This window comes from Lathamus discolor, chromosome Z (genome assembly GCF_037157495.1).
Source record: "Lathamus discolor isolate bLatDis1 chromosome Z, bLatDis1.hap1, whole genome shotgun sequence".
In the NCBI taxonomy this organism is placed as follows: domain Eukaryota; kingdom Metazoa; phylum Chordata; class Aves; order Psittaciformes; family Psittacidae; genus Lathamus; species Lathamus discolor.
In genome coordinates, this window is record NC_088909.1 from 96450541 (window position 1) to 96594719 (window position 144179).

Consider the following 144179-nt stretch of genomic DNA (forward strand, 5'->3'; position numbering starts at 1 on the left):
CTCAGATTAAAGTAAAAAACAGCACTGCACCGGCTACTAAGAAAGAGAAAAATGACTACTACAGCTGAACCCAGGACAACACCAAATTTGACAACCACTGCACTTTGAACTGTTACAAAATTCTTGGTGGGCAGTTAACTTGAGTTTGTGTTAGACCTCATTAGAAGAGCTCAGGTAGCTCATGTATCGGTCATAGCTGGCCTGAAAGCTTTACTGGATACAGATTCTGAAGCACTTCAGTTTTCATAGTGTTTTTTTAAATATTGAAAGCTGGACTGCCTTGATGGTTTTTCTGTACATGAACTATCTTTTGATGAGATCTTGTTACAATCAACTTATGGGTTACCCGTTACCCACTTAAACTTTGTGATACCTCAAACCTAGATGGACCATCATCCTCATAATTGTTTGGTTCCACTTGCAGAGCCTTTTACCTCATGTACCAGGACACCTGGGAAAATGAGGCAGTCACAGAGGAGATGCACCTACTGTGCTGGGTAGGAACTTAACACCATTGCCCCTTACCACTTAAGTAACTGAGTTCTGCTGGAACAGATGGAGAGAGGATGTCTGTATCATGTCCTTTTCTGCCTGACAGGCCTGTCCCAGTGATGATGGGGTGTGGTTCCAGTAGTCAATCTTCTCAGACTCTCCGCTACTCCTCACCCTCCTCCCCTCCTCCGGGAGCTCTATCACAAAGCAGGAGTTGCTCTACAGCACCGGCTGGTGTAGGAGCAGGGCACAGCCTGCAGCCTGGAACCTGGGTGACAGCGTGTTTCCGCTGAGCGCTGCATGGGAGAATGCATCATTTGCAGTGGGTGCAGAGTTTAGAGGTGATACAGGCTACTTCAGATAGATGCCATTGCTCCCTGGCCAAGCCAAAAGAGCTACAGCAAGCATCCTGTGCAAATAGCCAAGCTCTGCTTGATTCACTTGCACAGCTTGCAGTGTTCCTGCTCGCTAGTGCTGCCCTGGGGGTTGTTTTATAGGTGAGGGGCTTAGCCGCCATTGCTCCTGGCCCTGCCCAGGTCTTGTCATCTGCTGTTACGAGTGATGAGGGCTCCTGGTAGGTTTCTCAGCTCCTCGGAGTTCCCCTGGTTCAGGAGAATTCCCATGTGTCAGTGGCAATAGATAATGGTCCATGGTGAAACACACAAAAACAGAACAGTACTCTTTGGCAGGTTGTGGGAACATAACCTTGAAAATAGGGGAGTTAACACTGCTGCTAGCAAAAGGGAGTCTTATACCAGTTGCAAGACACATGAGATAATGGTCCATGGTGGCTCCTCCCTGAATATCCCTTAAAAGTCCCTCAGTCCACTTTGAAAATGCCCAAACAGAGATCCTTTTGTACTAACTGCGCAGTGGTAGCAAATAGCCACAACTGGCCACTCCTTCCGACGTAGGCTGGCCCCCTATGTCAGAATGAATTTGCTCTTTCGCTATCATAAAAGCCCGAGCCTCATGCAGTGCGGGGAGGCAGGATCTCATACCTCCCAGGTCAACAGCTGAGCCTGCCGCCTCATACTGCAATGACTCTCTCAGAGCTGGTTTCCTAAGCATCACCATGTGGTCTCTGGGGTTGGTAAGGTAAACACTTGATAATAAGATCCATCACTGTTTCTTTAACCCTTTCCTGGCTTTTCCTCCCTAGCTCTTCCCCTGCCCTCTTTCCTTCTGATAATAAACTAGATTTTTATCCATTGTGTCTCACCTGTCTCTCAACCTGGAATCCTCAAACTCTGGAACACCCCACTACATTGCACTAGAGCACTCCAGTGCAGGTCGTGCCAATACCGGAGCAGATTGTCTCAACAACAGAATGCTAGTTTTGGTTATATCATATTTAAATCTCCCGCCACTGCTACTGGCCCTGCCCAGTGTGTTGACTTTTTTGATATACAGGATATCAAGAACTGAGGAGGTTTTTTGAAGAAATCAAACATTAGGGAAATGTTAATGTATTGATACTAGACAAGAGTTTTTTTGGCAAGAAACTCCCTTTTGCTCTGATGCTCAGACAACACAATACCACTGGATGGAAGTGTCTCAGTGGGGACAGAAAGAATGGGAAAGAGGTGGAAGAAAGAGGGGACAGAGCAGAAAGAGGAGCCTGTATGCTGGTTTTGGGAGGCTTGCAGAGGGCCCAGCTTGCTCCCCATGGACAAGAGGTGCTCACCTCTCCTGGGGTATGGGTGGCCTGTGGTGGCTGCTGCTTCCAAACATGGTCTGTAGCTCAATCTGGAAATGGCATCTGTAATTCACACATGAACCCACTCTCTCTAATACATACATCTCTAACTAGAAATTCAATGGAAATTTTGCCTCACATGAAATTAGAAGAAACATTTGTCTAAGGCTGGGTGGAGGTTGGAAGAACTGTTAGGCTGTTACAGAAAAGAAAAGGGAATATGAACATTACAACTTTACAATATTAACAACCAGGAGGTGCTGTGACCCGTGAAATACTCTGCCTCGTATAAAACTGGCCTTTAATCCTACCGATATAAACCCAGAATAACTGCAGCTCTGTCACTGCTTGCCTTAACTGAGGTAAGATGGTCAGCTGTTCATTGATTCTGCATGTCCTTTTCACTTACAGTCAGAGATACATAAGACATTAAAGGACTGACTTAGTCCAGACCACTTTTGCTTTTCTGTAGAACATAACCCCCAAATCTGAACATTCACAAAGCAGAAAATAAGGGTTATTTCCTCACTTTTGCAAATCCCTGGGCCAAGCCCTTGGTGGGTTTCACCTCAAGTGGAATTATACAGCAAAGAGAACTTCCACCCTCTTGCAAATTCCACCTTAAAAAGAAATCTGCTGCATTTCAAAATACAGTCCTCATATTTGAAAAGAACTGGAAAATAATGTTTTCAGTAAAAGCATGTGTGTGTCAGTCAATACTGCAATTTAATGTCTGTTATAAACTGTTACTACTTTACAATACACTGTAACAGAATACATGACAAAATGTCTGACACAGTATACTGAAATGAAGTTTTATTTTGCTAGAATTTCCTTTGTTAAAACATATTCTACAGAATACTATACTTACACGTAAGAATAATCAAAACAGCATCAAAACAACTCCCCTTAGTTGCACTGTAAAACCCCAAGAGCTGAAAGTGAGTCTATGCAGCCAGAAGTCCTATATCCACTGCAGTCAACAGAAAATTAAAACACTCATTTCCTGGAAGTCCATAGCAGACTGTAGGGTTGGGCCTGGGACACCTATTTCTTTTCTGTAACATTTTCTCATGACCTTATGAGCATACAGGACAGCTATGAAATAGGATTGCTTCTGAGCACTTGGCTGTAAGCATTGATGTTACTGATAAACTTGTTTGGACAAGAGTGTGAAAGAAGAAGTGTTGACTGCAGAGACCTGAAGAAATAAGGAACCGCAGCAAGAACCATTATTTCTTCGTGTAATTTCCATTTACTGAAAAAATAAAAACACTGAATTGTAATAGTGAAGAGATTCTTCCTCAGTGAATAGAAACTATTACTTGATACTTTCATACACTTGGGAAGTTTATATAGAGAATGCCCAGAAAAGTTTTGCCATACTAAAATAGCCATAATGATAAAACCTTTCATCCTTGGGACACCTACGGTGCATACAGCTATGGCTCAAATTCCCAATAAACTTAGACTAAAATTACACCTAAAGTAACAATGAAAACCCCAGAAGTGTGGAGCTAGCGTGCTACTTGGGCCATGTGGAAGTGCCTCCCTTTTGGGTCTTGATCCTTCAAGGGGATCTATGCTTTTTCATGGCACACAGAGGGATCCACTTCCACAGAACTCCTAGAAACATCAAAAGACAAAACCAAGGATTATCTGGATCACTAAATCTCATCTCCTGCAAATGAAACAATTGTGAAATGAGCAATTATTTCAGAAGGAGTCAGATAACATCTTCTGGCCCCTACAACTGGTCCCTGTAGAACTCAACAGCAAATGAATGGCCTGTCATGAAATACAAGCTCCCAAGCCTAAATTATCTTCTCAGATAGTGGCCAACAAGAAAACACTAGAGACCTGAAACAAAGGTCAGTGATAAAAGATAAAAGTGGAAACAAGGGAATTCTGAAAGACTTGGAACCATCACGCCTCCAAAACTCACCCACTCATACAACTGTTTGCCATTGTGCTGAAAATACCAGACCCTACACAGCTCTTCACACTTGTTTCTCCATTCTTTCTTTGAAGGGAATTTTGGAGCTGTCCTTACAATTGTTTTATAAGGAAACCAAGGAAACTCTGTAGCAGGAGCTATTTCTTGTCTCAAACTCCCCCAGTAGTAGAGGCAATGCAGAGACAAGCCCTCGTCCTCAAGGTGCACCAGAAAGATCTTGTAGGCTTACAATCGATTTATGGCAATGTGAAGGTTTGTTTACATTTGATATAGCAAGTATGCAGGTTGATGCAATCATATTTAACACCCAGACTTGGACCCCTAGATGGTCACATCAAATGGAAAAGGAAAAACAGGTGGATTTGAACAGGTATTTCATTTACACATGGCAAACATTAGCTCCTTTTACACGGTTTTGAAGCAAGACGGGAAGGAAAATCCTTCTGCTTCAAGTCCCTCAGTGAGCTTGTAGAAGTGACTCCAAAGCAATACCTGAGTCAGGTTATGAAGCAAGGCTGTCTTAACTCTACCTTAACTTCCAGATGCCAGGGCAGCATTCAGCTCATGAAACCTAGTAACCCTCAAACTTGTTTATGTTTTCAGCCCATGCAGGCCTGCATGGCCTGGTAATATGGATTAAACCACTTCGAAGTGTGAGTGAAAGTGCAAAGTGACATGGGGAGATGCAGCAGATCACTTCCCAGCACTTCCCTCGTTGCCTGCGTAGACGCAGAGCACTTGGCAACTCAGAGGAGGTGGTGACTGACGATGCTTCAAGACTGTTTCATAGCGCCTAGCGCAAGCCTTAGGCCGCAGTCGTAGAAGGTACCACACCATCTAAAGGACAGCAGGTGGCAGTGAAAAACCGGTCTGACGACAATGCTGCCCTTCAAGGATGCCCTAAGGAAGAGCAGTCTGCGGATGATTAATTCCAGTTCTGCAAAAAACGTGAGAGCGGGACGGAGGGGAATATATTACAGAATCACAGAATCCCAAGGGTTGGAAGGGACCTAAAAAGATCATCTAGTCCAACCCCCCTGCAAGAGCAGGGTAACCTACAGGACATCACACAGGAACTTGTCCAGGCGGGCCTTGAATATCTCCAGTGTAGGAGACTCCACAACCCCCCTGGGCAGCCTGTTCCAGTGCTCTGTCACTCTTACAGTAAAGAAGTTCTTCCTGATGTTAACGTGGAACTTCCTATGCTCCAGTTTACACCCATTGCCCCTTGTCCTATCACTGGATATCACTGAAAAAAGCCTAGCTCCATCATCCTGACACCTACCCTTCACATATTTGTAAACATTGATGAGGTCACCCCTCAGTCTCCTCTTTTGCAAGCTAAAGAGACCCAGCTCCCTCAGCCTCTCCTCATAAGGGAGATGTTCCACTCCCTTAATCATCTTTGTGGCTCTGCGCTGGACTCCTTCAAGCAATTCCCTGTCCTTCTTGAACAGAGGGGCCCAGAACTGGACGCAATATTCCAGATGCGGCCTCACCAAGGCTGAGTAGAGGGGGAGGAGAACCTCTCTTGACCTACTAACCACTCCCTTTCTAATGCACCCTAAGATGCCATTTGCCTTCTTGGCCACAAGAGCACATTGCTGGCTCATGGTCATCCTCCTATCCACCAGGACCCCCAGGTCCCTTTCCCCTTCACTACTTTCCAGCAGGTCACCCCCCAACCTGTACTGGTACATGGGGTTGTTCTTCCCCAGATGCAAGACTCTACACTTGCCCTTGTTAAATTTCATCCAGTTTCTCCCCGCCCAACTCTCCAGCCTGTCCAGGTCTCGCTGAATGGCAGCACAGTCCTCTGGTGTGTCAGCCACTCCTCCCAGTTTTGTGTCATCAGCAAACTTGCTGAGGGTGCACTCAGTTCCCTCATCCAGGTCATTGATGAAAATATTAAACAGCACCGGTCCCAGCACCGACCCCTGAGGAACTCCACTAGTCACAGACCTCCAGCTAGATTCTGCGCCATTGACCACAACTCTCTGCCTTCTTCCTTTCAACCAGTTCTCGATCCACCTCACTACTTGATCGTCAAGCCCACACTTCCTTAGCTTATCTATGAGGATGCTGTGGGAGACAGTATCAAATGCCTTACTGAAATCAAGAAAAACTACATCTACCGCTCTACCATCATCCCTCCACCTAGTCACTTCCTCATAGAAGGCTATAAGGTTGGTCATACATGACTTCCCCCTCATAAAACCATGTTGGCTGTTCTTAATGACCCCCTCATCCTTGATATGCCTAGTGATGGAGTCAAGAATAAGTTGTTCCATCATCTTTCCAGGGATGGAGGTAAGGCTGACCGGTCTATAATTACCCGGGTCCTCCTTCTTGCCCTTCTTATTGGAAACATTTTTTCGGTATCATTTTTGTTTCCTAATTTGGCTGGTAAGCAGCTGCTAGTAATTTCCTTAATTTTTGAGGAATTTTCTTCTCAGGTATGAAAGAAGCCCCAAATCTTTGGCCTCTAACAGTATTAACAGAGTGCAGCAAGTGGACACAAAAAAGTGATTTACTGATTTTACCAACATGGACAGTTTTGCAAGGACAAAACTTATTGACTTAGGCACCTAAGATTTTTAGATACATAGTGTAAAAGCAAACTCCTAAGTATCAACAATAACAAGAAGGGCTTCTGTAGGCATGTGAGCCAGAAAAGGATGGTGAAGGAAAGCGTACCACCCGCCCAGTAAACACAACTGGCAAAATGCAAACAACAGATGAGGAGAAGGCTGAGAAAATCTACAATGCTTTTTCCCTTGGTCTTCACTGACAACCTCTCCTCCCACACATCTTGGGTGGATGAATCTCAAGAGAGGGACAAATTGAGCAAAGTCCCTCACACTGTAACAGAAAATAAAGGTTGTGACTCCCTGAGGAGTCACATGAACATACGTAAGTCATAACATCACAGAATTATACTATAGTTAGGGTTGGAAAGGACCTTAAAATCATCCAGTTCCAACCCCCTGCCATGGGCAGGGACACCTCTCACTAAACCATCCCACACAAGGCTTCATCCAACCTGGCCTTGAACACTGCCAGGGATGGCGCATTCACAGCTTCATTGGGCAACCCATTCCAGTGCCTCACCACCCTCACAGTAAAGAACTTCTTCCTTATATCACACACAGCTTGGTGTCATCAGCAGTTGCTGAGGGCGCACTCAATCCCACTGTCCACGTCAAGATGTTGAACAAGAGTGGTCCCAACACTACTGGTCTCCAACTGGACATTGAGCCGTTGGCTGATGAATTGTTGAGGTAAGTAGCTCCAGAGAGGACGCCTTCAAGACTGGAGAGGGGAGAAGCACAGCGTCCAGGAGCCTCAATTCAGAGCGGCAAGATGCTCAAGTCCTCAACGGGACTTGCCCAGAAGCCGGCAGCTCCGCTGAGGCGAGCAGAGACTCAAAGGGGGCGGTGCCAGGAGGGCCGGCCCCGCCTTGAGAGGGTAACACCCCCCCCCAGGGAGCGCGGTGAGCCGCCAGCGGCGCGGCAGTTCGCGCAGGCAGGGCGGGAGGCACGGTGAATGGTCGCCTCCTGGTGGAGGATGCCCAGGCAGTGCCGGCAGCGCAGAGCCTCGTCATCTCCAGCCTGCGCTTCTCTGGGCTGGATGAGGAGGCTCTGATCCAGCTGCTGCAGGCCTCGCTGGGCCGGCGCACGAGGAGCTTCGTCCACCAGCTCATCGACACCGTCGTGCGCCAGTGCGGCGAGGAGGCCCGACACCGCATGGGCCTTGGGAACGCCCCTGCTGCCGGGGACCGGGCCGGGAGCCCCGAGGCTGCTCCCGGCCCCGCTGCCTCCCGAGCGGGGTCTCCTGCCCCCGGACCAGAACTTCCTGGGAGTCCCGGCGGCTCCCCCAGTGCCAGCGTTGGCACCCGCGGGGAACAAGCAGAGCCCCAGGAGGTCCTGCAGGAGCCTGTGCCCGGGTCCTCCGCTCGCAACCGCAGCAGCCAGAGCTGCCCTGGCAGGCCCCGGCGAGCCCTGAAGAGGGGGTCTGGGAGCCCCGAGGACCCCTCCCAGCCGCCAAAGAAGCCACACCGCCGTCGGTGACACTGGGAGGTGGCTGCAGAGGCTGGACAGCACACAGCCAGGCCGGCAGCTGGGGCTCAGGCCAACCCCCAAGAGATCCGGGATACGGCCCAATTACTATTATTGTCACTATTATTATTGCTGGTGTTGTTGATTTGTTGGTTTTAATAGTTTTCAGTAAATTAAAGCAAAGCGTGAAAACTGGAGCAGAAGTGCCAGTGTCACTGGCAATGCCGGTGGTGTTCTATCCCCACCCGTGCTGCTTTCTCCTGCTTTTCCCGGTGCTACGTGCACCGTTTCTTCACGTGTCCGCTGGGCCGTACCGCCTCATCCACCCAGAACCCTCTCAAACTCGGCACAGAGCCTGCAGTGCAGGATGAGCCTCGGCGGTGCCATGCTCCTGGGCTATGGGATTCAAGGGACAGGGTGCACCCACTGTGGGTCTTGTACCTCCGTGGGGCTGAGGAACATGCGCACGAGATGCGGTGTGGCTCAGGCCCGTGGAGGAGCCAAGGCACAAGGCTATCTGCCTCGGTTCCCTGGCAAACGGTGGGGATGCCTTGCACCAGCCATTTCCTCAGGGGGGCTGCAGTTGAAGCAGCGGTGCTGTTCTCTGGAAACACCCCGTCCCGCTGTGAGCTGGGGGGGTTACAGCTGCCTTGGGGAGCTCTGTGTGGCGCTCCGGCGTGGGTGCCCTTTTCAGGGCACGGGGAGCCAGCACTGTAGGTAAGGACACAGCAAGAAGTCCGGAGTCTGTTCTTCTCCTTGGTTTCAAAAACCATTCTGTGTGTCCGTAAACGACATGGCGGGGGGCTTGTTTTGTCTGGACTTGGATAACCTGCACAGTTCAGAGCCAGCAAGGAGACCCTTGGACTCTCAGTACTCGTGTAGATCTACTGATAAGACAGTAGGAGAAAATAAGGATGGAACACAGCAGGAAAAAAGCCCTCAGTTTTACTAACAATATTAAAGGGGCTGGTGGATGGTGATGCTCCCATTAGGATCTCCATCCCGTCACTGTTACGATTTGCCGCCATGCACGTGGCTCTTGCCCTTTTCACTTTATTACTCCTCGTTACCACAGATTATACCTCCTGCTGCTTCTACAGACGCCAAGTATTATTTCTATGTCCCCTTTGCTCCCCTCAAAAGTCTCTTTTGCCCAGCTCCAGGCCTGTATCTCTGCTGCTGTTTGCAGCTTTGGCCAGAATCGTAGAACTATAGAATGGATTGAGCGTGAAGGGAGCCGTAAAGGCCATCAAGTGGACCTTGAACAAAACCCCTTCTGGGAAAGGGCCCGTGTCCTGTGGTGTCTGCTTGGGGTGTGTGTGGTGCAGCCATCTTTGACAGGCAGACGGACACCCAGTGCTTGGGGCTGGAGGCAGCCGTACGCTGGGGTTCTCCTCTGGGTAGAACAAGAACTCCGAGAGCAGACTGCTGCCCGTGACCTGCTGTGGCAGGAAGCCGGGGAGCCCAGAGGGCTGCCAGCAGTGCTGGGGTTTGGAGAGAGCTTGTGGGACTTTGTCCTGACGCCTCCCAGGGAGGCACAACGGGTTATCGAAAGGACCCTCTTGCCGCATGTGCCTGGGGACGTCAGCCACGGCCAGAGCAGCCTCACGTCGACCCAGAATGGCGTAGCTGCGGTGTGGGTGATGGGCGTGAAGCACTGATGCCGGGCACAAAGAAGAGATGGGAGGTTAGCGCACAGGGGCGTTGCAGTGATGCCAGGCACATGTGTGAACGCCCAACCAAGCGATGGACGGTGGTGTTACCGAGCAACGGGATCTGATGTCACCGAGGGATGGAGCGTGACATTCCGAGCGATGGAACACCACTTCCCCAAGCGATGGATTGTGACGTCCTGTCCCTCGTGGCTTATAGGCGGGCGCCGCGTCTCAGCCATCGGCTGTGCCCGCACTCCAGCTGAACGAGTCCGTGAGGTTGGAGTGTTGAGCGAGGCTGTTGCTGGAGCTGAGGTCGTGCTAAGGGAGTTCTTCACTGCAACTCTCAGTGCCCGACCCCAGAGCCACTGGAGGATTTTACCCGCCCTGTCTGGTTCAGGCAGCCGGGACACCGCGCAGGAGCGCTCGCAGCAGCAGAGGTGAGCTGTGCCCAGAAACCTCACCCTGGGCAGCCAAGAGGGTTTCCCTCTTGAGGAGCCTGGACATTTGTTCCAGCCCTCCCTGGAGCAGCGAATGACTGACTGTGGCCTCTCCTCCAGGGTGACACCCGCTGCTGCAGCGCCAGGGAGAGGGAGCGCCTCGACACCGCCTGCTCCCCCCAGCCCACCGCAGCCCGTGAAGAGCATGGCCGAGGAGCTGGAGGACCGCTGTCCCATATGCCTGGACAGCTGGGAGGAGGCCAGCTACGTGCTGCCATGCCTCCACCAGTTCTGCTACCCCTGCATCGCGCGGTGGGCTGACAGCAAGCCCGAGTGCCCCCTCTGCAAGAGGAGGGTGACGTCCATCGTGCACTCGGTGCAGGCGGACGACGACTTTGAGGAGCGTGTCCTGCCACCACCCGCAGCGGCATCGCCCGTCGTCCGCCTGACAGCAGGGGCGCCGGCACACGCAGCCGCCCAAGGCCTCCATGGCCCTGCAGCGCCCCAGCCACCAGCTGCGGGACGCCTGCGCATGGATGCATTGGGCGGCTTCCACGTGTACGTTTGGGCTTTCATCTTCCGCGTCCACCCCGCTGTCCTCGATCCCTTGCTGCCCTGGCTGCAGCGGGAGCTGGGGCAGCTGGTGGAGGATGCCCAGGCAGTGCCGGCAGCGCAGAGCCTCGTCATCTCCAGCCTGCGCTTCTCTGGGCTGGATGAGGAGGCTCTGATCCAGCTGCTGCAGGCCTCGCTGGGCCGGCGCACGAGGAGCTTCGTCCACCAGCTCATCGACACCGTCGTGCGCCAGTGCGGCGAGGAGGCCCGACACCGCATGGGCCTTGGGAACGCCCCTGCTGCCGGGGACCGGGCCGGGAGCCCCGAGGCTGCTCCCGGCCCCGCTGCCTCCCGAGCGGGGTCTCCTGCCCCCGGACCAGAACTTCCTGGGAGTCCCGGCGGCTCCCCCAGTGCCAGCGTTGGCACCCGCGGGGAACAAGCAGAGCCCCAGGAGGTCCTGCAGGAGCCTGTGCCCGGGTCCTCCGCTCGCAACCGCAGCAGCCAGAGCTGCCCTGGCAGGCCCCGGCGAGCCCTGAAGAGGGGGTCTGGGAGCCCCGAGGACCCCTCCCAGCCGCCAAAGAAGCCACACCGCCGTCGGTGACACTGGGAGGTGGCTGCAGAGGCTGGACAGCACACAGCCAGGCCGGCAGCTGGGGCTCAGGCCAACCCCCAAGAGATCCGGGATACGGCCCAATTACTATTATTGTCACTATTATTATTGCTGGTGTTGTTGATTTGTTGGTTTTAATAGTTTTCAGTAAATTAAAGCAAAGCGTGAAAACTGGAGCAGAAGTGCCAGTGTCACTGGCAATGCCGGTGGTGTTCTATCCCCACCCGTGCTGCTTTCTCCTGCTTTTCCCGGTGCTACGCGCACCGTTTCTTCACGTGTCCGCTGGGCCGTACCGCCTCATCCACCCAGAACCCTCTCAAACTCGGCACAGAGCCTGCAGTGCAGGATGAGCCTCGGCGGTGCCATGCTCCTGGGCTATGGGATTCAAGGGACAGGGTGCACCCACTGTGGGTCTTGTACCTCCGTGGGGCTGAGGAACATGCGCACGAGATGCGGTGTGGCTCAGGCCCGTGGAGGAGCCAAGGCACAAGGCTATCTGCCTCGGTTCCCTGGCAAACGGTGGGGATGCCTTGCACCAGCCATTTCCTCAGGGGGGCTGCAGTTGAAGCAGCGGTGCTGTTCTCTGGAAACACCCCGTCCCGCTGTGAGCTGGGGGGGTTACAGCTGCCTTGGGGAGCTCTGTGTGGCGCTCCGGCGTGGGTGCCCTTTTCAGGGCACGGGGAGCCAGCACTGTAGGTAAGGACACAGCAAGAAGTCCGGAGTCTGTTCTTCTCCTTGGTTTCAAAAACCATTCTGTGTGTCCGTAAACGACATGGCGGGGGGCTTGTTTTGTCTGGACTTGGATAACCTGCACAGTTCAGAGCCAGCAAGGAGACCCTTGGACTCTCAGTACTCGTGTAGATCTACTGATAAGACAGTAGGAGAAAATAAGGATGGAACACAGCAGGAAAAAAGCCCTCAGTTTTACTAACAATATTAAAGGGGCTGGTGGATGGTGATGCTCCCATTAGGATCTCCATCCCGTCACTGTTACGATTTGCCGCCATGCACGTGGCTCTTGCCCTTTTCACTTTATTACTCCTCGTTACCACAGATTATACCTCCTGCTGCTTCTACAGACGCCAAGTATTATTTCTATGTCCCCTTTGCTCCCCTCAAAAGTCTCTTTTGCCCAGCTCCAGGCCTGTATCTCTGCTGCTGTTTGCAGCTTTGGCCAGAATCGTAGAACTATAGAATGGATTGAGCGTGAAGGGAGCCGTAAAGGCCATCAAGTGGACCTTGAACAAAACCCCTTCTGGGAAAGGGCCCGTGTCCTGTGGTGTCTGCTTGGGGTGTGTGTGGTGCAGCCATCTTTGACAGGCAGACGGACACCCAGTGCTTGGGGCTGGAGGCAGCCGTACGCTGGGGTTCTCCTCTGGGTAGAACAAGAACTCCGAGAGCAGACTGCTGCCCGTGACCTGCTGTGGCAGGAAGCCGGGGAGCCCAGAGGGCTGCCAGCAGTGCTGGGGTTTGGAGAGAGCTTGTGGGACTTTGTCCTGACGCCTCCCAGGGAGGCACAACGGGTTATCGAAAGGACCCTCTTGCCGCATGTGCCTGGGGACGTCAGCCACGGCCAGAGCAGCCTCACGTCGACCCAGAATGGCGTAGCTGCGGTGTGGGTGATGGGCGTGAAGCACTGATGCCGGGCACAAAGAAGAGATGGGAGGTTAGCGCACAGGGGCGTTGCAGTGATGCCAGGCACATGTGTGAACGCCCAACCAAGCGATGGACGGTGGTGTTACCGAGCAACGGGATCTGATGTCACCGAGGGATGGAGCGTGACATTCCGAGCGATGGAACACCACTTCCCCAAGCGATGGATTGTGACGTCCTGTCCCTCGTGGCTTATAGGCGGGCGCCGCGTCTCAGCCATCGGCTGTGCCCGCACTCCAGCTGAACGAGTCCGTGAGGTTGGAGTGTTGAGCGAGGCTGTTGCTGGAGCTGAGGTCGTGCTAAGGGAGTTCTTCACTGCAACTCTCAGTGCCCGACCCCAGAGCCACTGGAGGATTTTACCCGCCCTGTCTGGTTCAGGCAGCCGGGACACCGCGCAGGAGCGCTCGCAGCAGCAGAGGTGAGCTGTGCCCAGAAACCTCACCCTGGGCAGCCAAGAGGGTTTCCCTCTTGAGGAGCCTGGACATTTGTTCCAGCCCTCCCTGGAGCAGCGAATGACTGACTGTGGCCTCTCCTCCAGGGTGACACCCGCTGCTGCAGCGCCAGGGAGAGGGAGCGCCTCGACACCGCCTGCTCCCCCCAGCCCACCGCAGCCCGTGAAGAGCATGGCCGAGGAGCTGGAGGACCGCTGTCCCATATGCCTGGACAGCTGGGAGGAGGCCAGCTACGTGCTGCCATGCCTCCACCAGTTCTGCTACCCCTGCATCGCGCGGTGGGCTGACAGCAAGCCCGAGTGCCCCCTCTGCAAGAGGAGGGTGACGTCCATCGTGCACTCGGTGCAGGCGGACGACGACTTTGAGGAGCGTGTCCTGCCACCACCCGCAGCGGCATCGCCCGTCGTCCGCCTGACAGCAGGGGCGCCGGCACACGCAGCCGCCCAAGGCCTCCATGGCCCTGCAGCGCCCCAGCCACCAGCTGCGGGACGCCTGCGCATGGATGCATTGGGCGGCTTCCACGTGTACGTTTGGGCTTTCATCTTCCGCGTCCACCCCGCTGTCCTCGATCCCTTGCTGCCCTGGCTGCAGCGGGAGCTGGGGCAGCTGGTGGAGGATGCCCAGGCAGTGCCGGCAGCGCAGAGCCTCGTCATCTCCAGCCTGCGCTTCTCTGGGCTGGATGAGGAGGCTCTGATCCAGCTGCTGCAGGCCTCGCTGGGCCGGCGCACGAGGAGCTTCGTCCACCAGCTCATCGACACCGTCGTGCGCCAGTGCGGCGAGGAGGCCCGACACCGCATGGGCCTTGGGAACGCCCCTGCTGCCGGGGACCGGGCCGGGAGCCCCGAGGCTGCTCCCGGCCCCGCTGCCTCCCGAGCGGGGTCTCCTGCCCCCGGACCAGAACTTCCTGGGAGTCCCGGCGGCTCCCCCAGTGCCAGCGTTGGCACCCGCGGGGAACAAGCAGAGCCCCAGGAGGTCCTGCAGGAGCCTGTGCCCGGGTCCTCCGCTCGCAACCGCAGCAGCCAGAGCTGCCCTGGCAGGCCCCGGCGAGCCCTGAAGAGGGGGTCTGGGAGCCCCGAGGACCCCTCCCAGCCGCCAAAGAAGCCACACCGCCGTCGGTGACACTGGGAGGTGGCTGCAGAGGCTGGACAGCACACAGCCAGGCCGGCAGCTGGGGCTCAGGCCAACCCCCAAGAGATCCGGGATACGGCCCAATTACTATTATTGTCACTATTATTATTGCTGGTGTTGTTGATTTGTTGGTTTTAATAGTTTTCAGTAAATTAAAGCAAAGCGTGAAAACTGGAGCAGAAGTGCCAGTGTCACTGGCAATGCCGGTGGTGTTCTATCCCCACCCGTGCTGCTTTCTCCTGCTTTTCCCGGTGCTACGCGCACCGTTTCTTCACGTGTCCGCTGGGCCGTACCGCCTCATCCACCCAGAACCCTCTCAAACTCGGCACAGAGCCTGCAGTGCAGGATGAGCCTCGGCGGTGCCATGCTCCTGGGCTATGGGATTCAAGGGACAGGGTGCACCCACTGTGGGTCTTGTACCTCCGTGGGGCTGAGGAACATGCGCACGAGATGCGGTGTGGCTCAGGCCCGTGGAGGAGCCAAGGCACAAGGCTATCTGCCTCGGTTCCCTGGCAAACGGTGGGGATGCCTTGCACCAGCCATTTCCTCAGGGGGGCTGCAGTTGAAGCAGCGGTGCTGTTCTCTGGAAACACCCCGTCCCGCTGTGAGCTGGGGGGGTTACAGCTGCCTTGGGGAGCTCTGTGTGGCGCTCCGGCGTGGGTGCCCTTTTCAGGGCACGGGGAGCCAGCACTGTAGGTAAGGACACAGCAAGAAGTCCGGAGTCTGTTCTTCTCCTTGGTTTCAAAAACCATTCTGTGTGTCCGTAAACGACATGGCGGGGGGCTTGTTTTGTCTGGACTTGGATAACCTGCACAGTTCAGAGCCAGCAAGGAGACCCTTGGACTCTCAGTACTCGTGTAGATCTACTGATAAGACAGTAGGAGAAAATAAGGATGGAACACAGCAGGAAAAAAGCCCTCAGTTTTACTAACAATATTAAAGGGGCTGGTGGATGGTGATGCTCCCATTAGGATCTCCATCCCGTCACTGTTACGATTTGCCGCCATGCACGTGGCTCTTGCCCTTTTCACTTTATTACTCCTCGTTACCACAGATTATACCTCCTGCTGCTTCTACAGACGCCAAGTATTATTTCTATGTCCCCTTTGCTCCCCTCAAAAGTCTCTTTTGCCCAGCTCCAGGCCTGTATCTCTGCTGCTGTTTGCAGCTTTGGCCAGAATCGTAGAACTATAGAATGGATTGAGCGTGAAGGGAGCCGTAAAGGCCATCAAGTGGACCTTGAACAAAACCCCTTCTGGGAAAGGGCCCGTGTCCTGTGGTGTCTGCTTGGGGTGTGTGTGGTGCAGCCATCTTTGACAGGCAGACGGACACCCAGTGCTTGGGGCTGGAGGCAGCCGTACGCTGGGGTTCTCCTCTGGGTAGAACAAGAACTCCGAGAGCAGACTGCTGCCCGTGACCTGCTGTGGCAGGAAGCCGGGGAGCCCAGAGGGCTGCCAGCAGTGCTGGGGTTTGGAGAGAGCTTGTGGGACTTTGTCCTGACGCCTCCCAGGGAGGCACAACGGGTTATCGAAAGGACCCTCTTGCCGCATGTGCCTGGGGACGTCAGCCACGGCCAGAGCAGCCTCACGTCGACCCAGAATGGCGTAGCTGCGGTGTGGGTGATGGGCGTGAAGCACTGATGCCGGGCACAAAGAAGAGATGGGAGGTTAGCGCACAGGGGCGTTGCAGTGATGCCAGGCACATGTGTGAACGCCCAACCAAGCGATGGACGGTGGTGTTACCGAGCAACGGGATCTGATGTCACCGAGGGATGGAGCGTGACATTCCGAGCGATGGAACACCACTTCCCCAAGCGATGGATTGTGACGTCCTGTCCCTCGTGGCTTATAGGCGGGCGCCGCGTCTCAGCCATCGGCTGTGCCCGCACTCCAGCTGAACGAGTCCGTGAGGTTGGAGTGTTGAGCGAGGCTGTTGCTGGAGCTGAGGTCGTGCTAAGGGAGTTCTTCACTGCAACTCTCAGTGCCCGACCCCAGAGCCACTGGAGGATTTTACCCGCCCTGTCTGGTTCAGGCAGCCGGGACACCGCGCAGGAGCGCTCGCAGCAGCAGAGGTGAGCTGTGCCCAGAAACCTCACCCTGGGCAGCCAAGAGGGTTTCCCTCTTGAGGAGCCTGGACATTTGTTCCAGCCCTCCCTGGAGCAGCGAATGACTGACTGTGGCCTCTCCTCCAGGGTGACACCCGCTGCTGCAGCGCCAGGGAGAGGGAGCGCCTCGACACCGCCTGCTCCCCCCAGCCCACCGCAGCCCGTGAAGAGCATGGCCGAGGAGCTGGAGGACCGCTGTCCCATATGCCTGGACAGCTGGGAGGAGGCCAGCTACGTGCTGCCATGCCTCCACCAGTTCTGCTACCCCTGCATCGCGCGGTGGGCTGACAGCAAGCCCGAGTGCCCCCTCTGCAAGAGGAGGGTGACGTCCATCGTGCACTCGGTGCAGGCGGACGACGACTTTGAGGAGCGTGTCCTGCCACCACCCGCAGCGGCATCGCCCGTCGTCCGCCTGACAGCAGGGGCGCCGGCACACGCAGCCGCCCAAGGCCTCCATGGCCCTGCAGCGCCCCAGCCACCAGCTGCGGGACGCCTGCGCATGGATGCATTGGGCGGCTTCCACGTGTACGTTTGGGCTTTCATCTTCCGCGTCCACCCCGCTGTCCTCGATCCCTTGCTGCCCTGGCTGCAGCGGGAGCTGGGGCAGCTGGTGGAGGATGCCCAGGCAGTGCCGGCAGCGCAGAGCCTCGTCATCTCCAGCCTGCGCTTCTCTGGGCTGGATGAGGAGGCTCTGATCCAGCTGCTGCAGGCCTCGCTGGGCCGGCGCACGAGGAGCTTCGTCCACCAGCTCATCGACACCGTCGTGCGCCAGTGCGGCGAGGAGGCCCGACACCGCATGGGCCTTGGGAACGCCCCTGCTGCCGGGGACCGGGCCGGGAGCCCCGAGGCTGCTCCCGGCCCCGCTGCCTCCCGAGCGGGGTCTCCTGCCCCCGGACCAGAACTTCCTGGGAGTCCCGGCGGCTCCCCCAGTGCCAGCGTTGGCACCCGCGGGGAACAAGCAGAGCCCCAGGAGGTCCTGCAGGAGCCTGTGCCCGGGTCCTCCGCTCGCAACCGCAGCAGCCAGAGCTGCCCTGGCAGGCCCCGGCGAGCCCTGAAGAGGGGGTCTGGGAGCCCCGAGGACCCCTCCCAGCCGCCAAAGAAGCCACACCGCCGTCGGTGACACTGGGAGGTGGCTGCAGAGGCTGGACAGCACACAGCCAGGCCGGCAGCTGGGGCTCAGGCCAACCCCCAAGAGATCCGGGATACGGCCCAATTACTATTATTGTCACTATTATTATTGCTGGTGTTGTTGATTTGTTGGTTTTAATAGTTTTCAGTAAATTAAAGCAAAGCGTGAAAACTGGAGCAGAAGTGCCAGTGTCACTGGCAATGCCGGTGGTGTTCTATCCCCACCCGTGCTGCTTTCTCCTGCTTTTCCCGGTGCTACGCGCACCGTTTCTTCACGTGTCCGCTGGGCCGTACCGCCTCATCCACCCAGAACCCTCTCAAACTCGGCACAGAGCCTGCAGTGCAGGATGAGCCTCGGCGGTGCCATGCTCCTGGGCTATGGGATTCAAGGGACAGGGTGCACCCGCTGTGGGTCTTGTACCTCCGTGGGGCTGAGGAACATGCGCACGAGATGCGGTGTGGCTCAGGCCCGTGGAGGAGCCAAGGCACAAGGCTATCTGCCTCGGTTCCCTGGCAAACGGTGGGGATGCCTTGCACCAGCCATTTCCTCAGGGGGGCTGCAGTTGAAGCAGCGGTGCTGTTCTCTGGAAACACCCCGTCCCGCTGTGAGCTGGGGGGGTTACAGCTGCCTTGGGGAGCTCTGTGTGGCGCTCCGGCGTGGGTGCCCTTTTCAGGGCACGGGGAGCCAGCACTGTAGGTAAGGACACAGCAAGAAGTCCGGAGTCTGTTCTTCTCCTTGGTTTCAAAAACCATTCTGTGTGTCCGTAAACGACATGGCGGGGGGCTTGTTTTGTCTGGACTTGGATAACCTGCACAGTTCAGAGCCAGCAAGGAGACCCTTGGACTCTCAGTACTCGTGTAGATCTACTGATAAGACAGTAGGAGAAAATAAGGATGGAACACAGCAGGAAAAAAGCCCTCAGTTTTACTAACAATATTAAAGGGGCTGGTGGATGGTGATGCTCCCATTAGGATCTCCATCCCGTCACTGTTACGATTTGCCGCCATGCACGTGGCTCTTGCCCTTTTCACTTTATTACTCCTCGTTACCACAGATTATACCTCCTGCTGCTTCTACAGACGCCAAGTATTATTTCTATGTCCCCTTTGCTCCCCTCAAAAGTCTCTTTTGCCCAGCTCCAGGCCTGTATCTCTGCTGCTGTTTGCAGCTTTGGCCAGAATCGTAGAACTATAGAATGGATTGAGCGTGAAGGGAGCCGTAAAGGCCATCAAGTGGACCTTGAACAAAACCCCTTCTGGGAAAGGGCCCGTGTCCTGTGGTGTCTGCTTGGGGTGTGTGTGGTGCAGCCATCTTTGACAGGCAGACGGACACCCAGTGCTTGGGGCTGGAGGCAGCCGTACGCTGGGGTTCTCCTCTGGGTAGAACAAGAACTCCGAGAGCAGACTGCTGCCCGTGACCTGCTGTGGCAGGAAGCCGGGGAGCCCAGAGGGCTGCCAGCAGTGCTGGGGTTTGGAGAGAGCTTGTGGGACTTTGTCCTGACGCCTCCCAGGGAGGCACAACGGGTTATCGAAAGGACCCTCTTGCCGCATGTGCCTGGGGACGTCAGCCACGGCCAGAGCAGCCTCACGTCGACCCAGAATGGCGTAGCTGCGGTGTGGGTGATGGGCGTGAAGCACTGATGCCGGGCACAAAGAAGAGATGGGAGGTTAGCGCACAGGGGCGTTGCAGTGATGCCAGGCACATGTGTGAACGCCCAACCAAGCGATGGACGGTGGTGTTACCGAGCAACGGGATCTGATGTCACCGAGGGATGGAGCGTGACATTCCGAGCGATGGAACACCACTTCCCCAAGCGATGGATTGTGACGTCCTGTCCCTCGTGGCTTATAGGCGGGCGCCGCGTCTCAGCCATCGGCTGTGCCCGCACTCCAGCTGAACGAGTCCGTGAGGTTGGAGTGTTGAGCGAGGCTGTTGCTGGAGCTGAGGTCGTGCTAAGGGAGTTCTTCACTGCAACTCTCAGTGCCCGACCCCAGAGCCACTGGAGGATTTTACCCGCCCTGTCTGGTTCAGGCAGCCGGGACACCGCGCAGGAGCGCTCGCAGCAGCAGAGGTGAGCTGTGCCCAGAAACCTCACCCTGGGCAGCCAAGAGGGTTTCCCTCTTGAGGAGCCTGGACATTTGTTCCAGCCCTCCCTGGAGCAGCGAATGACTGACTGTGGCCTCTCCTCCAGGGTGACACCCGCTGCTGCAGCGCCAGGGAGAGGGAGCGCCTCGACACCGCCTGCTCCCCCCAGCCCACCGCAGCCCGTGAAGAGCATGGCCGAGGAGCTGGAGGACCGCTGTCCCATATGCCTGGACAGCTGGGAGGAGGCCAGCTACGTGCTGCCATGCCTCCACCAGTTCTGCTACCCCTGCATCGCGCGGTGGGCTGACAGCAAGCCCGAGTGCCCCCTCTGCAAGAGGAGGGTGACGTCCATCGTGCACTCGGTGCAGGCGGACGACGACTTTGAGGAGCGTGTCCTGCCACCACCCGCAGCGGCATCGCCCGTCGTCCGCCTGACAGCAGGGGCGCCGGCACACGCAGCCGCCCAAGGCCTCCATGGCCCTGCAGCGCCCCAGCCACCAGCTGCGGGACGCCTGCGCATGGATGCATTGGGCGGCTTCCACGTGTACGTTTGGGCTTTCATCTTCCGCGTCCACCCCGCTGTCCTCGATCCCTTGCTGCCCTGGCTGCAGCGGGAGCTGGGGCAGCTGGTGGAGGATGCCCAGGCAGTGCCGGCAGCGCAGAGCCTCGTCATCTCCAGCCTGCGCTTCTCTGGGCTGGATGAGGAGGCTCTGATCCAGCTGCTGCAGGCCTCGCTGGGCCGGCGCACGAGGAGCTTCGTCCACCAGCTCATCGACACCGTCGTGCGCCAGTGCGGCGAGGAGGCCCGACACCGCATGGGCCTTGGGAACGCCCCTGCTGCCGGGGACCGGGCCGGGAGCCCCGAGGCTGCTCCCGGCCCCGCTGCCTCCCGAGCGGGGTCTCCTGCCCCCGGACCAGAACTTCCTGGGAGTCCCGGCGGCTCCCCCAGTGCCAGCGTTGGCACCCGCGGGGAACAAGCAGAGCCCCAGGAGGTCCTGCAGGAGCCTGTGCCCGGGTCCTCCGCTCGCAACCGCAGCAGCCAGAGCTGCCCTGGCAGGCCCCGGCGAGCCCTGAAGAGGGGGTCTGGGAGCCCCGAGGACCCCTCCCAGCCGCCAAAGAAGCCACACCGCCGTCGGTGACACTGGGAGGGGGCCTCAGTGCTCGGCCAACACACAGCCAGGCTGCCAGCAGGGGCTCGAGACAATCTTCAAAAGATGTGGCATCCGGCCCCTTTATCATCACTTTTATTATCATTATTTTTATTATTTTTGATTATGACTTATTATTCAGTAAATAAACAACATCATAAAAAATGCAGCAAAAGTGTCAGTGGTACTGGCAGTGCTGGTGGCGTTGCTTTTCCCACCTGGGCTGCTTTCTCCCTCACTTCCCTGTGCTACGCACTCCATTTCCTGACGTGCCCGCTGAGTCTTCCATCTCCTCCACCCAGAACCCTCTCAAACTCGGCACAGAGCCTGCAGTGCAGGATGAGCCTCGGCGGTGCCATGTTCCTGAGCTATGGGACTCAACGGTTGGGGTTGCACCCACTGTGGGTCTTGTTACTCTGCGGGGCTCAGGAACATGGGCATGAGATGTGGCGAGGCTCAGTCCCATGGAGGAGCCGAACCACAAGCCTCTTGGCTTCGCTTCCCTGGCAAACGGTGGGGATGCCTGGCACCAGCATTTAACTCAGGGGTGCTGTGCTTGAAGGAGAGCTGCTGTTCCCTGGAAACACCACACCCTGGCGTGATCCAGGGGCTTACAGCTTCTCCGGGGAGCTCTTGTGTAGCACTAAGGTGTGGATGCCGTTTGCAACGCACAGGGAGCCAGCACTGTGGGTCAGGGACACAGCAGGGTGAGAAATGTGGAGTCTGTTCTTGTCCTTGGTTTCCAAAACCAGTGTCTGGGGATAAACAAAATGCGGGGGTGCTTCTTGTGTCTGGCTATGGAAAAGCTGCACAGTTTAGAGCTAGCAAGGAGACCCACTGGCTCTCAGAAGGCGTCCAGGTTTAATGATGAGACAGTATGAGAAGGATGGAAGACAGTAGGAAAAAACGGTCTTCAGCTTTATTAACAATATTAAGGGGGCTGATGGATGTTGATGCTCCCATTAGGATCTCCTTCCCATCACTGCTACGATTTGCTCTGATCCAGCTGCTGCAGCCCTCACTGGGCCAGCGCACGAGAAGTTTCAACAATCCTCCATTTTTCATTACTTCTTTTATATATTCAGGACAAAGGTAGTAACTTACCAGTATTTCTTTGTCTTATTCATGTTTGATGTTGTTTGCATTTTTTTACTGCATTTTAATACATAGTAATTTAATACTGTGGTGTTGTAACTTATTGTTGTCAGATTCCAGTAACGTAAGTGTTTTGATTTGTCTGTTTTATTCAGAAGAGTTAATTAGGTAATACATGCATGAACGGAGACATCGTACCAAAATGCTCATTTAGGTATTCAAATAGTGGAACGTCAATCAAACATTTAAATTATATTAAAGACAATGGGCCACAGTATTTCTTGTGATTCTCCTGTAACTCTTGACAACTCTGTCCCCAGCTGAGTCAAGCAGTACAGCTGTGAACTACTCTGTTTTGGTACTTTGCAAGGGAATAGATGTCAGATGTTTTGTTACTTCTTAATAGATGTGTTGCTGTTAACAGGTTTTTACTGGTTATCCACACACGTGCAACATTATTTGGGTTTTCTGAAATCTGGGGAGCAACATTTAGCATCCAGTTCGAGTAGTGGAAATAGTTTAAATATGCATACCAGAATACAGGAAAACAAGCAGAAATACAAAACAGCTGATGAAAATTGAGAAAGGGGAAATTATTCGAAGTCGTCGACACAAAATATTTTAAATCAGAACTATCAGGTGATATTCTGTTGTTTCCAACTTTGTTATTTTTGGTAGAATTTTGCTTACATATTCTTTAGGTATTTTTGCACTTGATTTGGTAGATGAATGAGAAAAATATGGTAGCTTTCAACAGTAATAAAGACAGATTTAATTTCAAACTTTTGTTTTGTTTTACTATATGATAGTGTTGTGGTTTAAAAAAAGTCGGCCATAAATCATGCAATCGCTCTCTCACACCTTCCCCCTCCCCGCCCTTGCCCTCCCCCTACTCCTGGGGGGATGGAGAGGAGAATCGAAAAGAATGCTACTCCCACGTGTTGAGATAAGAACAATTTAGTAACTAAGGTATAACACAAATCACTACTGCTACCACCAATAATAATAATGATAAGAGAAATAACAAGGGAAGAGAATGCAACACCTCAACACCAGCTGACCGGTAACTCGCCCAACCTCACCTGACCGAGCACCGACTAATACCTTGTCCAGCCCTGCAGTGCCCTAGCCCTTCTGGGTAACTCTCAGTTACATCCTGGGCATGACGTGCTGTGGTATGGAATACCTCTTTGGCTAGTTTGGGTCAGGTGTCCTGTCTCTGCTTCCCCCCAGCTTTCCCTCCTCCCTGGCAGAGCATGAGGCTCAGAAAGTCCTTGGTCAGACTAAAATATTGGTGTTATCAGCTCTGTTCCCAGGCCGAAAGTCAAAACACAGTGCTGCACCAGCAACTAAGGAGAAACATGACTGCTACTCCTGAACCCAGGACAGATAGTCCGTATGTATTTTTATTTATGCTTCTCTATTTTTCATAGTGATCAAAGCAATAAAGCCAATCTAAAACTGCGTATGTGCAACCTCAACATATTGGAAACTTTATCATCTGAATCCATGCAGTTAGAGATCAGCAAGCTATGCATTGTACAGCATGCACAGCAAGTGGCCGTCTGTGTGTTGCTTCATTTTCACACTGCTTTAATTAGTGCATCATATTCTAGGTGTGAAATAGTATGTCTGTGCAGACTGTATACCATTCAGAAAACAGTTCACTGTTCACTGTTTTTGATACACATTTGTATTACTATTTACACAGTAAATACAGTACTAAATACACAGTAAATACGGTACTAAATACACAGTAATACAACCTGCATATACCACTTTTCCTGTAATGTTACAGATTAGTGCCTTCCGCAAAGCCATAATGATCTTACACAAAACACAGCTCCAGGTTAGAGCTGAAATTCTTGAGCCATTACACACAGCCTCTAACTTGGAGCCAGTGTCCCCTTCTGAGTACTCTTACAGACCTCCTTCAACTTTACCCTTCTGTACAGGACTTAACCCACCCAGTCTACAGTAGCCTGGAGGAAAGAAAGTAATCACCAAATCACTGTCCAGTTGGCAGGATGGGATTTTGGGTCACTATTAGACCACCTTGCTTTGTAAATACAAGCATGTTAGAGGAAGATGAAGGGAGAAAAATAAAAGAGGAGAGGGGAGAAGGAGAGAGAAACAAAGCAAAACTCAAACCAGGGTTCCCACCTGGCTGCAATAATGTACATTTCCAAAAGATCAATAAATGAAGAAAAAAACTGACAGTGCTCTCAGCTTGTATGTTGTTTTTGGCAACAATAAACAGCAACATGAGATAAACCCCATGCAGCTTGCATACCGTCACATTTGTCACCTCTAAAGGTCTGACCTCTCTTCAGAATTCAAAGTGTAATTGATCACTGGAGTCCTGTCATCTGCTTAGGTACATCTGTAATTGAATTTTTGGTTTTATTTACATGTCTGGTTTTGTATTTCTGCGATGTCTGTCGACTGTTCTTGGTTCTCTCTTCTGTGGATTCTTCTATAGCATCACTGAAGGCTTCTCAGATGTGAAACTATTACCTTCTACAGAGAACTTTTTCAATGAAACAATGTCTAACTTTGATGCTGATTATTCTTCTGCTGTGAGATAATGGAGGCAGATTGCTGATGTATAAAATATGCCACAAACTAAAAGATGCTGAGTTTATGTTAGTCAATGTTAAATAACTTAACGCTAGCATTTTTAAAGCCAAGGCCTTTTATTTTAGAACTGAATTTCAAGTCATTTAAAAGTTATTCCACAAGTCATTGTGGAAACTAACAGCTGTGAACTTGTTCTATTTTTCCTTAAAAGTATGGGATGCCACTTGCATTCAAGCAGAACTGCAGGAAATCACATAGATACAGATGAGTACAAAGCCTGATGCTTCCTTGTCTCCCTTCCGTGTACTTTCTGTACATACATCAAGGCACTGTCAAGAACTGATGGGTCTGACAACAGAAGACAGGAAGTTCTGTGACAGAGAAATTAGCAGGTTTCTGTACTCTCTATTCTTCTAATTCGAAGGAAAAAAAAAAACCAAACAGGAAAAAAGCACAACAACATGATTCCAAGCCTACTGTTACTGAGCGTGAATTGTGGTTCAAATTAGAACTGCTGTGGGAATACTTCTCTAGGTGATGTCCAGGAAGTGCATAATTAACTTATCTGAATTCAGAAGTCAGGAATTGAAAAATCTGGCACCTTTACACATTAATGCAGGCTTACTGGACCTTTTCCTGTGATACATAGTCTCTTTTAACATTAATTTATGACATTGATATTAAAACTTCATACCGATCAATTAAAGCAGGCTGAAAGCTTCCACATTTTCTGCTCAGTTATGATCCTTAGGAAAATGTTTGAAATTAAACTTCTAAATTACTCAAATAAAAATTACATATGTTTTACTTTCCTAGTTTTAACTATTTTACCATTTCAAATGTTAATTTATGTCGTGCAATTTTTAGCAGTGTAGATCTTATAAGGGGTCCGTACGTTCCTTACTGGTCTATCTTTTGGCACGAGCTCAACAAATTACTCGGTTACGGATAAGTATCCTTTATATTTTCATATTTTTTATTCCATAGTAATGAACAGATAGAGGGGTGTTTTTTGTTTTTTTTTTTTTTGCTTGGTTTTGGGTTTTTTTTTTTTACTTCTTTAGGGTAGAGGGATGTTTTAAAATAGCAAGATTTTCCATGGAACGGAATTTCTGCTTCAACTTTCCATTACATTAATGACTGTAATGTAAGTAACACTGAATGGTCAGATTTAGGACAGTTACTAGAAAAACTTGTTCAACTTCCTCATGTCTGCACATTTTTAAATTTTTAAATTTTTATTTATCTTTTTATATTTATCCTTATATATTTTTATATTTTCTATTTATATATTTTTATATCTTTATATTTATTTATCTTCATATTTATTTATCTATTTGCAAGCACATTCCGGGGCTGTGCTTAGAGCAGGCAAGAGAAAGCATTTCAGTTAGCCTGGAATACTGAGGAGAGAGGATGTGAAGGGAGTCCCTGTTAACTTTCCTCTTAAGTGGACCTCTCCATACATAAATACCTCATCCAATTGTTACTCCTCCAGACTCATCTGTTTCTTTAGAGGTAGGGTTGGAAAGTGATTTAGAAGTAACCCAGTTACAGTCAACAATAAAATAATAGAGTCTTGGGTATGTAAAAAATACCATACAATAAATCAACAGAAGGAAGGCTACTGGCCTAAATGCAATGTGAATGAATGTGTTGGCGAGACAAACTGAAGGACAGGTCATCTGGTCAAGGTAGCAGGACTTAAGAAGGTTCTACTTCCCTTTGTATTCCTGTAATAGGGTCTGGATTTGGACCAGGAAAGAGGAAGAGAGAATGCACATTTAATTTATGTGGCTGATGAGCAATTTAGAAACTTAAGACATCTGTTTTTTTGAAGGTGGCTATGTTTTTACCATAGGATCCCAACACTCGTGTCTTAGTAGAACTGGTCTTGAGGCAGCTTATGCTCCTGAATCACCGTAACTACGGGCTGCGCGGGCGCTTGCTCATGGCGCCAGGGAGCGAGGCGGGAATATGGCTACAGCAGCTTGCTTTATCTTGTAATGTCACGGACCTTCCTTTGCTGGCGAGCACGGGTGGTTGGAAAACCGAGCAAGGTTTATTAATTACAGCTACGGATGTGTTCCCTCTGCCGGCTCACCTCGAGACCAGAAGAGACACTCCGCATCAAGGACTGCGTCGAGCTCCCGTTTCCAGCTACCTGCGGGCAAGATCCGCACACTCGAGGCGCCGCTCGGCCGACCCGGCACTCCCCTCCTGCAACCGCAATGGTTTGTCCCAGGGAGAGCGGGAAGCCGCTAGAAGCGCAGCTCGCTTCCAGGTTTCGGCGCGGACGGGCACTGTGGGGTTGCTCCTCCTCCGTTAAGGCTTCGGCGCGGGCGGCTACGATGCGCAGACTCGGCCCTTGGCTAAAGATGGCGGCGGCGGGTGATAAACAGAAGCACGAGCACGGGCGGGTGAAGATCGGGCATTACATTCTGGGCGACACGCTCGGCGTCGGCACCTTCGGCAAAGTCAAGGGTGAGCAGCGGAGAGGGGGGCTGCCGCCTGCCCCGCGCACCGGGCTGCGGGCATGGGGGTAGCGGGCAGGGCTCAGCGGCGGGGTCTCTGGGTCTCTCTTGCTGCTGCCGCCGGCAGCCGGCCCGTTATGGCCGGACGGCCTCGGAAACCTGGCAGGGCAGGGGGATGCGGATGCCGCTGTCGCAGCCCGGGCTTGGCCCCGCTCCGTCTCCCGCCCGTAGGGCTGCGGCGGGCCAAGCCTTCCCGGCGGCGAAACTTGAGCTGCTAGGCGCCGCCCGGCCGGTGCCGCCGGGCGGGTGAGTCATGGGCTGCGGCGGCGCTGGCAGCGTGGTCCGGCGGCGCGGAGGAGAGGGGCAGGGAAGCGGCTGCTGGTCGGGCTGCCAGTGCCGCCGTCGGAGGAAGGCGGTCATGGGCCGTTAGCGGGAGCCTTGTCCGCAGCCGCAGCGTGGACCGGGCGAGGGGGCTCTGGCCGAACGTGCGAACATCGCCCGATACGCTGCGCGTGACCCCCGGGAGAGGAGTTGTGTGGCTGGCCTGACGGCGGGGAGTGAGTGTTGGGGGAGGGAGCGGCTCTCTTCTGTGTTCGCGGAACTGACTACGGCAAGCTAACGATGCTGCATTTATTGCAGACAGCGCCGGATGTGTAAGGGAAGTAGGGAGGCTTAGTTCTTGGGCTGTCTGTACCTTGCATTTTGCTGCACAAGTACCAACTCTTGATGTCCTTGTAAAGGCCTCAAGACTTCTTCCTCGGCAAAGAGAGGAATAAGCATACAAAGATGATTCTGGAATTGCTGGATTAACTGGCAGCGCAGCTGACATACAGATACAGAAAGACTTTATGCTAAATCCACATGAGTAGGGGTTACCAAAGAAGTTTTTTTCCATCTTGGGCTTTGAAAACTTTTCCCAGTAGGGGTGCAGATACCATATTGCAGATTTGAAGCCTAGCAGAAATAGAAATAAAACTTGATGCCAGCTGCCATGGGTAATAAAACTACGTTAGCTTATACTGTACCTGCTGTGGTGTTTGTCAGAGTTGTTCAGATACTGGGGTATGCAAATGCAAAATAACCTTTCACAACTGACTTAGGCTATACTCTCATTGCATTCTTCATAAGGTCTTTTATGGTTATCCTAATGGATTGCTCATGATTACAACCAGTAGAGAACTCCAGCTTATCCTGTTATATCTAATCTGCTAGCTGACTTTTAACATGTTTTTACAGTGTTTCTGCTGTATGTTCTCTGCACAAGCTCTTTCAACTATTAGCAAGTTCTGAAGAAATTGCTCACGTATAGAAAACAGAAGTATGTTTGCCTTTAAGAGTAGATAAAATATTTTGAGACCAGAGCCCTCCATGTCTCCTTTCTTCAGGACAGTTTATGAAGTGATACCCCCAGCCACCTGGGAGCAGCTGGAGTACTACCATTGCTTTCTGTGGGATCTTAACGCCTCCTTAACAGGAGAGAAAATGAGATAAGGCAGAAGGCAGGGATCGGATCCCTCCTCCTCATGGAGGGACTACATGGCTGAGGGGAGGAGGCATGTCCAAGATGCATGGTTCTCCCACTTCCCAATGCACTGCACAAAACTAACAAATGCTTACATAAATGTTCTTGTCTCTCTTGGCAAAAATGTGTCTGAAGTTCACATCTTAAAAGAGAATTTTGTGGGGCTACTGTTAAAATTTTCATATATTATTGAACATCACTACTATTAATATTTTGAAATGGAGTTAGGTTAAAACAATTAAAAAAAAATAGAGGTGGAAGTATTATTTCTCTATTTCTGTAATACCCCTCTGCCTGCCTTATTTCATTTGCATTTGCAGATAATTTAGTGATGTGGTATTTTCCTTGTTTTCCTCTGGTTGTGTTAGTCGGAATTAACTACTGATTGACTCTTGATTGTGCCTCAGATGGACAGTCATGGAGGAGACAGCTGTTTCTGGCCATGATCTAGGCAAACCTAAAATGTCACACAAGTAAAAAGCTGCGGGGTAGGAGAGTACTGAGCTAAATCATGTGAGACACATTCTTATTTAAACTTGGATTTGATGTAAAACCTCTATCCCTATTTTTGATTTTTTTTTTTTTGCCTTTCGTTTTGAGGGGGGAGGGGTGTTTTTTTTTTTTTTCCTCACCCACTGCTGCTGTTTCCTGCTGAAACTGAATGCAGACTTTGTTTCCAGATAGTTTTAGGAATAAAGTTAACTTTCATAGAAGGAAAAATAGTCAGGCATCCAATGGTTTGTACTGAGAAAATGAGGGATTCTATTTAAGTTTGTAAATATACAATAATTATTCCAAGCCCTAGTTTGTACAGACTGCAGATCTGATGTAAACAGGTTGTCTTGGTAAAGGCAATGATGAGAGACTTGGAAATAGATAGTGAAGATCAGTTTGCTGTTAATGTTGTGCAGCGAAATGCCTTTGCATAGCATTAACTCATGGTTGCTTTGTTTCCATGTTAATGGAAACACTCGTTTAGCTCATGCTTTTTAAGACCACTTTCAACTGAGCCTCAGGCTGGCTTTTTAGCCTATTGCAGAAATGTTTCATTAAATACAGCATATGCATATTTAGCGCTTTTCCCCCTACAGTTTTATAACTGATATTTCAAAAGAATGTTTTATTTTGTTTGTATAGCCTTGTAATTGGCTTTCTTTTATATTTGAAGACCTGCTGGACTGAGTTTAGAGACCACTGCTACTGCACTTCAACAGTTAGAAGTCACTGCTGCATTGAGACTCTGCCAGTATCTTGGAAACCGGTGTTATGCGTAGCCATAGTGAAGCTTGAAGGCAGTGGGTGTTACCAGAGAATAAAGAAGTATAGGGAAATATCAGGTCTGTAAAGTGAACTTACTGCAGTGATATTCTGTTGAAGGACTGATAGCTGGTTGACCATTAAGGTGACTCAAATTTTGATTACTTGCAGTTTGTGAGACTTCCGTTTCATAGGTAAAACTTCTGTGAAGAGGTAATACAAAGTAGCTTTCTGAAAGATAACACTCTCTGCTTACCTTTTTTCATGATGTTATCATCTGAGGTCTTGCATTCAGTTCTTCATGCTGAATTCAGAAGTAGTCAGTGGTCTGTTACCAGTTAGTGACTGCTGTATTACTGTTAACAGATACCTTGAACCAAATACCAGAAAACAGTTTCATTTGCCAAAGTAGTTACTTGAAACTTAAAAAGCTTTATTAAAATCTTAAGTTTAAAAAGGGAGGCAAAAATTACTGAAGAAAAAAGTAATTCAGTTTGAAATGTCTTAAGCAAATGAATGGGCTTTTTGGGATCTTTTTGCACCCGCACAAAGCCACCCTATGTTTTCATTACAATAATTAATTTGAAGTCGGCAAACAGTTGAGGCAAAAAATGTGTTTTCTCCTAGTCAATGAATAAAGTTAAGGCTGGAAGTGCACAATTTTGATGGCCATGACAGCTGGAATTAGTTTCAGTCAACTGCAAATGTCACTGTTTAATTACTTTAAAGGAAAAATGGGTATTGAAGACTTTATGTGACATAAGATTGTAGTAGCTAATAAGTTACTTTCTGTTGTTTTTCTGAGTTCTACTGAAATTCCAGATTTTTTGTCTAATTCAGACTGGCAAATCAGAAATGAAACAAATTGGCCCATAAATGAGAATTTATAATGCAGTGCATGTCAGAACTGAATGTGTATATGCTAAGCTGTAGAATTGTTCAGATATGTGTTACTTTCTAAACACCTTACTACATGTACTTTGTAAAGCAAAGGAAGATGCAAATTCATGTCTTTTTGTTTAGTTTCCAAGAAGCTGTTTCTTACTAACCAAAATTAATGTTAAATTTTAACTTTTTTTTTTTATCCCCCCACAGAATAGCCTTATTTCAGCTTAGCTTACTGATAAACAGAAACTGTGTAATTCAAACATAATAGTTGCTTTTCTAATGTTTTATGCTGATAAATTGTTATTTGTTGGGGTTTGAGCATGTGTGGTGTAATTTGTTAGGTTCCTTTAAAACTTCAGTCACATTTGAACTGAAAAAAACCCATAGGGGATGCAATTATGTTAATTGTAAATGTTGAAAGCCACTAATTCTCATACATGACATGATTTTGCAGTTCTAGGTACTGGCCTGTCCGTGCTTTGTTGGCTGTCTAGAGCTTGTGGTGGATGTGGGCTTTGTTCTCCATTCCTCAGCAGTGCAAATGTGCCTGTCCAGTATTTTGATTATTGTGGCCATTTTTAGGTAATGGCTCCTCAGAGTGAGAGAGGGGGTTTTCTCACCTTGCTGTGAGAGCTCTTCTGTATTGTCAGGTTGTGATGGTTCGGGGTCTTGGGTAATCCACTATGTAGTTATCTCCAGGAATTTAGACAAGATGCTTTATTTTACATAGTGGATGTCTTTGTTGTCAGAATAATTACTCAGGTGCTTACTGTTATCTCTGTGTCTTTGCTAAGAATTTCTTCTCACTTGCATTTTTTCTTTTTTAGCTAAAGGCATCTAGAAAGTCTTGTGTTGGGAAAAGAGATTCACAGATTGATAAGTGTTTGCTAACTCCATCCAAATAACTTGTTGAATGCAGGAACGTTTTAGTGGATCGTTGCTGTTTATCAGAGCTTCCCATGGATATACTTAAATAAAGCTTGAAGCCTGGGGCTTAGTTAAATCCTCAGATGAGGAGAGGCACCCAGATGAGTGAGTCAGCATATGCCTGTTAGCAGTGTCCAGGTGGGCAAGGCTGAACCATGTAGGTGTCCCTGGAATCTGACTAATTGTCAAAAGGCAGGAATTGGGGTGGCAAATTAATATGATATAACTGAATCAGAACATAACTGTGTGCAGAAATCCATGTAGCTAGTGAAAACTTACAGTAGAACAGATACTTGCCTTCTGTGCTTTATCTGTGATCCAGTGTTGGGTTTAAGAAAAATATTCTTGGCAGCTTTGTTGTGGTTGCTTCATATAGCACTTCCAAATTAAGGAGGGACAGGTGTCGAGGAAGTGTTTTACACTTCCTCTCTTGAAAGAAAATTAAACCCTTCCAGAAGTAGGAAAGAAACTGAGGAATATGAGGTTGCATGTTTGCATTGCTTCTCATAGTTAGAGCTGATTTTTATTTTGTGAGTTTCCTGTAGTTTTTACCACTTACGTAATAAACCCCTGGTGTTTACTGCACAGACTGGGGACTGTCGGGTCAGACTGTTCCAAGGGCAGGTAAGTATTTTTGAAGTAAACTGATACTCTCTGGTAATTCAGAGTAATTGCTGAATCCGGCTTCTTGAGGGAACAATAATGATTTCTTTAATAAGAGGGATTCTTGCAGATAAAGTAGGAGAGCTGCAGGAAAACATGTCTGAGTTGGTTACCAGGTGAGCTAAAAGTTTGGAATGACTTACACAGGGAGAGAAAATGGTGTCCCTAATCAGCAAGGATGTATTTAGCAAGGATAGCGTTTTAGTGTATGCTTTGTTAGCAGTAGCACAAAAAATGTAGTCATGCTGCAAGACATCTGAGGGCTAGGTTTAAGATTTTTCTTACATGTCCGATTCATCTTCTAGTGATAGAATTATGGGGAGTAATTGGAATAGGGGGAAAAAATTACATGCCATCTGGTTTTCAACCACATTTCAAGATAATGGGGATACGTGGAACGCAAGCATCTTAGTATTTCTTGGCTATGGTTGAAATGAACAAATTTTCTTTATGGAGCAGTTGAAAACTCTTACTAAATACTTCCTTATTCTTGCAGTTGGCAAACATGAGTTAACTGGGCATAAAGTTGCAGTGAAGATCCTGAATCGACAGAAGATTCGCAGCCTTGATGTTGTAGGAAAAATCCGCAGGGAGATTCAGAACCTCAAGCTCTTCAGGCATCCTCATATAATTAAGCTGTAAGTTTTGCTTGCTGTATTCAAGCATATTTAAGGAGTAATCTCTTTTTTGCTCTCAGTGATCTGAAATATGTTTAAAGGGCAATTCTAGGAGTATATTGTCAGGAAAGTAACCACATCCCAAGTACAGAACCATTTTCAGTGTCCTCTAATGTGTTTTCGTAAAACCGATCTCTGCAGGCTGGAGAGCTTCCTTTAGGTCTTTACTTACAAATTCTTTGAATGGATATGTAAAAGGTAATGCCCTGATAGATACTTCTAGTAGCATCCATCTCTGTTTTTAGCTTATGCTGCAGTTTTCTTTTTCTGGTTTTATTTGACACTTCTTCTGCTTCAAAAATCAGTTGTAAAAAAGATTGTAAAGGGCCATTTCCGTAGTAAGTTTATTGTGTTTTCTTACTCAAAGTATGTTCTTAGTGATGTGCAGGTCAATGATCTATGGTTTTCCAGCATAGATGGCACTCTGTGAGATAAATTCTGAATTAGGAATGTGCAGTTTGTTAAATTATTTTGAAATTCTTCAATAAAGCTGCTACCCCTTTGTCTAACTGTGGTGTTTACAGTGTGTCTGTTTACATCAGTTAGTTGATCAGTATTTCAAAAGTGGAGTTCAGGGGACAGTTAAATATACCCCACAGTAGACTCCTCATCTGTGGTCTGATAAGTTATAAATGTTGTTGATTTTTTTGACTTTCATTTCCTGTAGTGTATATCTGCACCTCCAGACTGTGGGTGATTTTCACTGTCTCAATTGTGGTGTTGGTCCTATCTTTTTTTTTTAATTTATTTTTTATTGGCAGTGTCTTCTCTTAAGATGGTGCCACCATGGACATATGCCAGCACTATACACTCCACTTAATTTGGCAACAGCTCTTAACACTGAAGCTAAATTTGATGTTTTAAGATCAACTTACTTCTTCAGTGGGTTAGTTTTGAGAAGTCTGTTGAGCTGATTTGACAGCAGAATTGCTGGTGCTGCCAGTTAAGAGTTCATGAATGAGTCCAAAGGACATACCTGTAGCCAAAACAAGATAGGAAGTGTTGGTGTACCAACTGAGATGTGGGGGTGGAACAGGAATGTGTACTTGTGGAGCTGCTAAACTGTTAAGTTAGCTTAACAGATTTCAGATGACAGTTTCTTTCTCAGGGAATTATGAGATCATTTTTTTCCTCTTGCATGTGAAGGGAGGAGATGGTATTCCATCAATTTTTTCACCAACTTTTCAGTTGGTCAACCTGCGTTTCTAAAGAAGGATTATTAGCTTGTATGTATGTAGCATATAAGACAAAATCGATGTTGTTATGCAGATAGCTGGAAATTTGGGATCATGCTGCTCATACTATTAGGAACTGGACTGCGGAACTGTTAGATAGCAGCTTAAGATATCTGGGGTAAAGGTAAACATCTCTTCAGCTTAATATTATGAGGTAGACAATGTCTAATTTGAAACATTTCTGTGCTTTATGAAAAAATTCATGCATGGCTTTAGCAGTGTATATAATTGCCAGCCTGTTACAATAAGATTTTCTTTCTATACCATGCTTTAAATAAAGCCTTTGGAGCATCTCCTCCTGCAGTTCTTGACCTTTAGCAATAGAATGCATCTTGTTTTCCTACCTAAAATTCTCTTTTTTTTCTGGTCATCTACACTGTATGGTTTGATAATCTTATTTATATTATAGGTATGTAACTATTCCACAACCTCTTTTTCCGTACCCAGAAACATGAGCTGACTATAGAGAAGCTTGGCTGTAACTTTTGGATTTAAATTTATTAAGATACTATCTCTGTAATTGTCTCTTAGCCATGGCTTTAGAATGTTGTTAATGTTTATGTACCTAAGGTACTTTCAACCATGGTGTTAGAGAAAATTGGTAAAGGTAATGCATGTCTGAACTCATTGCTCTGTGTAGTTCAAGAATAACTTCTCAGTAAGCTGAAGCACGTCTGTTTTCCCATTTAAAGTGTATTTTTTTTTATGGCAAGTCAAGTTTTTTTTGCACGTTGGGAAGTATACATTTGAGATGCTAGCAAACTCCTTTTGAATTCCTTCCTCTCTGAACCAAGCTGTGTGCAAGGCAGCACTGTATAGGAATCATTTGCCCTAAGCTTACCCTCTGAAAGTGTAAAGGCTCATATTCCTGTTCGGAAATATAAATATGCTACTATTAGTGACAATGATGACATCTCACAGTGGAAAGAGAAGATTGCTTCTGAAAAATAATGTAATCTCAATAGCTGTAAACTGGCTGATAAATATTTTAAACTATACTTTTATCTGACTCTTTGCACAATGTTGTTTTTAACTAAATGTAATTTAGCATCATTTACTAAGTGTGTAGACTAACAAATACCTTCTCTTATCAGGTACCAGGTCATCAGTACGCCAACTGATATTTTCATGGTGATGGAATATGTTTCAGGAGGAGAACTGTTTGATTATATCTGTAAAAATGGAAGGGTAAGAAGTAGTCTGACTCTACAAATCAATGATGTGTATTCTGTTACTGCTTTTGCAACACTTCTGTGTCACCTGCCTTTGAAAGTACAGGCAGGTTCTTTCTGGGGATCCTTTTGGGGCATATAATTAAAGCTTTATTTTCTTAGCAAGATAATATAGTTAGTGTGGCACAGCATTTGTGACTAGAGTGGTACACGATTTCAACAAGCAGAATCAATGTAGTATAACTTATAAGTAATGTAATGCAGCATTTATAATATAATTTAACTTTTAGAATTCTTATCACCTGGACCCTCTGCAGATCTGGTCAAATCTTCATACGTGGTTTACTGTATCAGTACAACATTCATAGTCTAGACTTGAAAATCGTATGGAAGAACAAGAGTCACTCAGGCTTTGGAGGAGGCAGAAGATAGTGGAGGTGTATCTTGCCACCAGTGAGTTGTGGCTCTTGTCCAGCAGTGGTTCTGTTCCAGGTTCCACACTTAGAACTTGTAACTGAGTTCACAGACAGTCCTCTGGGTGTTGTTACACTTCCCTGTTCTGTTACGGTGTTATCACTACCACCAGGCTGTTTGGGTGCTTTGGACCTTCAGGAACATTAAGTAAAGGCATTATCAGCCTGCTGCCCCAGAACCTTGAGGCCAGTAGAGATGGGAAGAAGAAATGTTTGGTTTGCTTGCTGGGTTTACAGGACCATTCAGGGCCAGAGAGTGAGGGAAAGGGCACAAATACGTGACTCACTTAGGCACAGAATGGCTGTGTGCCTCATAAAATGGTGTTAGTTATGCTAATCAAATTACCAGGGCCAGGAGCAGAGCGTACCAGTTACACCCTGCTAAGTGAAGGTTTGCTTTTCTGTATTTGGCATTAATTTTGCTGTTAGCAGTTAAAGCATACTGTATGACTACTTCTTTTTCTGAAAATGAAAATGGTAGAATGTTAATATGTTTAATTTTTTTATGCATGACTGTCATAGCACTTCTCTATGCTGATCTGTTAATTTTCAATTACTGGGAGCAGACTGGGTGGATATGTATCCAGCTGAAGTATTAAAAAAATATGTCTTGATTATAACCCATTATTGGAAAGCTACTGTTGTGGCCTTAATATCCTCTTCTACTAGTAGAGCAGTTTCTGTGAAAGCTTTGAAGTCACTTCTGACAAATTGGGATACTTCAGTTGTTAGAGCAAACTTGGATTAGGGCATGTTTGTAGGAAATGTCCAGCAAAGTCTGCTTTTTGGGCTAGCTGCTCATACTATCTAAAACTTGTCACTTCTGTGATGCATGTCAGCAGCTTTTGTCAACTTAAATATTATGCTGTACTTTGGGTGCTAATGTTTCTAGTTACAGAGTATGTAAGATCTGCCTAACCAGTTTCAAAAGTGCCATTAGAAATTTCAGAGACTTTCTGAGTCAGTGGGTATATTTTGTAGTCATTTTTGAGCTGTGGTACAATCAAAATGATGCAAGCTATGGAGCTTTCTGCTACAAGTTCTAATAATCTGCTGTATAAAGTATCAATGATAAATGATAACTTTAGGTGGTGGGAAAATTTCCTTTAATTCATCTATAAAAACCAAATTATCTTGCACTGTCTCTGTTGTTTTAAAACCTTTGTCTGCCTTAGCTGGATGAGAAGGAAAGTAGACGTTTGTTCCAGCAAATCCTTTCTGGTGTGGACTACTGTCACAGGCATATGGTAGTACATAGAGACCTGAAGCCTGAAAATGTGCTGCTTGATGCACACATGAATGCCAAGATAGCTGACTTTGGTAAGCATTGCTGTTTTATATCTGATCATGTTTCTGGTGGTGTTTAGCTCCTGTTAATTACTATGGGAAATATTCAAGTATACACATTTGTTTAAACATCCTGGTGGTGGGACACAATACAAGAACCTGAAGAGTATGAATATAAAGCAAAATTATATTTCATGCACATGTGTAGAACTTTTTTTTCTGTGAAGCTTTCTCTTAGGAATTTTCTGTGACTAGATGAAATTACAAACTGATTTGTTTGGTTTTGCGTAACAGTATTGTCTCTGAAATGCTAAATAGTCTTGGTTCCTGACCTTTCCACTTCAAAATTCACTCCTATTGCCTGTTTCACCATCTGTAAATTGTAGATGCTTAGCTTTCTTGGAAGTACAGTGCAGAAGCAATTCATAATATTTAAGAACTACATTGGTATGGTAAAATACACTAATCCTCCAATCAAGCTACTCTAAATTTGCTTTAAAGACTCTATGAAGTTGTGATTGAAAAAATGTAATTAAAGTATGAGAGGTAAAATAAGAACAGTTAATCTTCTGAACTCATGTTCTTTTTGCTATATACCTGCCTAACTGATCAGAAAGCTTAACTGTTTATATGACCTATTTGTGACACAGCTGTTGAAGACTAGCAGCTAGTTCTTGGAGATATCTAAATCAGGAAACCTCATCATATAAGCATAGTAAGGTATCCATACTGCTATAGCATCACGGCATATCTCTTGTAGACATAGTGGATAATGCCTGCCTGTGTAAAGCACTTTGAGGTCTCTGGACAGTAGTAGGTAATCCTGAGTGTTCTAAGTATATTTATAAGTACATTGTTCAAATATGTGGGCACTGGGGAGCATATTGGGGTTTTTTTGTGTGTAGAAAATGCTTACCTGGTGCAGAAATGAATTGCAGAAACTTAACTGTATTCTTGTAGCTTACGAATCAGCAAAGCTATAGGACTTAGTCGTTACTAGTGCATCAAATAAGATGTTAATAGAAGGTTTTGCATATTAGAGTATGGAAACTAGCCATACTGTATTCTTTCATCTTTCCCCTGCCCCCTGTAAAAGGACATAATGTCTTCTTGGAGACAGAGTAGTCTCGATAATGCAGCCTCCGCTGAAGAAACTAAAGGCATTTTCTACAGTTATTCTAGAAGTGGTAGTTCTTTATTGATCTTTGACTATACTGAGGGCTGGTGAATGAAGATGGCCTAGTTCTAAAGTACATTTTAATTACTCAATGGAATATCTAAAATCAAACTAATGAACTACAGTGATTCAGGAAATTGTGAAGTCAGGTGTAGTCCTCAGTTCCCAGATTTTCTATGTCTCTACAAAACTTTAGGCAGTTCTGTGTAGCATCTTACACGTTAGCATTCAGAAACATGTAATTTTTAAGATTTTCTTGTTAACGAACAAAATCTTATCTTGCTATGCTGTTCTGTCTTCCTTAGAACAACTTTGTTCTCCGTCATGTCTGTGTCATCCAAATCAGACTGTTTTTTGTTTTAAAATTAATATGTTCTCAAATACTTCTGGGTTGTGTGCAATAATGAATTGATGTTACTCACATTTTTGATAAACTAAATGGAGGGTTATGTGGCATGCTCATGTAAAAATTTTAGTAATTCCAAACAATATTACTTCTTTACTGATACAAATTTATTGATTTTTCTCATTTGAATTACTAGTGATTTGTTCTAGATGGTTTATGCAGTACGAATTCATTTTGCTCTCCCAATTTTTCATAGTTACTCTTATACACTTTCAGGTCTATCAAATATGATGTCAGATGGAGAATTTTTAAGAACAAGCTGTGGTTCCCCTAACTATGCTGCACCAGAAGTAATTTCAGGAAGGTAGTTTCTTTTATATTGGATACATGTGTGCATGTACTTCATTTTGCTGCTTGATTCTAAAGGCCACAGAACTAGTTCATTTGACAAGCTTGATGCTGAAAAACCATGGGCTGAGCTTTTAATTGGCTTGATAATTTTTCATGAGGATTTAAGGGTTCTGTGAACTAGCTTTGAATAGCTCCTTCAAGGTGGAGGTGATGTCTGTTGTGCCACATGCAGTGTGCACAATGTGCCTGAATCGATCTTAAAAATCTCACAGCTCAGACCTTGGAAGTAGAGGTGTGAATAGAATTAAAGGCAAAGTCTGCTATGAAGCTGAGTAGGTACCTTCAGAATGAGTAACTTCCTCTTTTTTTCCTTTTTTTTTCTTTTTTCTTTATTCTTTTTTCTTTATTCCTTTTTCCTTTTTTCCTTTTTCTTCTTTTCTTTCCTTTTTCTTTTTTCTTTTTTTCTTTTTTTCTTTTTTTTTTCCTTTTTTTCTTTTTTCTTTTTTTTTCTTTTTTCTTTTCTTTCTTTTCTTTTTTCTTTTTTTTTTTGTGGACTCTTTGCTGCCCTCAGCTACCCACTCAATATTGCCTCTTGTTGATGGATTCCAAATGTTTATTTTATTGAAGCAGCACCACAGGATATGTGCAAAGTTCTGCTGTATAACTTTTCAGCCTCACAGATCTGGGGGGGATAGTTGACTTTGCACAGATTCCTCTGAAACCATTATAACAATATGTAACATGGGCTTTCTTAGGAGGAGGTGCAAGTTTCTTTGGGTTTGCCATTGACTTAAACTGCATTTGTGGACTGTTATAAACTACAGAGGAAACCTGTGTACTTGTGCCACGTTATATATTTGAAGTGGAAGGACACTGACATTTAACGGAAGCATGTCATAGAACTGAAATGGCATAGTACTTGCAGATTAGTTGTCCCAAGTTAATACACTTTTAATTACTGTGGTACAGTGTAAAAAAGTAGAGAAGAAAATATTTAAATGTATTAAATGCAAATCACTAATAGTTAACTTTCTTCCCAGATTATATGCAGGTCCAGAAGTAGATATTTGGAGCAGTGGGGTTATTCTCTATGCTTTGTTATGTGGAACACTTCCATTTGATGATGATCATGTGCCAACTCTTTTTAAGAAGATATGTGATGGTATCTTTTATACCCCTCAGTATCTGAATCCGTCTGTAATCAGTCTTTTGAAGCACATGCTACAAGTGGATCCAATGAAGAGAGCAACAGTCAGAGACATTAGGTAAAACACTAATTGATGTCTGATCACAGGATGCTGGAATGATAATCTCGGTGCAAATACACAGAACAAAGAAGTCATTCATACAGCTAGTCTGTGTTTTGTAGGGTGAGAAAAAATTCAGCTGCTGGTGGTTTGGCTTTACCTCTGATTCTCATCTTCAGTGGCCTTCTGTCAGTGGTCATAGTAAAACAAGTTATATAGTGTTGTGCAAGGTGTTGAAAAACTTTTGTTACAGAGCATGGATAGCTTTTGAATCATAAATAGTCCTGTCCTGTTAACCGTAAGACATGTCACCTCACACTTTGAGGAACAAACTGAGTTCAATTGAATACCTTAATTTTTTTTTGGGGGGTGAGGTGGGGTGGGTATGCATTTAAAGAAGATCTTGCAGATTCCCTAAGCAAATGTATCACCATTGAGGAGAGGTATTCTCATTATTTGAGAGAATTAGTCTTAGTGGAGGTGATTTGTAGCATCCTGAATGATGGCCAGGTATCCAAAGACCTGGTTGAGATTTTAGTGCACATGGTCCACACAGTGCAAGTTTGTACTGAATGCATTGATATCATGTGTCAACACCCTGGTGATAATGGGCTGGACAGACATGGAGGCACCAGCTGTAGACGGATTGGACAGCCAACTCTTGAGAATCTGAAGAGGATCTTGCTTCCTCCGTCTTTCTCCTGCATCTCAGCTGTGGAGAAAACGCATAGGTTTCTTTCTCCCTGCCATCCCAATGGTGGGGAGTTAGCAGGCAACTGTGCGGTGCCTAGCTGCTGGGTAGGGTTAAGCTGTATAACTGCTCATAAATCTGTAGCAAGTGTTTGTGCTCTAGGCTGGAATATTGTCCTAATTGGTGTCAAGATGTACTCTTCAGCTAGTTAGGCAGCTTACTCTGGGCACAGAAACTGATCATTTCTTTTCTTTATGATTGGGTAATGCAATTATTTGGTTACTTCTGTATCTTTCCATTTCCCTTTTATAAATACCAGTGCATGGGTACTGATTCGAAGAAATCTCAAGGAACTCGCCAACAACGTTTGAGTTGATGAGCAGGTATTCTTTATTGCAGCACTGGGAGACACGGGGGATAGCTCCTCGTAGCATGTCTCTGCTGAAGTGCTAAGCAGTCCATCCTTATATAGTCACTAAGCATACATATTTATTACGTACATGCATATTAATGAGGTTACTTATGTATTACATCATTCTTCTAGGAAGTTTCTCCCGCATGCACACAAAAATGTGTTAGTGGTCTTTGGGGGTCGTTTACTTCTTCCATTAGTCTTCATCACTTGCTCATTCCTTGAACTTTCTTCCTGGCAGCCTTTGAAGCATGCACAGTAGATAAATGCTTACGCCAGCTTAATTAGTTTAGGAACAGCACTGACATAATTGAATGTTTTCTCCCTGTCCTACTTATCAGTTAACTCAGCTACAACTCATCCTAAACATCTGCTAGTTTCAGGTAATCTTTATCTACGTGTTCTGTTTTGCTTACCATAAATTTTGCACAAGGTTACAGGGTCCTAGAACTACGGCAGCTACGGTCATTTATTGTATACAAGGATGATCACTAAGCAGAACTAATTTACTTACTTACAATAGATATATATTCCTATATTTCTCTATTTCAGTCCCCCTTTTTTCTGTTCCTTTGTGAATTCTTTTTGCGAAAGTTTCTTTAATCATTCTGTTATGTTCTAATGTTTTTCTAAAATATTTTCCAGTTTCTATCTGATGTTTAACTCTGTTCTCTTAGTTCATTACTGATAGTTTGCAACACGAAAAGGAACACCGGACTGTTACACATGTAATCAAAACCATTCCTATTATTACTAATACAGTTAAAACCAACTGTTTCAACCAGGAGAAATTGGGTACCCATGATGTTAATTTTTCCCAGATTTCCTCAAATCCCCACGAGGTGTTGTCCTGCGCCACCTTATGAAGTATTTTCATTGCTTACAGAACAAACTCCTCCTTGGGATGCTAACAGTGTACCTAATGTCATTCAGTTTTGGAGTGCTACTTTAGACAGGCTTGGTTATTTCTTCTTATAATGCTAGAACAGCATCAGCAGTTTGATTTTTCCGTTTCCTCAGTTGCAGCTGAGATATTTACAATCACTTTCTCTAATTCACTAACACCTAGAGATGGAATAAGCCATCTAACAAAGCTATGGAAAGCAGTGTTTCTTTCTGCTATGGGATTATATCCTTGTTTGATTCTTTTATTAAAACTATGAACCCAGGTTCCAGAGGGATGAGTGTCAGTTACTGTAAAGTTGGGAACCACTTGTGTGCATGTTTCTTTCCAGTTAGGAGGCAAAGCCTTTTAGGCATTTTCTCCACGTAGCCAATACCACCCTTTTCCTTTGGGAACATTCCAGTAACCAGTTAAAGGTTTTCGAAGGTGAAGTTGCATTGCGTAGCTGCAATATGGGTAATTTCCTACTGACATGTTGCCTTGATTAAGAGTTTTGTTTGTGGTCACATTTAGCTTATGACATATTCGAGGCTTGAATCCTTAAAACCTATACATTTGTACAGCTCTTGCTGGTATAAATAGAATCTTTCTAAAATCTATTCCAATTTGTCTTAAAGGGGATGGGAAGGCCAATTAAAGGAATACCCGGTCTCTCTCCTGATTTAGGTAGCTGAGTACAGATCCAGCAATCACTCTTGTTTAAGACACTAGTAACATTTTGTATCAGTCTCAGATACAGATTTTGATTCCATGCTTCTACATCTACTATTATACAAGTCCAAATTGTGATCAGTTTAGTCTCACACATGTAGGTCCTGAAGACTTGATGTGCCATACTTTTTCTCAGTTCTGGTGTCTTTCTGGTTCTGGCTCCTTCTTAATTCTTGAGTAATGTATCCAAGCAGGTTTCTCTATTACCTTGATTGCAGTGAAGGTGATCAGCAGCACCTGATATGGTCTATTCCACTTTTCCTTAAGAGGATTACCTGTAAAGTTCTTAATATAAACCCAAATTCCTGTCTTAAAAGGATGAATAGGATAATCTAAACCTCTGGCCCTGGTCCCTAACATTCTGCCATTTATTTCTTCTAACTGTTCTCCTAGGTTTGCTAAGAATGGTTGAAGGTATCCTTCTGCTTCTTGAAGGCTCTCCCCTTTAAAGTGAGATTGGTATGGCCTTCCATATAGAATCTCAAATGGGCTAATTCCTTCCTTTGACTGAGGTTTTGTTCTGATTCTTAATAAGGCCAATGGTAATGCCTGATACCAATATAACTTAGTCTCTTGACAAATCTTTCCTAGTTGTTGTTTAATTAAGTGATTAACTTTTTCCACTTGCCCTCTGGCCTGAGGCCTATATGGAACATGTAATTGCCAATCTCTTTTCAATTTCTTGGTGATTTCTTGTAAGAATTTTGCACTGAAATGTGTACCATGATCAGAGGAGATAAATGGCTGGTACCGCAAAATGAGGCATAATTTCATTTAATTGCACCTTAGTCACTTGTTTCACATTATTTGCCCTGCAAGGGAACGCTTCTGGCCAACCTGAAAAAGTATCTGTCAATACCAACAAATATCAATAACCTCCTTTTCTAGGTAATTCAGAAAAAGCTATTTGCCACTGTTGTCTCAGATAATTCCCCTTTCCAATTGTCCCAACCTGATTCCTGTTTTCAGTTTTAGGATTATATTTCAGACATAGTTGACATTGTCACTAATTGAACTATGGTATAGAAATTTCTTCCTATGATCTGTTTATTTATACAAGGCATTAATTCCTCAATGACTTTTGGTATGTTCTTCTTGTACCAATTTCTATAATTGATTATAGGGGATCACTACTCGCCCATAATTTCCTATCCTTCTAAGTCTTCAATTAGTTTCATATCTTCTTTGGAGTACCTAGGTTTATTTTGCTCAATTACCAGATTACTGTCAGGAATTAAGGACATAACCTCAACTTTCTCTGTTTCTGCTGCCCATTTAGCCTCACGATCAGCCAAATTACTTCCAATCTCTTGATCAGTTACATTTTTGATGTCCTTTACAATGTATGATAGCAACTTCATTAAGTAATTGCACAGCTTCTAACAAGTGCAGAATTTCCTTTGCATGTTTAATTTGTCTTCCGTGGGTATTTAAAAGTCCGTGTTCTTTCCACATTGCTCCATGTGCCTGAACTACACCAAAGGCATGTTTGAATTAGTCCATATGTTTATCCCTTTGTCCTTTGCCAACTCCAAGGCTCTAGTCAGGGCTGTTATTTTTGCCTTTGTGCTGAGGTGTTAGAGGGTAATGGTTTAGCTTCTATTACCTTTGAAGGTGTAGTTATGGTGTATCCTGCTTGTTGTTTACCATCATTAACAAAGCTGTGAACCAGGAATCTGCACCCTCCAGAGGCTCCTCCTTCAGGTCTGGTTGGCTCAAGTATACTGTCTCTATAGTGGCCAAGCAATCCTGAACTAACAGTTCGGTGGGGGTTTCCTGAAGGAAAGGTGCTGGATTCACAACATTAGTTACCACAATTTCCACATCATCCAGTTCTACTAGGATAGCCTGATATTTCAAGAAATGTGATGGCAATACCCAATGAGTACCTTTTTGTTCTAGGACTGCTGATACCGTGTATAACACCAACACGGTGATCTTTTGTCCCAGTGTAAATTTTTGGGCCTCTTGGGTGTTTAACTGGTGCCACTGCTCTCAGGCATCCAGGCCAGCCTTAGCTTGGTTCATCCAGCTGCTTTGAAAAATAGGCCACTGCTCTTTTATAAGGTCCCAATTTTTGAGCCAAACCCCCCAAGGCTATCTGCTGTTTCTCGTAGGAATATAACCAAAAGTGTTTGGTTATGTCCAGGAGAGCCAGAGCTGGAGCTCTTGTGAGTTCTGTCTTTCAGCTTTTAAACACCTCTTCAGTTTGATCTGTCCATTTTTAGAAAGGTTGGATTCTCTTTTAGCAGCTCATACAAGGGTCTTACCAGAGCCCCCATAATCATGGATCCAGAGTCGACACCACCCTGTCATTCCCGGAAATGTCCAGATATCTTTAACCGTGGATGGTTGTGGTGTTTGACAGATTGCTTCCTTCCGAGCTGCTCCAAGTTCTGGTTGTTCTCCTGTTATTTCGTATCCTAAATAAGATACTCAAGTTGGAATTAGTTGAGCTGTCAATTTAGATAACCGGTATCCATTTAGCCCTAGAAAGTTTAACAGTTTTACAGTCCATTGAACACATTCTGTCTTAAGTTTCAGTAGCAATTAACAGGTTGTCAACATATTGTAGTAAAGTGCCTGTCTGTGTGGGTGCTTCCCAGGATTCTAATTCTCGTGCCAATTGATTTCCAAAAATGGTCGGACTGTTTTTAAATCCCTGAGATAACTCTCCAAGTGAGCTGTGTCCTTCCTTTTTCAGGTTTTTCCAATTCAAAAGCAAATAAATTTTGACTTTTTTTTGGCTAGGGCAGACAGAAAAATGCATCCTCTAAGTCCAGAACTGTAAACCACTTCTGACTATTCTTCAGTTTAGTCAATAAGGTATACAGATTAGCTAGCTGCTACTGGGTGAATATCCTCCACAATTTTGTTGATTGCTCTGAGATCTTGAACTAATCTGTAACTTTCCCCATTGGATTTCTTTACTGTCCAGATAGGAGTATTATATTCCAATTCACATTCAATTAATAATCTATATTTTAAAAAATTATCAATGATTTCTTTGATTCCTTTTTGATCCTCCAATTTTAAGGGATATTGTTTTATTCTAATTGGGCAGGCCCCCCTTTTTATTTCTACTTTAACAGGCAAAGCATTTTTCACCTTACCTGAAACTTCAGATGTGCATACTCCCAGATATACCTGATTAAGGATTTTTTTTCTATTTCAGGGAGGTCCTTCTGTTTGCTTTTCTGTTGAATTAAAGATAAACTCAAAACTGCAATTAATTGATCGCTTTTAACTCTTAATTCCATTTTGCCTTCTTTAAATGTTGCTTCTCGCCCTAATACAGATTTTGGAGAATTTGGAATATATAAAAATTTATGCATTCCTATTTGTTTTCCCAGTTTGTACTCTAAAGGTTTCAGAAAGAATGCCGCTTTTATTTTTTTTTTTATTTTTCCTTCCTTTGTGGTCAGTAGCTCCCACAACTGTAACAAATTCTTTTCCCTCAGATTTAACAGTGAATATGTTGCTCCTGTATCCACTAAAAATTCCACTCCATTTCCTCTAGTCTCTAGCTCTAATTTAACCGGTGGATCTGCTAGGGTAGGTTCCCCAGGTCCCCCACCAGTCTAGTTCTAATTCAGTTACTGGAGCCACCTTGTGGGTATTCCTTTTAGGGCAGTCTCATTTCCAACATCCAGATTCCTTGCAGTATGCACACTGATCTGGTCCCAGAGGCGAATTCACTCTTTCACCTGTGCCTCATCCTCTCACATTAGTCCCTCCACCAGTTTCCAGTTGTCCCAAAGCAGCCACTGTAGCTGTGGCTATAGCACAAGTCAGCTTTTTCTTCTCTACCTGTTCCCAATTCCTATATTCTCTCCATACTTCTTCCTTTATTTCTGTTTGTATATATCCAATAAGTTCTTAATCTCCTCAGGCCTGTAGTCTGTCATTGTGTCTGTTCTTCCTTGTCCGTTTGCCCTAGTAATCATCTTGCATTTAAACACAGGAGGTGTGTGAGCTCCTCCCCGCTCCCCCCCCCCCCCCCCCCCCCCCAGTAGCTCACCCTGCTCTGCAGTGGCTGCAGATGCCTGCCTGTGCAACAGCACTTCTGGTTTAACCCTTTCTTAACTCTGAATGTGAATCTGCTGCTTGTTGCCAGTGGCAGCAGTCTCTTTCTCCTTATTGATACCAGATTGATGCCTGATACCGGGACAGATGCAGAGGGTGCTCCTCTTGGAGGTACCTGTGATACATTAATTCTCCAACCTATCTTCCTGATTATTCTGGGTTTTTTTAACTTTAAATATCTTTCCCCAGTATCACAGGCTGAACATGTCTCTAGCTTAGCTTCCTATTTTCTTAGCTTTCTATTCTCCTGTCCTTTTCCAAAGTCAAAATTAAAGGAACTGGTGGAACTATATTAGTTTTGCATTCTGTCTGTCACTCTGAGTGGTTTCTTAAAGTGAAAAACATCTGCATACATCACTTCATCCCATTTTCCTTGTTGCTGTAAGAACAGCATCAATTGTAACTGTATTATAGCTCAGAGTTCCTTTTTTAGGCCATTTTTCCTGATCTTCCGAAGTATATAAAGGCCGCTATTGATTACAGTATTTTATCAATGTTTTCTTGTTTACTGAGCCCCCAGGAGACCCTCCCAGTTCTTTCCAATGTGCCAAAATACGCCCTAAAGGACTCTTTGCAAAAATTTCTCCACTCTGTTGATTTCCGATTATTAATTTCACATTGACACACACTAGGGATCCCACAGATGCACTCCACACAGTTATAGTACTTGAGATAGAGACTAAATTCAAACAAACAACAGTTAGTAACACAGTTACAACATCCTGTTGCCAATACCAAAATTGTTACCGTAACGAGCCAGAAAATAAGTCAAATACCAGTAAAATCAGAAACCATTTCCACAGGATGCCCCCTGTGTCTTGCAGGACCTAAACCACAAGGTGCCACCTGCATCTTGCAGGTGTATACCAAATGGATGCTAGCAGCTGGGTATTCGCCTTCACCTATGATATTTCCTATCTCGATTTATGGAAGGCTTCCAAACCTTGCATATGCTTACCAACCCAATTTAGTCTTAGTTTAGATGCCCCCTGCATCTTACAGACTATGTAAAAGAAAAGAATATCTTTCGTAAAGACGGTCCTTGTCCGCTCCTGCAGTGATCTGAATGAGTTGAGGGGTCCCTCTGGGAAAAGCTCCCAAAGGCCCTAGGGAGCCCTGTCCTCAGTGGGTCCCATGTTGGGTGCCAGATTGATTCAGAGGAACTTGCCAACAAAGTTGACAAGGAGGTATTCTTTATTGCAGGGCTGGGAGACATGGGGGATAGCTCCTCCTAGCATGTCTCTGCTGAAGTGCTAAGCAGTCCGTCCTTATATAGTCACTAAGCATACATATTCATGTAGTAGTGGCCTTTTGGGGTCCAGCGGCCTTCATCGCTTGGCCATTCCTTGAACTTTCATCCTGGCAGCCTTTGAAGCATGCACAGTAGATAAATGCTTACGCCAGCTTAATTAGTTTAGGAACACCACTGACATAATTGAATGATTTCTCCCTGTCCTTCTACTTATCAGTTAACTCAGTTACTACTCATTCTGAACATCTGCTAGTTTCAGGTAATCTTTATCTGCATGTTCTGTTTTGTTTGCCATAAATTTTGCACAAGGTTACAAGGTCTTAGAACAATGGCAACTACGGTCATTTATCTTATACAAGGATGATCACTAAGCAGAACTAATTTACTTACTTATAATAGATTATATTTCAGCCTATATTTCTCTGTTTCAGTACAGTAGTGAAGAAGTACAGATTGACCCTTCCAGAGCTTCCTTCAACCCATTTTAAGTCTCGAAGAAGCAGCTGCAGGTGTTATGAATGGAAAAATTACAAGCAGCTTGTTTGGGATGGGAAATCTGGCTTCTGTGTTCAAAAATCTGTGTCCAAACATCTACCAAAAAGTTATTAATCTTTGGCATTTCATAATTTTGTTAGGTATTGTTATTTGTGTATTTGGGGAGGGACAACTCAAGTGGATAGTGTAAGAATTTCAGTTGAAAATATAAAAAAAGTAGCATAGTGGCAGTAGTAAGTATACCATTTGTATAAAAAGCTGGTTGAGCTATACAGAGGTATTTTTGGAATTCAGTTGAAAAACTTTGGATCTTAGTCTTCTACAGAATATCTAGGAAGCTTGAAGCTAGGAAGCACAGAAGAGGACATGGAGTGACAACTGTTATTCTTTCTGTACACTTTAAAAATAATTTTGAAAGAATTTAATATTAAAAAGGTCTGCTTTTCATACTTAGACTTTTATATGTGTTTTTAAATCTAGAGAACATGAATGGTTTAAGCTGGACCTTCCAAAATACTTGTTTCCTGAAGACCCATCATATAGCTCTACGATGATTGATGATGAAGCCTTAAAAGAAGTGTGTGAAAAGTTTGAATGCACTGAAGAGGAAGTGCTGAGTTGTCTGTACAGCAGAAATCATCAGGATCCTTTAGCAGTTGCTTATCACCTCATTATAGATAATAGAAGAATAATGAATGAGGCCAAAGACTTCTATTTGGCTACAAGCCCCCCAGATTCTTTTCTTGATGATCACCATCTGTCTCGCCCTCATCCTGAAAGAGTGCCATTTTTAGTAGCTGAAGCACCTCGTCCTCGCCATACTCTTGATGAGCTGAATCCACAGAAGTCAAAGCACCAAGGTGTAAGGAGAGCTAAGTGGCATTTGGGAATACGAAGTCAGAGTCGACCAAATGATATCATGGCTGAAGTTTGTCGAGCAATTAAACAACTGGATTATGAATGGAAGGTAAAAGAATAAAATATCTTCACAGCAGAAACCAGCAAATTTTAGTTTGAGCTGTGTAGCTTCATACTTCTAGGCTATGTAACTGTGTTCTTATGAGCTGAAAGTGGTTTGGGAGAGGCTATTCATACTGACAGGAAAAAATCTTGCTGTCATGTCTACCTCTTCTACCGCGGTTGTAGGAATGGTTTTGTTTCCTAAAAAAAAATCAAACCAAACCCCCCCCCAAAACACAACACCAACAAAAAAATCACGTACTACTGAATGAAAGAAAAAAAGGACAAACACCAAAACACAAAACCCAAAAAACCCTCACACTTTAAAAAACCCAGAAGCAAACAACAACACATCCAAGGCAAAATAAAACAACCAACCTGCAAAACACCACCTCTCTCTCTTTCCCCCTAGGCCACCCCCACATGTTCCCCCTTAACCTCACCGAATCAGAACTCCTACAGGAAAGCCTACAATCATAGAATCATAGAATAGTTAGGGTTGGAAAGGACCTCAAGATCATCTAGTTCCAACCCCCCTGCCATGGGCAGGGACACCTCACACTAAACCATGTCACCCAAGGCTCTGTCCATCCTGGCCTTGAACACTGCCAGGGACAGACCATTCACATCTTCCCTGGGCAACCCATTCCCAGTGCCTCACCACCCGTACACTAAAGAACTTTCTCCAATCTAAACTTGCCCTGTTTAAGTTTTAACCGTTACTCCTTGTCCTATCACTAGAGTCCCTAATGAAGAGTCCCTCCCCAGCATCCCTGTAAGGCCTCCTTCAGATACTGGAAGGCTGCATGGAAACCTCTGAGCAGCCTTCTGGGCTGTGGGCACACACTGAAGCTGACTCATGTTAAGTTTCTCATTGACCAACACCCCCAAGTCTTTCTCTGCTCAACCTGTAGCTGTGCCTATGATTGCCCCAACTCAGGTGTAGGACCTTGCACTTGAGTTGGTTAAACTTCATGAGGGTGGCACTGGCCTACTACACAAGTGTGTAAGGGTCTTTCTGGATGGCATTCCTTCCCTCCAGCATATCAACTGACTCACTTGATGAAACCATTGATTTGAAATTATAAAACCAATATGCAGTGCTTTTCAAACAATTCTGGTTACTAACTCAGATCTCTTTTGTACTAGGTTGTAAATCCATACTATCTGCGAGTCCGAAGGAAGAATCCAGTTACCAGTGCATATTCCAAAATGAGTCTACAGTTGTATCAGGTGGACAGCAGGACATACTTACTGGACTTTCGTAGCATTGACGGTATGTGAAGTCTTACGTAAATGTGGAGAATTGTACAGGAAACCATTCTAAATGCAAACTTGTCATACTTCACTTCTAAACAAGTAAATTAAGCATTACCTTTTAGTTTAAGCTAACCTAGATCTCTGTTGGTGTTTCTTACTCCTTCCTGGTCTAGTGTTCCTATGAGCAGATAGTTAGCTGATTCATCCATTAAATAATAGCTTTTTAGCTGTATCAGTTCCTGCTCCATTTTGTGTCTACTCTAGCACTAATACCACTAGTGCAAAAGGGGACTGGGCTATGAGGGGTGAGATCTGGATCAACCTAAACTCTCTTTGGAGCCTCACCCCCAAGTTTAAACATTTAGATGTGAGCATGAGAATAAACTAGCAAAGATAAAGCTTGGCATCTAGGCATTAAAATGTGATTTGGACTGTACACTGCTGTGCTGGGTCTGGCTGAGATGGAGCTAATTTTCTTCATAGCAGCTTATATGGTGCGGTGTTTTGGATCTGTGACTAAAACAACGTTGGCAACACACCAGTGTTCTGGCAGTTGCTGAGAACTAATTACATGGTATTCAGCCTTTCTTTCTTTCCTCAATGTTAAACCAGGCTGGGAATGAGCAAGAAGTTGGGAGGGGATGCAGCCTGGAGGGCTAAGCCAGATTGTGCAAAGGGATATTCCATGCCATATAATGTTATGCTTGGCAAAGAAATTGAGGGATAGGAGCTTAGGGAATGTAGCCTTCAGGCTGGCTGGACATAAGTCTGCTTTGGAGAGGTGGCAAGTGGTTGCTTTTGCATCACTACCTGTCCCTCCCCCTTTCCTCTAATTAAACTATATTCTCCTCATGAGTTTTCTTACTTTTGCCCTGAAAATGTTCTTGCCCATTGCTGAGAGGTATTAGCTGCCAGGCAAAGTCAACCTACCAGTGTTAGTGGTAGACAAAATTTTGAGATAGGAGTTGTATGCTTGCAGTAATTTAAGCCTTGGAAGCAGTTTGTCCAGCCTATGGAAAGGTATATTTTATAGGGTGACAGTAATGGAGGATACAAAGCCCAGCTGGATACCTTCTGAAAATGAACAGAGGAGCTGATAGCAGCTGGCCACTGTGCTTGTTTATGGGCACACTAGGCATAAGCAGAATTGCCTGCAGCCAGTGGTGTTCAAGACATGCCTAGGAAAACAAGTGACATGGAAAAATGATTACTGGAGTGTGGCTGGATTACATTATGGGGTGGCTGAGGCCGTATCTTGTGACAGTTCAGACTCATCTGACTTGGTGGTAGAGTTCTTGCTGTTCCTTCTGACGATACAGGTGCTTGCTTAGATCCAGTGGTACTTGATAAGGGAGGATTAATCATTTTCCTGTATTGAGCTACTGCAGTATAGGACAAATGTCATCCCTTTGAGAGGGAGATGGTTGCTTAGAGCCACACAGGTGGAGGAGGGCAGCCTGCTGCAGTCCTGCCCTCAACTCTTGAGGAAATACAACTCATGTTGCACAAGCAGTATATGCATTGATTGAGACTTTAAAAAACCCAAGATTTTGAAGTGTGAGAAGGGGCAGATATTTGCTGTGCCTTTAACTAATCAGATACTGATATCTCATTTTCCTCCTCTCTCCCTTGGTCCCCCAGATGAAATTACTGAAACGAAGTCTGGGACTGCAACTCCACAGAGATCCGGTTCTGTGAGCAACTATAGATCCTGTCAAAAAGATTCAGATGCTGATGCACAAGGAAAATCTGCAGATACCTCCCTTACCTCATCAGTGAACTCGTCGCTTGACTCTTCTACAGCTGACTTAACTCCAAGGCCAGGGAGTCATACAATAGAGTTTTTTGAGATGTGTGCAAATCTTATTAAAATACTTGCGCAGTAATTTTGAAGATGGGCTTATTTCTCTCACAGCAATAAGCATGCCTAAATCATAGCCAGATGCTTCCAGTTATAATCAAGTTAAATTTACTAAGGCGCTGAAAAAGCTAGCCACAGAATGCAATTTGTACAGGAATTGAAATGATTATGGGCAGTTCATATGTACTTGAAGCTGGAGTGAATTCTGATTGTCTACTGTCCAGTAGCAGAGGTGCAGGAAATCACATGCCCTTGGGGCAGCATTCATAACAATTTATGTTGAGTGCACATTAGGCTGCATATAACATTTAAGTTAGATGGACTTTGTTTTTTTTTTTTTTTTTCACTGGTAATACATACACCTGATGCACTGTAAGTAAGTGTACACTTACTAGTTCAGTGACCTGAGTATGACTTGTTGGTCACTATGCGCAGTTGTGACTCAGTTGGTCAGAACTGTCAGCATCTTCTAAGAGTAATGTGTTAAAACTGCTGTCTTTCTTCCCCTCCCTTACTTGACAGTAAATGATAAAGAACTGTTTAATACATTAGAGTGTACTACTTTTAGCAACGGGTAGATTTGATTAGATGCATGCAGGTCCTACCAGTTGGAAACATATGTAGGTGCTCTGTAATATACTAAGGATGAAATTACGTGGGCTGTGAGTAGAACAGAAATATCAAATATATATAGTTTGCAAAAGCTGTTTATGTGTACCCAGAGATGTTTATGCCATCCAGAGGGACCTTGACACGCTTGTGAGGTGGGCTGATGCCAGCCTTAGGAAGTTTAACCATGCCAAGTGCAAGGTCCTACACCTGGATCAGAGCAATCCCAGGCACAGCTACAGGCTGTGCAGAGAAGAGATTCAGAGCAGCCCTGCGGAGAAGGACTTGTGGGTGTTGGTCAGTGAGAAACTTAACATGAGCTGTCTTCAGTGTGTGCTCACAGCCCAGAAAGCCAACTGTATCCTGGGCTGTACCAAAAGGAGCATGACCAGCAGGTCGAAGGAGGTGATCCTGCCCCTCTGCTCTCGTGAGACCTCACTTGGAGTATTGTGTACAGTTCTGGTGTCCTCAACATAAAAAGGACATGGAACTGTTGGAACAAGTCCAGAGGAGGGCCACGAGGATGATCAGGGGACTGGAGCACCTCCCATATGAAGACAAGCTGAGAAAGTTGGGGCTGTTCAGCCTGGAGAAGGCTGCATGGAGACCTCATAGCAGCCTTCCAGTATCTGAAGGGGGCCTATAGGGATGCTGGGGAGGGACTCTTCATTAGGGACTGTAGTTATAGGACAAGGGGTAATGGGTTCAAACTTAAACAGGGGAAGTTTAGATTGGATATAAGGAGGAAGTTCTTTAGTGTAAGGGTGGTGAGGCACTGGAATGGAAGTTGTGAATTCCCTGGTCGTGTTCAAGGCCAGGTTGGGCAGAGCCTTGGGTGACATGGTTTAGTGTGAGGCATCCCTGCCCATGGCAAGGGGTTTGAGACTAGATGATCTTAAGGTCCTTTCCAACCCTAACCTATGATTCTGTGCTTCTGTTCTATATACAAAGACTTAAAAAAAATCAAGATTTAGAAACTATACTGAGTTCACAACAGTGGTGAGAGACCTAATGCGGAGAAGACTTGACACCCTTGATAGGGTGACTATAAAGATAGACTTGATAGCCTAAAACACAATGTTGCCCTGTGAACAGGGATGGTCTGGTCTGTGCATATACCTTTGTGTAGCAGCAGCAGAACAGCTCCCGACTGCTACTGCAGGCCCGTAATCCTGGTCCTTAGAAACACGTGCATGTAGTTAAGAGCACAGCCTATGGGTTGTGTGCTAGTCCAGAATCTGAAATTGACATTTAACAAAAAATATGTGAGCACTTCGATACAGCTCTATGTCACGTTAACTTAGCATATACTATTTAAAATTCACTTTGCAGTTGAAACTACATATATAGGTTAGGTTTTCCCAGGCCACATTTCTATCAACCTTTGCTGTTTAAATTAATTGTGAATATTCTAACTTTTCTGTTGAATATCGAAAACTGATCGTGACAACTATCGTGACAACTTGAGCACTAATATTTTAAGAAGTTTTCAGTAGTAGGTTGCAATTACCTGTAACACCCTTTTGCATTTATGGTTTTTGCAGCATTTCAGGGAGAAAAAATGAACCTTATGTTAAAATCACAGCTAGTACTTGCACAAAACCATGTAGTCTCTTGTAAATTGGATATAATTAGCCATAGTTCTATTTTCATCTAGCGCTAACAGGCATAAATAATAAACTGTATGTCATGTTTAGTTTTGCATTCAGTGTTCTCTTCAAAACAAGCTTCATGATCCACTCTCCCAGGGAGAGACTGGAAATCAAGGCATTATTGTGAACAGTGAAACCTGGACTCTTAAAATGCAATGGGGATCCTAGCCAGTGACTTGGGGACTTTATCCATGGAAAACTACCAGCTACAGATACTAAGAACAGTTTAATCCAAGCCCACTGGCTTAAGTCCAGAAGTTCATCTGTTATGAATATGCACAGAATCTGAAGAAATACAAAGCTGCTTTAAGCCCTGGAACCGCGGTAACTGCGTTCTGGGCAATTGCATGATCTGCCTAGTATGTAGGTGCAAGTTAAAATTTCAGTTCTTAAGTGTCACACGTGGTCCCTGTGATGCAAGATTGTATTGTACCTCAAAGAGAAAGATTTTTCCTTAGATAAAACTTTGGGTTTAAACTCCCAAGATCGAGATGTCAGCAGGAGGGACCAGCTACAAATCCTACTTCTAAGTCACAGTTTTAGTCTTGTAGAAATTGGTTCTGATGTACTTAATAAATCACTGTGTTAATTTTTGTTACCCTTTTATTTTGAAGTTGTTACATATTGCACTTGTACAACTAAAACAAACGCACAGGTTTTTTAATTGTAGTAATTCCTTATCTAGAATTGGTTTGGGATCACTCTTGCATATGTTTAAGTATATTTATACTTGGTGTCTGACCCATATGATGGTGATCACGAATGCAAGGTGTCAAAGTGCAAAAAGCTTTGATACACTTTTTTTGGCCCTCTTGTGCATTAAGGCAACCATAGGTTTTCCTTTGTCTTGTTATCTGGAGGTCTAAGGAAATTTCTGGCAGCAGCATACTGTACCTGTAGTTTTAAATAGATTAAGTTTGTTGGTATGATAGATCAGTTTTTATGGCCAGAAGTTTTCAGATTGAACTGAGATTTTTACAGGGGAGAGGGGGGGATTGACAACCTTGTTAAATCCAAAACAGTTGTCTGTTGTGTGACTTTCCGATGCTTTGTAGATCTTGCTGTTGAAACTGCTTTCTTCACATGTTCCTACTGATACTGCAGACCTTTTTTTAGTGCTGTGCTATCTGCCAACAGGCTGTGAAGCAAAACTTCTCTAAGCAAGCTGCCAGGGTTGTAAGGAGGCAGCTTATGCGAATACACAAATTGGTCAAGTATGTTACTTTGTGTTCCCAAGCTTACTCCTGTTGAAGTACCTTGAATTATCTTGCCTTTGTATGTAATTTTTTCAAAAGCATGGATGAGCCTGACTGTCCATGTGCAATATGACTCAGTAGATAAGGGATAAAAATTCATCTTGCTGGTGCAATACTGAAAAAAAGGAAAACTTTCATGTTTGTCTTGCTATGAGTGTTTAATACAAACCTGGAAATAAATTTTATTTTACCAGTTGATTACCGTTGTAAGATACGAAGTCCTGTTCTTTAAGAAAGATGTGCCTACTTCCTATGTTCATTTCTTTTGACAAAGCTGAATGGCAAAAATGCTTGTTTATACCTGTATAACTTTTTAACTTTCAAAACTTAAAACTAAGTAAACCTGAAATACTAAATCGTTGTGTCTGAAACTTTGTGCATGCTGTCCTCTAGTGTTATAAATTAACATGAGGACTGTTAGACATTGTTTTTGAAACAACAGCACTTACTGACTTCAGCAGGAATGTGTCACAAGTTACTGCAGCATTAATTCCCAGCAAGGTGCCAGCCTGGAACCCTGACTGTGTCTTTTCCCCCTCAGTCTTGTCAGCCCATCCTTTTGCTGCTGAAAGCAGTTTGAGATGGAAGGGTTGCTGAATGCTTGTGCAAAGGTTCCCCTTGCACCTGCCCTGTAGTGACCCACTTTGCCTGCAGACAATCACGGACTGGTTTGGGTTGGAAGGGACCTTAATGCTCATCCAGTTCCAACCCCCTGTCATGGGCAGGTACACCTTCCCCTAAACCAAGTTGCTCTAAGCCCTGTCCAACCAGGCCTTGAACACTGCCAGGGATGGGGCAGCCACAGTTTCTCTGGGCAACCTCTGCCAGTGCCTCAACACACTCCCAGTAAAGAACTTCCTAATGTCAAATCTAAATCTACCCTCTTTCAGCTTAAGGCAGTTATCTTCCACTCTGCTCTTCTCGGACACTGTGGACAGCTCTCTAGGCTCGGTGTTCGCCCCTCTAACAAAGGAGCAGCCTGTCTCACGTGTTTCCTCTTTAGGAAAACCTCTTTCGAGCCTCGGTGCTTTCCCTGTGCACTGTTCCCCGGGCACTCACCAGGCCCTCCCTCCCCTCTGCCCTGCGCTTCGCTCGCACTGCCCGCCGGTGCAGTCCGCATGCCCCCGCGGTGTGCTCAGCGCTGCGGCACGCACACGCTCAGACCGCAACGCCTACCGTGCCGCGGGGCCCGCACGCCTCCGGCTCGGCTCACGGGGGCCGCGCTTCCCCGGCCCCCCCGCAGGCACGGAGTACCCGGCGCGGGAGCCTCTCCCGGGGAGCACAGTTCCGGCACCGCGGCACTACAGCTCCCGGCACGCCCAGCGAGGCCGTACCTGTCTTCCGCTTCCTACTGGTTGGGGTCAAGGGTGGTGCGGGCCTTGCCGCCGGGAGAGCGGTGCCCGGTGCACAGAGGTAGGTGAACGCGGCTTGCCGCGGCCCTGCGCGGGGATCAAGCCGCGGCGGGACTCGCGCGCTGGCGGGGCCTCCTCTGCGCAGGACGTGGCCTCCTCAGCCCCGCCGTGTCTCGGCTCCTGCTGCCGCTCGGCCGGTCGTGCCGGGCCGCGATCCGCGGATGGGTGGCGGGATGTGCGGTCCCGTCCGCGGGGTGCCGGTCCCGGGCGCCACCCTGGCAGCTGAGTGGTGCCCCGGGGAGCTTCCCCGCGGCGTGAGGGGCGGACCGAGGGCGTTTCGGTCCGTGCAGCAGGGTGTGCAGGCCCGGCGCTGCTTGTCCGGATAGCGCCCGTGCCTGTGATGTGACGCTCTCATTGGAACGAGGCTCTTCCTTCCTGTGTTGTGTGGTTGCAGACAAACGTTATATAGGGCTTTCTGGTATGTCAGAGCTCTGGCCTTTGTTTTATTCCGTTTCCTTTTTCTTTCTGCTGTCAAAGAGCCGCTTGCAATTGCTCAAGGCTATGCTTGCCTGTCTGACATCTCTGGTGGAGCTCATGGCCAGAGTTTGCGTTGGGGAGGGGCAGTCTGTTACATGGTATTGTATTGGAATCGAGGTCGATAGGGTGTACTTTTTCATCTATGCACGCGAAAGCTAAGTTACCTAATTACTGAAAATACATTTATCTCTAGTTGCCCAGATGGCTTCTTTTGGGTGGAAGAGAAAGATTGGTGAGAAAGTTTCAAAGGCGACTTCCCAGCAATTTGAAGCAGAAGCTGCGGATGACAAGGATGTGACTAATGAAGATGATGCTAACTGGTTGCGTGCAGTGAAGAGAAGAAAGGAAATTCTGTTAGAAGACTGTCTAAAGAAAAGTAAGGAGCTGAAGGAGGAAGGTGCAAACTTGGCTGAAAAGAGGAGGTACTAATGTTAACTTACTCCTTTTCACTGACTTAACAAGTGCTCAATAATATTTTAATCCTTTCTCTAAACACTAGGTCATTTGCTAGCAGCTGCAGTCACGTTTTTCACATTTAAAATAGTGACTATTTTTTTCATTCCACCTTTACTGATTGAAACTAAATAAACAGTTTTCTTTGGTGGTGTTGGCAGCTGTGAAATGAAGTCTATTCCATCTCATTTTTGTGTGTACACATAACAGAAAAACGATAGAAGGAAATGAGAAACTGATTAAATCTCACAGTGAGATAAGCTGCACTGTGCATAATGCTTTAACTACTCTGGTAGTTTTCTCCTCTCTTGTAAATGTGTTTTTTGCCTTATTAAGAGTAAGCTTACTGTACAGTGCCCAGGCAAATGCTGCAAAGGAGCTGATGCACTGTTAACCTGTCTAATGCATTTGGGAAGTCAGGTTCAGGTAGCCGCTCTGACTATCTTCTGATAGCAGTACTGAGTGTTGAGAGTTTGGCATTTTTGGAAGGATACTGTAAAGATGGTTCTATTGTTCTATTATGCTTTAAACAGAAGGTATATTTGGCATGGCAGCCCTTAGAAGAGGGAAAGAGGGACTATATATATTAACTACATAATTTGGCTGGATTTTCTCTGTAGGGGGGAGAAAATCAGTTCCAGGATTAGTCCCCTTAAAATCTTCAGAGTTCTTGACATCTAAATCTGTATCTTGACTTTACTTGAATGAGCATTTCCATTTTATTCATTGTGCCAGATCAGACATAACATTATTTTCCTGATAGAATCAATTCCATGGTAAGTCAGTATGCGCTGCTGAGATGTTAAACTTCTTGTTATCAGAAGTTTCATCCTAAAAAGGGGTTCTCTGGGCAATACGAAGGATGAACAATTTAGAGGTTTAAAGCAGGCAAGTTTATGTGTGATGATAAATACACCCTATAGGTGGTCTGCTGTGATTTAAAATAATATAACATAATTAAATGCAAAATATCTTTGAGAAAAGTTTTATTTGCAAATGTTTAAATACTGTTTCCTCTTACTACTGTTTACTTGAATGGTGACACTGTGGAGGGGGGCAGTGACTCACTTCTGTAGATCCTTTTGAGCTCCTGTGTTATGTAATTCCTGAATGAAATTGTGAAGCCTTTTAAAGTTGACTTTATCTTTAAATCAGCTTTAAGCATGCTGCCATTGTATTAATACTTTTAATGCAGTAGCTGAATAACAATAAAATCCTAGAATGGTTTGGTTGGAAGGGACCTTAAAGAACATCTAGTTCCAAACCCCTTGCCCTGGGCAGGGACATGTTCCACTAGACCAGTGGAAGGTGGTCTTATGGACCAAGCCCCGTCTAGCCTGGCCTTGAACACTGCCAGGGATAGGGCAGCCACAGCTTCTTTGGGGAACCTGTGCCAATGTCTCACCAACCTCATAGTGAAGAATCTTTTCATAACATCTGATCTAAACCTGTTCTCTTTCAGTTTAAAGCCATTCTCCCTTGTCCTGTCACTACCTGTCCTCATAAAAAGTCCCTATCCAGATTTCTCGTTGGCCCCTTTAGGTACTGGAAGACGCTTAAATATCTCCCCAGAGCCCCTTCTCTTCTCCAGGCTGAACAAGCCCAACTCTCAGCCTGTCTTCACTGGAGAGGTGCTCCAGCCCTCTGGGCATCTTCGTGGCCTCCTCTGGATTTGCTTCAACAGCTCCATGTCCCTCTTTTCTTGGAACCCCAGAGCTGGATGCAGTACTGCAGATGGGGTCTCATGAGGGCTGAGCAGAGGAGGAGAATTGCCTCTCTCAGCCTGCTGGTCATGCTGCTTTTGATGCAACCCAGTATATGGTTGGCTTTCTGGGCTGCAAGGGCACACTGCAGGTCATGCTGAGCTTCTCATCAACCATCACCCCAAAGTCCAGGTCACCCATGTCTCCCAGGCTGGTAGCATTACTATTAGTAGCTGAAAGCACAGAATACACACATTGAGTCAATTAGCATCTTTAACACTGGAAATAAGTTATTTAACGGTTTGTATAAAGGTAGGTCTGTTCTGTCATTTTGAGGATATAGAGATTATTACATAGAGCTTTCAGAATATAGAGCTTGAGCTATAAAGAAGAACTTCTAAATGTTTTCCTTCTCCAGCTGGTAATCACTAATGTTTACTGTATTTACCCATATTAAACAGATAGATTTTTATTTCAGTCTTACCTTCTGTTCTGCCTTTGCCTTCCTCATGTTTGCTTTGGCTCTTGTGTGTCTTTTCTTTGTGGATTTTTGTGTTCTTTTTTGATTATTTTTGTGTATTATATAAAGTGTAATTAATCTAACAGCAGCAAATAATGTTTTGTATATGTGGCTTAGGGCAGGAGGATACAGGCTGCTGCATATTTATTTTGAACAGAAGTAATATTTGATGCTTTTACATATCTTAAGTTGATCTTTGAGTTTTCTTTTACCTGTCAATTGGAAAACAATACAAAGGCTTAACTCGTCCGTAAGTAGGAACGTAAGTATTTTTTTTGTGAATTTAGTGAGAACTGCATTTCCTCAGAAATGCTTATAGGAGCTACTGAGAAACACTGAATGGCTTGTAACAGGTTTGAGGAACAAGTAACAAGAAATTAAAATGCAGCTTTTGGGAGGTTTAAAAGACATAAGCTCCAGGTATTAACATTCTTATATCTGAGCTTTAACAGAAGTTCTAACTTGAAATTGTAGTTTCCATCAATTACTCTAGCACGCTCTGTACACTCTGAGCAATTATGGTGGTATGGTGCTGTCAGAGTACACACCTTTCAGGCAGATTTTTCTCTGAAAAAAGAGATTTCACATAGATTAGAGGGTAAACTTGCAGTGGGAGGCTTATATTACTTGTTACAGATGGAATAGTTGACATACAATTACAGGGAACTTGAGGAAGCTGACTGGAAAGAATATTTATTCTCTTTGGTGCAAAGTTCTGGTAAGAGAAGGCAGCGATGCTGCTACATCCCCACCAAGGATTTGTTAGTGCCTGTGTATGCAGCAAGTCAGTTCCTGTGGATGAATGAGATCTGGACTTGTGCTTGTAAAGTGAGTCTCTGTGCTTCCTGGGGGAAGGAGTAGCAAATGGGCTTCTTGGGGATCAGAACTTAAAACAGCTTGCTTTCTTTGCATGTTGGCAAACTTGGAAGTGGCATGGGTGAATTGTTCTGGAGGTGGCAGAGTTTTCAGCTTTTATAGGAGCTGCTTGAGGATTATTTGTACCTGCTGTAGTGTGGGTTTGTGAACCTGTTAAGCTGAGACTGAGGCACACACAGAAGAAAAACTGGTAGTGAAGAGAACAGTTTCAGACCTGATCAATAGGCAGTTTTGAAGATGATGTTTGAATGAGTAATCCTGCTGTTGGAACAGAAAGAAAAGGCAGATACTTGGAAGAAGTATCACACTGTATGCTCTTGGGATATGAGGGAAGAAGCATTAAAACAAACAGGTACACACATACATACAGTCTTTGGTAAGCAGACTGTTGTCTGCTGGTGGAAAGAACAGAGAATATTCCAGAGGAGAAATTGGTTTCGCTTATATGAAACTTCTAATGCTGGCAGATTATCCAGTTTGTGACACCAGTCTGGATGTGTCTACATACACTGGAAATAAAAACAAAACATGAAAAGAAAATCAAAACAAAACCAACATAAAACCAAACAAAAACAAATAACAAACAACAAAACCAACCAACCAAAAGAAAATAACGTAAAAACCAACAAGCGTAATCCAGGTTGATGGTCCTAAACTGTTTTAAATGCAGCATAATTCTAAAGGATAAAATCTCATGTGCTCAGCCTCAGTATTTTGAATACAGCAGTTTGCAATTGCTATTTTGACTGGTAGATAGGTTGTCTTTGACTGTGGAATGGGTTTAGATGAGATTCAACAGTGAAATGTAATGTCCTGAAACATACAGCATATAGAGAGCTAATAGCAAGGACAAAAAAGACTTTTCTCAGACTGCCATCTTCAATATAATGGAATTGCATGTGCATTAAAATACCTTTGCAATCGCCCTGTGCTGTTTCAGACTACAGACATTTTCTTAGCTGGTCCAGTAGGTGGAGATGGAATTCTTCTCAATATACCCCAAAGATGAGGAAAAAATGCTCATCTAAGTACTTATTTTTCTTTTGCAAGTAGACACTATTAGGTTTAAATCCTTCATTTGCATTTATTTTTTCTATTTTGCTAAATAAAAGTTAATACTGTTCTCACTTCTGATGAAACTTACTTGTTGTTCCATATTGCAGTAAAAATATCTCCATCTCTAAAGCTAGTATTGATTTGGGAAGATAATATTTTCAGCTGGAACACTCATACATTTTGTCTGAGCTCATAGAGATTCACGTATGTTAAAATAAATAGTTGCAGGCACTTTGCCACTTGATGTGTAAATTAGTAAGGTTTTGCTCTTTCTTTCATTAAGCTTTTGCAGCAGCAGATTAAATAAGGACATGTCAAAGTGCTATGAGCAGGCCAGATGGTAGGTCAATTTTAATGAAACTCTTTACTTTTCTAGAGGAATTAGTAAGAATAACTTAATTTTATAATCTATTAAAAAAAATTAAACTTCTGTAATGTGCTACTTCTTCCATATTTTAGCAATTTAGGCTTTTTTCCCCTTGATGCTAATATGCGAGCATCACTTCACCCTGTGTAGCATATGATTCCTTAGCAATATGAGCTGTGATTGAGTTTTTCTTTCTCACTTGACATTGTAAGGTGTTTGCATCAAATGATAAGGCACATTCCTTTAAAAAGTGTGTTTAGTGTAGTGGAAAGCTAATTTATCAAAAAAAAAAAAATATTTTTAGCAATAGAACAGGAGGATAATGCCCATTTAAATAAAGTTGAAAAGCCTGTCATGCTCGTAAAACGTTTGTGTTTGTTGAATTTACTCATGTCTTTCAGGTTTAAATTATGATAAGCACTGGCTTACTAATGAGTTATGAAAGTGCTAAAGTAGTAAAATTGCTTTCAGATTATCTTGATAATTTATCCTGATGCAACTAACATGACAAAGGGCAAAGGTCATTGTGTTGAAATTGACTTTCAATTTTCAGTAAAAAAAAAAAAAATTGAAATAGATGTCTGTGAATGTATTTTAATTCTCAGGCTAGACATTTCTGTTTTTACACTTTTTATATGTTCATTGCCTTCAGAATGAGCCTAATTCTTCACTCGCTTTGAGTGAGTGGGCCTTCAACAAATTACTTGGCTAGTAAGTGACTGTGCTAATGTGTTAAATGCGGAGCAGTTATTTTGTCTAATTTTAGCAGTGCATGACTGAAGTACACATTTTTTAGGAGGTGTAGGTGCAGAGAGACTCATAACATGTCAAAATTGTTAACATATACTGTAAAGTATTTGTGGTAAATTGACTTACATGAAAGAGGTGACAGACATTGTGCATTTTTCTTAGTACAGTGATTTGGGTGACTATGCATCCATCCCAATCTCAAGAGAAGAATCCTGATATTTATAATATCATGCTCAATTTTCTAATAGGGTGTTTAAATACCATAAGTCAAAGTTTTTAGGCAAAAAACACATACCTTTCTACCTGCTAGACTAATACCATATAGTGACAGAGATAATATATCCTTCCCCTCTTTCTTACTCCCTGAAAAAAAATCAGAGAAATTTTGGTTTTTGTGGAGAATGGAAGTTTGATGATTTGGAAGCCAGTTCAAACTGATAATTTTTACAGGCTCCCATTCTTACAAGTGTATTTGTCAAGTTTTCATGGCAGTCTCAGGAGTTTCACTGACTCTAGAAATTAAACTGTAAATCTTATAAAAACATTGCTTGTTTTATCTTTGACCTGTCAGCTGCAATAGAAGTCCAATGTAGTAGACCATGGCTTGTGCTTTTTGTCTTGTGCAAAAATTAAGAAATGACAGGTAAGATGAAATGTAGATGATAGTTGAAGATTATTTTTTTTTTTTGCAAACTTAATTCTTCGGATAAGAGATGTTGGCAATGGATAATGGTTTGTATTCAGCTGGCTCTGTGTTCCTATTTTACTGTTAAAAATGGAGACACTTGTTAAATAGGATAAACTTACTGTGAGGAGTTCTACAGCTTATGATTCTCTGTAGGAAGCTGAGTCTGTCTAGAAGCTTTAATACAAGCTTTCTTTTTCCTGGCAGTCAGCTTTTGTGATGATCATGAATTCATCCTTAGTGAATTGTATGTTGTCGTAGATGTTTTTAATTGTCTTTAGTCTGTCAGTGAAACTCTTTTGTTTGTCAAAAGGTTAACATTGCCTGGTACTTCTCACACATAACTTATTTTCCTGGACGTTTATTTGGATTATTGCATGTTCTAAAATAGAACTGTAGTTCAGTGGAGTATTTTAATTTTCAGTCTTCAAAGACCACTTCTGATCTGAGTATGATTAATATTTGAGACTTCAAGAAGGACTTAAATAGGGACCAAAAAAAAAAAGGTTTGTGTAAAGTATTCTGTGTGATAAGATAGTAAGTTGAGGTTGAAATAAAAATTTTCCAGTATAGAAAATTCTGGTTTAGCCAGCTGTTGCTAGACCATCTTTCCATCGCTGCCAGATTGGAAAAAATACATGGAGTTCTCAGTATGAAGGTGGTAGGAAGCTGTTTGCTAAAGATGGCTGTTTTTTACAATGCATTCAGTTTCATGACTATCACAACTCTTGTTTAGTAAAGTAGGTACAGTGAAGTTCTCCAACTTCCAAACATATATCTGAGGTGTTAAAGTTTAGCTATCATGTGAAACCATTACAACATAGCAGTGTCATCACTGCCTATGTAAAGATCTGTTCTTTGTGTTCATGCAGTCAAATGGAGAATTACACTGGGGAGCTGCTTAGTGTTTTGGAACAAACTAATGTCATAACCTGGCTATGTTAACTTGGTTTAAGAAGCAAAAGCTTTTATAGTGGTGTAAAGCAGGGGCTAGGAAGTAGACTGAGATAGAAGAGTGCGGAATGACTTACAAGGACTCACTCAGAATGACTCTACAACTTTATATTAAGACATTTGTATTTGCCTTTCAAAAATGTGGCAGAGTTCCAATACGTCTGTATTGAGGGTGAAATTGCATGAACGAGATTTCAGAAATTATTTTAGTAGCTGGTTTCTTTTGTGGGATTCAAAGTGAGAAATGAATTCCAAGCAATACTAAAAAAAAAAAAAAAAATATTGACATACAAAATAAAAGAATTGAATGCTAAAAATAGAATTGTGAATGCTGTCATTCAAGGAAAGGCTGGATGGGGCTTTGAGCAACTTTGTCTAGTGGGGTTGGAACTAGGTGAGCTTTATCCTCCCTTCTAACTCAAACCACTCTATGATTAAAATGTCCTAATTGATTTCCAGAATAAATTGCTGTCATAAAATCTTAGGAAGTCATATGTAAATTGCTAGTATAAACTACTATTACATGGAGCATTGCATAAGTATGGGAGAAATCTTTAACCTAGCAATTTTTTTCTGGGTAAATTACAGTTTTTTAGTATATTTTAAATAATTGTGAAAGTGATGAAGTTGTTTAGTTTCACTCACCATATTCTGCTAATAAATTGAGATCGAGAGAAATTTTAAATAACAAGCAAAACTGGAAAAATATCCCCCAAGTTGAGTGTATTTCTCAGTCTAAGGAAATTACACTGATGCTGTTAGAGTTTCTTGATGGTAGCTTTTGTTAAGTCTAGGAAAAGAATTTGTAGAGGGAGAAGGCTTTTATAAGTCAGACTTAATTATACTTAATCAGTGGGATCAATCTAATGTTTAAAGAGGGAAGATAGTAAGGAATATACGTTAAAGGGCATATTTTTATCATTGAGACACTCATCCTTTATCTGGATGCGATACTGAAGCTATCAGTCTTTGATGGCTTCCATATTTTCTTGACTCGGAAGAGGGGATCTTCCAATTCACAGATGCACTGCAGCTATGTGCAGTATGGCAACAAACTAGTGTCTGTTGTCCTGGTTACTTTTCCGAAAGTGATTGTAAATCTGTGAGTAGATTAATGGGAAGGCCATCCTTCAGAACTCAAAATACTCTTTGTAGATGATCCCTGCTAGGTAGAGCATAGGATTTGAGTCATAAAATAAGAGGAAGAGTTCATTTTGGAAGTTAGGTTTCAGAAGCACAGGGTAGTGTGGACTAAATGGCTTAAGTATTCCCATCCAGGAATTAATGTAGATAAAACCATGTGAAATATTAATCTTCTGTTGAATGTTTAATGTTTTATTTTGCATCTCATGCTGTGCTATAGGAAATATTAAGGAGACAGTTCAAACAGTTCTTGCTGTTACTCTGTTTTGATAGGCACTACCGTGTGTATGCAAAATCACACTGCCAGCAAAATTATCAGTCTGAATCTACTGATTCTTCTAAAGCTCACAGAATCATTAGGGTTGGAAGGGACCTTTGAAGATCATTTAGTCCAACCCCCTGCCAATGTATAACCTTGAGCAGGTTATATGGCAACGTGTTCAGGCAGGTTTCGAATGGCTCCAGAGAAGGAGTCTCCACAACCCCCTGGGGCAGCCTGTTCCAGTGCTCTGCCACCCTCAATGTAAAACTCTTCCTCATGCTGAGGTGAGACTTCCTGTGTTTTAGTTTATGGCCATTGTTCCTCATCCTGTTGCTGGGCACCACTGAAGAGAGCCTGGCACCATCCTCCTGGCACCCGCCTTTGACACGTTGATCTGCATTGATGAGATCCCCTCTCAGTCTGCTCTTCTCTAGACCAACAAGGCCCAGTTCCTGCAGTCTCTTCTCATAGGAGAGGTGCTCCAGACCCCTGATCATCCCTGTGGCCCTCTGCTGGACCCTCTCCTTGTCTTATACTGAGGAGCCCAGAACTGGACACAGTACTCCAGATGTGGCCTTATAAGTTGCTTACTGGTAGAAACATCAGTATTGTAAGGGGCTAACTAGCTGTCACAGAAACTGAAGCACAAACTTGCCTCATCTGTACCTTTATGGAACATTTTTGCTTAATGTGACTGAGCCTTAGCACTCTCTGTCTCTGCAGTGCTGGCAGTGAGAGTTCCCACTCTTCCTGCCACTTTTCTGTGTATGATTTACATGTTAGTCATCTTGGGATTTATAAATGTCTGATACTTTCCTTCCTGCAATCAGTTTTGGATGATGACATTGAATGATCTGCATATATGTACATATATGTCCTTGTAGGTAGAATCTTCTGTTTATTACACATCAATGTGTCACTTATTTCAGGTGACTTGATGTTTTTTGCTGACTAGTATTTGCATTGCTGCTTTCTAGTAGTTTTACTTCAATCCTCTCAGATTGTTTCATGGGTGTTTTATAGGGTACTTTCTTATTTAACTTACTGGTATTTTCATGAAAAAAGAATTAAATTTGCCCTTTAAGTCTCTTTAAAATGCCATAGAGGGTTACATGTTTCCTCTGTCTTTATCTCTTTCTCTCTGATTTCGTATATAACTTGTCATTATTAGTCTGTGATGTTGACATCAGCAAATACTGTAAAGTGGCCAAAAGTAATAGAGGGAAAGAAAATGCAGGGAAATTACGTTATTTAGTGCAGATAACAAGAGCATGTCAACTAGATGAAATGGAACTGCTCAGAATAGAATGTGAGCACACTATTGCTTTTTTGTGTATCATCTCTCCCAAAATGTTTTGCCCTGTTAATACTCTCCTCTGGAGCATCATATTTTGCCAATAAGTGATTTTGGGAAAGATAGAGAAATACTGGACTCTAAATTTCAGAAACTTTTTTTGGTGCTGTTACAGCATTTGAGTTCTTGACTGAGTTTCTATGGCTGATTTCTGAGAACCAGGAGGATCATAACGTGAGTTAAGAATGACAGAGCTGTTAGTCATCTGTGGACAAATAATTAAAAGATATGAAGGACTAAATGCCTACTCAACTAAGAAAACAGATGGTACCTGTAATTACAGCTCTACTACTATTTTTCTAAAGGCTATCTGAACAAATAATTCTCAAGACCAGAATATGAACTCAAAATGGCTTCAAATGCAGCAGAACAGTTTTTCTTCTGCATTTTTCTTCCTGCTTCTTTCACAGGAACTACTGTTGAAACTATTTTGAGGAACTAAAGCTTTGTACTTAAAATTTAGTATCAGCAATAAAAATACATCATTTAACCTGTGAATACTTAAAATATGACTATTGCAGTATCTGATACTCTATATTAATAATATATTTGCAGTTTTTGTTTAAGGTATTAAAGTAGGGAATTGATTTTACTGAAACTGTACAATTACGTGTCTTTTAAGCACTTGTAAGGTTGTGGCGGTTTGTTCTTAGTGCTTAAGTAATGAAATGGCAGCTGGATGTGTTGCACTTGTGTTGCAAATTTTCTTGTCTCCTTACAGATAAGAGCAGTATCTGAGTGGGGTGGGTGGTCAGTCACTGGAACAGGCTCCCCAGGGAGGTGATCACGGAACCAAGCCTGTCAGAGTTGAAGGTACATCTGAACAATGCTCTTAGTCATATGGTTTAGTTTTAGCTGGTCCTGCAAAGAGCAGGGGATTGGACTGTGATCCTTATGGGTCCCTTCCAACTTGAGATATTTTATGTATCAGTCAGTGATTCATCAGATTGTAAAGAAGGGTATAAAATAAGTCAAAGGCATCAGGGCTGTTGCCCACACTTCAGTATAAAATGTATTTGTGAAATATGCCTTATGGAGACTCTCGAGTATAGGCAGCATCCAATCCTATTCACTCCCCATCATTAACTAGTACCCTGTTGCATTACTCCACTGTCATTTGTTGTTAGAATTTACTGCAGTATATTGCATTCCTGGGTCTCAATAAAAGAATTGTGAAGTAGTAGTGTGTGATTAGTTTTTCATATTGTATTGAGGAAATTAAATGTTGTTCCACATGAGAGAGGATGTTTCTGTCGGAGACAGTACCAGAACCCTGATGTTGTGGCTTTTGTTTCTTTGAGATGAGATCATTTCTCCCCAGTACTGGATTCATACCTTTTCTTTGTCAAAAGTAGTTTCAAAACTGTATTTGCCTAATAGATGCAATGATAGAAAGTGTCTATATTTACATGTGTAGCTGAAAAATGTTGAGTGTTCCTTTCATTCTCCTTTATTCTTTTTAGCTTCCTGCTTCACCTGTTCTTTTGAATCTTTTCTCCCATGGTCCAGCCCTTCCTCATTTTGTGGTTTAAAAAGGGAATTTCTCTTTCTTTGGTATGTTACTCTGTATAATTACTGACTAGTGTTCTTTTCCTCTATCTTCCACCAAAGTCTGAATTTGACCTTATACTACATTAAAATTCTTCTAGCTTGTGTTTCTGATGGCCACAGACAGTTCACATTCATCCTTTATGGTATGAGGATTTGACAGTTAAACATGGTTTTGGTTTTGTTTGGTTTTTTTTAATGCTCATTTTCCCTTCTTTAGCTCTGAGTCCTCCTCATCTGGTTGCAGGAGTGTCCCTCCAGGTCTCTAAGAATTCCCAGGAGTTATGTTGCCTCATTTTTTCTCCTGAATCTGTACTTCTGTGCTCTGCCTCTCTCCTGCAGACCTGTCTCATTTTACCTGACTTGATACCATATCGTCTCTTCAGTGTATCTTCAGATAATTTCAGTGTCACTCTGAGCATGCCCTGTTCCTGAAGCATCAACTGTGGCAAGCCTATTGGAGTAAAGTTAAAAGATTCTAAATCCTGTGTGACCTGCAGTGATAGTTTTTAGCATTTATATAGATAGATAGATAGATAGATATAGATATATGAGATTCAAAAACTGACCTCTGTATAACATGGACGAGATTTGCTTTTTTTTTTTTTTTTTCACCAAAAGCCTCCAATAAAATATTTTTAATGGAAATATGAACTTGTTTTAATGATTTTGTTTAAGAGTTCAAGAGATCCTGTTTTCCCAGAAGTGGTCTTGAAAAATGGAGTGTAAGCATGAGATGTTTGTTTCAAAAGTTTAGCAAGCTGTAGTAAAATGTGCCAAGTCTCTATAGCTCCCAGATGGTCAGTAGCATGTTTGAAGAGAGCTTTTTCAGTACTTTAGGGCAGCTAAGGGATTTCATATACTGTTAAATAAAAATTGGCAAGATCCATTAAGTGGAAGCCATCCCACATGTATCCAGTTCTCAGTAATTTATTTCTTTTTATGGCACTGCAATAAAGAAATTTATAATTAAGTTTTAGTTATAGTTGTATATTTCTTTTTCATAGTGAGGTGCACTATTTTACTGAAATGACTGTGGGTAAATAAATATACTGTATTGCTGTACTCACATAAATAGTAACTCAGTACTTCCAAATACAATAGTCTTAAAAATGCTTTATATTACTGGAGTTTCGTTGCTTAGTTACAATGTATATACAAGTCAGGTTTCTACTTTTGCTGGAAATGTTAATTTGATATTCTATAGAATCAGTATATGCCCACTATTAATACTCTGTGACTTATTTACTGCTACATTAGATTAATTGTCATAGTAGCCCTTGACATCTAAACATTAATGGATCTATTTGTTGCAAGATCATATTTTGCTTAATATTTGCGTTCATTTAGCCAAGAGATCTTATGTTAAATCATGTATCACTAAGTTTGCTGATGTAGCATCATATAATCCTAAGGAACCCTAAGAGATTTCCTACTCCAGCTCCTGCTCAAAGCAGGGTCAACTAGGAGCTGATCAGGATGTTGTCAGTTGAGTCTTGGGTATCTCCAACAGTTATGTTTAAATTGGAATTCCCTGTGCTTCAATTTGTGCCTGTTGCTACTTGTCCTGACACTGGGCACGACTGAGAAGAACCAGATTCTATTCTTTTTACTCCCTGCCCCTTCTGAATTGGGTATTTTTACACTTTGATAAGATCCTCCTTGAGCCTTCCCTTCTCCAGGCTGCATAGTCCCATTTGTCTCAACCTCTCCTTATATGACAGATGCTCCAAAGCATCTCTGTGGCCCATTGCTGGACTCACTTCTGTATGTTCATGTGTCTGTTATAGTGTGCAGCCCAGAACTGGACCTAGTGCTCCAGAAGAGGTCTCACCAGAGCTGAGGTAGATCACGTCTCTGTCTGCTGGTGATGCTGAGGCAGCCCAGGATGCTGTTTGGCTTCTCTCTTGCTAGGGCACATGCTGGCTCATAGTCAAGTTGCTGTCTCTCAGGACCCCCAGATGTTTTATCTGCAAAGCTGCTTTCCAGGCAGTAGGCCCCTGCCAACTGGTGCTTGGCATTAATTTCCACTTTGGTAAATATCAGGGGTTTCTGAAGAAGGTTTATAGCATCACCAGTGGATGGATCTATGATTTTTGAGTCTCATTCTTATTTCTGAGATGTTATTTTTGACAAAAGTTTGATTTTTTTTTTTTTTTTTTCTTTTTTAAGTGCTGGGTTTCATATCTCTTTTTTTCTGAAGGGATATAAGATTCAGATGCATGTTACTGTGCATCAGCTGTGCCATAGCATGTGCTCTGATCATGTGTGCTCTCTTTCCATATCAGGCATATAGGAAGAAGTTCAGATAGACCTCGGTAGAACAGCATTAAGCTAAAATTTGTTGCTTCACTTTTACCAGCCATGACATGACAGTTTTTGCAGCTCAGCTGATGCATACAGTTTGTTAGCTGCTAGTCACTCAACTGTATGTGAGCTTATTCATTTGCTGAGAAAAGAAATGGGAATAGCAAATGCTTATTAAAGCTCATTGAATTTTTGTTAATTGAACCCAAAGCATATATCGTATTTATATTGAAGTTTTCCTTTTCAAAACTAGTTCTCCCTCCTGTAATGGTAAAGGTTCTGTACAGTTCAGCTTGAAGAAAGATACTGAGAGACAATAAAATGATCTATTTTTTAATTATTTATTTTACAACACTACCCCTATGATAGCTCACTTCTTATTTTAGGCAAGGTTTATGGTTTTCATAAAACATTTACTGGATCATTGACTTTATGGTGGTATCTTATATCCCCAGGCAGCTTTTTTGGTAGGGTGTTTGATAGTAAGTATAGTATATAATCTTCTCCTTCAAAAGAAAGAGGTAGAAAATTCTTTGAATCTATGATTATATTTAGAGAAAGGACTTCCTTCATGAATGTGCATTACTGAAGTAAGCATCAGGGCTCAGTTCTCTTAAAAAGAATGATGTCCTTAGTTTTTCCCAAAACAACAATGAAACATCTTTTTTTCCTGAGTATTTAAAAGCATAGAACACTCATGTTTTATCAGACTTCTTTCTTAAAGAAATGTGTGTGGAAAGATGAGTATTTCACAGCCATGTGCATATCTCTACTGGAAACTGGTTGTCAGCAGCCAGTCTCTTTGAGCAGGTGATTCAGGATGTACCTGCAGCATCTTCCTTCTCTCCACCTCTCGTGTTGCGTTCTTAGTCCTGGGAAGAGATTCCAGCATTGTGTCATCACTTCTCTTGGATCATGCTTTCTGAAGCTCACAAGCAGAGTTGAGTAACTCACTGTTCATACACAGAACAGGCATAGCACATTTCTATGAACGGACAGACAAACCTCTTTTCCTTTGTGCATCTTTATTCTTTTGACAAATGGGCAGCAAACCCCCACAGGATTTGTGGCAATGTTTGCTTATATTTGATGCTCCCTTCAGAGGTATCATGTTCTGGCTAGGAGTTTTTATCCCGTTGAGACTGACACTTGTAGAAATGATGGCCCTGCTGTTGAAGTGAAAATAAAGATTTCTGAAACGCATCTTTTATCCTTCTATTTGAAGAATGACAGTGTTCCTTCCTTTATGGTTACTATAGTTGTTGCTGTATTTGGTCCGTTTTCCAAAACTGTCTTTTTCTAAACTTTTTTAGGACACTCAAAACATTGTGTATTGCTGCATGGCCAAGACACTGCGTAACTGAGCCGATGATTTCCCTTACTCATGTAGCTTTTATTGTTCTGTGTTTGTGCTACGTCTTGAACAAAGCTATAACTTCTTACTCAAAAAGTAGTTCTTGCTAACCAAATGACTAAAGAAGCTTAAGGCTTCTACTGACATACGTAGAAAACATGGTGATGTTTCCTTTAGTGTCAACACCTGCATATGGGGAATGAACTGTGATTACAAATGCACAGCTGGTGGCTAAACTTTGAGGAAATGTGAAAATTTATTGAAACATCTGTTGCTTAGCACTCAAACATCATACTTATCAGTGTCATTTGCAAACTGATGACACCTGAATCACAGTAAGAGTTTGACTGCAGTTGCATTGATTTTTCCAGTCTATTCTTCTTTTCCCAATTGATTCAGAACCTTTTGAAGTCTTCCTGTCACTGCTCTGGACAACCTGGAAGCATTAATACAAGCCAGAGGACTGAAAAATGGGGAAGGGAAGGAAGAATGGAGAGTAGGGAAAGATAACAGCTGTTTCCATATGAAGATTCTGGGAAAATGAATTTACTATATTAAAGTTGCAGTGTGTTGTTTTCATGCCTTTGCAGTGAAATTAATATGCAACTATGTAGGTGCTTCTGTTTTTGTAACATAGGCGGATTTTGGAACAGATTCAGAGAACATGTGGCACTGCACAGACTTGTTAATGTTAATCTAAAGCCACCTTTAGGGCTGAAAGACTGCACTCCTGTAACTGCGTCTTACTCTGCAGTTACAGTTCCTCAGTATGGTTCAAAACTAGTATACATTTGTCCAAGTTTTACTTCTTTGTTCGAGACAAAGACCTGCTCTTTATTGACTTTGGTCACCTAATATTTTGTTCTGCTTTCTAGAGAAGGGAAGCATGTTCTGAAGCTACTATATACCTTTCCAAAGTTGAATGATTTCAAAAAACGTTTTTACTTTCAACTTCTTTCTTATATACAAAAGTTATTCAGCTATCTTCAGTATCTTGCAGTACAGAAATACAGGAAGGGAACTCCTATGTTTCAGCCTTTTTAGACTGAAAAGGAATTTTAAGTTACAACTGTACAGGGTGTGTTGGGTTCAGATTATATTTCTTTATGCCAGACTAAAGGTGATTTTGACAATGAGAGGAATTGGATTCAGTTCAGAATTTCTAGTTTTAAGTCATTGCTTTGCCATATGTTTCCTATGTTGACTTTTAAATTCACTTGAGGCCAGTTGTACATTAGTACTTAACATCCATTTGATCAAAAGAACGAATAGGTAGTTCTTAAAAACAGTTCAACATATTTTATAGGAAAGTGGTTAGAAAAATCGTTAATGCTAATGAGGTGCCATGGCACTTCATCACATGGCAGGATACCAGGATATCAATTGAAATATCTAGTATCTTTAAATGTAGTGAGACTGTAATATTGTTCTAACTACAGGTACCGAGAGGCTATTCAGAAGTGGGATGAAGCACTTCAGTTAACTCCAGAGGATGCTACGCTTTATGAAATGAAATCGCAGGTAAAGTGTGAGAGTTTTTTATCAGAAAACACCATGCTTGTGAACAGATACTGTGCAAAATTGTGAAGTGGTTGTGCACATAAAATACAGAATAATTTAGGTCTTTAATTTTTCCCAACCGTATGGCGCATCTTTTAGCAGGAATTAAAATAGTGCGTTATCCCAGCCAATCACAATAAACAACATCTTTGTTAGGACAGGAATTAAGATGTTACAGCATGAAAGAAGCAACTGCAATATTTGAAAATTGCATTGGGAGGAACAAGGAGAGCTTGACTGTGATAGATCATCAGATTTGACCATTAAAAATCTGCCTGCTCTTTCTAAAGAGTTGGTTTAATACTGTCAACATTAAACAAGGATATTGTATGCAAAAGATTGGCTCTGTTCTGTTTTCATATTTAGTGTTACATAGATAGTAGTTGTTTTGGAAAAGAGCATTAAACAAAGTATACTTATGATGTCAGTTCATCAGAGCCTTTATTTTAAAGCTGAGGAAAAAGGCTTGCAGCTGTCAACGCCTGACTGAAGCTGTGAGATCAGCTTGTAATTTGAGTGTGTCTTTGCATGGCTTAGATAGCAAAAGTGCAAGGATCCATTATTTTTTTTGGATTGGGAAGCTGTTGTCTCCATCTGTATGCAAAGATATAAAAATATGTATTGTTATTCTGTATTAATTAAAAATGCTCTTCTGCAAAAATAAAAATAGTTTGAATTTGAATTGAAGATGAGAATAAGAAATGTATGGTTTCTTTCAACCAAAAGGGACAGATGAGAATCGGAAAAACTTTTTTAGGATGGTAGCTACTCAAGACATGGCTGAAAAAAAATTTTTTTTTTTTTAAAGATAGAAAAAAATGGAAAATAAAAAGTAAAATGGTGTTAGTAACTTCTAAGAAGCTTGCTATATTGCTTAGTTTTAAAATCTTTGTTGTTTCTGTACTTCTTTTTCTCATATAAAAAAGAAAACCACCACCACCACCCCATCCCAAAAACCCCAAAACCCCCAAATCCCAACTTCCCCCAAAACAAAGGTGTGGTGACTGCACTTTTTTTCCTGGCTGCTGTCACATCTCCTCCTCAACTTGCAGTCATGTTGCCTGTGAAGAAAGTTTGATACTGCAAGGGGATTCTGTGGATAATCATAAGTTCATTTCAGTGCAGTAATGCTGAAGGAGGCTTCTGTTTTACATAGCTGCAGAAGGTTTAGATCTTACTTGTGTTTGCATTTGGTTTGAGAAATAATTTATAGCTTTAGAGGTTTTTCTTCCTGAATTATTCTGGGAGAAGTGTATTGTTGGATTTCTTTGTCAACATACCATATGTATGTAAGGGATCCAGATAGACTGTATAAGGAAAAAGGAAAAACTTCTAACACAGGAAGGGCTGTCTAGGAAGGGTAAATTTCTGATTTAGTTTGTTAATTTGAATGGTGTTGACAAGAAGATGCAGTAATTGTTTTTACTATAAATTGCTGCATTTTTCTAGTGCAATTTTGAGAATTAACATTGGATGGAGTGTTTTGCACAGGTTTGAATGTCTGTATGTCTTGTTACATTGATAATCTAATGTTGGGTTATGTAGCAGCTTTCCAATTCTTCAGTGTTACCTGTCTCAGCAGCAAACTTAACATTTTAAATACTCTGTTGTTTAATATGCAGCTCAGATAAATATGCTGATGACACACTAGGAATCGATAAATACTTACAGTAAGTTCTTAAAGATCTGTATTTTAACAGAAGGAGTATGTATGTCTTTCGGTATTTCTGAAGAACAGAAATAACATTTAAAGTTGTCAATGACACTTGCAGTAAGTGTATTTCCAGCAAAACATATGGGAATTGTGGAATTGCTCAACTGCTTCAGAAACCCATAAAAATTGATGAGGTTTTATTTTCTGTTTCACTCAGCTACTTTTTGATCCATTTAAAAACAGAATATTATGGTGTGTGGAGAAGTTAAGGATGCATCTAATACTGTTCTTCGCATGCACAATGTTTCAGTGTATATACTTGACCATTCTATTACCCTAAATGGCTCCCCCATTGAAAGAACAATGATTGGTGAGTAAATGTTTATGCAAGCAGTTAATTTCTATATTTTTGTTGAAACAAACAAAAACACACCCCCCCCCCCCAAAATGAACAAACAAACGAAAACCCAAAGCCACACACAAACAAAAGATTTAAACCTTGCAGTGCCCAAAGAACAGCCTAATGTTGATTCTAGTGTTAGATAAATTGTATCATATGTATATTCAAACGAGTGTATAAAGACTACCTGTATTAATAGTCAGTAAGACTGAAATTTATTGTAGGTTAGGTTTCTTAAACATTGGCCAGATTATTTTATTGCTGCTTTGAATTGCAAAGACGGAGGAATTGACTTGGATAAATTGGTGGAATTAGAATATGAACATTTGCATGCCAGCCGTGTGGGACTCTTTCTTGGATGAAGGGAGACTTACTACATTATGTTATATATAACAAATGCCATTGGGAATTGGGCACTACAGCACTCCTGAGAATTTCATAGAATCATAGAATAGTTAGGGTTGGAAAGGACCTTAAGATCATCTGGTTCCAACCCCCCTGCCATGGGCAGGGACACTTCACCCTCAGCCTTATCACCCAAGACTCTGTCCAACCTGTCCTGGAACACCACCAGGGATGGAGCATTCACAACTTCCCTGGGCAACCCATTCCAGTGCCTCACCACCCTAACAATAAAGAATTTCCTCCTTATATCCAATCTAAACTTCCCCTGTTTAAGTTTTAACCCGTTACCCCTTGTCCTGTCACTACAGCCCCTAATAAAGAGTCCCTCCCCAGCATCCCTGTAGGCCCTCTTCAGATACTGGAATGCTGCTATGAGGTCTCCACGCAGCCTTCTCTTCTCCAGGATGAACAGCCCCAACTTTCTCAGCCTATGCTCATATGGAGGATATCTCTAGCCTCCTGACCACCCACGTGGCCTTCCTCTGGACTTGTTCCACCAGTTCCGTGTCCTTTTGATGTTGAGGACACCAGAACTGCACACAATACTCCAGGTGAGGTCTCAGAAGAGCAGAGTAGAGGGGCAGGATCACCTGCTTCGATCTGCTGGTCACGCTCCTTTTGATGCAGCCCAGGATACGGTTGGCTTTCTGGGCTGCAAGCGCACACTGAAGCCTGCTCATGCTCATTTTCTCATCAACCAACACCCCTAAGTCCTTCTCCACAGGGCTGCTCTGAATCTCGTCTCTTCCCAACCTGTAGCATGTTGGGTTTCCATGTTTCCCTGGTTTCATGTTGGTCATCCAGGGGTACTTCTACTGCAGTTTTCAGATAACATTGTCAAACACACTGTGCAACTATGACAGGATTCCTGAAGTACACAATATAATTGTTCAGAGATGTTTACAGAAACATGTAAATATAAATGAAAGTCAGGTTTATCTCCTTTTACTAAGCTTTTTGGATATTTGTCATCTGTTGTCTGAGGATCTTGTTTTTGTACAATTCTGCATTGATTGAACAGGACCCATCATGCTCACATTCAGGTCATTCCATTTCCCCTCTTCTAAGGTTTCCTTAATCTTTAAGTCAGTGAATAAGTAATACCAACTGCCACCACTGCGGCTACATAGCAAAAAGCATTACTTTGTGGTACAATGGTTTTTGCTTTACAGCATGGATAAATGTAAACTGCTTATGGGCATGAAGATTTTTATGCATCAGTGTTTTGAAATGGGTTTCTGTGTGGAAGAAGGAATTGGGTCAGTTTCACTGGACTTGGGATGCATCTATACATAGTGATTCAGCTTCAAGCCTGTGATCTTATCTAAAACCAGGACTTACTCAGATTCATAACACTTCCAAAAATATTGTGGCCAGGACAGGGTGGGTCATTCTACTGCCCAGATTTTTAATACTTCGTCAGTCTTCTGATGACAGTTGCTATGTTTAATTGTTTTTTCTGACACTGAGTTATAATTCTAATGTGTCTAGTGGGTTTTTTTTAAGCTGGGCTTGTTAGACTAAGTCATCATAGTAACACATATGTTCTTTGTTTTAATGCACGTGATGATGGTAAGTCTATGTTGGAATAGAGTAAGTTCTGAAAATCCACCTACTGAACATCTTTGTAAGACAGGTCAGTAATTTTTAGTATGTATGTGCATGAGGGTCTTAAGATGTTTTTTCTGCATTGTAAGATTTTTTCAAATTCTTTGATTAGTTTTAAGAGTGTTTTCTAATGAAGTGTTATCACTATAATTGGAACGTAAATCAAATATTAAGTGAGATTACTTAACTGTGAAACTTCAGTGCCATCCTGCTAATGAAGATGGCAAAAGGAAATTAATCCAAGAAATTTATTTGAGAGCAACAGGAAAGGAATAGAATCAAAGTGTGTCAGCTCTTGAAAGGTGCTCATGAGCAAACACACACATCCTCATATTTACCTTAGGTAATTCTGACAAAATATTCCTTTTCTGTAATAACTTGCTTCAAAATAGATTAAAGACCTATTTTACTGGTAGGATTGTCTTTTGTATGGTTTTCCCCAGCATAATTTTGGTAAGTAAAAGCTTGACATCGTCATACACTCAAACGACAAGATTATTTTTGTGCATTTTTCTGAATGTGTGACCATCTAAAGAATCTAACTTAAAACATTGAGGAGGAGGGATTTAAATTGAGTTTTCAGTGATAGCACGACGCTTCACAGGGCAATGAATGTTATTTGTCTGGTTGTTGAAAAATACCCTAATGCAACTGAATTAGTTTTCTAAAAACTAAACATCTGTTTAAAAAGAGAACTGCTGTTTCTGAGAACTCTTATAATGGTTTGTGTCCTTTTCAGAATAATGCCTGCCTGTGCATGTTTTTGCTAGTAATTTGAACGTTTTGTGGGAAGTGTGTAGCAAAGGGTGACAAGTCTGCTGTCAAAAAAACCCAAACGCTAAAACCACATTGAAATTAGTGTAAAAATAACTTGAATTGAAAGAGATTGCACAGTTATTGGTTACTGATGAGCCTAAGTAATCAGATGCAGGTCTGGATTTGTGCTAATGGTGGCTTGTATTTTAAGGTCGAGTGTACTGAAGTAGTCCACAGAGGATTAAAAGAGGGTCATGATTTTGCTGTAATAAGGACAGTAGAGCTCCTAACAAAGAACACTCCCCACACAGAGGAGATCACTATATTTTGAAAGAAATTCAACCTGATCAACACATGCTTATTTTGGAGGGAGCCCTTAGGGGTGTTCTGTAGGGTTCTATTTATTCCATTTTCTACAGAGTACTGTTTCAAAACAGTTATTAAAGTTAAATGTCGAAGTGAAAACAGGCTATTAAAATAAATTACTGTGACAATGCGATAAAATTGAACAAAGGTAAAAATAGCAACCAGAATTCTGCTCTTGATTGGGTGTAGGGAGTGCTACTGGCTTCCAGATTCATGTTTTACTCACACATCTGAATGAAAGACAGTAGTTTTCTAATCAGCTGAAGTGTTTCTAGCATGTGACCTGAAATGAAAGATCTGGGGGAATCTTTGCAAGAAGCAGAAAAATAGACCATTATGCTTATGCCATGTTGGAGCAAATAAGAGTAACTTACTCAAAAGGGGACAAATAGTATAGACTCTTAAAATGAGAGGAGAAAATCAAGTTGTGTACAGTAGAAAGTGGGAGCAAGACTTTGAAAAATTAAGGCACCCAATGAGCGTCTTTTTTTATTAAATCAAATGGACTTTGGTTCATCATGGTGTGATAGGTAGGGATCAGGGAAACCAACAAAAAAGAGTTTTGTAGATAGCGGAATAACCTTGCCTTTATACAAGGCATAAATATAGATTAAATTTATGCACAGGAAGACAAAATTAAAATGATACTGTCATGATAATAACAGCACTACAGATAAAGATGATTTAGGAAGGAGGCAAGGAGTTCAGTTCTGGGTGTGTTTAAACTACTGATGAGTTATGCAAGATCTGAAATGCAGTGAAAGTATTTAAGAGTAGCTGCATCCTTGAAAATAAGCCTCATGTCTTGTATCATCATGCAGAACTCAAGATTATTATATTATTCAAGTGTGCATAAATACTGAAGTATATGTTTTGCATTAAATGTTGTCTATGGAATTAGAAGTATGATTGTGGATTTTTCTTAGACAGGTATGGCTGAGTCATTTTTTTAATAACTGAAGAAAAAAACCACCTGTGCTGAACAAAACACATACACATTCAGATGTGTATTTGTTTCCATGTACGTTGAGAAACTGATGCTGTAGTTGGGAGAAGCACTGTAATTACCACCAGGATCTGGAAGAGCATTTTTTAAAGCTGCTGTCTAAATTATTACATACAATAGTCATAAATAGATGAAAGTGGGATAATTGTCTTTTATTAGTGAGGTCACAGTTCAGTAAATAAAGCAGTAAAAATAATTAAAAACTACAAAAGATTTCTTAAAGACTTACGTAGATGTTTTGGAATTGTGTACTGGTAGGAAATACTGAATACTCAGGATGCATAAAAACGTTTAGGCGAGTGTATACTTGGATTTGTTTTCTCACATGACAATAAACATATTAAGAGATAAATGTAAAAGCTGGCTGGTGTTTGCAGATTCACTTAATCTTGATAGGATATGCACCTATCCATTAATAGCAGTCTGATTTGATTCACACATCTGCTGCAGGTAAGAGAGGCGGCACACAAAAACACAGTTGAACTGAAAGTTTTGAAGGAATACATTGTATTCATTGAAAACTTTGCTTACAAAGCACAGTCATTGAGAACTGTTGAGGGGAAAAGGGAAAATGACATAAAGCTGTGGGTTGTTTTTAAAAGTTTTTTAGGTACTTCTAAATTCCCATGTGCAGCCTATGAAATGGAATTGGAGAGAAGCCATAGGACTAGTCTAGAAAAAAATAGTTTTACTAACTTTGTTTTACTAAACCAGCAGGAATATGAATTCAAAGGTTTTATCAAAGCTAAGCTATGCTTTCTGTGTTTCTTGGGCACAGAATTACTTTCTGTAGTAAAGATTTTATTTTTTTTTTTACTCACCCCAGTGGTGTGCAACTATTTTGTTAATTTAATACTGAAGATCATTGTATTTGATTCCTCCTCTACTCCATGCTCATATCTGTCTAATTAATATATCATAGAACAGTGATATTAAATAAATGCTTTTTGCACTTCAGCAGTAGTCCTAGTATATTCTATCTAATATTATTCATCAAACTTGTGGGTCAGCTGCAATGAAAGTGGTTGCCCACATGAGTCTTATTTTTGTGGTTGACGTTCTCATCATACTGTAGGAATGCAGTCGTCATTTGTTTCTTGTACTGGTATCTATCACCACAGCGTGTGGGTGTCTGAAATCATGATCTGAGAGTGATGTAGGTATTCAGGTAATGTGCCAATCTCACGGTGGTCTTGGAAAAATAAGGCAAGCTTTGAGCCATGTTATGTATCGTTAGCTATGATTTATAGGCTTGATTATGGATGCAGTGCAAGGAGTGGAATACTATGATAAAAGGCTGACACTAACCTGGACTGCTGAGTAAAAGAGATTTCCACACTCAGAAACCACTTTTATTTTAATGTAGGTGACTTCGTGTCTAACTTAGGCTTTGCTATTGAAGAATGCTTACTCTCCAAATAGAACAGTCATTTTGTTAAGGGCTGTTTCTATGCTGAATTACAGGGATTGTTTCTATAATTATATCGTGTGCACTCCAACTGTATTTGGTTGATTAAAGTCTTCTATTAACATGATAAAATACAACCCAGGAGTTTTTTAACAATATTTGCTTATTTATTGTGTGTTATTCTCGATGTGTTTGTCCTTCAGTGTATTCTGCTACTTTTTTACAGAGTGTAGGGTTTGTAGGGCTTTACAGAGTGTAGGGAGGATGAGAGAGGGAGGGACAACTTCAGAAGCAGTTAATCTACTTCTAATAGAGTTGCTTAAATAGTTCAGGTGAATCACCCTCTAGCATACCTGTTTCTCTTTGTGGGCTATAGAATGAGTCTGGGTGACTATCTGCAATTAGACAACTGACTTTTAGACTAGAAAAAACTAGGCAAGATGAACCTGTCCTTAGTGATTGAAACAATGATGGCTGCCTGGGTATTTGCAGAAAGTTTACTTATTTTTCAATTTTGATGATTATTATTTCTCCTGTTTTTATTTTTCTGTCATAGGTCCTGATGTCTTTACACGAAATGTTCCCAGCAGTGCATGCAGCAGAAATGGCTATCCAGAGAAACCCACGTTCTTGGGATGCGTGGCAAACTTTGGGACGTGCCCAGCTTGGATTGGGAGAGATAGCACTGGTAGGAAAATGAACATTAATCTGCTAAACTTGTAAACCACATCCTCTGAATTGCATATGAGAGAATGAAAGTATAGAAATATCAAGGTAGCTGCATATCCTTATGTAATCTGAAAGTAGGCAAAGAAAATGTTGTTGTTATTTATCTCCAGTATTCATTCTACTTTGTTGTTTTTTGCAAATGCTTCCTGTGAGGTTTTGTTGCTGAGCTTGTGGAAGACCTGCCTAGCTCAAAGCCTTTTGTCTTATATACTATATTTATTTGGTGGGTTTATGCAATAGAATAATTATGTTGACATAACTGCACATACAACATGCTGGGTACTGTACTGCTACAGTACAAAGCTAACCGTATTTCAAGATGAAGGTACTGTGAAGTCCCAGTTGATATTTGCTTGGTTTTATATATGCCTGCTAATAAAATTCTAGTATCTTTTTTTCAGTCTCCCACTTCCCTGCCTCAGGTGCAGCAAACTGTGTACTCATTCATGATTTCCTCTGGCTCCTTGACCCCATATGGTGGCTGAAACTGCTCTTTTTCTTAATAAGGAAGCAAAAGGGCTATGATGCTCTGCAGTAGCTCAAGTGTATCTTTTCTCTAGCTGCAGCTGCATGCCGTGGTCCTGGCTTGGTGACGTGATGCAAAGGAAGACTCTTCCCCCACATCACATCACCCTCCACCTACAGGCTATATACCTGTAAATAATGTGACATATATTTAGGGTGTGTGTTCTCCTAGTCAGTATAGAAACATAGCGAGTGAACTTTTAAATTCAGACACATCCACAAAGTCCATTAGAAAAATGATTCATCATGAACTCTCAGATAAAGAAAGATACTGATACTATTTTATTTCTAATAGAATTAGCTGTGTGTTGGTGTGATAGAAACAATTTTGTTTTAATTTGGAGTGGTTTTGCAAAGTTACAATGTTTAGACTGAAAATTTCCAAGAATAATGAGGGGTTTTTTTTTTGAGGGGAGGCTAACAGATCATGAAAAAAGCAGTTTATTTTTAAAATGTATTAAAGAGCAATTAAAAAGAACCAAACCAACCAAACAAACAAAAAAACCCCGAACAAAACACAAAACCAAAAATAACCCCAACAGGTTGTGAGACTAACATAAGAAAAAAGCTGTGTGTTGCAGATGTGTAGTGTGCTACCTTATGTTGATCATAATATGAAGTGTCTAGAAATATTTAACATAAATCCATGCATATCTGCATCACATGGTGGTATACCATAGCTTTTGTGCTGTAGAAGGTCAGACTAGATGGTGTGTCCTGTATGGATCTACAATCTATAAATCTTATTCTTGTTTCCTTAGTGTCTGAAATTGTCACTGTAAATTGTGCCTGGGATTTTTAAATGCATTAGTCTGAGGAGATTCAAAGTTTAATTTCCTGCAAGGATCCTAGGTAACCGATGCCAATTATTCTATGAAAAATGCTACAGTTACTGTAATGCTAATTAAAGATGCTGATATACCCATACTTCTTACATCACCAGCTCTGCTCACCCTTTGTGGTGTGTGTGGCAGTTCATATCACACCAATAAAATCATAGAATGGTTTGGTCTGGAAATGACCTTGAAGCTAATTGGTTCCAACCTCCTGCCATAGACAGGGACACCTTCCGCTAGACCAGGTTGCTCCAAGCCCCGTCCAACATCCCTGCCAGGGATGGGGGAGCCACAGCTTCTCTGTACAGTCTGTGCCAGTGTCTCACCACCCTCATAATTAATATAGGAGGGGATGTCATGAGTTAATAGTGATGGAGACCAGCGTTCACATTATATTTATTTCGGTTTACATCAGAGTAGTGTTTCAGGTGCTCTTTTGGAGTGCACTGTCAAGCTTAATTAGAGAGGAATGTAGTTTTTGTAAGTCTTGAGAGTATACCATGATTCAAACCAAAGCATTTTAAGTAGGAACAGTCTCAAATTTTCACCAAAGCATGTTTTCATCTGAAACAAAACACTACTTTAGGTGCTCTTGTAATTGTTATATTGATCTTGCCATCTGTGAAGAGAGAGGGAGGAGGAGTTATCACCATGTAGTTTGCCCTCTTTAATTTGTCTGTCTCGAAGTAGGAAGTCCAGAGGTGGGTACACTCCTGTTGGTGTCTTCAGTGCTTTAGAACTGGGTGTTCTACTTTTTTGCCTTTCTGCCTTTAAAGCATACTGTACTGCCTTCTGATGAATATGCTCTCACATATAGAGAACTTGGATAGTTACTCTTAAATGTAGTTAGTGTGCACTATTTTTGAATGAATCAATTTTTAAGGAATCTGAAAACATGAAGAATGGAGCAGTCTTTAAGACTCAATTAAGGTTAAATGTTTTCATAATTATTGAACCTGTGGAGGCTTCTTGACCAGGTGATCTAAGTCATAATTGTACTTTTCTAAGTCATAATTGTCCTTTTCCTATTTGCCTTTAATTAGCATGATTTACTAGTGTTTCATTGCATTGTACTTTTTACACACAGAGCTTAATAAAGTATAAATGTCAGGGCTTTTTAGTAATGTTTGAGATTCGAGAGTCACTGCCCTTCTCAAGAGTAGCTGCTTCTGTTTCTTTGTTTCATTTCTCCCCTACCAGTGCCTGTCTTCACTACCCCCATCTTGCCAAATGGTCTGTTGTAGATATTTTTATTACTTCATAATAAATTAAGCACTTTTCAGGAAAAAACAATTTATTGTATTTTAATCTCAAGTTTCACAGGTCTAAAATACAAATCTAATTAATATTACGAGCTGTGTAATATATTAATTACTTGCAGACAAAGATTTGCTTTGATTTGGTTTTGTCGAACTTGTGACAGAGTGAGATAAATTAGCCCCTTTTTATTTAGCTTTTGAAAAGCTGTTTGCTTTTTTTTCTGACTTTACTAAGTGCGTAATTCAGAGGTAGTCCTTAAATGTGAGCAGGCAGAACTTTTTGTTTCTGTGAAGGCAGAAATTCCTTAAATTCTACAGATCAGTTTGCAAGAGCACACTGAAGTAAATTTTGCAGTGTGAATGCAGAAATACAGTCAGGCTTGAAATATTTCTCTCATTTAGTTGTGAACATTTTTTACAGATGTTATTTACTGTATTGGTGATAACAATTTAAGCCATACCAATTTCACACTGATACTTCGTTAGAACAGTTCTTCCCATGGGACAGAGTGAGCACCACACTTTCATTAAACAAGCAAACCAAACCAAACCAACCAACCAGCCAAACAAATGAAAAAAAACAGCATTAAAAAATAAATAAAAGACCAACTGGGAGTGACTGAGTCTCCCACCTTGGAGAAGTTCTTAAGCCACCTGGATGTGGTCATGGGCAACCAGCTCCCAGTGGCCCTACTTGAACAGGGGTTTGGCCCAGATGACCTTGGAAGGTCCTGCCCAACTTCAACCATTCTGTGATGCTGTGACTTAAGCTTACCCCATTGTGACCTGAGGCCTCTGTGTCGAATCTGGAGTACTGAAGATGACAAAGTTAACTGAGCAGATGTGTTAATACAGACCAGTTGTGCATGCTTTTTGTTTGATGTTCTGAAGGATGTGGTTTGCTGTGTTGTTACTAAGTAGTTAGCGGTTTAGCAGTCTTGAAGTGTGACACTGCATCTTGTAAAAGGAATCAAGCCTTGATAATATGAATTCTCAGATCAGCCCTTTCTTTTATTTCTCTTGAAAGAAATAGTTCTAGGTCTTTTACAAAATGCTGGGAGTTATGTACTAGCAAAGAGAGGAAATACTGCATTATAATTGGAATCCAGCTAATTAACTAATTCTGAGTTTGGGAGAAATTTTCAAAATGCTACTAATGTTAAGTATGCAGAAACAGAGATTTTGGTAATCAGAAGGAAACCAGCAGTTGGCTTTCCACTGAAAAGCAGTCAAGTCTGTGCTTCATATTGTGTTCTTATCCACTTGAAGGGAAAAATAATGCAGGTATTATTTTATAGGTTATATGAGATTGAACTATTTAATTGTGCTGCTGTGATAATCTTCCTTATAAGCACAAAAAAAGGTGTGTATTATTGTATCATGATGGAATATTTCACTTTATCATCCAGATTGGATGGGGCTTGGAGAAACCTGATCTAGTGGAAGGTGTCCCTGCCCATGGCAAGGGGTTTGGAACTAGATGATCTCTAAGGTCCCTTCCAACCCAAACCATTCTGTGATTTTATGATTATTATATTAATATTCTTGATAGGTATTCTTCTTATGTGCATAAACAGAAAGAGGAAATGCAGTTTTGAAAATTGCTATTTGTTGTGCGATTTTGGCCTAGAATTTCTTGTTATTTCATTTACAGGTTTTGTGTCACACTTTAAATGGTACTGTCCTACTTACCAGGATTTGATAAAAGACATTTCTTCTGAAAATAAAACCTGCGACAAGGGTGTCTTTCTGTCCTGCTGATTTCATCCTCTACTACTACACTTCTGGGCTCATCTGTAACATGACAGACCCTGGCAGGGGTACTTCTTGTGAGCGTTCCCCACTGACTTGGCTGAGGCACATGTCCTCTGGTCTCTCCTGCCAGCCATCAGTCAGGCCATGTGTCCCAGGGAGAACGTGATCTGAGTCACCCCTGAGGGAGATGCACCTTCATCTACACTGCATCAGTTCTCTGCAGTTCAAAGTTAAAATAGATAACACATTTAGCATTCAGATTATATCATATAAACTATTAAACTAAAGTGAAAATAGCTGAAAGAATTGGAATTTTCTATTTGTCCTGGGTTCAGCAGTAGCAGTCATTTTTTCTCCTTCTTAGTAGCTGGTGCAGTGCTGTGTGTTTGACTTTCAGCCTGAGAACAGCGCTGATAACACCGATAGTTTTAGTTGCTGCTCAGTAATGTTTAGTTCTGACCAAGGACTTTCTGAGCCTCGTGCTCTGCCAGAAAGGAGGGGAGGCTGGGAGGAAGCAGAGACAGGGCACCTGACCCAAACTAACCAGAGAAGTATTCCATACCACAGCATGTCATGCCCAGGATGTAGAACTGGGGGCAGTTACCCAGAAGGGCTAGATCACTGCTTGGGTCAGGCTGGGTGTCGGTTGGCTGGTGGTGAGTGGTTGTATTCTGTTCCCTTGTTATTTCTCTTATCATCATTATCATTGATGTTAGCAGTAGTGGTTTGTGTTATACCTTAGTTACTGGACTGTTCTTATCTCAACCCGTGGGAGTTACATTCTTTTTGATTCTCCTCCCCATCCCTCCAGGAGGTGGGGCGGGGGAGGGGGGTGGGGTGGTAAAGGAAGTGGGGAAGTGAGAGAGACTGCGTGTCAGCTGGGTGTAAACCGCAACACTATTCTTTAAAGAAATGCAATGAGGAGTCTTTAAATATACCAGAATTTCATGAGTGTCTCTGTGTGAAAGTTTTCTGTAAAAATTACTTATGTTCATGGTAAGCAGTACAAGAAATAAAATGTAAATTCCAGTAAATTGTTATCATAGAATCATAGAATGGTTTGGGTTGCAAGGGATGTTTAAAGGTCATCTATTTCTGCAATGAGTAGGGACATCTTCAACTAGGTCAGGTTGTTCCGATCCTGGTCCAACCTGACCTTGAATGTTTCCAGGGATGGGGCACCTGGCACCTCACTGTTCACTATTGCACACAGTTTCAGTGTTTCACCACCCTCATTGTAAAAAACTTCTTCCTAATATCTAATTTAAATCTACTCTCCTGCAGTTTAAAGCAATTCCCCCTTGTAAAAAGTTCCTCTCCACATTTCTTGTAGGCCCCTTTAGGTACTGGAAGCTGCTGTAAGATCTCCCCAAAGCCGCTTCTTCTCCAGGCTAGACAAGACCAGCTCTCTCAGCCTGTCCTCATAGGAGAGGTGCTTCAGCCCTTGGAGCACCTTCTGGCCCTTCTCTGACTCACTTCAACATCCTTTTTGTGTTGGGGAATGCAGTGCTGCAGGTGGGGTCTCACTACAGCAAAGCAGAGGATGAGAATCACCTCCTTCGACCTGCTTGTCCACTCATGCAGCCCAGCATACAGTTGGCTTTCTGGGCTGGAAGTGCACATTGTCCTGTCATGCCCAGCTTTTCATCTACCAGTATTATGTTGGGTGCTGTTAAAACAAATCCATGTTTAGGGAACATTAAACACAGAAAAGGTTTACATGTGGATGAATACATGTCTTCACTTTTGGACATCCTTTGAAATAGGTCAGATAGTGACTGTCAGATGTAACATAAAGGCCTAATTCAGACCTTGGGGGCAGGTGTGAACTGCATAACTTCTTAAAATGCTCTCTTACTTCTTTTAGGGTCACTGTATAGTAGCAGTTACTGGGTCTGTGTGTTACAGATGCCTGCTATAAAAAAAAAAGTAGTCTGATCACAAGTTCCCTTCACATTGAGACTCTGCAAACCAGCAGAAAAGATTCTGCTCATAGGACAAATGAAAGATTGCTACAGAATACCTTATAGTGAGATGAAATGTAAAATATTTTAAAAATACCAGTTCTTCAAATATTATAATTCAGCAAGCAAGAGCATGTTGCAGGAGATTTTATACTGTTCCCTGTAGAAGTCCTCTAGTCCTTAACATGCAGGGTCTCTTTAGGATCAAGAGTGCCCTTTAAAACGAGGCTAGAAATGCCAAGTTTGTCTAGTGCCACTAGGTTTTCTTGTAGTGCCAGACAGGCAGTTGGAGATTTAAATCTCCATTGGGGAGAATTAAAAGGAGCACTGTTATTTTCTTTTCTTTTGTTTCAATGGAAATTAATGGCTGTGGAAGCAGTTACAGTGTCAACATAGAATTTTATGTGGATGGCAGTTCTGTATTTTTAGTGTTACATTACTGCTTTAAAATTAATCCCTCTGATCTTCTGCAACATTTCAAATTTATTTTTAATATTTTATGATTAATGAAAACGTCATACAAAATCTTTTCTCTAATAGATATACGAAGATGATCTTTTTATGCTGTATTGTATGAATCAACAAAGCAGCTTCTAAGCTTAACAAATGGTACCTTGTACTTGATTACTCCTCAGTGTCATTTATTGTGCATATACGTAACTATATAGTCAGGTTTTAATCAGGGCACATCTTTCATGGAAAACAGATGGTGTTTGTTTATATTTTGTTTTCAACAGAAATACAAAAAAGAGCATGTAGTGTTTACTTATAGTTCATCTATCACTGGAAATTAAAAGCTAGCAAAGTTGAATAAAATGACACTGTTTTGCAAGAATTATACTGCACTCCTCCTTCTGTTTAAAGTTCAGTGTGCTCATAGACTTCAGAGCTTGCTGTGGGCCAATCATAAAGTATTATTTTTTGAACTGAAAGGCTGACTATTGCAACAGCAGTAATACTGATAGCACAATCAGCATTTCTTAAATCTGGTTTGTATCTCTTGTCTGCTGAGTTCACGTCATATGGATTTCATACATTAATCTGAGCCAGCAGAAAGATGAGTTGGCAATTTCTGTCAATGCAGAAGAAATGTTCTAATTTTTGAAATTGATTTGTCTTCTTTAAGTATTTATAAATTACAACAGAATATGGCATTCAATGGTTGTTCAGACATCTTTAGGTAAGTTGCTAGAACTTTTCCCAAATACAGTCCAAATCCATATCATCGCTGTTTTCCCGCACTAGAAGAAGGCTTCTGTTCATCATCACGCAAGAGTTTTTTCACTCAGGTGGCCATTTCCACAAATGACCATACAGTCATAAATGTGAAATACACACAGGCCTGTGCATATATACACCTAAGTCTGAGTAGGTAGGATCAGTCTTGTTCTTTTCACTGTGAATATAACTGTAAATAAAATACATTGTAGATTCTTGGTCTAGCATTTTTTCAGTATTGTAGCAATCTCTTCTTATTGTTGAATATTACATCTACTGGGTTAGATGGTCACATTTTTCTTACACTTAACAACTTCTGTGTTGATTATTTTGTTTGTAAGACTTTTCCCAGTTGAGCTGAAAGACAGGAGAATCAGTGTCAACTATATTAGTATTGATATTATATTGTTCATAAGAATATAAAAATTCTTTCTTAGAATAAATTTCCAAGTTGGGAGTTAGTTTGTCTACTTTTGTCTGTTCAGGTAAGTGTGTTTGCAACCACAAACCTGTTATAGAAAGTGCTTATCATGCGGCTGTGATTACTGTAGTACTAGGTGTGTATGGGATATGACTACAGGCTAATTTAAAAGCAGCAATGTTAGTGATGCATGAAATCCCAGTCACTCATTTTCTGTATTTCTTTAAACCATATCTGTCTGCTCTTGCCTTCCCATACATGTGTTGATAAGAGAAAGGTAGGATAGAAAACCATCTAAACAAAAATTATTCTTGCTTTTACCTTTTTAATTCTAATATTATGTTTGGCATGTGAACACTTATTTGTGCTCTTGTTGCCAGATCTGTTCATTCTTTGTACTTTCAGATAATTTGTATGCACGTTGCTTAGGGGTAACACTGCTGTTGAACTTACACCCGAGAGAGGATTGTTCCACTAAAGACAGACAGGAGTAAAATTGCTTTTGTCTTTGCTTGAGTGATGTAGTACTTTGTTGTTGGTAATTTCTATTATGAAATATGTAGGTTTTAAAGTGTCGTGTCCTTGTTTCTTTCCTATTCTGTTTCTAGGCAATCCGAAGTTTCCAGGTGTCCTTACACATCTTTCCGATGAACCCTGAAGTATGGAAAGAGGACCTTTCCTGGGCAAGAAAACTATACGAACAGCAGAAGGCAACAAAGACTGCGGCGGTGCACACACTAGCAAAAGTTAAAGAGCATGCACAAGAATCAATCCCAGACTATGACTTTGAAAGTGATGAAGTTGTTGCAGTCTGTGCTGCCATTGCAGAGAAGGAGAAAGCTCTTTCAGAAGCTAAAACAGTGGTGATTGTGTCTGCTTCAGGCACAGTAGAAACTGTTACTGAGAAGGAGGATTGTCCTGCAACTCCTGATGAAACCCTTTACATCAGAGCCCGATAGGGCAGCCTTATGGGTTGTCATACTCGTTTAAAAACTACTGTTATTTATTGTGTTGGGCTTCCATTTTTTTATTTTTTTATTTTCTAAGCAGTGGGAGAACCTACGAAAGTTAAAAAATTGCAGTTACTTTACCTTTGTAAATTGAAAAAGAAATGACCCAAATTGTTTCATGCTTATTTTTGGAGAAGAAAGCCAAGAGCTTATGAACAAATATGTTGTTAAAATGCTTAACTACATTTTAACAACTGTTTTCATCTGTATGAATTACATAATTTTACAACTTAATGTCTACATTTTCCCAGTAATTAATAAGCTTTTATTTAAACTCATTGAGAAGAAAAATGGATTTTTTAAGCCTTTTTCAGTCCTTATTCATTAACATTTTTTTTTGCTTCAGATGAAATGTGAACTGTTCTCTGTTATCAGAAGTCTTTATTTTCTTTATGATTACTTTTCTACGAGGAAGCTTCCTATGAAGTAGAGATGGATTATTATTTTGCTTGTGTGCGTGATAGATGTGCCATTCAATCTGTAGTCAAATGAAGTCAACAGAAACTTTCCTGTTGCTTTCATAGGTGGATGGGTTAAACACTTTCTGATCAGATGAAAGGGAATGCTATATCAAACAAGGCCCTGAATGCTTAGTTATTACTGAGTGTTTCACCAGAAGAAAGAACATTCAGATGAGACCAAAACTGGCCTTGAATGCTGTGCTACAGACATCACCCAAAGTAAAATGTTGGGAGCTGGAAATAGGTATGTCTGAAGTGTATTATGTTTAGGCTTTTATTTCTTAGTAAGCTAATCTGATACAAGGAGGCAATTTGTTTTTCCTGATTTTTATGACCTGATATTTAGAGTGTGTTCTTAGTGAACCCGTTTTTCAGGATAGCATTACCCGTCTTCCTTTTTATCCTTTTCGGATTTTGGGTGCTGTGATGGGTATTCACATTGTGTTAACTTAGGGGTGTAACATAGGAGATTGATTTAATGTTCATCTTTCTTCAGGGGAAGGCATGTGTTTGTTCCTCATATAGGCAGTTCAGAGAAATGAAGTCAGGCTGTTTCTTTTCTGTGCTCTGTGCTGAGACTGCTCTCTTTGCATTGCCTGGAGACATGATAGAGATGGTTGCCTCATAAACTAGACTGGGGAAAAAATGGTCAGTGGAGGATTCAGGGGCAATTCAGGATTGGGAACACATAATTTGTACTTGAATTTTATGACATTGTGCATGATAAAAACATTTTTGAATGATAGTTTTATAAATAAGGGAAACCTTTTGAAATCACTTATCTTTGTATTTTTCATATCTGATTTCTATTTTCAAAGTAACACATTTTAAAAGGAAATAATGTTGCTTGAGAAGCATAATGATTTTTGCAATAGCGCAATGTAGAAAAATTATCTCAGATCATGCTTTCAGTTGAATAACTTTATTGAGGAGGACACAGTCTTTGCAGAAATTAATTATCCCTTTCAAAAACTTAATTGCCATGTTGTACTTCCTAAATTTGCATTAATTTTTTGCAAGATTATTCCTGAATATATTTTTGTGTATGTATGAATTTTTAACTCTGTGCTTGCATGTGCATACACAGATTTACACTTTTTAACATCTCTTAAGTATTCAAAATAATTATAATTACAGTGACTAAAATATACTAAGAAATGTAAAATATCACCATGCTACATCTTTGTTGTTCATTCAGTTCAGAACTAGATCTTAAATGCTTACTGAACAGATGTTTGATTAAGATATGGTTTGATAGATGGTTTAAATTGTCCCAGTTGAAGAACTTCATCTTACTTTTCCTAACAAATAATACAATCTATTCAGCCATAGGAAGTTAGTATGAGAAGGATTTAGACATATTTCTTCAAAGAAGAGTTGTTCTCTGGCTAGAAAAGGAAATGTGCTGGAAGCTGTAAGGTATGTTTTCATTTTGAAGGATCTCGGCTATAATCCAACACATCTTTTCTTTGTGCTTTATACTTGCGTCAGTGTTATGTATTTGCTCATACAGGAAGAACTGCCTCCCTCCTCTCAGAAGTCACATGTTATCACAGAATCTGTTTCCACTGAAATGATTCACAAAATTCATACTGACTTCAGCACTGCTGCGCCAAACTAATGGAGGGGTGTGCATCTGCACCATCAGGCAGAATCAAGCTGTCTTCGAGGGGTGGTTGTTTCTATCCCCTGTGCTAAATGTGTTTTCATTCTGATTAGATTAGGTGACGAACTCTAGGTACTGTCTGGATTGTAGTGTTTTGTAGAGCACTGTAGAGCAGATAAGTTCTTGAGATAGTCTTAATCTCAGACTGGGAAGAAGTTAAAAAATTACGATCTCAACATTGTTTTTTATACAGCATGCCATGTTTTGCTTGTATGGGATTTTTTGCGTCTGTTTGAATAAAATACTGACTTCTCTGCTGCTTAGTGATGCCTGTTTATTCTTTTGGTTATAACAAGAATAAAGGTTAACGTTGACCATTTTACAGTGTCGCTCATTTAATCACTTGGCTTCTTCTGTCTCTGCCGAACATGTTGATGTGTTACAGTTTAAAAAAAAATAAAGGACATCTGGGGAAAAATGTTTAATAAAAGGTAGTGAGTGTTCAGTGCTCTTAAACCTCCCAGGGGTATCCAAATGAGAGGCACCCAAAGGAGAAAGCCTTCCTGATAAAAACCAGGGTGTTTATGAAGCATGCCTGCACTTTGCCATCAGGAATTTATTTTTAGTGTTGTTCATCGTCACTTGTGGCAGTGGCTGCAGCAGCTTACATGTGTTTGCCTTCCATATGAATCATATACCTTGAAATGCTGAAGTGTTGCAACATTGTTAAAGAGGAAGTCTCAACAAGGTTAGGTGGATTAATTTGCTTAATTTGGAATCCATAAATAAACATTTAAATACAGTTTTTTTCCCTTTGAATCCTTTTATATCCAGTGTAAAGGAATACACAGCCTCAGAGGGCCATTCATATGCCTGGTGTTACATAAGAATCTTAGGATACCTCCCAAGGTGCCTAATTTTTTCCTTTGGCTAAAATGGAAGCTGAAGAAGACTGAGTGGAAGTTAACTTCAAATGCTGAAACAGGGCAGATGAATTCCACTTTTGGAGATGGAGATAGTATCTTAAAAAACCCTCATAGATTATACTGAGAGAGAATAAATCCTTTCTGACAATACTAGAGGGTAAAAAAGGTATGGATCAGATAACACAACGGTGACTAATTTGCTATTAACAGATTGGATTTTGAAGGTAGTTATGAAAGGAAAAAAGCAAATGTAACAGTTTACTCTTTTAGTCCCTGAAAGTTGTCTCAATATCTGTTGAGGATCAAGATTAGAGTGGTAGCACTGGAAACTTACCTGGCCATAAAAGGTAAGTGTATCCCAGATCCTAAAACCAAGGATCCTAAGACCAAGGGAAAGGAGGTAAAAGCTGTTGTTGAGGGTAGGTGCTCTCTTAATTTATTTTGAGGTCATACAATAGCTATAAAACTGGTCTTGGTTTATTGGCAGGCTGCAGACACCATGTGTTTGTTGTAGGTTGGTATCACACTAACATCATATTCTTGAACGGATTGGAGTCCTTGGGCTGTAGTTATCTCCAGAGAGGACTGGTTTCGAAGCATGCGGAACTTACGAGCATGGGTGATTGCTAGATCCTCCCAGATATGCTGGGCTGGATTTGAGGGTTGGTTTTCTAGGAGCTCTGAGGGTAAATGATCATGGGAAAACATTAGAGGTGGGGAATGAGTTGACTATTTGAGTTCAGAAAGCAGATGATTTAGACTTCTCTTGATTTCCAGATCTGGTAAAGCTGTCAGGTCTACAACAGGCCTAGGAGTGGAAAGGTCTGGTGGTATTCAGTAGTTCTAATAGACAATCTGCCTTAAATAGAATATGTTTGCAGTTGTCTCTAGGAGCAGAACTAAAAACTGGAGAAAGCTTCTTGTTGAGAGTGATGGCTGGTGCCATTTGAAGACTGGGTTACACTGATTTTGTTAGTGCTTTGCCATTGTGCCTATAGCACCAGTTTGGGTTAGGCACTAGCGCTGCAGACAGCAGAGAGCTACAAGCTTGATTTAAAGCAGCACCCTACAGCCTACCCTTATAGTCCAAGTTCTCTGTCAGTATATCCGACATCCTAAACCTGGGGCCAGTTGTAGTGCTACCTTGTATTACTGATCAGAGATTCAGACTAAGTACAAATATTCATAGAAGCCACTGTCTTGTGCGGATACCAACTGTCACCCTGTCTGTGGTGGGTAGATCCTCCAAACTGTGCCACAGGACATGGCCTTAAATTCAGTTAGGGCTGGGGCTTGGGGTCCCAGTAGTGAGATGGGGATCCAGCAGTACCTCTGTGTGGAAAGGGTTGTGTGAAGGAGAGGTCTGGGATGTGTGGACCGACGGAAGTGAAGGTTGTGGGGCTGCCACTCACAGGACTAGCAGGTGGAGTTGGGGACACGTAACTGTGTTGTCAGAAATTCTTGAATGGCAAATGAGTGCATCTTCTGTGAACACAGAGGGCTGGGGAAGTGGCACACATACGTGAAAGACAGGCTGTTGCTAGGGTATATGGACCTCTGGGGGACAGGAGTGGAAGGGAGCTATTACGTGTGAGAAGGGAAGCCCTTTTGAATGTATGCGAATTACTCAGGAAAATGACCTTGTAACTTTCATGTGGCAAATTAACCTCTACAAGCTTGTAGCTTTATTTTATGAGACTGGTTATGCTCAGGGAGGCTGAGGAAGGTAATTCACTGATGTATTTGTGGTCAGCATGGGAGAGGGTGCCAAAGCTGAGTGGGACTGTTGGGCAGGTCAGGGAAACATAGTAGTCTGTCACCCTCAAAAGCCCAGTTCTTTTAGCCAGGCTACTTCTGAACACTCACCTGTGTTTGCAGTGAGGCAGTAGAGGTGCTCCCAATTTCATCTTTGTGCACTTGCCATTGCGCTGTGGCAGGCAATTCCAGTACTGCTCAGGATACTTTATAAGGCGGCTGGGAATCCTTGAGTTCATCACCGAAGAAGTCTGTGTGAATGATGTGTGCTGCGAGTCCAGTCCACTACTGACACACCAACAACGCTGTGGGGTAGGAGGAACACCTCAGGCTTATTGTATGTGTTTGCTAAGAGAAGCTAAAAGGTCAGCTACTCAGGATGGTCTGTTCTTGCTTAAAGCTCTTCCAGACCACATGCATTTCTCATCAATAATGATGAGAAATAATAATATCAATAAAATAAACCAATTAAAAATAATAAGCTCTTGCTTATTTAGATACCTATTATACACTGTTGATATTTAATTGCCATTGCATACAGCAGCAGTAACATTGCTGTGCTGCTTTGGGCTGGCTGCAAAGGTGTGGTCCAATAGTGGTACAAGTGGCAGTCCTGCCTTCCCGCTCTGCCAGGTATTATTTCCTGTCTGGGGAAGTACAATGAGTGTATTCTATTTGTTGGTCACTAGTAAGCAACAGACCATAGGTATGTGGTTTAATTGCAAAGGATTCAGGCAGATCTTTATCTGTAGCTGCAGTTAAGAACTTGAGTGCAGCTTAACTGGTGGAAAAGTGGCTTCTGCTGCAAGTATTTTCGTAGAGGTTTAACTTCACTTTGTATACGGATCAAGGCAAACAAGCTGAACTAGCTTATTACTCCCTGTCAAAGGAAAACGTTTTTGATTTTTGTTTGTTTGCACAAAGAATTTTCATGGCTCCACATTGGTGCTGTGGGGGGCATTTCTGAAGATGGCTGCCTCCTGCTGGTATTGATCATGCTGTGGTGTTTGGGGAACTTACAGGGCAAAGTGTTCCAAGATGGGAGGCTTGTTATGGTGAGGAGCTGGCACTGAATAACAGGCTTGTATAAACAGCTGAGGTCAAGCAGAACATTTCCGTTTAATTGTGATCTCCAAAATTACTCTGGTCAGTACAACCCCTTAAACATATCAACATAAGGCTCAAGATTGTCACTACAATATAGCATTCACATGAAAACACGTTAAGCAGCATAACATGCTTTGTATTTGACAAAACATCTTCCAAGTATCTGTGCAGAATTACTTTGATAAACATTGTTTCTGGAACAAGATCTAACCCTTACAACATACAAAACTCTTTTTGTCAGTGGTTAACAGCTGGTTTTAGTGATGTATTTGCCATTAAAACTGTAATAACAAATTATTTTCAAGATGAAGTTACGGCTTTATATACCTATACTTTAAAATGAAGATTCTGCTTCCATGGTTTTGTACATTTACTTGATGGAGTATCAGACTACACAGTCATAAAATTCTATTTACTATTTAAAGTAAAATGATAAATGTTAAGAAAAAATACCTTTATTACATCAGTGATGCTTTAACTAAAGTGAGTATTAAAGACTACTAACCAGGGTTTAAACTTTTAGCCCCTGATGTTGAAAGCACTTCTGTACATCTCTAATTTTACATGAAAGGAGTCTCCCTGACAGCAAAGGGATGACTCTGATGGGTGATGTGAAGTGTGTGCCTAAATGTGTGCAGACCGTGGGCCAAAGTACTTGGAAAGGCGCAGATGTGTTATACAGGAAAACATTCTCAGCATATAAATAAAATCTGGCTTTTTAGTATGTACATGTACTAAATAGGAATATTTTTATCTGGAAAGATGTGTTTTCTTTTTCTCCCTTAATAGCGCATATATTCCCATTTCACTCAGAAAGTGCTTATATATTCTCAGCTAAAGAATTACCTCATCAGCTGCAAATCTAGCATAGACAACAAATCTAAGCCAAGACTGTCTTATCAGCAGGAAATACTGGGGGAAAAGAAGGCTGGCAATCGTTTCTATATACCTTGTATTAATAAGAAACCTTCTCACAGAGAAGAATAGACTTTTAAATATTTTCAGTCCCGATATATATACAATGGTAAAAATTCACATTTTCATGCTTTAGTGAGACACTTTAAAATCCTGCCCCAGGCAGCTCTCGGAGTAGCTGTGTCCAGTTCCTAGCAGCTGCCTCACATCCAGCTCTAGTACCAGAAACTTAAACTCTCAATAGCTGAGCAACCATGGGGAGAGAAAACACAGTTCTAACATATCTGGAAAGGGAAAGAAAGAAAAGAAAAAGTGATGGGTTTTCCTATTTCCACGGGTGCAGCAGCTCTCCCTGTGTCCCAGAAGGCAGTTCATGTTTCCAGTCCCATTAGACCTGCCTTGTACCATTTTTGATGGCAGGGTCCAAATGCAGCATCTGCTCCACACAGTCCTCAGTAGTCTAAAAGAAACATACCCATCACATGGCAAGAAAAGAAATAGCCCTTTGGAGCACAGTTGATCCCCTCTGCCCTTGAATGGCAGAACACCTCTCTATTGCACCAGTTTTTCCAATGTACTGGGAAGTATCCCCAATGTTGATGCCTTTTGCAGCTATCTATATACACTTTTCTGACAAATTCAGTGTCTCTGTGGGGAAGGTGACCTGCAGAGGGCTGCCCTTCGCTGTACAGCTGGCCCCGCCACCAGACCCCATTTCATTCACCAGGAAGACGCTCTCAGAGTCCTGACCCTGTGAGGACTCTGAGGTCTCCGAGCTGCGCAGTGTCCTCACTGAGGTTGTGTCAGACTGAGCCAAGCTGGCGCTGGGCCCTGGGAGCAGCACACGGCCCCTGACACTGCTTTCACTTAACTCCGGAGGATACAGCAGCGTTTGCGAGGTGCTGCTGATCTCCCTCAGCTCACGGGAGATGAAGGAGGGTGACTGACTTGACATGGCGGAGGAGGTCCTGCGGCCATCCACGCAGTTGAAATTGCCCCCTGAGTGCTGCCTCCGAGCCCCTCCGATGCGGCAGAAGAGGCACTTGACCTTCTCGATGGCTTTGCTGAGCACGGTCTTGCGCAGGAGGATGTAGACCCATGGGTCTAAAATGGGGTTCACTGAGGCAATGCGGATGGCCTGCAGGTCAGGGTTCTGCCTCATATCTTTCACTGATTCTGGCTGGTACAGCTGGTTCACAAAGACACGGACCTACCCAAGGAGACAGGAGAAGAGACACAGTTATACCATTACACCAGGAAACCAAAGTTTACATTTGAAAGCAGAGATCTACATTTGCTATGCAAGCTATGACAAGACAAGAGACTGGCAAACACAGGCATCTCAGATTGGCAGCTGTGACGCTGTTTCTGGAAACAGCAAAAAAAGAGAGATTAATCTGCTATAAATTGGTCTTCTTTGTTACGCATGGGAAAGGAATGGCTCTTTCTTATTCCCCTCATAATTAATCCCTGAATCTCCAAATTTTGGCTGATGTTTTTAAAAACTTCCTTGTTTCCTGATACAACTCTGGAGCAAAGATGTAGAGTTGTATTGTGTTCCCTTGGTACACTGTGAGTCTTATGCTCCCTGCAAAGAGATAGCTGACTGAGGAGACCAGCATTGTCAGTTCCTCCAGCAAAGGACTAATTGTTTGTTGAGAAACAAACTGAAAAACACATTGTAATTCAAGTACATCAGACTCTGGAAGCAAGTCCAAAGCTGTTGATTCTTAAGTTTAGAAATGCATTTTGCTGGCACCTGTCCTTACTGCAATTGTTTGTACACCCTCAAAGGCTGGCTCACTGCAGCATGGTTTTGAAAAACAGAAATGTGCTAAAAAAAAAAAAAAAAAGAAAGAAAGGTCCCCCAGCTAGGAGATTTTTAATCTTGACCTTTTAATAGTCAAGATGATGAGGTGACTGCAGCACTGGACTGGAGTTGGAGTGCTCTGACCTCCTACAGGAGCCAGCATTTTGGTTCTACTTACATAACCATAAAAACACTGATGAAGTGGTGAAGAATTTAAGATTTTGAAGCTGAATCATGAAGGAAGTATTTAAATAGCAATTTTAGTTTATCATACAAAAATATAAGACTAAAGGACCCTGTTTTCTGCATAGAAATGGCTTCTTTATCTTTTGTCTCTGAATCAAAAAGAAGTCCCCAGTGACCTAGTGCCTCTCCTGGTTTAGAAGCCACTTTTGTAAATGCTACTGTGAGTAACGCACAGCCCAATTCTTGATGTCAGTTGTTATCTTTCCAGTGTCACTAAGGAGGATGGAATTGTGGCATCATATGAATTTGTGTTGATCAGTCTCAAATAGCTGTTATCCATTGCAAGCAGCAGTGTCCAATTACAGGAAGGCCTCAAAAAGCCACTGAAAAAAACTGATAATGGAAGATGCTGTTTTCTTCAGATTCCCTAAGGTAAGGCAAAATAAATCCCTTAATTATCATATCTGATACAGTAAAAATCGAGCAGCAAAATGATGATGTTTTAAGAATCTTATCCTTGGCTTCTGAAACAGATCTCATCTTGTCTTGCTAGGAAGTTACAGACAAGGAGACAGACAAATATTTAAATAAACAAGGCAAACTAACACAGATCTCTTCAGTCATTTTTATTGGAAGTTCTGCATATGAAACCATCTGGTGAAGAATTTCACAATTCTGTCTGGACAAATTTTCCTGCAGCAGGCCAGTGCAGTGCCATTTGGCTTGTCAGAAGTCAGAGACTGAGTATGTTCCAAAGCTATCAATAAAGTATGTTTAGAATAATGCGGAGTGCCTCTTTTGAAGCCCTGTGAATACAGTCTCTCTCAAAACCACTGTCAAATTGGTATGACTGCCTCTATTTTCTTTCTTGATGATATTCTCTAGGTTTATGGGTAACAACACCTGCCCAAGGAGTTAAAATATGGGAGAATCTTGAATTTATACAGCACTATAATGATGCGAGTTTTATTCTTGATTCCTAATGATTTCTAACACTGCAGATGTCATTTTGACAACTCATTTATTTTCCTGTTAAGCCAAATATGTAATCTGAGTGCTTCAGAGAGTATTCTCCTCTTTATTGAACTTACAGGGTTTTCTTTTATGAAGCTTTACCTGCTTTAATTTTTTTTCCACTGTTTAATTTATGTTCCCTCCACCCGCACCCATTACCACATGATTCCATGAGGAAAAGACCAGCCCTCCAGAAGCCGAAGTAAGGCCTTCAAATAAGGCTGATGATTCCTTAAAAACGCGCTTAACGAAACCCTCTTGCCCTTTGCTGGAGGGTGGTCTGCCTCGACGACACCTTTCCCGAAGGCACCGCTAGGTGGCACGGGTGTCCTGCGGTCACCGTGTCCCAAGGTCACTGTCGCACCGGACCACCTGCCCCGTACCGGCCATGCGGACGGAAGCGGGCAATGCTGGGTTAACGCGGCAGAGGGAGATAAGTTCTGCGACTCCATTTGTCAGCTTGTGGAAGTAGAGCCCCTATGACTGACGCTGGGGCTGTAAAGCGGCAGCAGTCAGGTGCCCTGAACCTGGAATGCTGAAAAATAAATTGAGGCTATGCCCGGCATTGGCTAAAATCTGTTCTTGAAATACTTGACCATTTGAGAGACATTTTTTGCCCCTACGAAATGGTAAGAGGTCAAATGTATAAATATACAAAGGTCAAATATAGAAATACACCATTCCCCAGGAGATTTAACTTGTGCCATACCAACTCTTTCCCGAAACACTCCTTTCTTTTTCTGTACTGAGATTTCCTTACGCAGGGGAATACACCCTGAAAGTATGTAAATGCTGCTCTATGTATTTGACCAGTTGATCACCGGACAGGTACGTGCCATGAAAGCCAGGAGTCCAAAGGACAGTGTTGAGGGAGTGGAGGCTTTCTAGCAGCTCACACAACTGAACACCGTCATTACCGAGAAGATTAGAGGTGTGACAGGGAGGGTATTTGCTGATAAATCCATCCAGATCACAGAACCCAAAGGCACACTTTGAAGATAGGTGAAGAAGTACACAGTCCAGATACAGAGACCTGACTTTTTTTTTTTTTTTAAACTTGGAGCTATAGTTACACGTCAGTGATTTAATAGTCGGATTGTTCTTTTGATAAGCGGCATATGAAACTGAGGTACCTATTTCACCTTTCTCTATCTGGCTTTGCTGAAAGACAAAAATGTCTTTTAAGTATTCACCCTGTGGCAGAAAAGGACAATTGCTAATTGCACAGTGCAGCTTGCTTTATGTTATCTCTGTATGTTTTATTTCCGTTTGACAGCTATGCGGCACTTACAGGTTAGAGATTTGTAAAATGGACAAATTTAGTGAAAACTTTGGACTGTACAAAGCTGTTTCTACTTCCTGAAAGGTCTTACATATTCTGTTAGAAGCCCCACAAATGTTAAATGCATCTATCAAGACAGACCTATTGCAGGGATTACATATTAATCAAAATAAGGTAAAAGTTAATCTGTGTTGGAATGCCAGTTTTATTTTGTTCATATACTTGTGAAACAGCACTTACTAATGTATCTTATACAAGAACAGCAAGAAACGTATCCTCTTTTGGCCAGAAGCCTTCTGCTGCAGGAGGCAGAATAATAAAGGATATTACTGCCTTGCATCTTCTAAATCAGCACCAAGTAGAATCCACTACTAAATTAGCTAATCTGATGCTTGTATTTGTGCAATTTGAAATCCTACTTAAAGAAAGAAGCACACTAGAGGAATAAAAATCTCAAAAGAATGCGTTTTATACATTAGCTTTGTAGCTGTAGGATTTAGGCAACATATCTTAAAAGTACTAGCAGTTTGTTTGCCATTGTGTTAAGCAGGACATAGCTCCAAGGTATGGTGAATTTATGGTGAAGTTACAGGTAGTTGTAGGATCAGTCCTGTGAGCTGTTTGCTGCTTTTCCATTTTACTAACTACAGACACAAATCATGATTTCCAATCCTATGAAGTACTACTACAAAGTGACTTGTGTGGTTACAGTCACGCTGGTAATTGTCTTCATAACTTCCACTTGCCCTCAAAATTTCCTCCCATACCGATAAGATAAACCTAAAAACCATACACTAGTAAGCAGGAACAAGTTTTTCAGCTCTGCAAGCCAATACCTTTCGCTCTTCAAGGGCCTGGTGTCTGCTTGGTGTCTACTCCACTGCTCAAAACTTATGTCTTCCACCTTGCTGTTGGCTGCAGACAGTCCCTGATATTTCAAAAGTCAAAACCAATCAAGCCGAAAGAAACCCCAAACTTTCAGATCAGTTCAGCATTAATTTAGAAACTCCTGATTATTTCATGCTTGTGCCTATTCGCTCTTGAAAGATTTTGTTCGTTTTTAAATGCTGGATAATTTCTACTCTATTCCTGACAAAAATCTCTCTTAATATAACTTATTCTCTACTTTTAACTCTACCCAATTCTATCTCACAATATTTTGGAAGGTGCATCACCAGTGCGGAGTTCCGACAAGAGTCAGCACAACTTACACATTTTCCTTATTTCATTTTTAAACTAGTGTCAAATTCTTCTTCATGTCTTTTGCATTGCTTTCTCCATACTAAGAACACAAGGTTGTAGCAAAAGTTTCATGAATATTTTGCACTCAGCTTTTCTTTCCTTGACAAATCTGACCAGCTTTAAGTTCTGTAAAATTCATTCACCATTTTGCATAATCCCCCACGATTTTGTTATAGTACTCATCACTGTAAAAGTTCGCTGCTTTTATGAATAAATCATTAAGACACTCAATAAACCTACTTGTAAACTGAGTGCTGGAGCATCTCATTGTTAAAAACTGCTGCTCTTTGTGACTCAGCTTGCTGTTCTTTAACCACTTTTTAAATCAAGACAAGCCTTTACTTATTATTTCAGGGCTATTTAATATTTTAAGACTTGAAATTTTTTTGTCAAACACTAATAAATGTAGTCTGCATGACTGCCTCTGCTGTTTTATTATGTTGTGAAAACGTTCATACTAAAATGTTAAGAGGTTTATGTCTCTCTTAAGTCTTTCCGAAGTTGCTTTGCTTTGACTTAGGTGATGGTTAATTCAGCTGAAATCATCAATAGGAAGTCAGCTCACCAGAAAACTTCAGTGACAAAGCACCCTCTGAGCCTGCTCTGTGTTTCTGAATCATGCCGCTGCCACCACTTCACCCCTTGCCTGCTCTTGATGACTGCCAGGCTGTCCTGTTACAGATGAGCCTCTCACTCAGTGATGGCTCCCTAAAACTCCTCCAGGTTGAGAATATGTATTAGTAATGTATTAGTAATGGATCTACCTCTGCTAGTGGATCCTTCTAGGGATTTATAGTATAAAAGTGTCACTTTTTTTAAGTTTCTCTCTCAATTCTTAACCTCAGACTATATATATGGCTTAATACAGCAGCATACACTGCAGTACATCACAGCACAAAACAGCATATATGGCCATAGCACTCCTGCAGAGGGAGGTAAATGAATTACAAAAGCTGCTAATGAAGAAATTTAACCACACTGGACACTGTGATGATAAGCATGTATGTGGTTGGCTGGGCATTTTAAAAGAAAGCTTCCTTTTTTTTCTTAGTCATCCATCTAAGTGAAATGGCAGGCTCTTGCCTCATTTTAGATACAGAAAAGATGCTGGTTTAGTGGGGGAAAAGCTGACTTACATTAATGCTGCTGAGGTAACACTGTGCCTTTACAGGTAGTGAAATCAAGGTAATCAAGGTCTGAAAGAGCTACACAACTTAATGACCTGCACCTTCAGGTACCTTCTGCGATACACAAATTTTTCACTAACTACTGTTTAAATAATAAACCCTCTGCCCCACCCCGGTTCATTAAGTGTAACTGTCAACAATCCAGTTCACTTTCTGTTAACCCTTCCTGCTTCAATTTTCCTTTTTTTTTTTTTTTTTTTTTTTTTTAATATTCTGCCATGACTGCCTACGTACAAATGGATGTGAACAGTTTCATTTTGTAGTTTACACAGAGTTGTCAGCCTTCCTCTAACTGCTTGTCTACACAGTAAGTTCTGGCTTTTTTTCCTCAAACTGCTTAAGTCCATCATGTCACAACCCTGTATTTAATTTCCACAACCTATTTTCTGCATTTACCAGCATCCGTTTTGAAAATGTGATACTTTTTCTTTGTCAATTAGCTCTTTTAATCCTAGATTAATCAAATTAAGTACTCTCAACCCACAGTACTGCCGGGGTTTTGACCACTCCATGACCTAATGCTTCCCAGTGCAGCAAGCTGCAGTTTCTGGAGTGGGACTGCAGGACAGGTTGTGCTCAGCTCTTCCATCTAACACATATGCACCTCCCAGATACCCTGCATGCAGCTCAGTACCTCTCAGCTCCCTTCAGATGTCAAGCAATGAACACAAGGCATTTTGCTCGGTCATGCCATGGTGCAATGCAAAGTGACAACAGCAAAGGACAGGACACGTTTTTTTTTGTGACAGCTGGGGCTGCAGCACAGCCACACTTCAGTAGCTCCCGTTTATGTCAGTAATGCGGCAAAACTGTCCCAACCCTTGCGATTACAACTCCTCTGAGGCAGGGGGACAGACTCGCTGATGCCTCAAGTCCTGTATGTTCACATGTACTTCTCTAAACTTTCTTACCATGGTATACACTGTTTGTTTCACATCCCCATCTGGCCAGCTGTATTTCACACAGATCTCCCCACTGACAACAAACCACCTCAAACCAATCCTGCTAAACCACTTTCTGTCTGACAACGACTGCTTGGCTCCCTACAGTGTGTTTTGGAAGGTGGTGAATAGGGCAAGCCACCTATTTGTTTTAACATCTCTGAGCCAGAAGAGGAGAGAAGTTTGCCAAGCTTTATTATGGGGGGTGGCAAGAACTGAGCCTCCAGCTGGTGGGTGGTTGTTATTTTGTAGTTCCTTGAAATAAGGTGGAAGAACAGAAGTAGATCCTACACGTCAATTTAATGACACTAATTGTTCAGCTGTTTCAGAAAATTAGCAAATGGTTAGTGGTACTGTTGCTTGACATTTCAGCATGATCTCTAGGTTTACATGGACCAGATTCCTCCAACTCTTACTCAAGAGAGCATTACACTGGCTGGTGGTTCCACCAAGTTTCCTCCTCCTGCAGCAGGGAGCTGCTGGAGGGATGCCTGTGTGGAATCTGCCCCAGGGATGGTGGGTGAATCCCTCCCTCAAGACGGGAAGCTAATCTCAAGGTTTGGGTATGAAGCACTCTGCATGTGGCTGGTGCCAAGTGAATAGAGCTGTGTCCTCCTTCCACATATTAAGGACTGCTGTACCCTTCAGCAACAGCATGCACATTTTTACAACACAATAAGCATCCAGAAATGCAGGCCAGACCCAAAGCTCACTCACCACAAATTAATTTTGGAAGTGAACTTTAAAGTGCCTCTAGCTCTCAGCAAGATTTTTGCTATGCGGATTCCAGATGAACAGTGGAAAAATTACTGAGAACTTTTGGCGCTGCATTTTAACCAATTACAAAAGCCCAGGACTTGGGATAATCAAGTTTTTCACGTAAATATGAATCAACACAACTTTCTCTCACCATGCACATACACAAAGAGCCTTTAAGTTATTATAACAGTTTGCAGTGCCAGCTAAATAAGAGTCTGTCCTACAAGCACAGACTAGGACCAAGAAAAACTCAGTGGTACGGGTGATGGAAAAGAAGAAGGGTTGCAGATTGTTACTCACCACCAGAGGAATGGAGCAGATCACCACCACCAGGGAAGTGGCAATGAGCAGAATAACCATCTGGATCTCTGCTCCGGCCATCCGACGGAAGCTCCGGCGCCTGCGAAAGTCAGATAAACGGCTGGAGGTGGTGTCTGTCCCCAGGGACGTGCGCCTCATGAACTGCCGGTGCATGCGGATGAGGGCCACGCACACTAGGATGTTGCACACCACGGTGACCATGATTAGGAAGGAGCTGAAGCCGGCATACATGTAGGAATATGCCGCATGTGTGGCCTCCTTTGCTCGCCAGTCTATGAAACACCAAGTGTAAGGATACTGCAAGGTAGACTTGCCAAGCCCCATGCTGGGGAGGGCGCAGAACAGCACATTGGAGGCATAGATGGCAAAGAGTGTGAGTCCTGCCAGCTTCTTGTCTACGTAATGGTTGTAGAAATAGGCATGGTTGATGGCCAGGTACCTTTCTATGGACATGGCACAGATAATACTGAGGCCAGAGAGTCCAAAGAAGAGGAGGATGAAGGAGCTGTACTCACACAGTGCCGGTCCTCCTGGCCAGCGGTTCTGCAGGTAAGTGGCAATAGTGACTGGACTCACCAGACAGGTCCCTAAGAGATCAGTGACTGCCAGCCCGCAGACCAGTGTGTAGAAAGTGGTCTCCTTCTGCTCCTTCCTGGACTTGCACAGCACTACGATGGCTATGAGGTTGCCCACCACACCGAAGATGAACATGACAGTGGGGATGGTGGGGGGCTTTCCGCCCTCGGCCCCAGTGGCGGTCCCGTTGGCGGAGCCGTTCGCAGGTGGCATGATAGTAGGGTCGAAGGACATGATGTCAGCGGTGCTGCTGAGAGAGTCGCGCAGAGGCTGGAGTGGGCCCGGAGCGGCAGAGTAAGGGAGAGGAGGAGTAGTTCAGCGTGAGAACAAAACTTCCAGTGAGGGAAGAGAGAAGAAAAAACGAAAAAAAGAAAAAAAAAGTGGTGTGTTTCCGTTAAAAAAGGGGAAAAGAAAGTCCTAAAGAGGCGCCCAAGCGGGGTGCCGTCCGGTAGCGATCGACCGCAGCGGAGGAGCCGGGGCTGCGTCTTCCTGCCACTGCTCTGCCCGCGGCGCTCCGCCACCAAGCGCGAAGGGGGACTGGGGCAGTCCGAGGCGGAACAGCGCGGAGCCGACGGGCGCACGGCCGGCTCTCGGCTTCTCACACAGACGCTGGGGATGGCTCGGCTCGGCTCGGCTCAGCGCGGCGGTGGGGCGGCCCCGGGCGGGCGGGCGGCGGCGCGGGGAAGTGCCGGAGCGCGGTGTCCGCCGCTCATGCCCTCCCGCCGGCCGGCGGTGCGGAGTGAAGAGGAGCGGAGAAGAGCGGGGAGGACCGACCCGGAGAGGTGCGGGCCGCGGACACCGTCTCCCTCCCCGCAGGGCTCCCGCCGAGTTTCGCCGCGGAGGCGGCGAGGGCAGCTCCCGCCGCGCTCCCCGCCCTCTCGCCCCATTGGCCGCGCCGCGGAGGGCAGGTTGCTCAGGGGCGCTGGCACCTCCGCCCGGGGCTGCCTGCGGGGCGGGGTGGCGCGGTTCATGGCGGAGGGGGTGGCGGCGGCGGTGGTGCGGAGGGCTGTGGGGGGCTGTGTGTGGGTCTGTGTGTGTGTGACGGCGGGCGTTGGCAGCCGGGGGCACCTGCGCGGACGGTGTCCGCTTCGCTGCTGCTCTCCGGCGGCCGGGAGGCCCGTGTGACCGCTCGGCCTTTCCGCGAGTGGGGTGAGGGCTTCTGGCGCCTTCCCTGAAGGGCAGCGCTGCCGGGTGGGCGCTTTGGGGAAATATTCCCGTCATATTCCCGCCCGGGGCGGCGGGAGCCCGTGACGCCTCCCTGTCCCCAGGAGAAAGGGCTGTGACACCGGCTGCCCGCTCCTGGGGGCAGCTGGGGGAGATGGGGCCGGGCCGGTTGTCAGGAAGACGCGCAACGAGGCAGTGGTACCACAGGGCGCGGCACCCGGCAGCGGGTGCTGCTCGCTCAGGCCGGCACGGCCCGTGCCTCCCGCTGCAGGAGAGGAGATGTCCTGATGTACTGCCGGTATCTGGCCTCGGTTAGCGGTGTTAGTAAGCACAGGAAGGGTGTGTGTACATTCGAGGGAAGTATTTATGTTTGTCTGAAGAACTTGTGCTGTCTTGACTATGGGGCGATTGTGTATCAGTTGGAAATAGGGTCACACTTGCTGGCAGAGCCTGATGTTCGTGGTTCAGCCTCCAGCTGGGGTGGTGGAGGGACAGCAGTCATGCTATGCGATGCTTTGTGGTGGCCTTCGTCTGAGTGAAGGTGGTCGGGAGTCCCTAGACCAGAAATGCCCACAAAACCCACAACAGGTATGCACATGGGTGTTTCTGCTGGAGGGGAAAGTGCTAGTGACTGTGCTAGTGCTGTTGGGCCAGAAAGGAAGCCTCGCACCATCGTACAGGGTCTAACATGCAGATCCAGCTGGTCTAGCATTCTTGTACGTTAGGTGACACGGGGTTGCTACAAAGGATACAAAACCTATGCCCCAAAGCATGACATTTATATCCCTACAGGAACCTCTTCTCTGACATAAAGGTGAAATGTATTATAAAAGTCTGATATTTTTTCAGTCTTGCTATCCTCTCTCCTCTCTTTCTTTAAGCCTGTGAAAGTGATGCCTGTGAACTTACTAGCATTCAGCAAAGTAATGACAATATTGTGACATCCTGACAGCAAAAGTACTGACAGAACGAAGAGCAAGTGTGTACTGTGGAAAAGAGAACATAGTTTCTGTTTTAAATGCTCTATGAACAGACATGAAGGGAAAAGCTTTTTTTTTATTTGATCAGCTTTATAGTGTTGTTATCTAACTGTTTTGAAAACTAACTTTTAGTCTTAGAAAAAATGGTTTTGAAGCAACATATATAGAGAGAAAGGGTGGTGGTGGTGGTGATCTGGTCTGCTCAGAGAAAAAGAACATAACTTTTCATTAATATTATGCTAGTATTGACAGCTCTTCATCTTTTACAAAACCGGAAAATCATTCCGTCACAGGCACAAAGCTATGTGTGGAAGTAGAAGTTACTTAGCTTTGCCTGATTGTCAGAAGCAAATTATAAGCACTTCAAAATGCTTTCATAAGAAAGCAGAGCACAAAGGTTGTGTTTTCTTATCTTTTAAACAGTGTTCCGGCAGTTGCAGGAGGGCTGAACCAGGTACCGAGCAAGCTCTACATTTGGGAGATGTGATTACACATACTTTCTCAATACTCCTCCTTTCCTATGCTGAGACTTTGGTGCTCTGATATTAGTGGCCCTAATCTGGGATTATGTTAACACAGGTGCAGCAGTCATTACTGGTGTGGGAGAAGAATCACCTTACTTCCCTGCAGTGGTGCAAAGGTTTTTAATGACTAAGGACAGAGGAAATGATTTGTGTTTCTTTGTTGCTGCCTTTTTTTCATTTTTTTCTGTGTCTGCAGATCCAGACTGACATAGTATTTTGACCATGTCACAGCAGTGTGTCTTCAGAAGCCTCAGTCTGTAGCAGAGGGTTCTTAGGTCCTTCTGTGGGTACGTATACACATGTGCGTATGTGAAGGAGTGAATGCTATTTTACATTCTGTGAGGTCTGTGATACATCTAGAGAACTAATGGAAAATGCAGGGAAGCCAGGAAAATCACTGAAGAAACAACAAAAGTATAGTTTTGAGTGCAAGGATAGTAAGATCAGTTTTGTGAAATAGCACTAGTTCTATAATTAGAGAATGTGATAGAAATCAGTCACAGAATTGTACGATGTCTTGCATGGGAGCTTACTGTATCTACCCATTGTGTAAATCTTTCAAGAATTATTAGAAAAAATCAGTAACTTCTGTGAGTTTCCCTTTGAAGTAATAGTCCTGATACCTGGAACTACTAGTTATGATGAAAAGCATAATCACACAAAAGCCTTAGTCTTCATAGCAAAGAGACTTAAAGTGGAACTGAAAAACTGAAGACATTCCACTTGCAACACAAGTAGTCATGCTGTCATAGCAGAAATATCACATGTCGTAGCACTGAGTAACCACCAAAGAACTTCTGTTTGTGTAGAAACCACTGAGGTGAGAAGTAAAAATATCTAGAAAAAAGAAAAAAAAAGATTTGAAGTTATAATCATGTACAGAACCCCCCCCCCCACCAAACCACCAAACAAACAACAGTTCTTTTAAAAAATACTAGATTAGAAAAAATGGGCACTGAAAATAATTAAGATAAACTTTTACTTGCCTCAGAGTAAACTTTCTCTGATTTAAATGTTGTTACACTTTTTAGAAGATTAATTCTGAAGTATATGAGTCAGCTACTGTAGCTTCATTACTTGGGCTGTGTAACTAACTGTAGTCATATTTCTAGCTCGGTGAAAGATTTAGATTAAAATACTTGACTTTTTTTTTTTTCTTCTTCCGTGGCATGTCTCAGCTGCCACGTGATATCCCTTCTAAACCTCCTTTAGCCAGGTGATGGTTCCAAAACCTTACCTGCATTGCTCAGGGGCAGCTGGAATATAGACAAATAAACTACGCAAATGTCTCCCTGCTGTATGTAACTGTGATTTTAACACCAAAATTCCCATGTAGGCATGTGAATTGATGGGTATTTTCAGGAGGTGCTTCTGTGAGCTCCACTTCCAGAGAAACTGTGTGTTCAGCAGGCATTAAAAGTGGATATACGGCTGATTTTGGAAACTTTGGACTGCTGTTAACGTGCTGCAGGTCTGCAAAACATTTTGCATGATAAATTCCCATTATATATCTGAAGTTCAGTAATGTTCTTGACTTAGTCAACAGTTTGTCGGCCTTTTTTCTTTGGTGGGAAAGCTAGCCATAGAAAAACTTGTTGCTTTTTTGCTTCATTTTTGTTCAGCTGTCATGCTTTTGACATGCAAAGTTTTTCAGGAAAAAACAACCATTAGACTAAATTCTGTCTGTATGCCAAAATAAAATCATTATTAATAGACAATGGAAATAGACTGAACCAAATATTACATAATATTCTCTATTTATTTAACCATTAGAAAAGAAGAAATATACATGGAATAAGTTGAAAAAAATGCTTGAAAGGAAGTGGGGAATTCTGTAATGTAATTTGAAAAGAAATAGCATTGTAATGAGATAAAAAAAAATACATATATATATATATATATAAGAGTAATGTTTTCCTGCCTGCATATTTTCATATAAAATCATCACAGATAGAAACAGTATAAAATTTATTTTAGGAGTTCTGGTTATTACTGGTATGACTAGCCAGCACTTCTGGCACATTTCCTTTGTACCTGATAAGACAGCTTGATGAATGGGGGTTTTCCCTGGGTGGGGGAGTTCCCTGGGAAGTGAGAGCAGCCATGTTCCCTCTCCACCCCCCCAGCTCTTGTCACTGCATGACTGAGAGCTTCAAACTGCCACTGGCAGGGGATCTGGTGGTGCCTTGCATGACAGCAGGGCACCTCTGCACTCCAGTAGGACACTGTCGTGCCAAAATATACAGCTCTGTAATTTACTTCACAGTCACATGTTCCATATTAGTCAATTGTGCTACTGAAGTTTGAGGTTTTTTCCCCATTTAAATGATCCTGTTAATCTTTATAGCACACTGAATGACTTTTTCCTCTGTAATAGCATTTGTCGCTGCAGTGGTACATAGTTCCATTTTAGTAGTTATGAAATCACTATTAACAATTAAAACACTTTTAGGCTGGTTTTTTTCAATCCATTTCTTCAGAGCAGTATAGATGAAATTAGCTTCTTTCTCAACTGTTGTTTAAAGTGTTTTTTTTTCTGATTTTTTTTTTTTAAGTCTGGCAGTTCTTACTTGCCTTTCAAAGGCCAACAGCGTAAAGGGGAAGTTCATAGAAAAGCACTAATAATTAGCTGCCTTTTTTTTTTTTTTTTTTTTTTTTTTTTCAATTTTAGAGCCCTTAGAATAATTCTAACTACTTCGGCTCTTACCTGATGAATTAGAAGTAGACAGCCAAGTCAGACCCTGTGCATAACAAAATGTTATGAATAACATTCTTCTTGGGGACAAACTGTGGCACTTTCACTAAGGTAAACTAATATCTTTTTAGAACATACGCTGGGTTGCTTTTACAAGGAACTTTAGAATATCCTTTGTCAATATTAATAATTGGAAATGTTTGTATTCTTGTAGCTTTCTGCAGCTGTTTGTATGTGGTGGTTCATTTTGTCGTGACAAGGTACAGTAATCGACAGCTGTGGTGGAAGCAGAAACAATCCATCATTGCACACGAAGCAACTATCTGGCAGGTCCCGTTTGAACCTCGCCGTTCTGCAGATTTTCCATGAGACATCTGAAGACTCTTTCCAAGGATCCTGACTGTAACTCTGTGATGGTATCTGGGTGCCTGAAATTTCAAGACAGTGGCAAGCTTCCTCGTGTTCCTTTTGTTTTTTTCTTGTGAAGATGTGACAGTGGGACCCAGGAGTGTGTTAAACAGGCCTATTCTGTAGCTGTGAAGAAAGAACTGAGGCTGTGCCTTTTGTTTGAAAGCTGAAACTTTTATCAAGTGTTAAAACTGTGTACCAAAGATACTTGTGATGAAATCAGTGGACCAGTGATTTTTGCAGCCAGATTAACAGTCATGGAAGTGGCTTAATTCATGCTATGGTTTTGTAGCATTCCTTTCTTTGTTGTCATACTTGGCTTTGGGTTTTTTTTTTTTAAACATCTCTGTGTAAAATAAAGTGAAGTTTCTCTGGGAGGTATACCACCTGTGCATACAATGTGCTTTCTACCCTGGAGAAGCACTCCGGAAGATTCTCAGTAATTTTGAGGTAAAATTTTGTTTTTTTCTGTAAAGGTGCCTGACTGATCTTTGGAAAGAGGGCAAACTCCTTTGTAGTATATGCTGAGGCTGTATGCTACCTCTGCATCATGAAGGCTGGCTTAGGCATGTGATTTGAGGCTAGATGTGAATTATGATCAGCTGAAAGTTTAATAGAAGTTTCTTCTTGTACCATCCTGCCCAACTCTGGGGCTGGGCTTGAAAGCATTTGCAGCTGTCAGGATGGATTAACAATTAGTAGAGCAATGCAGTGCCTCTTTCATTGCCTGGTGGAAGAATTCTCCTAATAAATGATGAGGCTGGCCTCTTTGGGAAACATTTTTGATTTCTGTAGATGCTTACCATTGCAATTATTCAGGATGTTTTTGTACACTATAGAAGTATTGCGTGTAATGAAATCTTGCACGGGGTGAATTAGATAGTGGGGTGAGTCAGAATTAAGCTTCGCATTCTGAAAGATTCCAGGACTAGGAAAAATAGTACAAATCAACAAGCTACTAGATGCTATCTGTAAATCAGCACTTTGGTTCTTAGAAAAATTTACTTGAGCTCATTGAAAAGAGCCTAATTTTGTGACAATGATTCATGTGTTAGGTGAGTCAGTTATCTTTCACTAAGAGGACACTGGCAGCAAGATCATTGGAATAAACACCGCTTTTAGTAAGCCTGCAGCAAATGACAAGCTGTATTTGCAGCTGAATGCCTTTAAAAAGGTTGGCAATAAGTTTTTAAGGGGTGGTTTTCCTGCCTGTAAATTCTCTGTTACTCCAGCAGAGGGTAGTTTATCCTCTAGGAAGCTAGGTGTGTTCAAGGAATGATCAGGAAAGGTAGCTTAATAATTCCCATTTCCTTTTATTTGAGATAGGGCAATGAAAATTAACTTCAGTAGACTGACTTCATCAGATTAACAAATGCTGAAACATACTGTTATGTTACAGTACGTTCTTAAGCTGGAACTCGGAAAGGCAGCCAAATTCAACACTAGTCCCATTTCTGTCCTGCTACCAAACACTTCGTTTGCACTTCATGAATTACTGCAGCTATTCTCAGCTTATGCTGACAACAATTGCATTATGAGCCTGATGCTTAAAGAGCTATCTGACTTTCATTTGTCAGCTGTAAAGTAGATACAACATGAAATAATTGTTAAGCTGAATGCATACAGTCACTCTAAGTTGAAGAGTATTCGGCTTGCTCATGGTTGCTTAATAACTCTGAGATCTGGACTGATACAGTTGTGCCTCGGTTTAGCTCTTTAGGGCAAGGTTATTTAACTGTGGCAGGGAGACACACACCACTAAAAGCCTAGTACAAAGTTGGCAGTCCGTCTGCTCCAGTAGTATCTGAATCCACCCTTCCTTCTGCCTCTGTACCCACTGCTACAGCAGATGATGTTAAGGAGGATATATATTTGTGGATTGTTGTAGTAATACTTGCCTGCGTCTGCTCTCTATTGTACTGATAGCTTGTGGTGACTAGGAGGATACTCTGAGTTATCTCTTCTCTAATAATTTATTTTAAATCAGTTTAAACCATGACAGTAAGCTTCTGTGGCTGTCAGTCCTGAAGTACAGCAGCAGCTCTTCTGACGTGAGAGCACAAGGGAGTGCAGTGACCACCGAATCTTTGAAAGGTTAACAGAAGAAATAAGTGGATCTGCAGCTGTTCTGTTGCCGTGGTTCAGTGAAGCCCTTTTAATCAGCATTTGTTGCCATTCAAAGCAGCATTTCAGTTTCTCGTGGATATTAGTCTTTTTACCAGATTTCTAGAAAGAGTAGTTTGGTCTGCTAATGAAAAGAAAGGAGTGTTGAGAGTCCTAACAGGAAAAACTCAGTACGGGTCAGTACTTCAGGCTCATTTAGGCCTCTGTGGATGTTGCAGCTAGCATCTGAAATTTTCAACGTTGCCACTGATTAACCACATAACAGAATAGTAAATATCATAATAACAACTAATATTTATCAATTTATTCATCTTATTCAGAAGTCTGATTAACGGGTGCTGCACTGCATATATTAATTACAAACATCTGTATCATTTGCTCTGGAAAAAAACCCAACAACCCAGTACTCCTTTAAGAAACTTGTAAATATGATTAGTATTAATCATGCCTGTGAAAATGCTTCCATGGCTAGTTTGATCTTGACATTACTATCATTCAGAGTTTTCTTTGTCATGCATGGGACTTCCTCTTTTTTTTTTTTTTTTTTTTTTCACTAAGTACATGTCTGTGTGGTAGGCCTGTAAGTCAAATCTTGCTGTATCCCTTTGTGTTACAGAATCATAGATCATAGAATAGTTAGGGTTGGAAAGGACCTAGACATCTTCTGGTTCCAACCCCCTACAATGGGCAGGGACACCTCACACTAGACAATGTTCTCCCCTCTCTTCTAGTTTTGAATTTGCTTTCAGAAATGACATTTTTTAATATTTATTGGAAAAAAACCAAACAGACTGTATAAGGGAGGAATAATGCATCTAAATTCTTTATTGCGGAGCAATACAGATATAACCAATTACCTTGATTTCATTTTGAAACCTATACGTCACATGATCAAAGGAATACAGAAAAGCTTTTATATGGATCAGTAGAAGATTTATGTCATGCTTTCCACTGATTATACAAGAAGCCTAGGCAATTAGTCACATTGGTTAGGTATCTTACTCTAAATGGGATGATTCCAGGCCTGAGTACTGATCTGATGTCAGCAGACAAAAGAAGGTGGTGGAACCCAGGATGGCTTTCCCAAAGACACACAAACAGTTAATGCCAGAATTGTTGCTTGTCCGTTCCTTGCAATCTCAATTGACTGTGTTTCCTTCCAAAGTGGAAATAGCTTTGTCTGGAAGAGACAGACCATTTATAGTTGATTTAATGTATTTAGTTTGAACTTTATACTGTTTCACTGGTAAGCAGTTTGCAGAGGGCTAATGTCTGGTTAATTGAACTGCAAGCTTTCCACAGATGGAGAATGTAAGTGTTAGCAAATAATGTACTTTAAATAGGCATAAGTAAACTTTGAACCACTGCTTTCTATAATCAGGAGTTCACCATTTATTGAAGGTATTTATTAGCTTAGTAATATTTTGGAGCAGTTTATAAGTGAATCTTCACTCATATGTTGCTCTCTACAACTACCTGAAAGGAGGTTGTAGTGAGGTGGGAGTCAATCTTTTTTCCCAAACAACAAGCCATAGCACAAGAGGTAATGGACTCAAGCTTCATCAGGGGAGGTTTAGACTGAATATTAGGAAAAATTTCTTCACAGAGAGGGTGATCAGACATTGGAACAGGCTTCCCTGGAAGTGGTGGAATTACCGTCCCTGGAAGTGGTGGAATCACCGTCCCTTGAAGTTTTCGCAAACCAAAAAGATAAAGCCTGCAGTGATACGGTTTAGTGGTGGACTTGGCAGTCCTGGGGTAATGGTTGGACCTGATGATTTTAAAGGTCTTTTCCAACTTTGTTGATTCTGTGCTTCTCTGATTCTCTGTCTGGTACTTATACATCCGATCCATTATTATAGCATCTGGCTGTGGTAGAGTAGCAGACTGGAACAAAAATGAGCTCCATTCACTTTAGAAATGCAGAGGAATAATAGTTTTAAAAAATATACAAATTGAATTCCTGATGAGGTTTTCTTCACCAGCTGGAAAGCCTCTCACTGTCAGAAAGGCATTCAGCGTGTTTGACATTAAGGGTGGGGGAATGTTTGTGCAATTATAAATGTTAGACTTGCAAACACGCCTTTTCATTGCAACAGGCTGAACTTTCACATGTCAACAGGAATCGTAACTTTTCATAAGATAAACCTTGGTTTCTGTACCTTGGCATTGTTGCTGCTCTTTTCTATATTATTTCAGTATTCATATCACTAAATTGTAGCTGAAGTTTACATACGTGCACGTTTCTGATGAGACATTTAGATAATGTAAGTATTCTTGACTAAACATTCAGTTGCTACAGCTACTGTATGCTGCCGTAACACTTTTGGTATTGTGATGAAAGCTCAAATGGCACCAAGTATGAGTAATTACCTGTGATCATACAGGCTTGTGATATCTTGTGCAGTGCTGCTGAGCCTGGTATTAATTTTATAAAGCTTTTTGATTGCTGAGGTCTGAACATTTTCAGGGAACTCTACCCAATATTTTCCTAGTTACTTAGCACAAAAAAATTTAATTGGTCTACAGTGTCTTTACAGTGCTTCATGTGTTTGTCGTTGTTGTGGGGGGGTTTATTTGGCTTCAGTTGGAAGAATTATTTAAAAGTTTGAGAATGGATTTAGGAAGTGGGGTGCTGCAGTCCTTATCTAATCTGAGGAGGAAGAAAGAAAGAAGATTGAAGCTGCCTCCATGTCATGTGAAGGATTGCAGTTTAGGACTGTTTGTTTTAGTACAGTAAATGAAGTGCCCATGTGCTTCCCATCCGTTCTTACATAAACTTTCATGTGCATGGCATGTCTAATTCTGGAAACAATTGGGCAGTTCTTAGAAAAATGATAGCTCAGGTTGTATTAAACTTAGTACCAAGTATTTCTGTGCTGTGTGAGCCTCCTTGAGACATGCTGACAAGAAAGAAAAGGGAAAACAATGCAAAGTTGCAGTGTTTCTTGTTGGATGATAATGGCCTATGGAAATCTCAAGGATTTAGGCCATCTCGTTTGTAATTTCTTCCTGCATCTGTAATGTGCTTATTGCAGTAATGCTTTAACCACACCTATCTGAGCAGGTGCAAGTATAGCAGTGTTGTGGGACACCCTTTCTGACATCTCAGATCTGGAAGTAATGTGTGTGATGTATCACTCAGTTCATGGGTAAGTATGCCATGTGGAAAGCATTCCTGCATAATAGCCTGATGCATATTAATTAGACAAGCAAGATACTCATGTGATGTAAATCAGATAGTTTCTTGGAAATGTACTGATTCATATCGCAACTGAGAATCTAGCCCAGTATCCCTAATTAGGGGAAATTACAATCTGTGTTACAAATAATCTAAAATTATTTTTTACACGTTCAGGGAGAGATACATGCATAGAATGTTTTATTTTAATGATTAATGGTTAATTGTGTTAATTTTATTAGTGTGATGAGAGAAGGGATGTTATCTGTAAGGCTGTGGAAAGATGGCAGCTTTCAAGAAGACAGCTGGTGTGGTGTAAAAATTGTGGGAGTTTTGGTGGTAAGACTGGAAATAATGGGAGATAAGAACACAGCAGGAGCTTGTAGAGAAGTAGAGTTAGGTGACCTTTTCCTCTGAACTTCACTGTTTGAATATCCAAAACGTTTTCTTCATTTTCTCATGACTTTCTGCTGAATTACAGTAAGTGCTTTCAGTTTGGGCGCTTGCTTTTAAACTCTATCGGCTAAAGTTCACCCAGACTTCTGCTGCCACACAAGCCATCAGTGTATTTCCCCACATTGGCAGTGACAAACTATTCTATGATTCTATGATCTCTCAGTCTCTGGGCATCATACAAGGAAAATCACAACTCATACAGCTCTGAGCTTTGCACTACCTAGGTGCTTGGTGTTAGTGAATTAACATCATAAAGCTCAACTGCTCAGTGCCTGTGGAAAGGAGAGCTATATAGCAAATTCCAACAAGCTGACTGGAATGCTGCTTGCAATAGATCTTTAAAAGAGCTTCAGGTGGTGGAGTGCCTTAACCAGTGTCATTGTCTGTGACTAGGATCATAGACTCATGGAATGGTCAGGGTTGGAAAGGACCTGGAGATCATCTTGTTCCGACCCCCTGCCATGTTCCGGGACACCTCACATTAGACCATGTCGCCAAGGCCCTGTCCACCTTGACCTTGAACACTGCCAGGGATGGAGCATTTACCTCTTCTTTGGGCAACCTGTTCTAGTGCTTCAACCATCCTCACAGTAAAGAACTTCTTCCTTATATCCAACCTGAAGTTTCCCTATCTAAGTTTGATCCCATTACCCTTTGTCATACCACTGCAGTGCCGAATATAAAGTCCCTCTCCAGCATCCTTGTAGGCCCCCTTAGGATACTGGAAGGGTGCTATGAGGTCTCCATGCAGCTTCTCTTCCCCATGCTGAACAGACCCAACTTACCATAGTATCCTTCATCACAGGATCCCTTTCCTGAAATAAGCCATATAGCCTTTTTTGTTCAAAAGTGCTTACTGTTCCGTTGCTTGCCTGCCACTCCCAGTGCATGCTATGCACTAGCTCAGCAGTTAAAGGCAGCAAGATTGCATTTGGTTTCTTCCTCTGCCTGAGGGAGCTCTAATCAGCAGCTCCTGTCTTCCAGGAAAGTATTCTGGCTATAAAGTACTCTGAGGTGGGATGGTTGCAGTATCTCCTCTTGAAGGTGTTTTGCTATGCATGGAATAATTAAATATTAATTGGGAGTGCGAAAGAAGATCAGTTTATGGATTAGGTCACGCATCTGGGAGCAGGGAGACATGGGTTTTAAGCCCTAACTCCAGGGAAGACTTGTCATTAGTCTTGCTGTTTGTCTTCAAGCTGTTTTTTCGAGGATGTCCTTGATTAGTGTGTCACAGCTGAGGGAAGCAGAGGAATGTGGAACTATAAGTAGATATAAACTGAAGTGAAACTAATTAAAATCAGGAGGTTACACTAGAGGTGTCAGCTATCTTGAGCAATAGCAGCTGAGTGTGCTGATATTCAGGGTTAAGTAGCAGTGATGATGCTGAGTATCTAATTTTGGAATTTAAGTACTGAATCAAGCATCTGAATCCTATCTACGATATACTTACACAGATCTAACCATGAATGTCAATGTTGAAAATGTAAGGTATTTTTAAAATCCCATATAATTTCTTGTGCTGGTGTCACTGCTTTTATCGTTTTTGTATTTTATGTGTCTGTCAAACCTCCTCTTTGTGTCTTCTATTTTCCTGTCTTCCTGTTTCTGTATATGTTTTCTTGTATTCTTGCATGGCAACATATTTCAGTTTTCATGGCAGAATTTTTCAGTTGTTTTTTTTTTTTTGCTAGATTCCGTGTCTGAAATTGCTCCTCCAAATACACTACATTATCTCTCTGTTCAGAGCTGATTATCTTACAAGTAGTTTCTGTAGGTTGTTATGGGTTTTCATCACTTCCTTATTGAAGTACTTTCTGATACTGCATTAACCAATTTCACTGATGTATGACACTGATAGTATCAGTGTTCTTTCTGCACACTTTTTGTTTCCTTCAGGAACTAATTAATCTATTTTATCTGAATTATTATCCTAGTTTTTGTTGATTATTTTACTGGATAGTCACCTTTTGAGAGATTAATGGATCATCCAGTACCGTATACAAATGTATAAATAGTAGAAATTATCTGTACCGGTCAGATTTTTATCTGAACTCTTCCAACATTTGGGAACTATGCAGATTATAGCATTAGTTCTATTTCTTTAATAATAATTTTGACTATCAGGATTATTTTTTTTCCCTACCAGTTTCGAAAGAATTGTGATAATTGAATTGTATTTTCAAGCTGTAATTTCATATGACTTTAGCTGTAATATACTAAGCATATAGTAGTGACTTCAATGTTGAAAACTGGGGGGGGTGTTAGCACTACTGCAAAACACATTTTTTAGCAGAATCCAGAAATAGTCAAGAAGGCTAAACTGGTTATAGTAGTTTACTTTCACTGTCTCAAGGATTTGCTAATAAATAACGTGCTTGGTGAGACTCTCCCAGTAGCTGAGAAAACCCCACACAAATTCAGAAAGTTCTACAATAAAATACATAACTCTGTAAATGTCTAGTGTCTAGAAACTGTTAATACAAAAGCTGATCTTGTAGACATACATTTCTGAAGTAGTTCCTCTTCAGGAAACCTGAATGCCAGAGGCATCTGTAGTGAACAGTATTTTGAAAAAGTGTGTCTGTTATCATAGGACCTTACTGGCAGTTCTAAGCATTATGTTTTGTCTGAGAATAAGAAGAGAATGTGTTGGAGCAGTACCTAATCTTTTATAAACCCGGTCTGAAGTCCATTATAATAATAACCAGAAACCTGTTTAAATGTCTGAAATACCACAGCATGGCAGATTAATGGGTATTTTAGTGATATGGAGAACTGCATTATCTATTTTAGTAGACCAGCCTGAACTTTTCAGAATACTAGTTGTTTTATCTGAAGTACACAGATATTAATATCAGTCCATTTTAAAGAAAATGGATCATCATGACATTTCAAGAGCACCAGTAAAGGTAGTTTTGACTATATGCTTTCCCACTGATTTAAGAGTGTAATGCATCTCATTCATGCCCAACATGCATTATCCATCCCTTTTTTCTGCAGAAACAGAGTAAAAAGCACTTATTCTTTTAATACTTTCATTAAATGTTTGCAGCGTTATATTTTTTTCTCTGTGCTGCATTAAGCTAACAGTAGTTAGTATAATGTATGGTTTTCATGCAGACTGATGTATTAAATTATTGTAATCAGGGTGTTTAGCATTGCAATGATTTCTGATATCATAATTACACCCATAATTAACTGGTTTTGTATTTTTTTACTCTCCAGCTCCCAAATTACTTAATACTAATGAAAAAATGTGTACTTACAACGTGAAGTTGTTGTGATGCTGGTCTTTGGTGGGGGAAAGTATGCAGATATGCTTGGAATTGCCCAGTTATTAACTTCTCTCTAGTTTCCCCCTAACAGTGAAGAGGTTAGAGAGGACTTTTTGATAGCCAGATGAGAAAGTTACATCACAAATGTTTTAAAATGACAAAAATAATTCCATTAATTATGACCTGTTTCTATGAAACTGTAGTGATGCAGCTAAGTGAAAATAGATTGAAATCACGCTGTGCTGCTCCTGGCTGGTGTTTTCAGGATACTTATGTTATCAGAATATTTGCTAACTGTGGTTGAATTGAAGGTTCACTAAAAATGTCATCAGTCATTGTCATGATGAGATGCACGGATGGGCTAATAGTTCCATTGTCTTTGGCAGTATTTCTTCACTGACACACTGTATAGTAGAGATATGATTTTTTTTTCTTTTTTAATCTTAAAACTTTTTGTGTGCTCTTCATTTAATTCTTCACTTCTGTTTTTTTCGAGTAACATCAAATTTGATTTGAACTGGCTCATTTGTTCAGTTGTGTTCATGTCTCAAGAGACATCGGCAGTAAGTAAACCCATAAAGTAATATAAAGTAATACTGGATGACAATAAAGTAATCCAGTAAATATTGGATACCAACTAGTATAAAGTAATATTGGATAACAGCTACAAGCCCTTGTAGTTCTTGTTTAATTTTAAAGAACAATTTTTTTTCCACCCATTTTTTCATTTTGGATGTGTGTTCATAACCCTTGAAACTACCACTTTGGGATATTCCTGGAAATAATGTCGTTGCAATGTGCTTATTGTACTGGGGATTTAAAATTAATCTGGATCATGTCTTCTGTCTTCAGATCGCCAGCCTTAATGCCACTTCTGAACTGCAGTGTGGCATATGGTTCTGAGAAAGACTGCAAAGGGGCATAAAAAAGCTGCATCCTAATTTTATGCTTCATTTCCTCCATGCATTTGAATTTGGCCTCCAGAAGTTTGTTCAGCAGAATGCTTGGTAGAGGCAACAGAACTCTTGAGCACTAATGAGGTACATAAAGATAAATATACTTCATAATAAATTTATGTTACTATCCGCTCAGAGCAATTCTTAAGGAGGCAAATGAAAATTAAATATTTATAAATAAAATGAACTGAATTGCAAAACAAGTATCAGTCTTCAAGAGGAAGGGGAAGCCTTCTGAAAGCTAAAATTGCTGTTACAGTAACTGAAAGGCTCAAATATTGCACAAGAGATTTAAACTGACAGCAGATGAACAGTTTAGGGAAATGAACAGCTGAGCAGCTCTTTTTCCAGTAGATGTAATAGACTAAGAAGATAACTTGCGGAGACTATATCCTCAGGATTGGAGGGATACTATGGTCTGTCATTTTCTGCTATTTTTAAGCCTGAATGACCTGTATTTAAAAGGCACACTGAAAGATGTTGCTGCTAGTTTTTAAGAAGGGAGCTCAGAGGTCATATACTCTTACCTCGCTCTTTGGTTTTCAACTTGTCCTTCCTATTTAATTTTCAGCTAATTCCTGAGCCTTTCGTATGATGGCTGGATGCTTTCTTTTTGCTGAAAATAACTTGCAGTTGAAGAAAATGTTAACAAATAATTTATTCAATGTCTTGCTGAAATATACATTTCAGAAACTTCTGTCTACTTGATTTACACCAACAAGTGTTGCAGCTTTAGATTAGGCCTTCGTTTTCAGAGAGATTAGATCACAAATAAAACCCCAACCAGTATGGCTATTTTCATCCAAAAAATGACTCTGTGTGGATCTTCATGGGGATCAATAACAATGGTAATTTACTTTGTATGATATTTGAAGAAGTACCTGGAAGAAAATTCCTTGGTGCTCTTCAATATAGATTTTCAATGATGCAGTTTAAGAAAGAGACACATTTTTAAACATCTCCTCTGTAAGGTAGCCTCAGTTCTGTTTCCCTGTTAAGTCCCAGCATTCTCTTCTTTCTCTTTTGGTCAGAGGACTACCCATGTCACCATTTCCTTGGTGATTACAATGTCCTCCCACGAGTTTCTCTGTCCTTTTGCTTCCGAGTAACGCCTTCTCTCTCACTCTTCTTATTTTTCTTTCTTTTCTTCGTCAGAGGCTTCTGTGAACACTGACGCCTCTGTGGTTTGCCTCATGTCTCTGGTATCCCTGATGGTCTGGATCTGCTTTCTCCTGGACACTGTAAAGCAGGAAAAATACCTAGTGCTTTTTGTTCTTTTTTCCATTTCCAGGTTTGCAAATAAAGATTTTACTCTCATTGCCACACTGCTTGGCAATATTTTCTATGTACACGTTGCTTATAGTACCTTTTATTTGAAAAACAGTACTACAGTGTTTTTTTCAAACTTAAACTTTCCTGAATGTGACTTGAAGAGCTGAAATAGGTGGATAACTAAGTTTTGTGTGTGTGTGTGATGAGTTAATTTCTTGCATTAAAATCATGACACAGGTACTCTCAACAGAACTGGAGAACATATGGTTTTAGGCAATCAGTAACTATATTTCTTGGATAAAGTATTTTAAAATCCAGTATAGTTAGCAGATTAGGTATGCCACCTGTCTGTAATCAAGGCAATGGACAACATCCTGGAACAGAAACAAAAGCAAACAGAATAAGGTGTCATTGTAATTTTAATTGTATAATATTAGATGTGTATGTCAGCAGGAGAGAGACAAAAACAGGAAGGCTCAGGGATGGGTGTTACCACATAAGCATGTCAGCTGTTTCAGGGTCTGCATTGTTCTGAACTTGTGAATTAGAACTAATTCAACTGCAAAAGAGCATGGCTGTCTAAAACAGCAATACTGAGAACCAGAAATAAAATTAGATTTCAGATACATGTTGTGAAGAGATAATACCAATACATTATATGTTTACTAGCAGCTAGACACTTCTTGGGCTGGGGAATGGACAGTGAGATGGCAGGGGCTTAAGTCTGCCTATAAAAGGTTTCAAGAACCTTGTGCCAGCTTTAGACTTGGTGCACTGTGGTCTCATGGTTTAGTATGCTTGAAGGCCCAAGCCTTCAAGCATACTTAATGTACTTTGTTTCTGGCAAAGCTACCTATATGTCCTTGGCGTTAACAAGGCTTCATATAGCATGTTTTCTATATTTTCTCAGCCACCATACTGATTTACCCAAATGGTTTTGCGTGGTTTTGCAGCTCTTGGGAATTTCCTGATCTTTGTCTCTCTTCAGAGAGCAAGAAGACCAGGGAGCATACTAGGACTCTATTTGGTAGCACTAGGAGTTAACATGGCACAAGCCCAGGAAGACATTCTGTAAGCTCTGGGTCACAAAAGTAATTTGGTCTTTGTGTTGCTAACTGGCTGGTGGAATAGGTTTTGAAATGTCACTTGCACCAAGTCACACTTTTTATAGGAAATCTGGAAGGTCTGATGCTGTCTGTGCAAACTTTATAAGCAGCCTGGTAAGTCTTACAAAATAAGTGACATAGGAATTATGGAAATGGAAATTTTTAAAATAAAGTTTTATTCTATGTATATTTTCATATCCTCAGTCTTAAAAAACAGCCTACTGGTTCACCTGAAATGTTATTACAAACATTTTTTATCAATTTAGTGTGTTTACGAAGAAGATTTTTTGATTTTTTTTTTTTTTCCCTTGTCAAACTGTGTTATTTGGTCATATTAAGTTGAAGAAGCAGCCAGGCTTCCAGGTTTTGTTTTCTGGTTTTGGGTGGGTTTCTTGTTGTTTGGTTGGTTGGTTTGATTTGGTTTGGTTTGAAGGGAAGAGTTTGATTTTCACTCTAAAGATGTAGCATAGGAATTAAAAAAATGCATATGCCAGATTATTTTCAGTACTTTCTAATGAATAATATTTTTGTTTGTTCCAATAAAATAGACCTACTTGCTAAAAATAATCCATGGAGATTGTCTCATTGTGCTTAGAAACCCTGCAGGATAAGCTTCAGTGGTTTTTATGAACTAATAATAATACAATTCATTAAAGTTCTAAAAAAAATAAATTATCATGGAACAACTCAGCAGGGATTTAGAAATTCTATATAGCAGTCATTAAGGGCTTTTTTTCTGTAGCTCTCAGGTTCCAAAACTATCATTTCTGCAGAAGCACTCTAAAGTCCTCTTAAATTATCATCTGCAAACTAAGGTAGAACTCAATTGTACATGAAGAAGTTTATGATTTAGTATGATTTAGTTTCTGAAATTCTAAAGATGGACCTAGCCAGCAGCACTAATGCAATAAGGCAAGGACAAAAGCATCTTACATTTGGAAGCTTGCTTTGTTGTTTGTATCTTCACTGCAAGGAAGTTTTGTACGAGCAGTTGAATGATATGTAAGAAAAAACCTTGCCCGACAAGCACTGCAGAAAACAATCCCGCAACCACAGTTGATAGACCATAGAGAAGTTAGAGACATTTAAGCAGGTTTCACATGATTTCATTAGTCTTACAGTGTTGTCTGGGTTTCTTCTGTAGTGAAGGGTAGTCTGGAACTGTCTCCTATATTAAGCTACAGTTTTATCACTATTTTAAATGAAACTGGGTGCAGGCTGCTTTTCTCTGCATACAGATCTTTTTCTGTAGGTGTTTATTGACTCATATTGGGTTTTATGATTCTGAGAGATTGTTGCCTGGAGTGCTTTCATCTGAATTTGGAGGTTAATTTTCACCTTAATCTGTTTCCTGACCTCATTGAGTGTGAACATACAAAAGCCTGCAGGAATGTGCAGCTGAGGGAGGATGGTAGTGCTCCTTTCAGCAGCAACGTGAGTGTTTCAGATGCCATTGAGAACTCTCCTGACAGTATGTAGATTGTCCTCTGAGAGTGTCTGTCTTCTCTGAGCAGAGAGGGAATCTTGATAACCTACTGAAACAATATGTTTTCTTCTTAAATGGAAAATCAAGCATGATCCATCCTGCTCCCAAATTCTGTGTCTGAATGCATGATGTTAAGTAAGAAAGGACTTGTAGGATATGAGGAGATACCTGTAAGAAAGCAGCACTAATTTAAATATAATTTCCATGACACTGGCAGGTTTAGACTTGCTAATGTTGTATGAAGCACAGGATGCTAACAAAGTGTGTATGAAAAATGTTTTTATTCTGTCTGTGGGAAGGGGGGTATTTTTTTTTATATTTAGAGTTCTTTGTGAAGGGTCAGCTGTGTTGTTTCTGTTTTATAGTCAGCAATACTGCCAGTCTTGACTGAAAAATACCATTTACAATACAAAGGAGTCATAAGGGATATAGTTGCACTTGAGAGAAATCAGTCTGCTTTTAGTGTTCATCTACTGATGAACATCACTTGTTGCTTGCAACTTTATTCTATAAATTACTGGTTTCACTTAGTTGCACCAATAAACTAAATCAACTGAAAGCGTTGTATTTATGGAAATATGTCTGACTTCATTGTTTATCTTATGTAATTTGATTTATATTTAAAAAAATCATGTTGCTCAAACAGCATTATGATTTTACTGTAATTTAGGTTTCTTTCCAGTGAAACTGTGGAGAACAGGTTTGAAACTGCAAACTGCTACACATGAGAATAACGTCATGAAATCAACAGCTAGAAAGTTTGTGTCAAACCTCATAGTGAGCCCACAGTCTGTGTCTTTAAAGTATTAATGTTGAATCTAGTACCTTCAGTATTACTACCTTTGGGTTTAATGACGAAAACACCACGGTAAGTTTGTTCAGATACCTGTAGTTCCAGTTTTTCCTTTGTTGTTTTTGTGTTTCTTACTGTTGTTTCCCCACTGAGTTTATTTTAGTTTCCCAGCTGGGTATTTTTGCTTCTAACTTTTCCCTAGCAACTTTCAGAAATCTGCAAGGTTTGTGAAGAAAACAGAAGAGGAATTTGTGGGTTTATTTTCTGCAGTGTGTTTTTTGAAGAAGAGTTTGAAAATGTTGATCTTTTTTTTCAATGGAAAAAATACTTGATCACTGTAGGAAGGTGACAGTGTCTCAGTCACTGTGAATACAACAGCATTATATGGTATTCTTGTACAAGAAAACCTGGAGGTTTTGTTTGTTTGCTTGTTGTTTGGGTTAATACTGTAAGCATTATCAAGATATTAATGAGTGTCTGGAGCTGAGTTTCAGCTTTAGCTTGAAAGGCTTTTCCAAGGAGCAGAAAAGAAATAGACTGGGGAACTTTTCATATGAATATGTCTTCTGGCCGGAGTTTTTTTTTACTGTGGAGGTAAACTGTGTGTGTGCTTTGGCTCTTGTTTTCAACTGCTCATTCTGAAGAAACAAAATAAAGGAACAGAGAGGCTTAAAGAAGTATGCTTTTGACCTGAAGACAGCCACTATACAACTTCCAACTTTTAACTGTACTGAAGAACAAAGAAACTTCATTGAAGCACTGGGTAATGAAATAATGGAAAATGAATCTGTGAGGTTAAAACAACTGTAGTGATACAATTCTGTGAGGCCTATGGCAAGGCACAGAGGGATAATTTGTTGTTAGTTTTTGTTTCCAGTGTCCTCTGTTATTAAACACATATCACCAAAACATTATCTCAGTATCAAAATGCAACATTCTTAATGTCTGTCCTGCATGTGGTAATGCTGATAAGAATCTTTCTTGTCCAAAATCTTCACAAAAGAGTGATTGCTGAACATGTGATTTTGGCAAAAGTCACATGTTCAGCACCTTACCTTCAAAAGCTGAATTATTGTTCATCTTGCTCAGTATCAGCTGCTGTGAATTCTTCGAACCAATTTACCATTTCCGTTTAGGCTGTATTGCTTCATGCAGGTGAAGTGGCATTGATTCAAATGGGGCTAAAATGTGTGTGACTAATCTGTGGAAGAAAGAAGTATTATTTTTTAGCTATTTCTTTGAAGCAGAAAATGTCTGGTTTATTCTATGCCTTTTAAGAAAGTAAGCTCATTAAATCACAGAGTATATTACCAGTTTGTACCTTACAACATTTGTATTTGTGGTCATTGGAAAGTAAAACAGTCGTTCCAGGAACTGATATTTTTATCTCAAGATGAAAAAAACATTCATAGTTAAGAAGATGTGTTCTGACTTCATTATACCTATAAAGCTACAACTACATTTCCCAAGTCTTAGTTTTTGAAACTTTTATCTTTTTATTTTTCTGTGATTTGTTAGGAGCCATTGACTGTGTTATTTTTCTGATGACATGTAGAAATACCTTTACAAAAAAATTGTTTAAAAGCCTGGTTTCACTGAAGTCGACAGCAGCAGCTATTAACCATGTAACAGCTGTTACCCATAATGGGACCTAGATTTCAACATCAGCAACCTCTTAGGAAAAGATTCCCACTTAGAACAAAACCAGCTTAAAATTCTTCAGAATGAATTTTATAGGGATCAGCACAAAGGCTTAAGTGGAACATAAAGATAACAGTTTAGTCTGGCTCTCGACCTGAACATTCCAGAGATATATTTCATCCTCTTTAAGCTGTATGGTAACATTCTTGATATGTACTTCTCTTGTTTATAAACCATTCTAGCACTTGATAAATACGGAAAATTCTGAAAGAAGAAATACTTTTGTTGTTATTTTAGAAATAAATTATTGACATTTAACTCTAGCATAAATATGATTCATTTCCTTGATTGCCTTTGATGGGCTCAGTTATGATTAGGGCATTGGTCATCGATCTTCTTACTAGGTAAATGCCTTTTGTGGCTAGTAGCTTTATTAGCGGTATCAGAGGTACAGAAGTGTACAAACCTATGAACATGTTTATATCTAGGAGGACTGATTTTTTTTTTTTAATTATTATTATTTTAATGTGCTATTTTTGGATGAAGTGGCACTACTAGGTTATTGTTTTATTTGACAGCTGTGGTGTTTTACTTTTTTCTCTTTCAGTGGCTTAGACTGACGGTGTCCCAATGCTAAAAGAGTTAGATGAATGCAGCAATTTAACTTGATTTAACTTCAGGAATATGAATGTATTTTGATAGTCCCAGTTATTTGGACAGCTGCTTTTTATTAGCAGTGTTTCATTGGTGTGTCCTTTTGGAGAACTGTTGTGGAAAGAAGATTGCCAAATAAAGCCTGTACATGCATCAGGTATACAAACTTTGCACTTGACTCAAACAAGTTTGCTGTTTGTTCCATTTTCCTTTTATAGCAAATGTTGTTAACAAAACAAATGACAGTGTGCATTTGTAGGCTTTCATTCAACAAACACAGCTGGTGTTTGATCCTTGAAGTCACTTGAGTTGCTTATTATTTTGAAGTTAGCAGATAGGGGTTGTGCTTGATTGAAGCCCTGAAATATGTCTGAATTTCTCCCCCGGCCCGCTGCCCCCCAGCAAAGTGAGTCTTTGCCTCAATCTTCCTGCAAGTGTAGTTGAATTTGTTCATGAAGTGAGGGAAAATTGATCATGGAACTGGAAAACAATGTATAGAGTCACGGGACTAATTAGTTTATTGTATAAGATATTTCTCATCCTTAGAAATATAAAGAAAAAATAACATCAGGGGTTTTTTTGTTTGTTTGTTTTGGTTTTTAATTAATGACTGGTAGGAAGCATTTTTTATGCCTGTTCAAATCAGTATTTTGATGTAAGATGAAATTTTCCTCCTGCTTAGACAACATACATAAGACATATGGATTGTTGAAGAAGCATGTATTTTTCACCCAAAAGAGGGATTGCTTTTGAATAGCGCATTTAATGTTCCCAAAATAGCAGAATCTCATACAGGAAATTCGTTAAGAATATCTCTTACAATACGGAGATGCGTATAGTCATCTTGGAGTGGGTAGATTTCCTGTGGCCTTTTACATAGTAACTGCAATAAAATAAGCACTTTTATTTTCAGTTTATGAAATTAAAGCTCATGCAATTGTATTTCTATGAGTAAGATTTATGGTTAAATGTAATAAAAAGTGCAGACCAAACTGAGTCATAGCATTCCCCATAGTGAACAGCACGATGATGTGCGGATAGTACTACTGTCATCAATAGGACTATTGAGTCTCAGGAAGTGTTGTACAGATAGGCTTTGCAATAGCCAGATGGGTTGGAGTTTGTTCAAAGGGACTATTTTAACATAAATTTCTAGAAAAATTAAACTGTCCCACACTGAGCAATATATTATGTAAGTTAAAATGTATTCTGTGCAGCTTGGTGTGCTCACCTGTTTACATGAGGAATTCCATCTGTATGTATTGGCAATTGTGACAGAGTTCATTCAGTAGCTGTATGTTTACCCAGAGTGTGTAACACAATATTCATTCAAAGAGCCTCAAACTGAAACAGGTTTCTGCATGATCTTTTTCTTCTTTTCCTGGATGAGCTCAGACCTACTTTCTTGTGTAATGGATCAAAGTGAGCTGATGTTGTATTGGAATACTTTAAATGGTGTATGTAGCTCCCAAGTATCAATATTAATCAGTCAACAACATTAATCAATACAATGTGTGTATGAAAGAAACAAGTGTACAGTTCCTCTGGTATGGCATATTACCATTTTCATATGGCTTTCGAACAAAACTGTTTAAATCCTTTAGGCTACCAATGTCATGACTAATGAATCCACAATACTTGCTTTTTTCAGGAAGGTGGCAGGATGTCACTTGTAATCCAGGGTCAAATCTTGTTACAGCAGAAGCTGATGGTAAGGTTTGTATTGATGTCTGTGAAGCAGGACTAAGCCCTGAACCATCAGAATGTGGTTGCCACTGCACTGAGCAAATCTTCCACCTATTGTGTCAACTGTGAACTCACCCTATGCAGACCAGTGACTGAGTTGGCTGATGTTGCTTGTGCTTCAGCTTGTCCAATTTACCGGGAACTCACTCATACAAAGCTCCAAGGAAGAATGGAAATGAGATACTCTCCTAAACAGGAGCTCTGACGCTTAAACACATACCCAGCTTTTTGGAATCTCATAGTAATTTGGGTGGTTGAGTATTTTCCAACATTTTCTATTCCAAACTACTTTAGAAAACCTGAGGACAATAACATTGGGGAATGAAACAAGCGGTATGTATTAAAATATTAAATAAGCATACATATCTGAATTAGTGGAATAGAAACACTTCCAGAAACACAAATAAATAAATATTGTCCTACTTGCATAGCAAATTTCCTGTTGATTCATTAAGACCAGGAACTTACCTCGAAACAGAAGTCGAGGTAGAGAGAGAATTTAATTGGCAGTAGCTGTAGTTGTCAGCAGTGAAAGTGTAAATGGGTTTTCTAGTGCACCCTATTATCTCAAATATATGGTATGCTGTGGTAGCATACCGTGTGCCATATGCCTCATCCTTTCATATTACTCCCCCTCATTTTTAATGACTCGTTCTGTATATTAAAGCGTGGAAACTATTCCAGCAGTGAGACTGGCACATTCTTTACACAGCTGAATTGACACGTCTGAAGCTGCCTCTGGCTACTGCTTATAGACTGCCTTGCTTTTCTTTCGTGGAGAATGTTTTTTGCCTAATTTTAGTCATGCAAATCCCACAGTATGATGCTGTCATAAGCCCTTGCGCAGGAGAAGGCAGCAGTCTGCCTCCCTGTCCATATATGGCTTTCATGTTGTTGCTGTGTACCGCCTCTGACATCACCTGAATGTCACATGCATTTCATTTTGTGTGAAACGAGTGCATCAGAGGGGATGAAAAAGGTCTTCTGCAAGAGAAAGAAGTATCTATCCACTCAGATCTTCTGTAATGACAGTAATGAAAACTAGTAATAAAAATAAAGTGTCTTTTATTTGATGTTCTCCCTATTGTAAATTAAAAATACACCCAAAATTTAAAAACCTCCCACAGTTCCAATGCTGGTAATCGGGCAGGTGTCCAGGAGCTACTTTGTGCCAGAGAGCAGTACCTGGCATCTGCCCAGCACTAGAACTGTGTCTCCTCTGCTGATGCATTGCCACAGCCACCACTGTGACCTGGCCAGGGTCAGCTGCCCCTCTCCCAGGCAATTCCTGGGCAGGGTATGGGAGCTGGCACTGCCTAACATCCCTTTCTAGGTTGCGCCTTCTCTGTTTTTCACTTTAGTATTAGAGACCCAATCGGCTCATTGACAATTGGCCTCAGTGTCAGAAAATGGTCCTGGCCATATTTGCTTTGCCTATATATACACACATATATATATGCATATGTAAAGAAATTAACACGTGCACATAAATATAGCCAAAGAATCTTAGTTCTATCAAGAGGAGGTTTGCAAAGCTGCATATATGATTAGCAATTTAGTTTTAATATCATGCAGCTGAAATTGTAACTGCCGTGAAAGTTGTGCCTAAAACTCTTTCAGTCACTGGGATGCATGCTTCAAAATAGAAGTTAGTTTTTTTAGGTGCCTTTGTGGAGCCTCAAACTACCATCACTGTTAGAGTTCCTTTCTGGACAGAGTTTTGTTTTTCCCACCTGTTTATAATATGTTAGCTCTAAAGCTTGCATGTGCGCGTTTTCTGAGTTCTGTGCCAGCACACCTTTGCTGTCATGCAGATATACTCCATTTTAAACAAAGCATGACTTATTACATTTCCACCTTTAAATTGGTTCGTTAGTGCTATGAGACACCTAGAATGAGCTTCCTCACATAGGCTTGACCTCTTCAGTTGCTTATCACATCTCTGCCTTAGAAAAGCTACTTTTCCCTGCTTATCTGGATTTTATGGTTATGTTCAGGGAATCCTTGTTTCTTCCATGGTTGGCAACTTTAGTTTGGCAATTCTGTCATTATTATTAATTAACATTGATGGATGGATTTTGATAATCTCATATAAACTGCTTTTCATAATGTTGTGCTTTAAGCCCAGATGGCAAGTAAGTACCATGCAGCCACTTCCTCAGTGCTCCCCTGCCCCTGGTGTGGTGGGAAGGAGAATCAGGAAAAGGTAAAACCCATCGGTTGAGATAAAATCTGTTTAAGAATTGAAATTGAGCAAAATACAATAATAATAATTATGGTAATAATAATAATAATAATAATAATAATAATAATAATAAAGGAAAAAGAGAAAAAAAAACCCAAACCCAAGTGGTGCACAGTACAACTGCTCCCCACCTGTTGACTGATGTCCAGCTTGTCCCCATGCAGTGATCATCCCCTCCCACCAAAGTCCCTCCAGTTTATATACTGGGCATGACGTGCTATGGTATAATATACCCCTTTGGCTAGTTTGGGTGAAGTTTCCTGTCTCTGCTGCCTCATAGTTTCTTGTACCCCTCCTGACTGGCAGAGCATGAGAGACTGAAAAGTCCTTGAATAAGGGTAAACGCTACTTAGCAACAACTAAAACACTGGTGTGTTGTCAACATTATTCTCATACTCAATGCAAAACACAGCACTGTATTAACTACTAGGAAGAAAATTAGCTCTATCCCAGCCAAAACCAGGACACACTGTTTCTTTCTAGTGGTGTGCCATTTCCTAGAACCTCCTGTCTTAGCTGTATGCATTGCTGATGTGCAATGAACGTCACTCCTTCATCTCTCACAGACATATTGAAGTGACCAGAGTAACATCAGTTTTGTGGTTAGTTTAGTTCAGCAAGCTGCAGCCAACTCTGGCCATTGCCAGGTAGCTGAGGAAATACAAGAAATATATTGTAAGACAGAGGATAATCTGCTATGGTTAGCTTATTCCTTATCCATAATTAGTTTACTATTCCATCCAGAATTTGTTAGCATATTGTAGTTCTTGATTTTTATTTTTTTTTCAATTGCTTCATAACATATAGGAATGACTGAGAATAAGTACTTGGCTGTAATCATGTTTATGCTTTATACAAAGTAATTATGTGTTAGATGTGAAGTATCCCCTTTTCTGTTTTTAAATTTGTAATGTTTGAATGTCAATTAATGACCCTGTTCTTGTGTTATGAGGCAGAGAGAAGGAAAATCTTTCTCCTATATGCTATAATTGTGCACATTTGTCATTGATGGTCTGTTCCTCTCAGAAGCTGAGTAATTTTTTTCATCCTTTCTGATTATTGTATATGAGGTTTCCACAGCCCTTTGATCATTTGCATTGCTTTTCTCTGAATCCTGCCTAGTTCTGCAGTATCCTTTTTGAGACTGGGTAATCAGAAGCGTATACAGCATTCCAGATGAGACTCCACCACTGATTTATATCATGGCATTACAATACTTTCTGTATTATTCACCATCCTATTCCTTATCCTTCAAAACATCATGTCTGCTTTTTTACCACAGCTCAGCATTGAGCTGAGGTCTTTAATGAGTTTTCTACAGTGATACCAGACTATTTTCCCAAGTTCACACAGTTAATTTGGGATGATGAAAGTATGCTCTTCCTTTTTCTTCTGTCCAATGTGGGTTATTTTCTATGTACTAGCACCAAGTTTCATTTGCCATTTTGGTGATTACTTTGGTTTCTCTTGTAAACTTCTCACAGTCCTGCCTGGACTTGACCACCCTAGTAACTTTGAAGCACCTGCAGTTTTTTCTTGCTTACTCCTCAGCCTTTGTTCCAGTTTTGTTACAGTTATACTTTAAAAGAAACAAACAGCTTGATCTCGCACTGATCAACTTACTTTTTCAGTAAAGAAAATCGGTCACAATCGTGTCTTGCATGATTTTGGTTTATGACAGCACTCCACAGCTCACATATTTAATGTACTATTTCTGTACTGGCATTTTAAACTGGACTTTTTGGAAATCTGATTTTATTAAGGTGCCAACCGGCTCGTGTGTTCTGCAGCATATTGATGTGTAACACACGAACTGGCTTCTCAGACTATTGCTGAAAAAATCTGCTTCTCTCATTGTAACCCCTTTCCTTCTATTTTTCAATGGTGAAAAGAGTTCTTGCAATTTAGTAGCCAAGTGACAGTCATAGGAGACAGGGCAAAGTGTGGTTAATAATGTGTTATTAACGTTGTTTAACCTCTTTTTAAAGACTCCTTATGATGCCTCTCAAGCCATTTGTCTCAGACCTTAGCCTGTCCTTACTGTTACAAAGTTTTCCTAAGCATTTGAAGGCTTTCCTGTTATTTAATCACTGCTCCAGAAACTTAAAACAATGGCTGCTTTTCCTGTCCATCAAAGACATAAATGACAGATTTTCTCCTTTTCATTATCAGTATTATTTCATTATCAGTATACCTGTAGTTTGGTTTTAGATTTGACCTTTGCTCTTTTCTTCCTTAGGATAAAACTTCTCGTTTTTTTTTTTTTTTTCACTGATCGTGCTACCTAGGTCTCTAATTATTATTGTTCCATGCTTAGTGTTCCAGTTCATACACAACTTGTGTAAAATGCAGCTGACACTTTTCCAGTGCTGAGCAGACCCAAAATACTTCTTCTGCCCCGGGACAGTCCCATAAAACTTACCTCAGGAAGGTAGTTTTAAGCACCAGAAAGCAAGCTCCTTGTGTCAAAGAGCAACAAAGCCTCAAATCTTCTGTTTTTTCTACTGACACTTCCAATATTGATGTTCCCAGGTACCTGTCATTGGCTGACATCTTTGAAACTGTTTATCTCCTGGGACTTGGCTGATCAGGAATGAAAAGCATGCTTGCTGGGTAGAGGTGGCATGAAAAATAACTTCAGCAAGTTTGGCTTTGTTTACTTTTATTTGGCATTTATATTATGATTTTATTAAACATCCCAGCTGCTGTTCTCACTGTAGAAACATTTATTGCTGCAGTATCATTCTAAACTGCATTAAGGAGTCTGTGAGAAGCCTTTGCTAACTGTGTTCATTTTTTAACAGCTACATTTTTACAGTACATTTTTAACTACAGTTATTTACATACTTCCTTTATTTTTGTATAGTAATGCAGGAAATAAGTGAAAAATACAGCAATTACTTTACAGTTCCTACATAATTAAGTAGGCAAATTGTGGTACAGAAACCTGTTTTTATGTGGTAGAGTTTGGAAGGAAGAGGATGTGATTGTGATGTATTTTTTGCTTTGTAATTTTAAATAAATGTGAGAATTTGCAGAACCCTTGGAAATTCACTGTATTTGTTTGAATCAAACAAGCTAAAGCAGACATATAATTCAAGTGGGCCATACACAAATGTGAATGCTATGCTTTCTGTGGAGTACACTGTGTTTTGCCATAGGAGGAATGGTACAGCAAAGGGGCAGAGTCTGTAGAGTGGTGTCAGAGGAGTAGAGTCCACAAGAACAAGTTAAATCAATGAAGTCAAGAAAGAACACTACTGTGATCCTGAATCTCAGGCTGCTGTGTGCATTATTTAGCAGTCCAAAGGTGTTCTGACTTCTGCAGATGAATACCAGCTCCTGCCGAGCCAAAGCTGCCAGTGTGTCGACAAAGTGAGGATGAAACTAAAAGAATGAGGCTTTGATGAACTTGTCATGTTTCTCCTACACCTATTATATTTTCAGAATTTTTGAAACAGTAGACAGAACAGAACAATGTCTTGCTAGTGAGAGTGCAGTTCTGATTTCCACAAGGACTTTATAATGTTTATTCAAACATCCTTGCTTTTTGTTTGCCTTTTGGGACATTATTGCACACTGACCAGCATTCTTAACCAAGTCATCAGTGACAAGCAAAAGATGTTCAGATTAGGCCATCTTTGCTTTGAATGGCACAGTCCTGAACTATATTTGTTGTTCCCCTTTTGCTTAGCTTTGAAAAGATACTCTGATACTTGCCACGGCATTTAATCTTGATTATCTGCAACACTGATGTGTCATCTGCAGATCTGGCTGTTTCTAGAGTGACTCATTTTAATGTGGAAGATTGGATGCCCCACCTTCAATTTACTAATGTATTCTACTTTTCTATGTGCTTTTCTTTCACATTCTCTCTGTATCATGCCAGTGTTTAATCAACTGCTCAGTCTATATGAAAGCTTCTTCTGGTGACTTGTACAAAGCTTTTCTTCAGTATTTACTGACAGAGTTAGTATTCTGCTGCCATTCAGATCTTGACAGGGATTTTGGGATTGCCAGAGGTTAATTAGCCTAGGCTCTAAAGTTTCACCAACTGTTTTTCAGGCTTTCTTGTGGAGAGGAGGAGGTATCTGTGTTGAATCCCTAGGTGTGACAGCAATTCACACCAACATGCCCAACCTGAATTAAGTAGTTCTGATGGTGATAACTACATAACTGTGGTAGTGTGGAGCTGAGCATGCAATACAATGTATGTTTGGAAAACTATATAAACCTCAAATGACCAGCCAGCTTGATGCTGGCTAGTTAGTTTTCAATCCATTTCCAATACAGCTAGTTTCGGTCTGCTGTAATCAGTCTTTTAAATGCAGTATAAAAATACCATGAAGTATTCGAATAGTACCATCAGAGAATTTATGTTAGGACAGTATGATCAAATTTACCTTTTCATTGTTTTTTGGTGTTTTTTTTTTTTTTTTTTAACTGTGTAGCTACTTTTGGGAAGTCCACACTGCCATCTGCTCCATGGGCTTGTGAGCTATGCATAAACAGGTAGCTACTGCTTTCCTCCATTTCAGCTGTGACTGACAGGTACGTATCTCTGCACACATCATTTGGATGTGAAAGGTCTAAGAAGTGTATGACACCCAAAGTGCGCCTATGAGAGCATGGATAATATAGATTAGGTGTCGTTTGCACATTCTGCACAGAACATCTTTGTTCATTATGATATGCTGTTTATAAGTGCATTTGTGTTAACATTTACCATCTGCTTTGCTTCTTGCATAGTAAGGTGATGTGGCTGTGCAAGAATCAGTGAATTATTCTACCTGGCAGTTACATTGTCCTTGTTTTGATGTGCTAAGTTCCCACTCCCCTTTCTAAACATATCCTGCTAGTCTTGTTAACTGTAGAATTGATTTTTATCACATATCAGATTCTGCTAAATATGCATAGATGCCTTTTGAAAGATAAAATTCTCCCACTTTTCACCAGTCTGAACATCTGTGAATATTAACTGTCTTTATTTCTCACCCTTAGAACAAAGTTTTCTGAAAGGGGACATCGATGCTTAAGGAACATACTCATGCAGCACAGCCTGGTAGTTGCACAAGTAATTAGTATAATTAAGAGAGAAGGGTCCAGTGCATAATGCAGAAGTAAACACATTCAGAAGTAACTGCTCATCACCGAATTTAATCTTGTGACCATATCCTAATCTCTAGCATTTTGCATAGCTCTGAGATTTTAATGGCTCTGTGCCAGTTTACAGTTGTTGAAGATGTGGCCCAACAATTCATTACCTATTTTTCAGGAGATTACTCTGACTGATGGTGTTTGCTTGTCTCCCTCTCTTTTCTTTTCCTACAACTATCTTACAGCAACAGACTTTGTTAGTCTGGTCTCAAAACTCACCCCTATGTACTAAAAGCCCTCTATAATTATGGCACAAGACAGTGCTGGTCAAAGACACTTTCAACTACATTTAAGGACGTTAGCTGGATGTCGTTAGTGTAGCAACACCCACGATTACTAGCTTGGTATGAATTAGAACATTACCTTGAAAAGCACCATGCTAGTGCAGTTACACTGCACTGTAGTTAGGTTTTATCTTGCCAGTGTCATTCCTGTTTGATTCTAGCTGTGCTGAAACAAGGAGCACCAGTGAGCTGATGCCATTTATGTAGGTGAAGGCCAGAGTACAGTTTAGCTGTATAAGTAGGTTTGTTTTCCTATACATTTAATTGAAGGAAGTACAATTATTTTGGATGCATGCCAAAAATATAAGATTAAGTTGCTTAATTAAATTAACAAAAAGAATAAAGCTCATGAGTACATACACCCACTTAGCTCCAGCATCCACATACATTACAGTGTGTAGAAGGCCTCACAGATATGTTGATTCTCTTTATCAGAATCAGATGGTTGTTTTCCATATTGAAAGCAAACTGAGGTCTGAAGAGAGTGTAGATGGATAAAGTCTAAAGAAATAGAGTGACGCTGCTTTTGTATCTATCAACTTTTACATGTATTTAATTCCAATGATTTCGGTAGCTATGCTTCTACCCAAACAAGAAGAATATAAACCTTTAAAATTTTACAATGGTGTGAGCCATTATAAAAGCCACTTGAGCCAGCCAGTGAGAGTACCTAGTTTGAACAGGAGTTGGCAATAACAGATTTCTGGGTAAAGCATAGAAAGAAATTAATAGGGAATTATCAGTTTTGCAGGCTTTTAATCTCCTGATATTTTGCACAGTAGTGTGAACTTACTGCTGTTTCACCACCTTCATTTCTCGACTTTTTTTTAAAGACTGCTGCTTCTGTCATGCTTCTTAACCCACTTGTTAAACATGTGGAAGACTGAATACTCAAATAAACTTCTGTTTCTGCAAACTGTATTGCTCAAGTAGAACTTATCCTGAGCATTGATTACTGATGCAAATATAATACAGCATGGATTCTTGAATTAAAAGGAGATTAATTATGAGATATTTCTAGTTTTGCATTAGGAAGCACGCAGGCCAGGTGTCATGGTTTAAGCTACTAGGAAGTAAAATAACTCTATCCATCCCAGCTGAAACCAGAACACCAGGTTGTCTGATGTTGTGAAATGCTACTGAAATGGAAGGGTTTAGCAACCAACGTACATCAACACCTGCAGATGATCGATACAGGAGCTTTTTATTTCGGTATCTCTTTTACCAGAAGTCTATCATACCACTCAATTTTTTAGTCAAAATGAGAGTAATGATACTAACTTAGAGCTGCTGGACTTGTTATTTTATTAATCAACTGATTTGTATGATTTATTCTTTAAAAGGTGATACAAATGTTCTAAGCTTAAGAAGATAAAAAATAATATGAGCTGAAATAGTATCAGCTCCCCATATGTGGCAGCTCTTTTTTCCCAACAATGGATATTGATAAGAAAATCAGCGTTCTAAAATTTTTAAGCATATTAATCTAGTGTTTGTGAAGAACTGTGTTAAATCTCTTTGACAGGGCTGTGCAAAATGTGCTGTGTAATTTTTCCATTCATGACATCAACAAATCATACACTAGATAGCGGTACTATTTTATTAAGACAGAACAACCAGTGCATCTGGAGGCTAAAAAATCTAAGGTGAATTTTGCTTCATGACCTGTGCAGCCACAGGCTGTGTTAGTTAGAGAAATGTATAATTTAATATTTGTTAAGCAAATGCACAGGTAAACACCTTGCTTTAACCAAGTGGCGTGTCAGTAAAATTGCCTAGTGTACAGTGAAAAAAATAGGATTAACAGAAAATTCTGAGAATAAACTTCGTCATGTATTTATTCAGCAGAGCTTTTGAAAGATGTTGCGCTTTGAAAACTGCTAAAGAACACTGTTAAGGGAATGGTCTTACTTAAATAATTAACCTTCTTAGAGTTTCTGTCTTTAGTTCTTTTTGAGTCAGCTCAACCAAAAGTCTAAATGACTACTTGCATGGACTACTGGGATTGTTCTGATGTTTTAAGTTATTCCTATGTTAATAATATGGTCTAGATGGAAATCTAAGCTGTGAACTCTAAGCTGTTAGCTGGAGCCTCGGGGCTCTAAGGCTAAGATGAGGCATAGAACCTCATGGTTGTTAATGAACATCATTCCATTGGCCTTAATTGGTAATGCATTATAGCCTTGCCACGTGGGCGAAGTTTATGCATTGGCCAAACAATTACATACCATAATTTCTAGATAGTTGTGCAAGACTCCATAAAGCCTGGAAAAAAGACTCGTTCAGGAAATCTCCTGGATGTTCAGAACACTTTAATAACTCTCCCAATCTCATGGCCATAATCTTCATTTGCTTTAGAACTACTCTACTAATTCTTCAATTAGAGAGTGAAAAGAAATCTACTACAGTGGCATGTTCTGTAAGTATTAGTAATATCTTACAGCATCCTGTTCTATCCATGACACATTCTTTTAGTTTTCATGTGTTCTACCTACTTCCCAACATAGAGAATGAGGTCCCTGTGGAATTAGACTGCATCCTGCCTTGTGCCAAATATTTGTTGTGCAGCTGAGCTATAATTTCCTCACTGATTATATTCTGCCAGGCTTCTTGTAATGATGTATTCTGTGTCCTTTTCCCCAAGAGTACTTAGGGCTCATCTTCCACAAGAAGGAAGCTGATAATTAGGTATTTCAGAAATAGGTAAAAGCAGGTTACTAGAGTGCAAGAGTGCAAGGCCAAGGAGGATGATGTTTTTCTAGCCCTTCAAGTACTGAGAAAAGGCAATGTAATTTGAAATAATTTCAATTTTGTATGTTTACCTTCATAAATGAGTTTCCCTTTTGCTGTCTATAGAGTGCTTTGAAAACCTTCATTGGCAGGATAGAGTAGAATTCAGAGGTAAAATCCAAGACTGATAGTTTGCACAGACAGTGAGATACAATCCGCTATGTACTTGTTATGATTAGCTGAGTACATACCAGCTTTATCTCGGTATCTCAGACCACAGGTCATGGAAATATGGTTAAACCTCTGATGGTTTCTAGTAAAACTTTGTGCTCCAAAGAAGACTATCATGAACATTAGGTCAGCCATAGCTTTGGCCCAGTCTGAAAAACCTGCAGGGATGGAGATTCTAGTGCTTCTTTGGTTGCATGCTT

General features: G+C 41.9%; 3 protein-coding genes and 1 long non-coding RNA gene across 6 annotated transcripts; 3 read left to right on the top strand and 1 right to left on the bottom strand.

Annotated features, from left to right (window-relative positions):
* The first annotated feature begins 27130 nt into the window (after positions 1–27130).
* PRKAA1 (protein kinase AMP-activated catalytic subunit alpha 1) lies at positions 27131–56877 on the top strand. The gene is made up of 9 exons (XM_065661292.1): positions 27131–27318; positions 33062–33203; positions 35572–35665; positions 37298–37442; positions 39209–39296; positions 40324–40548; positions 49562–50048; positions 51191–51317; positions 52943–56877. Exons 1-9 carry the CDS (start codon positions 27186–27188, stop codon positions 53185–53187), a joined length of 1686 nt encoding a protein of 561 aa, XP_065517364.1. The 5' UTR covers positions 27131–27185; the 3' UTR covers positions 53188–56877.
* A 1093-nt stretch (positions 56878–57970) lies between these two features.
* Positions 57971–95227, top strand: TTC33 (tetratricopeptide repeat domain 33). 2 transcript variants are annotated; one of them, XR_010608587.1, is made up of 6 exons: positions 57971–58092; positions 58762–58990; positions 75340–75421; positions 83620–83751; positions 92379–93485; positions 94568–95227. XR_010608587.1 is itself a non-coding variant. In XM_065661558.1 (5 exons), the coding sequence occupies exons 2-5, from the start codon at positions 58770–58772 to the stop codon at positions 92727–92729; spliced, it is 786 nt and encodes a 261-aa protein (XP_065517630.1). In that variant the 5' UTR covers positions 57971–58092; positions 58762–58769; the 3' UTR covers positions 92730–95227. The 2 variants fall into 2 exon arrangements, 1 of the variants encoding a protein (XP_065517630.1); XM_065661558.1 differs by having other exon boundaries at positions 92379–95227.
* A 3396-nt stretch (positions 95228–98623) lies between these two features.
* On the bottom strand, positions 98624–109748 carry PTGER4 (prostaglandin E receptor 4). The gene is made up of 2 exons (XM_065662817.1): positions 108272–109748; positions 98624–100760 (listed from the first exon to the last, which is right to left on the bottom strand). The coding sequence occupies exons 1-2, from the start codon at positions 109100–109102 to the stop codon at positions 100167–100169; spliced, it is 1425 nt and encodes a 474-aa protein (XP_065518889.1). The 5' UTR covers positions 109103–109748; the 3' UTR covers positions 98624–100166.
* A 77-nt stretch (positions 109749–109825) lies between these two features.
* LOC136005390 (uncharacterized) lies at positions 109826–115025 on the top strand. Of its 2 annotated transcripts, XR_010608764.1 has the most exons (4): positions 109826–111823; positions 112873–113007; positions 114208–114342; positions 114446–115025. It is a non-coding gene; the product is annotated as an uncharacterized LOC136005390 (long non-coding RNA). The 2 variants fall into 2 exon arrangements; XR_010608763.1 differs by lacking the exon at positions 112873–113007 and having other exon boundaries at positions 109837–111823.
* The last annotated feature ends 29154 nt before the right edge of the window (positions 115026–144179 follow it).

Bases quoted from the DNA above. Each gene is read 5' to 3' on its own strand.
- PRKAA1 (XM_065661292.1), top strand. From the start codon at position 27,186: ATGCGCAGACTCGGCCCTTGGCTAAAGATGGCGGCGGCGGGTGATAAA. The intron at 33,204-35,571 runs GTAAGTTTTGCT...TTCTCTTATCAG, and splicing joins CATCCTCATATAATTAAGCT to GTACCAGGTCATCAGTACGC. The intron at 50,049-51,190 runs GTAAAAGAATAA...CTTTTGTACTAG, and splicing joins AACTGGATTATGAATGGAAG to GTTGTAAATCCATACTATCT.
- PTGER4 (XM_065662817.1), bottom strand. From the start codon at position 109,102: ATGTCCTTCGACCCTACTATCATGCCACCTGCGAACGGCTCCGCCAAC. The intron at 100,761-108,271 runs GTGAGTAACAAT...CTCCTTGGGTAG, and splicing joins TCTGCTCCATTCCTCTGGTG to GTCCGTGTCTTTGTGAACCA.
- TTC33 (XM_065661558.1), top strand. From the start codon at position 58,770: ATGGCTTCTTTTGGGTGGAAGAGAAAGATTGGTGAGAAAGTTTCAAAG. The intron at 75,422-83,619 runs GTAAAGTGTGAG...TTTCTGTCATAG, and splicing joins TTTATGAAATGAAATCGCAG to GTCCTGATGTCTTTACACGA. The intron at 83,752-92,378 runs GTAGGAAAATGA...TTCTGTTTCTAG, and splicing joins GATTGGGAGAGATAGCACTG to GCAATCCGAAGTTTCCAGGT.